This window comes from Myzus persicae, unplaced genomic scaffold (assembly GCF_001856785.1).
Source record: "Myzus persicae strain clone G006 unplaced genomic scaffold, MPER_G0061.0, whole genome shotgun sequence".
Lineage (NCBI taxonomy): Eukaryota > Metazoa > Arthropoda > Insecta > Hemiptera > Aphididae > Myzus > Myzus persicae.
In genome coordinates this window covers 264,868-385,849 of record NW_019101124.1, presented here as the reverse complement: position 1 = coordinate 385,849, position 120,982 = coordinate 264,868, and the positions used below count along the sequence as shown (strand labels likewise).

The 120,982-nt window shown below is 30.3% G+C and overlaps 3 protein-coding genes and 2 long non-coding RNA genes across 11 annotated transcripts; 1 reads left to right on the top strand and 4 right to left on the bottom strand.

The window, feature by feature from the left end:
• Positions 1 to 24,969: 24,969 nt before the first annotated feature.
• Positions 24,970 to 37,641, bottom strand: LOC111027782. Of its 5 annotated transcripts, none has more exons than XM_022306201.1 (8): positions 37,370 to 37,641; positions 33,991 to 34,178; positions 32,713 to 33,722; positions 32,195 to 32,367; positions 30,457 to 30,585; positions 29,076 to 29,184; positions 26,552 to 26,741; positions 24,970 to 25,326 (listed from the first exon to the last, which is right to left on the bottom strand). In XM_022306201.1, exons 2-8 carry the CDS (start codon positions 34,173 to 34,175, stop codon positions 25,236 to 25,238), a joined length of 1,887 nt encoding a protein of 628 aa, XP_022161893.1. In that variant the 5' UTR covers positions 34,176 to 34,178; positions 37,370 to 37,641; the 3' UTR covers positions 24,970 to 25,235. The 5 variants fall into 5 exon arrangements, with proteins under 5 accessions (XP_022161893.1, XP_022161895.1, XP_022161894.1 ...); XM_022306203.1 differs by lacking the exon at positions 37,370 to 37,641 and adding an exon at positions 37,222 to 37,358; XM_022306202.1 differs by lacking the exon at positions 37,370 to 37,641 and adding an exon at positions 35,009 to 35,211.
• Positions 35,360 to 44,850, top strand: LOC111027783. The gene is made up of 3 exons (XR_002603848.1): positions 35,360 to 35,440; positions 40,728 to 41,293; positions 43,103 to 44,850. It is a non-coding gene; the product is annotated as an uncharacterized LOC111027783 (long non-coding RNA).
• On the bottom strand, positions 44,009 to 86,505 carry LOC111027781 (box A-binding factor-like). Of its 2 annotated transcripts, none has more exons than XM_022306198.1 (8): positions 86,346 to 86,505; positions 63,086 to 64,547; positions 51,879 to 52,024; positions 51,355 to 51,756; positions 47,446 to 47,615; positions 46,060 to 46,227; positions 45,801 to 45,870; positions 44,009 to 45,162 (listed from the first exon to the last, which is right to left on the bottom strand). In XM_022306198.1, the coding sequence occupies exons 1-8, from the start codon at positions 86,386 to 86,388 to the stop codon at positions 44,873 to 44,875; spliced, it is 2,751 nt and encodes a 916-aa protein (XP_022161890.1). In that variant the 5' UTR covers positions 86,389 to 86,505; the 3' UTR covers positions 44,009 to 44,872. The 2 variants fall into 2 exon arrangements, with proteins under 2 accessions (XP_022161890.1, XP_022161891.1); XM_022306199.1 differs by lacking the exon at positions 47,446 to 47,615 and adding an exon at positions 46,716 to 46,843 and having other exon boundaries at positions 44,248 to 45,162.
• Positions 76,526 to 77,452, bottom strand: LOC111027784. Its single transcript, XR_002603849.1, has 2 exons — positions 76,831 to 77,452; positions 76,526 to 76,760 (listed from the first exon to the last, which is right to left on the bottom strand). It is a non-coding gene; the product is annotated as an uncharacterized LOC111027784 (long non-coding RNA).
• Positions 86,506 to 102,116: 15,611 nt separating the features above from the next.
• On the bottom strand, positions 102,117 to 119,361 carry LOC111027793. Of its 2 annotated transcripts, none has more exons than XM_022306225.1 (4): positions 119,315 to 119,361; positions 114,297 to 114,361; positions 104,564 to 104,828; positions 102,117 to 103,521 (listed from the first exon to the last, which is right to left on the bottom strand). In XM_022306225.1, the coding sequence occupies exons 2-4, from the start codon at positions 114,359 to 114,361 to the stop codon at positions 103,144 to 103,146; spliced, it is 708 nt and encodes a 235-aa protein (XP_022161917.1). In that variant the 5' UTR covers positions 119,315 to 119,361; the 3' UTR covers positions 102,117 to 103,143. The 2 variants fall into 2 exon arrangements, with proteins under 2 accessions (XP_022161917.1, XP_022161918.1); XM_022306226.1 differs by lacking the exon at positions 119,315 to 119,361 and adding an exon at positions 113,427 to 113,842 and having other exon boundaries at positions 114,297 to 114,367.
• Positions 119,362 to 120,982: the final 1,621 nt, after the last annotated feature.

Genomic DNA, 120,982 nt, shown 5'->3' with positions numbered 1-120,982 from the left:
TTCAGCGGACGGACAGTGCACACATCATTTATTTTTTAAAATATAGTAAATACATGATTGAAATACCAGTTTTCATTTTAATGTTGCATTATTTATAATATTTCTATTTTATCCGGGTGGGTAATTTCGTGGAAATTATAAATATACAATATGATATAGGACAACATTATACATAGGTACTATGAACTACATAGGTATTAATATGTTCAAACAATATTGTTGAAATTGGGGTTTGTGAAACCAAAACGCTAAGAAGTCAAAATATGTTAACTGTACCTCTCTAAAGAAACTTTCGAGATTAAAACCGGAATTAGCGTATAAATTGACATTTTCAACTGCTCGTCGGACGCACAATTAAAACTATTCAAACGTGATCAATAAAAAGTTGAAATAAATAAATCTTTGACGATTGTAATAATAGCTATTACCCACAATACCTGTAATACTAAGAGTCAAGTAAATATTGTTTAGGACTTTAAGACCATTATCCACGCCATTACTTGTATAACATGATTTTAATTAAATGTCAATATAAATACCAAACCTTTTAACAAGACTTATTATTAGCATACAGGCATACAATGATTACAGTATATTTAATCTTGATAAATCTAAGAAAAGAAATTTTTATTTCAATTTAATATTATGAGCCCATGATTTTTGTAAAATAATATTAAATTCACTAAACCACAATACAATTTTATTCGGTTACGAGTCTATGATAAGTAAAATATTGTAAAATGCAGTTCATAATTACATATAATAATGTTTAATGAAACTTCATTAAATGGCAACAAGTTTTTAAAATTTTTAATTAGTTCGACTTAATAAATTCTTTGTTAAAAATGTTTGTATGCGTTATACGTGTGGAACTTTAACAGCAATATTTTCCATTAAATAACGTCTATGACATTCGTTAACATTTAGACCAAGCTTTATAATATAGGTGTACTATTATGTATATTTAACAATATTGTGCACAAAAAAGTTGGTTAAAGATATGCCCACTATGCAATGCATTGGGTTTCGTTTCTAATTGCTGCATTCATAGTTTCAACTAAAACATAAAAAAGATAAGATGAATTTGAAATACGTGAAAAGATAAATATATAAAAATCACATATTTTGATATTCATTTCCAAATAGTTACAACTTAAAACCATACGAAATAAATAGGTACTTACTCAGAACAGTAAATACACTTAGTAAAATATTTGAATATATTTAAAATTTTACTTTATAAATATAAAATAATTATTTAATAATAGGTATCCGAGACACATTTGTATTCTTTAATATAAAAGTATAAAAACATAGTAATAATATTTCTACTTTTCTATAAAATTTACTATTTATGTAGGTATTGTATAAACGATCACCCTCAAATAACTCGCCAAAAATAAATAATGGATTGTGATAATTTGTATTTTTCGTTTCTTTGGTCATTAATTTATCATTCCGATAATATTTCTACTGGAGTACTGTGTCACAATATATTTTTAACACTAATTATTAAAACTTATTAATTAATAATTATTATAATTGTTTTATTCGAATATAAAATTGAGAATGTCAGTAATTTCAATTTATTTATTCCTCTGGAAGTTTTACAAATAATATACCTCATTGGAATCTTTAACTTTAAATACTATAAATCTGATATGTAGCAATAATGTTACATTGTTCATAGTTGATTGTTACAAATTTTTTTCTATTTAAACATGTGGCATTAAAAAATATATGTTATTCAACGTCTTTAGGAAACATACATTTTTTAAACAATATTTACTGATTAAATTAAAGATTATAAATTTATCGATACCATTTGATGTAAAATGAATTCCACTATGCATATTTTTTTGTTTAGAGACACTGAAATGTAATCTATTATCTTTCTTTTTGTGTGCTTATTTGTGTTAAGCATTTTATAAATTCATTTAGCTAAATAATTATTTGCACTCAATTGTTTTTCTATACTTTGTAATTCTAAATTATCTATCTATGCTAGTTTATGCTAATATTAAAATATGCTAATATATTATAACATAGATAGTAATAATATACACGCTCTATATAGGTAGTACAAATTTTCTCTATATTGTATAGAATAGTCAGTAAAGTATACCTATTAAACACTGGAATACAAGATATTATAGACACTAGGTCTAGTTGATGATCTTTCCGTCCCTTATTAAGAGCACAATTTTCAATGGTATAAACCAGTGATGACCAAGTACGGCCCGTGGGCCAAATCCGACCCACCAACGTATTAAAATTAAATCAAAATTGAAAAAAAATTACTACAAAATTTAACGTTTGTATCATTTAATGTGAATGTGTATTTCCCATTTCTCATCGTCTAAATAATAGTCTAAAAATGTAATAGTTCACCTATATTAATATGTGTAAACAAAATATTATATTCAATTAAAGAAAAAAAATTAAATTCCTTGGTCTGCCTAGAACTTCTTTTTAGGGCTATTGGTAAAAAAAGGTTGGTTTCCACTGGTATAAACTATAACATTAACATGTTAACGCAAAACAAGAAAACAGCATTAAACTGGAGTTTTAGAATGAAACACTTATGATGACATTTTATAAGCCTCATTACCGCTTTTTGATTAATAGTTATTAAAAAAGTTATTTAAAAATGTATGAAAAAAGGTTTTTGTCACTATTTTAACGATCTGTTATTATACATAGAATAATATAAAATCTCGATGAGATTATTTCCGATATATTTTGATCAGATCCACGTTGCGTTAATTTATAAATAATTTAACAATAAATATAATAACATAATTATTAATGATGATTATTTAAAGCCATATTACTGGCTTTTTATATATTACTTATATACAAATAAAAATAAAAATTACCGAACTGAGATTAAAAAAAAATTAGGGCTATAAGCCCAAAATATTTTCAAATGTTTTCTATCAATTTAACTTAAATTAATTAAAAATTATCATTAACTTTCCCATGCTTGTTACCTACTGGTAATAATTCATTCAAAATATTGAAATACAAATAATTGTAGGATTCATTTTATTAGTTTTGTTTGTAGAAAAAATATATTTGTTCCCCCTATACATTCAAATAATACATAAATAGCACTTGTACGTGTTCGCTAACGATGTTGTCATCATCAGTGCTAAACAAAGACCGAGGCCTCTGATAATATAATAACAATGTTGTTGATATAGGTACGTACCTATACGATATATTTTATGACATTTTTCGCTATTTTACACATTACTCAGAGCGAATAGTATACATATTATTTAGTCTACAAAATGTACATTGTATAGTTTGAATTGTAATCGATATGAATATTGAATATAGAATATTATAGAAACCATGAAAATGAACCAAAAATATAGATGTGAACGATAATACGAAGAAGTGTTATTACTTAGTAGTACTAAATTAATGAGGTGATTTTTTTGAAATATTATAAGTTATAGTAAAATAAATCAAAATATTTTAATCTTGGGACTATATTATGATATATGTCGTCTTGACCATGGTCACCCGAAGGGGAATGCCGGTTGGCATAGCCCGCTCTTTTTTGGTTGATGTTAATTGCTTTATCACTTGTAAAAATAATAAAATAGTATGTACTATGTGCTGCATTATCAGAGATTGACTTTGCCCCCCGGTTTACATTTCTGCGGGCGCCCCTGGGCATGACAATAATATCATCACTTAGGTATCACTTTCATTACTATTTAGTATTTACTATGGTGGATGAGTATCGTGTACCTCTTAATAGTATCATAAAGTGGACAGTACCTATAATGAAAAGTAAATAATTTAAATTCGAACTCTATAATAACTAAGGCGAAGATTTAAGTGCAAATCTAATTATTTTCTGAATGTCCTAAAACTTTACTTCTCGTGCACAAAATTCATTTCGTATACCATAGAATTGAAAAGTGAAACTTTCAAATTGAATTTTTCATAATTTGTTTGATTTATGGTCTTATGGATAATGCTAATAAGTAACACATGATTGTCAACACTATAATTATAATGAAACACAAAATATAACGAATGTAGGTGGTACCTATCTATAGTTTATTTTTTTATCTATATTGCATTATATTCATTTACATTTTATTTATCGGGGCATTTTTTAAGTGCATTTAATTAAGCTTTGAAATATTATAAGTATTTAGTGCATTAAATTGTATTTCTCTTGTTTTTTAGAGCATTTAAATTCGCACCCTATGAATATGTAATAACAAAAAAATCAAATAGTTTTAATTTCAGTTATTTAAAAAAGAGATAGCAAAGATTTTAACCATCATCTTGTGTTATAGGTAAATAAAAATAATATGTAATGTGTACCTATATAGGTCAGGTTAGGTAAGTAATACATGTCAACTGTAGGTGTTCGTTCAGTATAAACATTAGTGGGGGAGCCTTTCCTAATTACTCCACCGGATACTGTTACTAAAGTTTTTATAGATTTTTATACTCCTCGATTAAATGTTATGAGCTTTGGATGAAAATATAATATAGATTTTGATGTCTAAACGACCGCTAACCTATAATAGTGATGTTTATCGCTTGAATATTTTCGTGTCAAACAAAAACATTAATACATATGGGTACGTGTGCATATTTTATCTTAACTAGGTCATGTAAAAACAATAAAAAACAATACCAAACAAATGCGTACATAGTTTGATGAAACAGTGTTGCGGAGAAAAAACACCTGTAAACAATAATTGTAATACCGTTAATTAATTAAATAAAAGTGAAAGTAAAATATATATATTATATTATATAGTGTGGAGTTATATTCAATTTGAAACGAATAAAATGTATTATTTGCTATATGGTTATTTCGGCCACAAATGATATGAAAAAAAAAATTTCATAGATCGTATTTATGATTTCCATTGTATATTGCTTACTATTTATTAAAAAAAAACACATTCAAACAAACTCAATGTTAGTAAAAAATATATTGAAAAAAAATAATCTATAAACTTAAACTATGTATAACGTAGGTGTTAACTCCCTACATATTAAAATATTAAATTCGATTATATAATTTGATATGCGTATTGACTATTATTGGTACTTCCATTGTACACTTTAACTCTTTTTCATTTTTAATTAGCAATGTTTCAATCAAGAGCACGTCATTCGTGAAAGCTTTAAATTTAAATTATTCAGCTTACTGCCAATTGTATACTCTATAGTTAATATAGGTATGTATAAATCTCAAACCCGTAAGTATATAAAAAAAACCAAATTTTACAAAAAAAGTAAATAGATTATAAAAAAAAGACTTTTCCAAAATTATTTTTATGATTCATTGATGTTATATTTTAATTCAAACGAATATAATATGTAGATACTGTAAGCTTTGTTGAAAATGTGGGTATCTATCTTGATTAATTATTTATTTGATAAAGAAAATAAACAAACATCAACTGAAATAATTATCATTGAATTTAAGAGAATCTATTCTTGAACATTTTATTTTATTTTACAATTCTTATTTGGGATGGATTTATTAGATAATGGTACAAACTTATGTTATGCTTAAGTTTTATTTGCAAACTAGCCAGGATCTACCATGAAGTAGTAACTGCATACCTTATAAAGTTGTAACTAGGTACATACCTATTTTGCACGTGGTCAGTGTAAGTTTGATAAAATGTATAAAAAGAAAAAAATCAAAACATCCTATGTTAGCATCCTACAACAATGTACCCTCATTCAATGAAATCAGTATTCACCACAGAGTTTCCCGAGTGCGTCCCAAAATGTCTCTTATCTAATCCAGCAAGTGCATTCAAGTCCATCCAAAAAAAAATCATATTGACATAGCCTAGAAATGCGATTATTTAAGTTGCCCTGGATGTAACACGAGGAAGTGAAATAACTTGAGTACATATACCCCAAAAATATTTTGGTATAATTATTTTTCACCTAAGTACACTCATTTTTACACATTTTAAGTTTGTGTGAATGTACTCATTTATATTTTATTTTTAATATCTATAATTCATTTTTGTACCTACATATTTTGAAAATTTTGAAAATTAAAAACACATACAACTACTTGTTATTAACTTAATAGTATTAAACAAGTGAGGACATGACCATTATATATCTTTTACTATTTGTTTCCGTACCTATTTTTAGGTTTTTTTTAGTCCCACAATATAAAAAAAATATTTATGATGTATACTATTCTGAAGAAATGTATAATTTATACCAGTCTAGTCCGTTCAGGGTTGACGCTAAAATACTTATGGTTATTGATGATTTTACAGGCATAATTACTTGGTAGAAACTAGACTCTCCATATAATTATCAGTCATTAACTTATTATTTAAGAATATGATATCATAATAAATTTTACTTTAATTAAATTATACTTAAGACACTACTGCTTTTTTTAATCATTATTATAATAATTTATCGATATTATAAATTATAGTTATTAGCTTATAAAACGAAGCAAAAGCATTAACTTTAATTACTTTAATTGTTTTTTTACATCTAGAACAGAAGACTTTTATCTAGGTCTTATAATTCTACATTCTAGTGGTCCCCAAGAAAGGCACTAAGTATTATTATTATATACCTTATTCTTAGACTAATTTTTGGCTAGGTTTATTTTCCACTTTCAACTATTTTTCTTGAACACAATTACCTGACCTTGAACTGTCAATGAGTTCAAGAAGAATATTTTATGATTACATTTTACATTATTTCATGATATATAAAATTTAAATAACAGTTACTGTTGTTTCTTTTGTAGTAAAATTACAAGTACAAAAATTAAGTATGCTTATGATATTAAATAATTTGTAACCTATCATAATATATATAATTATTAATTAATCACGGGGCATGAGACAACGTTTTTGTTTTTTAGGAGGCTCGAATAAAAAAATTGCCATTATATACCAAAGGCTTGTATACCGGGAAAGCTGGGTATGAAACTATTACTCGAACTATGGAATTTACTAGATTTTGGAAATTATGAATAGTTTAAGGGTGCTCACAAGAAGTGGCATCGGAGACTTTTAAAATGTGTATTAAGAATATTGTTGTTTACTGTAAATTCATTTAATCTGTTTTTTTTTTTAATTTTATAACAATGAAATTTGGGTTAATCGATCATAGTATCTATCATTATGTGATAATATTAAAATGTTTTCTACATTAAATTTAAAATATTAGTTTACTATGATTTTTGAAAAGAAAGAGAAAAAATTATAGGTCCATAATAGTTATTCTAGAAACTGGAAAGATTTATATGATCAAACATTTAGTTATCTCTTCCCAGCCACGAAGGTCTAGTACACGACTCTATTATAGTTTATAATATAATATAGGTACTATCATTTGAACCTACATTTATTAATAATAGGTACCTAGGTATTAGGTATTAAAATTTTTATTTTATTTTTATTTCTTGGAAATACTTCAGCTATATAGGATCTACACAAATAATTCGGAGCTATAATGTTAAGTTCGAAAATGTATCATATGAATTAAAAATTGTTGGAGAGTGCATGACGCGACCCTTTTAACAACTTTTAAGTATGGATTTTATACAACTATAATCACAGTATCATTCAAAATCATTGTAAGCATATCGTCTATGTAGGTAAATACAAAGAAATTTTAAAACAATCATTGAAGTGACATAATATTTCTTATTCTCCTATACTATAGGAACCTGTGAGTAATATAGGTGACTGATGTGCTGATGTGCATCTCACCTTAACATGTACATAATCCTTAGAAAATGGAAGACCCCTGTTTCGTTGGACCTCACATTAGGTAATTATCACAATGAAGCTCGTAAATATAAGTACAAGACTGCTCAATGATGATTGTTTCAGAATTTACCGTAGAATTCAATGGTAGAAGCGATTGTCTCACACTTTTGCAATAAACACTTGCAGGTATATTAGATTATGTTTAAACTTTTAAAGTACTGTGTAAATATGCATGTTTGAATTTTAGATTCTTAGTAGAACGATAAATATATTTATTTGACAATTTACAATGTGTGTTTTTTTTTAAATTTTGGTAAAAGTCGTCAAAATCACGAAAACTTGCAAATTATTTTGTAGTTAGAAATTTATAAAATATTCAATGTTTATAGCTAAAGCAGACATTCGAATTTCGAAGTTCAAGTTAAGACGATTTAACCACGTTAATTATATCGTTGTACCTAATTCAAAAATATTATTCGTTGGGGACTTGAAACTTTTACGTAATATATTATAATATATACAATGACATTTTCAAATGTATAATTATGTATATTGTAAAATAAATGTACAATTTTCAAAAAAATGTCTTATTATTAATGACTGATATTTTATTATGACCAAACGCTCCATCATAATATATAAGTTTTGTGCTTTGTGGTTTCATTCATTTACCGTCGCGAACGTTCTGAACACTGATGGTATGATAATACAATAAATAACTATGTATTATGACGTTGCCGTCATCGTCTTTGAATTTTTTTTTCACCTTCTATTGTCTTGTCCGTCGATCGAAACAGGTTCCGAAGACCATTCTAGTCTGCAGGAAATAATGATTGTGGATAAAGAAGGAAGAATAAAGTTTAATAATTGAAAGGCGGAGTCTGCGATGGACCAATTGGCGACGATAGGACGTTTTTTATTTTTGCTGTCTCGTAGTGTATTATTTTTACTACTTTATTATTCGTTTATTATTTTCCTTATTTTTTTTTAATGAAACGTTTACTATATTATTGAAATCAAATCGAACAAAAATAATTGCCTTATCATAAAAGTCAGTAACGAAGTGATTACATTGTACACAAATCGGTACCTGCTATAAAGTTTTTTTTTAGATACATTCAATCTAAACATAAATCAATGTAAATGGATTTTCAAATACGTAGATGGCTTATTGACTTTACTACACTATTTTAAATATAAAATATTACAACATTCGATATAGTTGTATGTATACACTAAAATACGTAAAAATATTATACTGTACCTATACACCTTATAGGTACACACTATTTTTCATATGCAGAAAAGTTTACATAATTGTATTTATTTGTTATTAATATTATTATTTTTGTTTTTATATAACTGATGGCTTAATTTTTACTATTTATTAAAAATATTATAAGGTATGAATAATTTTAGCCATATTATTCTACAAATAATTTATTCGTTTTTAACATGTTTAATATATTTATACTTTAAACCTTAAGAATACAATTCAGTTATAACTTATAATCATTATTGAATTTCTCTACAGCTGTACACAACGGTGGTGGTGTATTAAACATAATTATAAAGTAATAAGTACTGTAATTTTTTTTTTTAATCTTACTATCTATACATTAAAGTGGAACAATAGATATAGGAATTAAACTGTTGAACGAATAATAAGAATTGAAAAACCAACCAACAACAGCACTTCAGCGTACTGTTATCCTACGAAATATTATATTTTGAAATTTATAATAATAATAACAATATGCAATAAAAAATAACATTTATATAAATAATTTATTAAAACAGTTTAAGCCATAAGCAGTTGGTTCGTACATAATTATTGACATAATCAAATTAAATACCTAGTATTGTTTATTAATTTTCAATATATTTAGAAAGAATTGTAATATACGAGAAGTGTACAATACATTGTTTTGGCCTTTTAGGACTTTAATTTAGCTATTTAGCATACCTCACTAAAATGTGCTTTAAAATTTGATTTAAATTTAAAATTACATAATATAATTTGATGACGTAAGATTTTATCAATTATTAATTATTAAGAAGATAGGTTGTATTTTGTATGCAAATTTTAATCTCTATATAGGTACATTAAACTTAACAATGTATGTAATATGTAATATGTGAGGTAATCAGTATAAAATAATTATTCAAATGAAAAATGTACGTATTTGAATATGTATTAACTATTAATAGCAAATAAATTGCGAAGTCAATACTCGATAACCTGCTTTCGTTATTATTTTGTATTTATTATCAAAAATTTTATTTTTATATTTTTTATATAGGTAACCAATTTATTGTAACGGACAAAAATAAAATTTTATTGTTAGTAAAAAACTAGTGTTTTTGTGTACTTTTATCAGTTTAAAATTATTATACGATGTATGTCATACCTATATTTTTTTTTTATTGATCTGTTAATATACCTCGGCAGCAAGAGCCATTAGTTAAAGGTCTTAGATACTATTTACAATTTTTTTATGGAGCGTACATCATGATAAATTCATTTAAAAATTACAATGATATTTTGTCTTGAAGGATGGTTAATTTTAAAAATTTGAGAATTTATATGTTTTGATCCGTGTTCGATCCAAGGATTTTGTCAAGAGTTTCGGTCAAATTAATATTTGTTTGTTCTTGTTCTTAAATATGGCGTTCTGTTATGATGTGTTTGACTGTGATCTGTGCGCCGCAAGCATCGCAGATGGGTTCATCTTTGGACATAAGGAATCTGTGAGTTATCCTAGTATGTACAATCCTAAGTCGATTTATGATGTATACCTATACAACATTATATTTATTACCCTATATACTCGTCATTGTATAATACTGTAATTTTAATTTAGTAACACCGACATAAAATAAAAAAATACATTGAGTAAGTACTGAATAGTCTTTATTAAGACGTAATAATGAATACTAATTATACTACCTATATTCTATATAGGTACCTACTAAATGCACTTATCTTATAGAAATATGAAGCCAAGTACAAATGTTCCAAACAGAACATGTCAATAAATATAATAATATTAAACACATCAAGAAAAATCATTATTTATATTATAGACTAATTCTACAGTTTGTTTTCAAATTAATTCAAAATATAAAATTTGTTTTTTAACTAACAATAAAATATTTCATAATTTTATATTATTATACTAAATAGCTACAGAAATAATATTTATGAGTTTATAATAAAAACTAAAAATAGTATTTTATAAAAACATTACACAATTGAAGGAAGTATTTGAGGAAGGACCTATCTACTTATATTTCAATATAATACTGAAGCACTTAAATATTTTTTTTTTCTATTAAGTTTAGACTTTAACATCTGACGTCATTAGCCTGAGTTATTTAGTAGGTTTATTGCTGTGAGTGGGTACGGTTGGTTAGAACATATTATGTGGCGGGGATTTGTCTCTAAAAATCCAGGTGGTCACCCATCGGGCAATTAGTGAGACCGGCTGATGCTTAATTTCAGACACCTTAGTGACTGAAGCCAAACACCAGGACACACTTTAATGATATTGATGAACAATAAATTGATAGTTAAAATTATTATTATTTTAATCTAAAAATATGTTTATACTAGTATCTTGACTTAAAAACAATAATCGCATTTTTTTTTAAATACGTTATATTGATATCATATTAATAATTGCTTATTTTAAAATAAATAATTATTTGATTGCAATTAAAGTCTTTCTAAGTGTAATCAGTAAATAATAATAATGTTTTTGAAACGGTTATTTTATTGAAAAACGTAGGTATGCAAAATATTATGAAACTGTCGGAAAAAAATATTATACATCGATAAATAATTACATCATAATTATTATGTAATGGGTGCATCTACACATTCTGCATTATAAATTATTTAAAACACTTACGTTTTCAAATGTGATTAAGAATGTGATTAGCCATTGATGTTCTTACGTTTTAACGTTTATGAATTAAATATTTTCTTTTCGGCAAATCATATAAATAATTGGTTGATTTAAATTTCCCTTTACAAAAATATTATTAAAGACGAATGCGATGATATAAAAATACATATACAAAGTACTGACGCTACAAGTACTTATGAGATTACCTATGCATTAATTATTTTTTATATATAATTGAGTATAAAATCAATGTCTACATTCTTGTAACTTTTAACTGTTAGTCACTAACGTATAGTCGTCGAGAAGAGATCGTCCCATACAAATTCATACATGTGTATAGGTAATCCTAGTAAGCATAAATTACTCGTTTTTTGTCGTTTTTTTAATGACATAATTGGTCATAATCGTTATTATCTAACACAGATTATCCTGTGTTGGTGTTTGTTGGTACACCCATCACACTGTAACAACAATATAACCATCACAAGTGGTTGCGCGTTCAAGTGGTGCAGTGGGATCAACCCCATCGGACAGTATACCTAATATTATTGTATTACACATAAACATATAATATACGGTTTAGCTTCTGGGTATTGTCCTAGGCCATGTGCGCGATGCCGCGGTACGCACATTATGTACGCATACATATGGGACAAGAGAGTACACATCACGCATCACAATAATCCCTCATCAGTTATTAAATACACCAGCTCCGTTTTCGGTGGTCCAAAAATATTATTTACACGTGTTCACACACGAACGCAAACTCGACACACACACTCACATACACACACACACACACACACACACACACACACACACACACACACACACACACACTCGCGTGAGCTCGAACGTTTCTGTGGCGGAAAAGCGTCTGTATGTGTGTATGTGTGTGTGTGTGTGTGTGTGTGTGTGTGTGTGTGTGNAGAGTACACATCACGCATCACAATAATCCCTCATCAGTTATTAAATACACCAGCTCCGTTTTCGGTGGTCCAAAAATATTATTTACACGTGTTCACGCATGAACGCAAACTCGACACACACACACACACACACACACACACACACACACACACACACACACACACACACACACACACACACATACACGTGCACGCCGGCCGAGTGATGTTCTTTAATGACGTCTGTATGTGTGTATGTGTGTGTGTGTGTGTGTGTGTGTGTGTGTGTGTGTGTGTGTGTGCACGGCGGGGTCGAGATTTTCACGGAGGTTCCACTAAAAGCGCAGTATATTATAATAATATATATCATTGCTAAACTAGTTTACAACACTACACGCGACTACACGAGTACGCATAATATATAATAATAATATGTACGCTTTAACCACGACACGCCGCCGCGGCGCATATATGCATATTATGCGTGTATTGAATAACGAAAGGACAGCTGATGTCGATATAGACTGAGAGATTTATCGTGGGCATTAAAATTTCCAGGACAAATTTGAATAAAAAAAAAAGTAAAATAAAAGTAGAAGAAAAAAATTATGGCGAGTGGTTTTTAAGTGGAGTCGAGTGTTTTGTACTTTGTAGAACAACCGCTCTCCGATCAATAACAACGTGGATGTGTGTGTGTTGTGCATTGTATATAATATTATGAGGGTACTTGTCATACATTACATTTTAATGATTAATGATTTTAACAATTTTCGTGGAAACTCGGCTCGACTGGAAAAATTAATGGCTGTAAATTAAATCTCCATATACATTATTTTTTTTAAGTTTTCCAAAATATTGAACGCATCCAAACAATAACACTGCAGGGATCGATACAATAAAAACTGTGTTACTACTTTCTACCATGGCACCATTGTTATCATTTGGAAATTAAAATATTATGTATAGTTGCATTCTGTAGATATGCCTATACTTATACAGTATATACACATATATATATATAGTAGTATAAGTATACTAAGGTCTCGGCGACAGAGCACTTTCCAAGCCCGCACAACAGGAATTCTTGTGAGACTTGTGTGGGGGACATCGGACATTGCTACCGAAATAATCTTTGATGGCTAGTCTACAAATGGTCTGTCTAGACAACGAGTAAATTACACTCGTAATGCATCCACTTTTAAAATACTGGAGTGTAGATTTTCGATACTATCGATACCAGAAAGAAAAAAAATTGATTATCAATATTATAATCTAATTTTCAGAAAATAAAATACAATTATTAGTGAGTCGTGTGTTGTACATTAAATATGGCATATTTAAGAGAGGAAATTTCTAACTGTTAAAATCACGTGCTTTAGGTCCTTATTAAATCGTGTAACAATAATGGTCGTGTGAATAGTAAAGAAATTATTTAAACACATTTTCCACATAGTATTTGAAATTAATAGTTAAACTAATATTCATTAAATAAGATAATAGATTAAATTTTTATTTACTATTTAATTCTAAGATAATAACGAAATTGTAATGAATAATTTAGAACTCCAAATTAAATAAGCATTTTTCAAAGTATAAAATTGCTTCAACATCTTATCAATATATATTACATGATGACAAGTACTTAGCTGCAGTATAGTTGAAGTTGCTACAACTACATTAGTGGCATTATATATTTGATATTTTCCGAATCCAATGAAATATTTTAAGTGTTTGAGGAAAATGTTATCAGGAAAATAAACAATACCTACTAAATTAAAAATATTTACTACAGTTGTATCACATGGATATCCATACTTAAAATTATGTAAAACAATATGTTTAACTACATATTATAAGAAAAACTGATAATTATATACTTATATAGGTATATAAGTATAAAATATTAACAATTTAATGTGATCAAAATACATAGAAGAATAACGATCTAAAGTTATAAAATTAAGTTAACATTTTTATTACCATAAATATATAGAGAACCTCATATTATGATATGTTCGAAAAATACTTGATTTTATGTTGATATTCTATATAATGAAGCAGCAATTTGTTTTTTATGTTTACAATTTAATTCATATTTTATTATTTTATTATCCTAGAGTTTGTCGGAGTGTCCATGTACAATGTACATATTATTAATATGCCAAAGTATATATAAGTAATATACGTCTTCATGTCAGTACCTAAGACGTGTACTTATAGAAGTTCGGAAAACAATTGAAAATCGAAATCGTGGGAGTAGGAGAAGTCACGTGTAATATGTATGTAGTGAAATTCCGTGGAAAAAAAAACTCAAAAGCCCGGTACCATAATATTTATTGTTATTGTCGGGGGAGAGTTTGTGCTGTTGTGCTATTCGTGACGAATCAGTCACGTCGTTTGGAGTTTCCCGTTTATACGCCTATGATATGACATAGGCATAGCAAAGTAAACTGTAAAGTGTATATTATTATTATATATTAATAATACGTACAGGCCGTGCAGCCATTCGGATATATTTTATGCGCATGGAGAAAATATGTGCGACCGAAACGCGAGGAGGTCTCTTTTTATTATTTGTATTTACTTTATACTTTTTTTTGTTTAATGGATTCAAAGACTGTCTCGTTTGTTTATATGTATAATATATATATATGTATGTGTGTGTGTGTGTGTGCGTGTGTGTAATAATATAATATAATAATACCAAAGCGGCGGCGGCGAAATCCTCACGGCCCGTTGTTTTAATAACCATGTCCATTAGCTCGGTACAAGGCAATGTGCTTATAGTCTGGCGCCTCCGGCCAGGCCCGCTGATACATTAAATCGAACCCGGTAAAAGGAAAAAAAACACCGCACGCACGCACTGTATACACTCTGGTTATATAGCGTATAAACACGCGCGAGAGATATTATTATTATTATTACTAAACACATTTTATACAACGTATATAATACATATACATATATTATGCGTTTATATCGAAAACCAATTTGGCTACACGTACCTGCCTACCTACACCGAGACGGCGACGACGACGACGTCCGCAACCCGAAACGACAGCGCATTAATGTCTCCGAATATACATTTACCTATACGTATAATACTATTATGTCCGAAGAGGTGAGGTCGAATTGGATCATAACATTCTAATACATTCTGTGCGTCCTTTTGTTGTACTTATACAAAAAAAAAAATGGTAATTGATACTTACCGGTCTTATACCGTAACTGGTAAACGGTCGCAGCTGGAAAGTGTTCATTAGATTCGGTGTCGTCCCCTGTCTGCACTTTCTTGATTATTCATTGCTGAATGCAGGAGAACAACATAGCTATAGTACCTAGGTAGGAACTATTGTGAATATGCGACTGTTTTTTTTTTCTTACATCATTCTCGCTTTTATTCCATCGCGTTTTTTTAATTTAAACTTACTTTGATCTGTTAGTCTCTTCTCCCCTGATAAATAGCTGATATATACAACTCACACGATCATTGGCCGATATTTTTGAACATCTAATATTATAGGTATCTAACTGTTGTATCTATAAATATACAATAATTTATTGGTATCCAATGTCCATATAATATGCAAATAGTTTTTATATACAATATGTATATAGTGATTAGTGAATACTAAATGTTTATATATTAAGGGACTTCACTTCAGTCTTCGCTCTTCAGGAACCTGCGCGGTGTATATTGTAGACCATTCAAACATTATACTTCACTTATTGTTTTATTGCAGGTATTATAATAAGGAATAACTTTTTGTCACTTCCATTTATTATGAATAATGCATTAATAAAGCGTTATGTATCTTAAACTAGATACCACAATTATGAAGTTATAGACTGTATACTCATTACTATTATTACTATTTACCACCCATAAGGCCATAAGATGTAACTGTACTAAATTTGAGTTAACAAATTATAAAAAACACGTATTTTACTAAACTATTAAATTAATTACATATTTTTGTCATTGATTTAGTAAATGTCTATTATATGAATATATTTACCTATCAATAATATGACGATAACTAGTAATATTATAACCATATGATTATTTACGATCATAAATTTATAAAAGGAAATATCTTAGATATACTAAAGAAAGTTGAAAATATAAAGACCAATTACTTTATATTGTATAATGTGCTTAGTGCATACAAATCGATACAATAAATAATTGATGAGCCTACATCAATAAGTTTACAAGTATATAACCATAAATCGAGTAAAATTTTAATTAATATTAGTACATTTTCTGTCTGTTTTGTTTTATCTTATCCCTTAAGTTTATTGTTCAATAACTGTAACAGATGTCGTAATATGATATTTTGTTAAAAAAAATATTAGTACATGTTTTTATAATATGTATATTGTATATACTAATAATAATTAATACAAAGTGCTCGGCAACTGATTTATTTGTTTATGGATGATTCTATTTAAATTTACAATAACAATTATTATTTTAAGTACAATATGAAGTCAAAAATAAGAAAATACAAAACCGAAATTTAAATCCCTTGAAAATATTATCATCTATAATTTTTGTTATCATAAAAACGATTTTAAGTGAATGCGTTTTGTTAATGTTTCGCGTTGGTCTGAGAGAGACAGCAAATATTGCGCTGCCATTCTCTTTTAATATATTTGTTAAAAATACGAGTAAATTAAACATATGCATCATTTAAGTATCGCTATTATTTATTATTATTAATTTACTACCTTTATGTGCGTAGACACATAATTAATGGAATGGTAAAATCCTGTTTTTGTGTATAAGTAAACACATATAATATACTATAATACATATAGTGACGACTACGTAGCTTATAGTTTGTACACATATATATTATATTAAATTATTTTATACAAATATAGTATTATTACTGCACGTATATTAGGTTGACATCGGGGAACCCATTCGGTCATTCGGTTCGATTTGTGGTTAGATAACTAAAATTTACGTGAGTATCAAATGCATTAATAACACTGCGGTAGAAGATTTCACTATACATATATATATATATAAATATATAAATATAAACCTATTATAACATATTAATATAATATTACATAATAGGCACTTTATGTGTAAACATGAATTATCGTCACGGTCCCGGGAACATCTCGTAGCAACGGGTAGGCAGGTAATTTCGAAAATTAATGACAACAATTTTTAGCTCTGCAATATACTGCAGTATATTATAGACACATGAATCATACAGGGAAAATGTTAGAGTTATAGCTCCGATGGGGGAGGGGGGATTACCAACATGGCTAAATGTAGGTACGTGGAACAGAAGTCATCGTCAACGAGTATAATGCATAAGCAATAAGAGTGCTTACTGCTTATAGCACCTTTACAATGTGCACACATTAAATTAAGGCAACATTTTAGCAAAATACTATACCTAGACGACCTAGTGATTACCTACGTATTATAGACATTTATAGTAACGATATGCACTTAACACTAACGACAAACATGCCTTTTCTGACTGATAAGCCTGTCGACTACTACTGATTCAGTCCTTTTCGGCACGCGTTTTTTTAATTCATATATGTATGTATATAATGTATTTTATAATATACTGCCTATTATTACCATTGTAGTGTTGTACAATTAGAAATGACAATATTATCATAATATATAGGTTGCCCTGGGTATACCACATCTTCCCGATATGATCGATTTATGCACACAATTTTCAACGACCAGAACTGCATCACTATATTATATTATATAATAATCAATTGAGCATTACGGTCACGTACGACGTACTGATAATAATATTTTTATTTATTACTATCTAAATATTTATAACACTAGGTTATTGTCTGTCTGCAGTCTGCAATATTATAATAAGAGTCTGATACACATAACCATCCATCATCTGGTCATGCCACTTGTACACTGAACATCGAAGCAAGGGGCCATTAGTATTCGTCTTGTTGTTAAACATATGTAATGATCTTTGGAATTGGCTAGTCCAACTCCATTATCTCGATAAGAAAAATCCATGGAAGTCAATCTGCTGTAAAGTAGGTGTCGCCTGTCGAGTATACCTCGTCATTGAGTACACTGTAAATTGTAATGGACATGTTATTTGAATTCATTGATAAATCATTGAATACAATGAAAAACGATTCTGAAAGGAAATCGCTTGTAGGACCGTAACCTTACAATAATCATCTAATAATGACATAATTGTGCACCACTGTATTTTGGGAACAACAGCAAACTTCTTTACTCCTGTCCGACCTAGCAACACACTGCCAACATATCCATGATCCCAATCGCTTTACAGAGTGATTGGCTACAAACTGGCTCAAGAACGAAGGACGGAATGTCGAACACCACTGACCTACGTTCCTCATCACACTATGTGGCACAGCCATAGAGACGATCACGACAACTCAGCAGGACGAACGAAAAGTTCATTTTTGAGCAGCTGCCTTCGACCAGCTCGGGAAATTAGACGTCAGAACAAGAAATTCAAGGTGGTGACAGATATATATCTATATGACATAAGCGCAAAAAAATAAAAACTCATATAATTGACGCCAAAATAAGAAGGACTTTAGGTAATGCGCAAGTAACAATATAAAATTATACCCAATATTATAAGACATAAAAAACGCCAAAGAGAACGTTTAAAGCTCAAATGTCTACAACGCGATTATTCGCCTGCTAATTAACAATTTCTCATCGAATGATTTTTCTAAAGCCGATCTAAAGCCCGGCAACTATGGCCATTACCTGTTTATAGGGGGAAACCGTTGATTTGAAACACGTATTTGTAAGTGTGAAAGGATGTGTTGTTAAAACCCGGATGGTCACCTATCCGAGTGTTAGCAACGACCGCCAGTAAGTATACTCAGAGCATTGCCTAACAAAGCAACGAATAATTTTAATTAACTATTAATTTTAGATACTTAAATTGTTCACCAAATGTTTTTATTAGCATTTTCTATACATGATATAATTTTCAAAATATGTTTACTCTTTTTGAGCTATTTATATACATTTATTATTTAATATTTACAAGTTTTTTAGTTTTATTTCTATAAATATCAATAAGACAATTTTCGCTGAGTAAAAAAACTTGAAAATGTTATATTAGGTTCCTCATAGGTTGTTACAATAGAATTTTGAAAGTATTATAGATACATAATAAATAACTTTTTTTTATAAGCATTAAGTTCAAATTTTTACAAAATTCATCAAAATCACGACAATTTACAAATTGATCAAATATTCAATTTGTATACTTAATTATTGAAAATTTAAAACAAGGTTTCTCATACTGTTCATACAGTAACCAAACATTTAAAAAAATGTATAAACACAGTTTTTTTTATGAATATTTTAAGTTAAAATTTGGACATAAATTAGATATTTAAATGAATGATAATAATTTCAGTTATTTTTTTGTTATTTAAAAATATTATATACGAGCACTTGGAACTTTTAAAATATATAAGTATATATTATAATGTATTATCTAATACTCAATGACATTTTCGAATGCAATGTGAAGGCCGGAAGAATTACCTATATTTTTGAAAAAATAAATAATCATGTGAGGAACAAACATTTGTCATTTGTAATAGTGGCAGTCAACATTTTTCTTTCGTCGAACGTCTACTCTCTGGTACAAGATCTGAAATGACGAATCTATAAATACTAAATAGTGTTAAGGACAGATTTTTGATCGATTATTGAGAGTTTTCGTGTCCACGGTATTTACCTATATAGTACATACCATAGGCATATATAGAACTGGAGGAGGAAACGTACAGCTGTACATGTTTATGTAAGATAGCAAATAGCTTACAAATAGTATTTGTTTTAGACAGATCAAAACATATCAAATTACGTTTACCGATGTCCGTACGGTTAGACACTCCGTACACCCCTGTCCTATAGGACTGGACATTTTTCAATTTACCCACGTATACTGTATTACTTATCAGTGGCGTACCTAACTAGGGTTTATGTAAGGGGGGTGTTAATTATAAATATTATACAACATACATACAATCAATGACTTTAGTTTTAACTAAAAAAAATATATTAGGCTATTTTACGCGCTCCGGGTAATGATAATAATAAAATAAATGTTCAAATGTTTATTCCTTTAAAATTTAATTCGTGTAATAATTTGATATGGCATGGCTGAAGGTAGGAGGGGAATTCGACACAACCCCCAAACGGCCCAAACACCCCTTTTCATAAGCCAATAATATACGATTATAATAGATGGGTGCCCGTTACGTTTATCATGTCCCCTAGTGGTGAGTCGCGACCACCACAGGGCACAGACCCTGGTGAAAAGGTATTACCAAGGGTATTATAATATTATTATATCATTACAGAGTATATGGCCACTGCAGTAAACTCCGACGAGGTTTGTTCTACTGCAGTACTGCGATATAGCTAATACTTACGTAAAATATAATACATTATTATGCTCGCCGTCGTCGTCGTCGTCGTCGTCGTTTATACATTATACAGCGCGAGTGTCACACTGTGTACAATAATTGTTAATTTTCTAAATCATATGAATAATTACTTTTTTTTGATAAATTAGACCACGATTTTTTATTTTGTTTTCCAATAAGTAGTATTAAATTAAACAAATAACAGAGCTAGAACAGAAAAGTTACTTTCGGCGACATACGTGACGAGATGCGCCCTGTGTATACAACACGGATCGACGACACCGCGGACGCCACTCGTACGAATGCGACGAACGTGCTACCGACCGTGTAAAATAGGCATAATAATATTAATGCTAATGCCGTCGGACGGGTGTGGGCACTATTGTTTACTTTATGTACTTATTACTACTACTTGCTTACATATTATTATTATTGTTTTGTATACATGAAAACATAGGTTCTCGTTTCGTATGTACTGGAATGACCGACGGCTGGCACACGTCACCGAGATCAGTTAGAATTACCGGTAGATGGTAGTAGTACCTACATTGTACAAACACTACAAACACACATTATAATATTACCTACTAATTAATTTATTATTATATTATTATATATTACATCTTCTATATGATACTGTTTAGAGTTAAAATCTTTTTCGATGACCGATCAACTGGTTTAAGGCTTTAAGCATTTTTCCCATCTATTTCGAAAATAAATTTATTTACTATACAAATATACAATATTACATAATATTTTATACGTTAATGTTCATCTTCCATTCCGGAGACATTGAGAGAATATAAAATCATTGATTAATATAGTATATTATATATAGCTTTACAATAAATTATTATAGTAATTATATCAATTAATAATAATCAATTTTAATTTATTGATTAGGTAGCTACTAAAAAATATGAATAACTAACTAGCAAATCAAAATGTAGACCTCAAGTAATGACTCGATAGTCGATCGAACACAGCTGAGCAATTTGGAAGATCGTTCATTAGCAAATTTCTGCGATTTTTCAATTCTTATATTACTATTATTACTTATTTGTAGTGGGAACGCACTAAAATGCAACGTCTCCAGTTAAGATGTGGGCTTGTGTGAATCGAACTACCTGACTAAAATTTGGCACACTTTTAAAATGAATTAAATTTTGTTTCTAAAATGGGTATGCTTCATTCATTTTTTAAATTAAAATTATTTTACTTTCTTTTGTTTACAATTATCATAATATCATCATACAATATTTTATTCTGAACTACACTTCAAAATTTGAAATAACTCTATTCAACTATATGAAATATAAATACCTACTACAAATTAGTAACCACTGATGCGTTATGCGAAAACACAGTAGAATAAAGATGATCTAATATCGTATTGTTGGTCACAATAATGCGGAAACGGTTAAATCTAGATGAATTAATAATTTATATCAATGAGCAAAATGATAATAAATAAATTAAATAATTGTGTACCATCCCTTCCCCCTCCCTCCAAAAAAACGAATGGGATATTGGTTTTAGATTTCCATAAAGTATTGTTAGAATTGATTTTCAGTATTTTATTATGTTGAAAATAATAAAATTACTAATTTGTATATTGTTACAAAAATGTAAAAAGGATAATATCCGTTAAAATATATAAATATAAATATGATCTTCAACATAGATGGAAGTTTCTGTTGGTAAATAGGATGTAGTTGGTTAAAAGTGAAGATTCACAGCACGCTTAATAAAAAACCGGGAAAAACCAAAAAATAATTGGGAAAACTAAATTTTTTACTCAAAACCAATTTATGACAAAATCAATTTTGTGTTTATGTCGCAATTAAAAAATGAATATTTGTGTAGCTGAATTTTGTACCGAATATTTATATCATCATTTACTAGACATTATATAGTTGAGGAATAGATATAATATTATATAATATTGTTCACACAGAGCCTCATCTGCTGTTGGTTATACAGCAGAAAAAACAAGATATAATTATCAAAATACTTAGGCTCTTTAAATGTCATTTACCTGGGTAAACCAGTAAAGATATATTTTTAATTGTCTACATTTTTTTTTTCAATTATAATGTATTTATGATAGCAATTTTATTTTGAGTAAAAAACTCTGAAAATGTAATACAAGGTTCTATTAATAAGTAGTTCTTCAAAAAAATAAAAAAATATTGTAAATATGTACATCATGATCACAGTTTCTTTTATAAACATTCCACAAAATGTTTTAAATCTTTTGTATAGTTTAAAATTCGTAGTTATTTTAATTTTATCACCTAAGATTTAATACAAAATTCCCCTTAAGTTTATATACTGGAAATTAAAAACAAATTATGCGCAACTTTACAATAATTATTTATGAGTGTTTGAAGATAAAATTTTGTTACTTTTGTTATTCAAAAAACTTTAAATATTTCACTCGAAATTAAAATTAATTATAATTTATTTACTCGGGTATTCATAAATTATTAAATATTTTTTTGATATATTAAAACAAAACAATTTTATACTATCAAAAATATTGTATTCAATATAAATGTTATTTTAAAATAAGTAGTTAGGGAGGTATTTTCTTGAATTTTTATATTTTTGAATATCATATTTGATATTATTATATAACATTTTAATATTTTACTATTTTAGTCATTAATACATTATACATATTAATAATATAATATAATATTGTATTACTTTGGGTATAGAATATAGAAATTATTTAGGGATGGAAAACTATTTTGCTTCCTTCTATAAAAACTGTGTAAGTAAGTATGCCACTGACTAACAATAATAAAAACTACCAAAAATATATGCATGCAAAGGGGTAGAGAGTACAAGGTTATAGGGACAATAATTATAATGTATTCAACCACATAAATTTGAACTAGAATATTTAATACATATCAGAATTTGCAATTTAAGATTACTTCATTGTGGTTCACACAGAATAAATTTTTTTTTTAATGGTCTGATAGTACAATTAAATTAAACATTAAATCAGTTACAAAATTGTTAGTTAGTGTAAAAAAATTGTTAGTACTTATGGAACACCTAACTGGCCTAAAATTATGTATATTTAATCTATAAATTAATAAGTCTTTTTATATCTTGTACTAAATCATACATTTTAACTTTCTGTACTTTTAGTAAGTACATTTAAATTTTAGAATTAAAATTAGAACTTTAAAACACCTAATTTTATATAGTTTACTCAAAAATCAAGTTCAGTCTAAATTTTAAAAAAATCAGCTAATATATAAAACTGAAAAATAACATTATGAATGTACCCATACAGGGTTTAGACTATAGGCTATACTCAATTATTTATCTTAAAAAGTAATAATAGAACAATGTTTACAAAAATATTAAATATTTGTTTAAAGAAATAATATACCATTCATTTTGTAACAGTTAAGAGTTAGGACATAACAGAGGATATTGACTATTTATTAGAGTACTAGCTACATAGTACTCGGTACTTTAGTAGAAAACTTAATAAAACTTAATTAAACTAAAAAATATTTAACCGTAAGTTACTTATAATAACGGTTAGTAACAAGTTATAATGAACATAAAATTCCATAGCTCATTAATGGTAAATTATTTTAACATTTAAAATTATAATTTTAGTAGGTTTAAAAATTAAATGCAAAAAAAAATTGAAATATATAACACAATGAAATTATATTTACAAAAAAAAACTTCAATTTACAACGATAAATATATTTTTACTAGGTACTGTAGTTTTCAAATCCAGTTATATTGAATGTTGAAATATTATTTTTCTTAATCTATTAGTTAAGTTATTTAGTATAAAGCTACTTAATTTGATTATTCAATTTACAACTATCTATATTGTTCATTTAAAGGTAACTTATTCTAAGTAAATTAATTAATTAAATGAATACACATACGTTAAATAAAATAAACAATTAGCTATATTTTTTTCACCACAAATCTTTGTAATATATAATTATCATCAATTATCACTTTAAAGTGCATGATCATATTGTATGTTATAACGTCTTACTATGTTTGTATAACATTTTATAGATCACTACTATATAAATTTGTAAACCAACAAATATTCTTAACGGTAAAACTAAATTGAACAAAATTACATTATATGTTCACAAAAGTATTGCATTGACTTAAAATATATATTGTATACTGATTGGTGATTAATCATCTCTTACATTTTGATTTCCGGTAGAAGTGATCACACTGGTTAGCATGTCTCTAGATCCCAATTGTTCTATCGATTGCCCATTACTAATAAGATAAAAATAAAAATAAAAAAGATTAGTTATAAAACAGAATGTATTACGATATTTAAATATAATGTTTAGTTCTATACATGTATAAAACCTCTTGCTTAAAAAAAATAATTTACTTTAAGCCCACTCTTCATTATAATTTTATTTTAAGATTACCGTTGCAGAAAAGTCATGATATGGATGAGAAAAATTAATTTTGTAGTATAGGTAAATTTCAAGTGTAATAAAAGTGGAAATACAGTATAAGTTGCAAATTTACAATACACTGTCAATCATCAAATATCCATAGATAAGATATAAGTATACCTAGTGTTGGGCACTCGTCTCATCCAATAGTTCAGACAATTTAAGAATTTCCAGTTTATCATAAAACTAATTAAAGATGAAACATTTTGATCATTTATAATCAAATCTTAGGTAAGTTACAAATTAAACTAAATCATCACAAGAAATAATATAGTACTTGTAACCTGTAGGTACATAAATCGCTAGATATATCATAATTTTCCCATAGTATTTTAATTTTTTTCTCGATTTGTTTGTAGTTTTTACACTTATGTAAATAAATTATAAAATCAAAAAAATAATTTTTTTAAACTATCTATGTAATACTATGCATGAAACATTTAAAGCTTTTAAGGAGGGGTCGCCAACTGGTCGATCTATATTGGAATATTGGTCTATTGTATTAAAAATTAATTATGAGTAGGTACCAATATCGGTTGCTCACGAGCTTAATCTTAAACACACTATTACGCTCTTTATACAAGGAAAAATACAATTTCAAATAATAAAAGAAGAATGTTATTACACTTTATGATCATGCTCCATGTACAAATATTTAATATAAATAATATTCCTAAATAAATAGTGGTCGATCACTAGATTCTTAAAATGTTTAATGAAAAATTAAGCTCACTTATTGGGAATGTTCGGCAACCCCTTATCAAAGTATTTAAATAACGAAAAATATAATAAACATATTCCTCACTTATCCCAGATTCTAAATTTGGTGGGTACTTTGGCTACGTTACTTAACTCAATTGGGCCACAGTACCTAGGTAGATACTAAATTTGGGAAATCGATTTTTTTAAGCACTTGAGGTATAGTTCCTTATTTCAATAAAATATATTTTACATACAGCGTACAATATTCCAAATTTAATAACTAAAATCAAACTTGTGTAATGAATGTTTTAAAAATATTTAAGTTTATTTACTTAGGCACATGACGGTTAAGGTTTGTTGGCGGTGGGGGTAATGAAGGGATGTGAATTTGAGAACCGTGAGGCAGGAAGTGTTCTTGTGATGTCATCACAGCTGGGTCATAACCAAGATGTCCGTGTTGATGTTTGTTATCCGATGAATTAGTAAACAAGTGAGGAAGTAGGAGTTTTGTTGTTACTTCTCCTACAACATGAAACGTCATACTATTATTATTATCTTTATTTCAAACAAATGGAAAATAATTCATGTTAATAATAATTTCTAAAAGTTTAATAAATACCTACTTAACTATTTTTATTCAACTAATATTTTAAAGTTATATAACAATTTACTATTGTGAATATTGGAATTAAAAACAAAATATAAATAATATAAAAAGCGCCTTGCAAAAATGTAAACGCAACTTATTCTACAACATTCAAAATAATGAATAATTTTTCCTGAATAATATCTTACTTTAATCATCATAGTTAAGTGCATATTATAATTTTTCTTAACTAAAAACTATTTTGTTTAATTTAAAGAATTTATTATTCAACTGAAGCTTTATAAATTTATAATCCTAAACAAAATATTAATTTATAATATCATGAATTAATAATATTTGTAATTTCAGATTTGTGAACGAATGCTTTTTTTTTATTAATAATTTATTTTAAATGGTAATTAATCTAATAATATTATAACTGCGTTTTGTACTTTATTTTAATACATAGCATAACTGTACAGTTATTAAATAATTATTTTTACGATTTAAGGGGATCGTCGGTGGACAATTATTTTAACCAAAACATACCAATATTGTCCACTATACTGATCGACCTAGTAATGCGATAATACTTTTTAAAACTGATTCGATTTCGTTAAAATGTCTACTTGAGATCGGTCCACTTCTTCCAATTTGAAAACAAAAAATGTAAATACATGTAATTTTAAAATTGCCTTTTTTGAACTCCTTCAAAACTGTAAACCACCAATCCCCTTAAAGTATGTAATTACTAATTGATAATTGTAATGCATTTATGCATTTTAAAATGATGTATTTAAAATTGTACTGTAAAACAATAATTATTATATATTTCCATTATTAAGTCTTACATAAATAAATAATGGACAGTTCTATTTAAACTCTAAGTAAAATAATCGATTCGTGTAAAACTGTACATAGCTTATAGAACTAAATCACTTATATTGAATGAAATTGATTTATATTTATTATGCTGATTAGTTTTTTTAAATGAACATGTTTGAACATATTATATAACTTTATAAATAATATTATAATAATTTATCATTGATATTTTCTACTACTACTCATACAGCATTCGATTAAGCACGAATAAAGTAAAGTATAAACTTTAACTATATGCCGAGCTCGAGCAAGTGACTTTTCATAATTTATTTTATTAATGTATTATGTTTTGGTATTCGTTTAGTATATTACCTACAGAAAGAAAATCGAGTTAAGTATGTGACCCTATACCAAGACGATTATCTGTAATATGTACGGACAACGTATGGGTACCGATATAAACAGGCAAGATATATTTTAAGTGATACACAAAAAGTGTATTGCCAAACATTTTTTTTTTAATGAAATAAAGTTTTCTTATAGTAAAATAATTGTATGATATTTTTTGAATAATTTTGACATGTTGCTGTAATAGATATTCAATATTCTTATACACTTTTTTTTACTGATTTTGAAATTATTAAATTTAATCCTGTATTATTTTATATTTTTATTAATGATTGTAAAATAACCCAATTTTACGATTTTTAATTTGACCAAAAAAACTAAAACGAATACCCAACAAGATAGGCCACATACTTAACGAATAGGTACCTAAGTTTATTATTGTCCATTAATTATTATTATTGAATTGTATAATGACCTGAAATTCAATGAATGTGAAAAACACAATGTTTTTAAACTAGGTATGACAAACTCTGCGACGATACAACAAGCATTTGTACAAACATATTTACGGCAATACTTAATATATTCAAGGTAAAAATTAAATCGATTTTAAACTTTAGTACTCAGTGAAAGATGTACAAAACGTGCAATGTACGTCGAATACTACAATGTGTCAAAACTCGGCTCACTGTTATTATAATATAGTTGATTTTTTTATGTCACCGTGTTTACCGCCGCCACGAGATCGTTAAACATTTTTCCTTATCAGCTGTACACGGTACACCTCCAACTCTTTGTGCACTTCACCTCTTATTCCCTTGTACAAACACTGCAATATTGACACACTCGCTGATAAGACCGTAAATCCCATGCGCTCGGGTCGTGCCACTCACTACCCACCAAGCCTCCCCCAAATGCACACAACATATTTTTCACCGAAAAAAATAAAACAAAAGCCATTACAACATGGATAGGTACCAATATAATTATTATAATATTGTATAGAACATTGTACATTGGGTCGATTTAATATTGTTATTATTATTATTATTATTATTATTATTATTATTATTATTATTATTATTATTATTATATACCTTTCTCTTTAGACGACGAGTTTTGGCCGAAACCACCGATGGACGGGTTCTTTGGTTTCCTCTTTCTCGTTTGTATGCCGTCTTTCTTCATCGTCAACGGCCTATTGACCTGAAATCACCCATGAGACAATGTTTATTTTCAAACCCTAGTAAGTTAGTCATCTGGGTTTCCTAGTTAATATTGACACAAACCGCACACAACAGCCATCCGGTGCACGTATAATACGGCGTGGGTACACGGTACACGGACACACGGTACACTGTTGTGCGTGCGTGTGTGTTTGTGTGACGTGTTGTATGCAGACGCGAGCGTGCGCACGCCCGGCTATGAAGGTGGTTTGAGGAAAAGGTTTCGCTCTCTGCGGATATTTACACACCGGGTGACGCGATATGAGCCAAAATAGGAGCCACTGACGAATTAAAAGTAATTATTGTTCGAAATACGAGCGAAGAGGGAACGAAAACGCTTGCCAACATACGGCGCTGGTTTAGCTCTTTAGCCCGCGAGAAAATGTTTGAAACGTTTTTATACTTTTATTACTACACCGCTGCGCAGGAACAGTAGGCGGTACACACCCGGTCTGGTCCGAGAATATTCTTTTCGTTTTTTTTCCTCTCATATACTACAAATGTTTATTGTTTACAACGGACGAAAGCAAAAGCCGGTCAGGAAAGACCGAAACACGGCTGCGGGACAATATCATTTAGAAAATACGAAAGAGCAAACAGATAATAGCTGCATGTAGTATATTATATATTGGGTCCGTGGGAACTGGGAATCGAGAATAGTGCCATGAATATAGTATATTATATACCGATCGCAGAAATTTAAATAATATCTACGAGTTGTTAAACAATAACCGAGAATCGAGATAAGTAAAACAAACCTTTGGATACGTTTTCTAAAACGCTTGTAAATCGTATGAGGAGGACGCGTTATGTACAAACCCGTCGGTTGACAAATAACCGAATCGTATAATAGGTATATTATTTTATTTTATTTTACATCATCCAAATTGTCAGGATAATGTTAAGTTCGAGAGTGAAAATCAAAATATTCTGTAGACAAAAATAATATCGGCCGACCTTTACGATTATCACACACACACATACCCAAATAGAATGAAAGAATAAACAGCTCTGACTTTGGCTACGACTTTGCAAGCGAACAAAACTAATAATAATTATAACGTATTTATTATAATTTATAACACACTACCTATTACGACTGTTTATGTCGACTAATGTGTAAAATATGACGAAGCGTACACGTCGAATAGGTACCAACGTTGTATAATAATAAAGAATAATGATATTATATAAATATATATATATGTATAATATAAACATATTGTACGATCGTTTATGAACAATAGCTTACGTTGTGCAATTTGAAATAGAGACCACAAGCGTTACACACTGGTTCTCCGTTGTTGTTTCGTCTCCACAGAGTCGTCGTATTTGTCGAACAGTTAGCACAGGCCACTCCGGAACGTTTGTTCCCCGTTTGCTGGAACGCGTCAAACAAATCATGAGATCATTATTATAGAAGACACAGTGACCACAACATTATAGCATTATTATTATTATTATTATTATTGTTGTTGTTGTTATTGTAGTGTCATTTTATGAATTAAATATTTATGATATTTTATTATATATTATATATACTCGGATGACATATACACATTATTATCGATATAGTGAGCACATAATATTATTATGATTATGGCCGATTTCTGATCATCCGCAGGCCGCGGCAGTCGGCTTGTAGTGATGCACACGGTCGTGAACGGGAACATTTTTTGAAGGGTATTATGCTGTTTGTATTATAATAGCATGTAAATCTTCGTTGTTGGTTTATTACTCATTGTTAAGCGGTCGTTATTGTTGCCGACGTTTTCCCCGACATTGGTCCATGTACAATAATAATATGGAGTATACTGCGATGATTATGAATAGATGATAATACGTGCTCGTGGAGGTTCAATCGGTCAATACCGTTAAGATGATATGGTATCGAAATATATGTTATCGGACGATTTGACATTTCGATAAACGTATTTATATAAGTGTATTGTTTGCTTTCATTTACAGTGCCAAACTACTATAATATATGTAATTAGTTTAATCACCCAATTGGTGAAGAAAAACCAACTAACAAATGATCATTTTCTCCAAATAGTCGACGATATTTCGCACTGAGAGTACTTAGTACTTACATTAGTGTAGTAACTAAAATATTGAAGACTTTGATAAAATCGAGTTTTTAATATCTTAATATAATATTACCCTATATTAATGTAACAGTTTAAAGCATTCAATTTTTACAGTACGACATTATACACTAGAGTATTAATGTATTATAAATAATGCCATTTTTTCCATAATAAAACATGACGTGAAACCCAAAATCTTCAATTTTCGAGTTACTACACTAATGTACTCACGGATTATGCTTATTTAAGATACAAATATCACTATTTATTATACCTAGTACCTTCGTAGGTACTATTATTATTAAAAAACGACTATTCGTATTAGTGTAAGGCGGAAAAGTGTTAACTATATGATTTGTATGGTTTCTATAATATATACATATATGCTTCTGATTTATGTAGGTATAGAAAATCCTGCAGACATTCGATGTGCCTGTACTTTTTATGCCTATTGGTTTTAGACGAATTTCTAATTCTTAGAACTACATAAACATTAATTAAGTATCAGTGTAAGGTTCCAATGAGATCGTTATACTGTATAACTTATACACGTCTTATACCCATGGATAAACTATGCAATTAAAATAATAAATTAAAAATTTGACTCTTAAACTCGATGAGTCTTTTATCTAATAGCCTCTTTTTGGGTGGTACGTTTATTTTCTGTGGTCCTAATCCAAAATCGTTCAATCGTAACGGTATACATGACCCGATGACCCGGCTATTAATCAACTAATGGTACGCAATATACTATAGTATATTATTCAATTATTGTATAGCCCACCGGTTACATTTATGTAAATTAAACATGATATTACATAATATAATATACCGGCATAATAATAATACATTAATACCATATACGTGTAGTCATAATCGGTTTGTCGTGTCGTATCGTACCTGGGTGGTTTTCTTCTGCGCAGACCTGACCGGCGGCCGATTCACTCCGTTGATCCTGTTGTACAAGCCGCACGCGTTGCACAGATGGTGGCCCGTGCCATCCCTCCGCCACAGGGGCGTCACGTTGGCCGCGCAATTCACGCATTCCTTCATGTCCACGTTCAGAATGCCGTCTGCAAAAACCAACAAACAATAATCGTCAAAGCGTGTTTCACTTTATAGTGTCACAACTATATCTATATGGCACTTATTAGGAGCCCCAGAGAAAAAGAGTGATTAATTATTATATATAATTGTCTCAAATCAGTATACTATACTTAGTCGTATAAAGTAAACTTTGAATTCAAGTGTATAAATGTATAAAATACCCATTTGACGGGGCGTTAGGCCGCCCCTTCGCCCGATGTGATTACGGCACAAAGAACGTTGTATATGCCGACCGATTGATCGTTAACTGTCTTAAAAATACAATATCGAAATCAGCACTTCAGGGTAAACCACCACCTATGTATACGTACTCTGATCGTAGTGTTCGTCGATCCACGACGGTCCGGGATTACCGGTCTGGAAAATGGCATACTGCTGAGTCACTTGGATGCTTCCGTCCGGCGGTCCTAGTCCGACTTCTTGAATTTGCAGCGCATTGGCCGCTGCAAGAGTCTCGTTTGCCGCCGTCGTGAAATCAGCTACTTGTTGCTCATGGGGTCCCCAGAAGTCCGGTTGTCCTTCACCACCACCTCCACCGCCACCACCGCCACCGTTAACATCGTCTTGATACTCAGGTTGCTGTTGCTGTTGTTGCTGCAACAGAGTCTGTTGAACGTAACCGCCCTTTTGGTGACCGGCTTTTACACCGTAATCTCCACCACCGCCGTGACTCTCCTTATCATATATGCTGAAAATGTCAGTCACTGGTTGTTCGGTTTCATATGTTTGGTACGTCTGGTATGAGTTTTGTTGCTGGTAATTCTGCTGTTGCTGTTGCTGCTGCTGTTGTTGTTGTTGTTGCTGCTGTTGTTGTTGCTGCTGCTGCTGTTGCTGTTGTTGTTGTTGTTGTTGCTGTTGCTGCTGTTGATAGACGTCCGTAACCGATTCCAAAGTCACGTAACTGGAATTTGGATCCATTTTACTCTGCTGCTGCTGTTGCTGATGATGTTCGTACTTGATCAGGGGTTGTTCAAAACCACCTCCACCACCACCACCGCCATCCTCAGGTGACTGTCCTCGGTACTCCAAATATCTAATTCGTTGATATCTTTGATTATGGTTGGGAAATTCGGCGGCGGCCACGTACCCGTGGAACGAGGCCAACTTTTCCATCGGTATTTGCAGATTTACTTCGGTACCGTCTACGTTCCTCCGGAGTCGGATAGCTTCAGCGGGTGGACTAAGGTCTTTTTGGTATTCGTCCGGCGACGCAGCCTCTTCGGGAGTGTGGGCAGCGGACGTGCCGTTTTCGTTGAACCCGTCCATAAGCACCTCCGTCGGTACGCATTCCGTATTATCAGGCGTACAGTTTCTAGATAACCTAATGGCCGGAGAAACAAAATAAAAGCAATATAAATATGTATATTATACGCAATCGGCATACCAATTGCCTACATACAGCATATACATAATATAGTGTATATACTATATATGTATCGCATAATATAATATGTAGGCAATATTGCTGCGTTATAAAAAAATCAACTTAACAACAGTTAAACGACGGAATTCCATAATAATTACTATGATATACACGTTATATGATAATACTATTAGACAATCACGTATCGTACCGCCACTGCACTTACCCGTCATTTCCAAAGTCTCTCTGTTGTTGCACTTTCAACTGCGACATGGTGTCTGCCGCATTGCTCTCGTTCCTGGTCTGTCCTTCGATGTTAGGTACGGTGGTTATATGACCCGACGTCGTAATGGTCCTGATATGAGCTGGGGCGGGTCTTATCACCCCTCTGGAAGTCCCGTCGCCCTCCATGCCCTTTGACATTAATTTATCAAATTTCAATACATGTTATTATATACCCGTGATGCGTATATTATTATTTATTATGAATATAAATTATAATATATAATGCATATAATATATATAATATATATGTATATGTGTATCACTTTTGACGTCGTACGACATTGTGCCCAGGACGTTAGAGAGGAACAAACAACGGTCATTATCGCGTCTGTGGGTCAAACTCGAAAGAAGTGAGAGTGAAGCCGACGTCGACCACGGCGTCCGGACGGCCAGACCGATCAAACACGATATTTTTTACGTCATTGACAACAAAAACGTGCGCACATAATATTATGTTATTATTTATAAAAATATAATATTTATATTCTCTACACAAACGACGAATATTACTACACGTTATGCGAGCGCGCACACATACACATGACACTCGGCACACACATACACACACACACACACACACACACACACACACACACACACACAAACACACACGCAGACACAAACATACGGTACGCACACACTCGGTACAAACGAACGCAAACGGACTATCGGACTACATATCGGGTTTAGGGACACTACCAGGCCGAACGACTAGCGTGAGACTGGTATTTTGAATGTGTGCCGCCGCGTCGAGTGCATCTTTTTATCTCGAAACCCGATGAGATAAAACGGGTGCCCCGATATCTTTGTCGCCCGTTTGTTCGATAACATAATAATATTATATACACAACAATATATTCGGAATAGCCGTTGTCTAATCTTACCCCAACTTTCCTGTCAGAGATATCCCGGTTCGCGTGATAAAGACTACAACGACACGAAAAGAATAAATAATTTACCTGGGCGCTATCGTGCCCGACAGTAGCGTTTCGACGACATGGTCGTTCGGTGCGTCATTATCGAGCGGAACGTCCGGGAAACAACAACAACAACAACAACAAAATCATATACACCCAAATCGCCGGGCGAAGAGTTCTACCACAAGACTCGAGTGTGCAGTTATCTACCGCGTTACAAGTAACGATTTACCACCGTAACCAGAACTTTACTGCAAGACGTCACGACGAGCTTGTTTATGCGGTGCGCGTCGGACGGAGGTATATTGTATAGTGGTTGTCGCGCGTTTTGTTCAATCGAAACCGATTTCTCGGCGAGAAAATTAAATAGTACAAAATACATTAATATTACGCCCGAACTAGAACAAGTATATCATCGTAATATGCGCAATGACTTGGCGACGATTTCTGTTATCTCCGAGGGGATTATAAAAGGTACACATTACACACTTAAGTTTCGTGTTTGCTTTGAGGTTTTTTTTTAGCTTTTCAATTGTACATTTGGAGGCTTATAATATGTTTTTTATACACCAGCGGATGAACATTGCGTGGTGTGACTATTTGTTTCGTAATCACGTTGTACAGGTACTTCGGATCTATATTAATTTCGTTTTAAGTGCCACTGCTGCGTTAAGCGTCTTTGAATAACTATATAGATGATTCAACACCGAATATAATAACACAAACAACTGCAAAGAAAAACTACAGTACATAGGTTAGACATTTAATTTGAAAAAAAAATTGTTCGTTCTTCCAGTAGGTATACCTAACCGCAATTTTTAAGACAATCGTACTAAACAACATTTCATATTAATGGACATAAATTATATAATTTATAAATATAAAAATTATATAATAGGTTTAAGTTTCGCGAACAAAATGTTATCACAATAATTTCCTATGTTCGCAATTTCAGTACATAATATTTTTCTCATTTGTCATTTTTTCATACTTATCGGGTTTTTTTTTATTAAAATGATATAAAATACATTTGATTTTTATAAATATCATCATGCTTAAATTAAAAATACCTATATTTTTCTTAAAATTCTCATGTATCATGATAATGACCACGTGGCTATCTAACAGGCGTTTAAAGTTTAGGACAGGAGTGGTGGTGCAGTAGTTCAAAAGTATTTTATCTTTGAACATTTTATCAACTCCACCCTTTATCTGTCTAAACTTAAACGTATATATAATATAATAAGATAACTACGTGATCAACATTCAGTTATGGAATACTTACATTCAAAAAATATATATATGCTAAAAATTATAATTTATCACTTTATTTATTTATAAGAACATCTGAAATGAATATACCATTTTATACCACTAGCAACAGAAAAAATTATAATTTGTGAAAATAAATTTTAAAAACTACCGGAAAACGATGTTTTCAGTCACATGAAAAATCTAACATGTGATTTAAAATCAATAAATTATATCAGGTTTGTATTCGATTTATTAATCTGTATTTTATTTAAATAAATAACATAAAATATGAATACAATAAAATGTACGATTCATATTAATTTATATTTAATTATATTTTATCAAATAATTATTCATTTTTCAAATTACAATTACATTAATTATGATACCAAATTACAGTGGTCTGACCAGACCAAGTTTGTGTCAAACATTAAAAACGTTGAAACCGTTAGGTTAGCGAGAGGTAGAGTTTACGTTATTATGTACCTATAATATACTCGTACATTTTTGTTTAATCCTGGTAATAAAGGCACAAACTACACATTTGCATGCTGGTTCTTATAGTACAACACTGTGACGGATCATTTTCAAATACGTAAATCTTGCAGAGTCGATGTAAAACATTAGAGGCGTTAAATGTAATACAGTTATTGTTTGTAATTGCTAGTGTGCTAATTAATTTTATTCATTTTCTACTAACGAAAATTAACTGAACTCTAAATTCCGACGAATGTCTTAGTTACAGCCCAGATAAATGAGCTACTCGTGTTTATAGTTACCGGGTATTATGATTTCGTATTATCAAACATCACCGTGACTAATATATTATTTCAACGAGTTCAACGTAAGATCGATAATTAATTTCGAAGAATCTTGCATTTCGTAAATAAAGCATTAATTAACAATAATAATAACTAATAAAACGCACGGCATGTCTTTTTGTCGTACGCTGAAGCATAAAAATTTTAACAAATACATTCGAAATACAATAATATACCTACTTCTGGTACAACGGTTTTTCACGACGACATGACATGGCGTCATTAAGTCCATCGAAAAACGAAGTCGATAGAATGTAGTTGTTATTATTAGAATAATAATAAAAAAAGATTACTTCTAACAAAATATCGTTAATGAGATTCGACTTACCTGTGTTGGAGTACACAGTGTTGGATTCACGGCACGAGTTTATCGCGACAATATATTCGTGAAATTTATCTTTGGTTTTTTTTTTTTTTTATCGAACCTGTGATGTGGAACTCTCCGTTAAAACCGATCTGACACTTGACAGGTACGCTCCTGAAAGATAATTGTCTTGTACAGAACTTCTCGCGTTATGAGTTTGGCTCCACCTACGGCGGCGTCCCACTACTGTCGCGCGTATACCAGGACCGAAACGAAAAAAAAACAATTCGTACGCGCGCGGTTACAAATCGTAACTAGGCAAGATCATAATATTTTATAATTTATTGCCATTCTTTATACTATAATATACTAGAACCAATAATCGTACAAATCGTGCGTGTGCATGTGTGAACACTCATATATAGGTAGGTACGCGTTGTGTCAGTGGAAATACATCGCTGTCCGTATATATTATACGTATATATATATGCATCATACATGTTGTATTATGGCGGCATATATTACTTTTTTGAAGTGGGCGCATATTATATAATATAGTTACTTTTCAAAAACCGTTTTTTTCTCCTTGATGTGTATAGATAATTTATATTACGCTCTAGTCACGTATCATGCTCTAACCGGCGGCACGCGAGCAATAAGTGCGTGTTCGGGTAAATAATAGTCATTGATCTCTACTCTGCATTGTATAAGTATAATAATATAATAATATGTAGATATTATTATGTCGTCTATGAAATAATATTATGGAGGAGAAAACTCCGATATCTAGATTAGTATTATTATACTGTTTATAAAGTATTCGCTTCGTCTCCCCGGATGCGACAGACGAGCCGCCTATAGCTAAATCATGATTGAAAAAAAAGATCGGCTACACGAGGATTAATCGTGCCCAAGGATAACAATGGAGCGATTCCGATTGGGTATTTCGGTGGTTCGGTATAATATTATGTCCGTCGCGTTTATGTATAATATTATCATATCCTTGGCTTTGTCCAAACCCTGTTAATCCACAGTCCGTTCGGATCTACGGAAATTATTATTTTATGTAGGGTGATATTGTGGTATAATATTAGGAAAATCCTTACGTTGCAATATAATATACATAATATTGTACGACGTAACTGCGTAAGTATGGGATCATACTATTGTTATTATATGGGTAGTTAATCCTGATCTAAAATGTCGTCTACTGACCATCCTGAAACCAAAAACATACGAAACAGTTGTATTTAAAACACGATTAAGTGATTAATGAATATAGTTTCGCGATGAGCGAGTGAGTGAGTGAACACTCCGTGGTCTTTTTTTCCACGTAGAATACCTATGTAAAATATTTCCTTGAATACTTCACCTCTATAAATTGGTATTCGTTCGCATGCTTAGTGATGGTGATATTTTAACTGATTATAATAAATTAATGACTGATAAGTTTATATTAGTAACTAGTTTATCAGGAGCTTCTTCAATAGGGGAGGAAGCCTATACTCCCTTCCATACTTGCTGCTATTGTATAGTTTATTTTTCAGTAATAATCTAAAAATTTTTATTTTTATGTTAATTTAAAAATATAGTCATAATAGTTTGCTACAAAATTAAAATACTAAAAATAACTTATAGCTGTTACATAAGGCCCTAAATAATATTATCACCTTCAAATTTGATAATAATTTAATTCACTCTAGTATATTAAAAATAACAGAGAAAAATGTATTATATCTTAACGCACAATTACTAATTATAGATAAGTTTCGCGTTGTTGAGACGTATAGAAAAATATTGGGTATGAACTATGAAGTTATCTGTTTGAAATATATATATTTTATAAAAGATAATTGATTTAAAACTATAATGTGCAAATACTGAGTTTAAACCTTTAGCCCCCCCCCCCCTTACAAATGGGTTTGAATGGCCTCACAATGAATATAAATACACCTATTACTATATTAGTTTTTATTTAACTTATGATATTTATGTTGCTCACTTATATACGATAGTTTTCCTTATTTTCCTAATTATGGAGAAATATAATGATTTTAAGAGGACGCTACACCCGCATGTGTTGTCTCCGTCTCATAAACGTAGAACATAGCAAAAACATGTTTTGCGAGGGAAAGAATCGAAAAAGCTACAGTCATAATTAAGAAACGAAATTTTCACCACATAAAAAGGAAAACTTTGGCTGTGCAATATCGTTTTTATTTTTTCGATATCGGAAGTACAAAAAAAGTTATTCAAGTTTGAAAAATACAAAAACAAATGTATTTTGAAACAATAAGAACTTTTTTCATATAAGTGATATCGAAAAAATAAAAACGGTATTGCACAGCCAAAGTTCTCCTTTTTATGTGGTGAAAATTTCGTTTCTTAATTATGACTGTAGCTTTCTCGGTTCTTTCCCGCGCAAAACATGTTTTTGCTATGTTCTACGTGACTACACATGCGGGTGTAGCGTCCTCTTAAGACATTATTTCAATAACAATATTTACTAAAAAGCTTTTAATAATCACTAAAAATAACGACCCACTGAATTTAATTGTGCTCAAAACGTTTTGTAGGTAGGTCGTATAGGTATATAAATGTATACTTGCCTAGATATATATGAACGGTACAAAGTAGGAAAAAAAAGAAAATACAATAAATTACGAATACCTATGTAAATTTGGTTATATTTTGATTATTTGACAATCTTGTGGTAAAAGAATGCTTTACAGTTTTATCATCAAAATGTATAATCGATCTATAGTTTTTTGTACTTTTTTATACTAAACTACTAAAGCATCAATAAAAAGATAAATAAAAGTCGTTGTTTTCAACACAGAAATTTATTTATTTTTGCTCCCAGAAAAGTGGTGATTTTGACTATTCTCCCCTTTTACAATGTCATATTCTTATTAACATAAATATGGCGGAAAATTATTGCTTCATTAATTTCAATAGTATATAAGCATACTGACTCAGTTATAGTAATCTAATTCATAATCTATATATCTATGTTTATAATAGATTCACGAATTTTTTATTATCATATGATTCATTAGTAAAGTTCCATTGTCAAATATATTTTTTTAATATTCAATGTTTGTTTACTGTACTAACTTTTATTTAAGTTAATACACGAATGAGTATATTTAGTATTTAGTCTATGACGGTATTGTTAAGTATTTGAGTAAAACAATTCAAGTACCTACCTACTTACATTAGTACCAAATACAATTTTAAATACTTTTTTCCTTGAGTATAAAGTGATGGTATTTAAAATATCTACTTAATGTTTGCATGTAGGTACCTACTGAATATTTTAAATTTTAAATGGTATTTAAAATTTAGTAATATAATGATTTGTTGTTGATTTTTATTACAGCTTGGATGTACCTACATCATATTGAGTTGGCACCTCCATAAAAATTGGTCAAACAACGATGTCAACACTAGTCATTACAACTCGTGATCTGCCGTTAATATATTACCTACATAAAATAATAATAACTATTATAATATTATGTACACAATTAGACGGCGAAAACATATTACAAGAAAAATATCATGTCAGTCTCATTTCTCAAATCCTCCATTCAATCTAATAATACGTTGGTATATGACATGTGTTCGGTGCACATTTTATACAATATAATATAGGTACCTTGTACCCATCTGTATGTTTTTAAACGATGATCAAATATATTATTATTTAAGTCAAAATTAATTGTTCAATAGAGGCCAATAGCTAGGGTACTTATAATTATGTAAAATACTATAATTGCGGTTTTTAAAGATATATTTTTTTTTTCAGGTTCAGTAAAAGTACAAATTGTTCATGAAATTATACTGAAATTCGAAAATATCTTACTGCACAATACCGGACTGAAAAATGAATAGGAAAAAATCAAGTTTTATTGTTAATTTTTCAAATTTAGCAAGATTATATAGGTACCTATAATACCTATACCTAAAATAAATGATTAGTAATACAATTACTAAATCACAATTTTATCACTTAAAAACTTAAGTAAATATAAAGACATATTAATTACAATATTTTATTATAATATTAGTTGAAAATAATAAATACATTAGACTAGGAATCCATTGTTTAGCCCAGAGACGTATTGAGGTGCACAACAGTGGCATACTGGCATTCTTCATTGTTCCTACCCATCACCCATAATAGTATTTTTCTAAATGAACGGACATGGTATTTATTTAACCAATTTAGCTTTTTTATAAGTCATGTAAAGAAATGTAGGTAAACCTAAACGTGAAATATTTTAAACTGTCTTTAAACTGGAACTGTATTTAACATGAAATGCAATATTATAAATATAAATATGTAATTGATAACACTAAAAAAACAATTGTACCTCGAAATTACATAACCTGCAGATGTTCATATTAAAGAAAATTGAGCAGATAAGTTTTCGTCAAAATGTATAAAATGTATAAAGTGAAAAATATTTACTAATATAATAATATAAGTTACATAACATTATAATATGCAACGTACAAAAGCAGACCAGTGCGAAAGGAAGTAACCACCATTGATTACTCGTAGATATTCATATTATAATCACATGCCTAGTGCCTACCGCATTTACCAAATAAAAGCGTAGGACGTTCTGTAATCAACCGATATCGGTAACGCGTAAAAGTATTTATAATGAATCCGAACAAAAAATAATAAATTATTGATGTCGAAATATACAAATTCGTTTGGAATATTATGAGAAAAACAGAAAAATAATGCATTATGGCTTTAGTCTCTCACGCATAAAATACAAACAGTTTTAAAGAATTCAAATTAGGTGCCAATACTCATATTTAGGTACATTGGTCGTTGATAATAATATATTAAAATTTAATATTATATTATAATAATATATACCAAAATAGCACATACTTGCAATATATATATATATATATATACCACATATTATATACAAAATAAACAATAATAAAACAGAAACTAAAATTTATATCATATACTTAAAACAACATTCGATCGTAATTTAGATAATTTTACATGACCACAGTGGTCAGTGATCAGAAAAGCGTTTATTTGAGTAAACCTACGTCACAATACCGTATGAAAAACCGTCTGTCGTAGCCTGCAGGCGTATACTGCAGTGGAACGAACTTCAGAGAGGTTTTCGATAAGAATCCGAAAATATTTTAACCATTTACATCGAGACTAATAATTGACTGTCTGGTGTAGAATATTACAACACGACTAATGTCGACCTGCACCGTCCAGACAGACCTAATGACTTACAAATTACAAGTATACGACATTTTTTACTCAAGGACTCAAAAAAACCATCAATATAGGTATATAATGAAGTCTGTACGGCATGATCGTAGACGCCAGACATACTATCTATTCGTACATTTTTTTTTGAGGGGGGGCGACGAAAAGACTGATATTTTAGAAGACTTTAACTTAAGTTGAAAAGTTTATATACACAATATAATATATTTTATCCAATATATTATCTTATAATAATAATTAAATAAAAATGTTAAGTTAAATGGTTGTTTACAAATTAATGTGTGAATTATTAAATTGTTTTCAATAATGTATGACTTATGACTGTTATATTATGAAATGACAAATGACCAAAAACATTAAAACTTGCAGCAGTTTTTGGTACCTACCTAGTTATAAATTAATTTGCAGTGAAGGGGTCAGTTTAATTTGAGCGAACTGTACATCTGAAGTCACGTGTATGTATATTTTTTTAGGCATCATTTTGTGTACCGTACGAGTCTGAAGCAAATAAAAAAAAAAAATTGTCAAACAATTGAAAATTTACTCGGGACAAACGGTTTTTGAAAAACACATATTTGGAGCACATATCATATAAACCTACTGCTGTCTACTTATAAGTTACCATACAAGTTCCGTCGATGCACCTTGGGTTCGTACGATTCCATGGACGACCGCGATGATGCTGTACGGGAAGTAAGTCTGTCGAAATTAAAATTCAGACACGGTAAGATCACAACAAATTATTATTTTTATTGATCCTTACGATGAGCGTTTATCAAACGAATTAAATAATTTTGGACCGCTATAAAAGTACCGACCACACCGCAGCCGGCGATCGGCAATAAAATTCGATTATTTGTCATAGTCGGCAGTGCACACAAGAAAAAGCGATTTCTTTCCTTAATCTTTATTACTTCGATTAACCATCCGCCGCCGCGGCCGCACATCTGTTAATCGATTTGACAACATTATATTTATTGAGACGACGTTATATTATAACCTCCCGATTTATTGCCAGAGTTCTACACGTATCATAATATTCAAAACTCGATAAATAATAGAAAAATTAAATTACGGCCATCCGTTTTTCGAATTTAAGATATCCAATTACATCCACTCCATTAATTGAATTTGTAATTTGTTTGCTGGTAATATTAAATTAACAGTTTTAAATGACAAAATGACAAGAATCTATAAAAAATAGAAGTAAAAAATATTTTGAAACCTAAGTAATAATTTCATAGTCACATTATAATGACATATTAAGATTTATTTACTTAATACTTACAATTGTTTAAATGTTTTATCACTCAAAATAATGCTGACATAATAGTTACTTACTTCTGTTAAGATGATTTAAATGATTTAAAATGCATATAGTTTCAGTACTATAATATTTGTTATAATCAAACAGCAATTTTTATGAAATGAATTTTACATAGTTCTAAACGTTTGTTGGTGTAAAAATAAATCGATTGATCACAAACGTTTAAATTAGTATATAAGTTGCTCAGAACTATGACTAAATAATTACAATTTTACAACAACAAATATATCTATTATAATAATAATGATTACAAATATTTCGAAATTAACATGCTATAATTTTCAGTTTCAGTAAATATTTTTTTTTTAAATTAAACTATCAACTAATTAAAATATTTCAACAATTTTTCTAATCACAATCTCCAATTGATCAAAAACGAAGACTTAAAAACAAAAATAATATTTTTCAAGCAACTGATATTAATATTAACAAATTAAGTACATCATATATGTACAATAAATAAAGGACTTACAAGTATAAGAATGTACAAGACAGTAAATGCTACTTAACAAATCAGTGTTTTATATAGAGATTCAACTAGAACAAAAAATAAAATAAAATATTGTACTTGTGATTAAATAAAATTACTTATATGAGCTTATTATAAATTTAAGTTTTATAAATTTTGTTTCTTGAACAGAATATAAATATATATGCAGTCTTTGCTTTTTGAAAAAAATTAAACTCCTAATATAATGTCTTTGAAAATTGCCTACATTCCAATCAGTAATGTATGTATTATAAATTATAAAATATATTGTAATTAGTTAAATATTGTAAATAATAATAATATAAATAAAACATAATAATTTTTTCGTTTGTTCGTTAATGATAAATAGTTATTATAATATTGAAATCAACAAGGTTGATAACACTAAAGAATAATCAAGGAAATATAATAGAAATATACTAATTTTTAGGAATTAACAGACATGGTTAGAACACTAGGCCTATCTTTGTTGCCGGTGTTTATGTTATTATTGTTGTTGTTGTTGTTATTGTTGTTGTTGGCAGATGCAAGGCTTACTATATGTGGACTGTTGATAGACTCTTGTGATGACTCTGACTTGATGACATCATAGTATGCAGGTGTCATATGTGTGGCTGTTTGGTACAAGTTGGTATATGCAAGACCCGAACTGGCACTGCCATGATTCAAAACACTGCCGGATGTGCGGTGACAGTCACTATAGTTATGTTCAGACGCTAAAAGAAACAAAAATGCAAAATCAGTATTTATATTTAATTTATAACCTATAATTACTAATTTACTACTTAATAATACATAAAGTTACATAAGAATAGTAAATAGGTAAGAAAATACAGTTTGTCAAAATTTTCATTACAAAAATATTAAGGGGATTAAAAAACTAAAAGTATGTGTGAATCATATATAATAAAAAAAATCAAAACTTGAGTACTTGAACTCATATTAATGTTAACATGCTTTAATAATATTTTATACTCATGAATGTTATCATCTAACAGTGTGCAAGTACTGTAAATAACCAGTATAAAAAGAGCCTTTTTAGTACCTACAAGTATTAGTAGATGTAGAAGTTGTAATAATAATAAGTAATAACTATCATTACTATTATTTATTGAGTACATATACCATGTAGTGATGTTTAATAATAAATAGTAAATTTTGTCGCTATCATATTTTATAGTCATTATTGAACATATATTTGCGTGCATTATCTGCAGATTAGTAATAACTGTGTAACTTTTAATGACCATAGATTTATAATTAAAATTAAATATTCAATACAATATGTTCGTCTTTCATGCAATCATGGTTCATAAAATTAAAATTATGACAGTTAATAAAATATTTGACTTACGTATTTCTTGTTTGATTCTCTTAGGTTCCGGTTCTATTTTAGATCCACCTTTGGGCTTGCGCTTCCGTGTCTGAAAATCAAAATTAAATATTTAAATATTGTATAAAAAAAATATGTAGGTATATATTTTATGGTCGAATCTCCTCGAGGATTCGGAGTACAAAACGCATAGATAAACAGGGCGAGATTAATTTGAGTAATAAGTTGCGAAAGTGAGTTAACATAGTCGTATGCCTATCAAAAATAAAATTATAATCACCTGGATGGAATCCTTTTTCATCGTAAGTGGTCTCTTAACACCGTGTAACTTAAAGTACAGACCACATGCGTTACACACAGGCTCACCCACTTGATTTCTACGCCACAACGACGTGGTGGCCGTTTGGCAATTTGTGCACTGCAACCCTTGACGCCTAGATGCATTTTGCTAAAAAAAAAAAATTAAAAAATGTTAACCGTTAGCCTTACGCTTAAGTAACACAGCAGGAAGGCTTTTTTGCGCTAGTAATTATATGGCTTTGTTGGGAGAATTCCAAACATGCAGTACAAAGCGTCTAGCCATCGGGGAACCCAGACCGGAAGAGCCCGACGCGATTTCAAGTTTTGTTTATGAATGAACACACAGATTAATAACCCCGTATCTGTGTTGTGACAGATTAGAAAACGGTCATAATAACTAATAACGTCATAATCTAAACAAATGTTTTTAAAGACGGTGATAATGGAAGCCGGTGAATTTGATTATTATTAGTATATTAGTAGCACGTGTTACGGTTAGTGAAACTTTATTATGATTAAAAGTGTACATTTCTTCGCCACTGGTATTATATACAACGCCGCCAACTGATATCATAATATAATCTCGAAAGATACTATAGAGTAAATACTGTAAACTTAATGTTTAAAAATACATACCATTCTTCTTGTGGTTTTCTCTTCTAATCCGCCGGCTCCGGATGACCTTGCAAAGCTGGCAGGCACATGATGATACAGAGGACCCTTATAGAAATCCCCAGAACTGGAAGAGCTCGGGCCAGAAGCCACTAGAACAACAAACAAATAAACTATGTTACAATTTACTCTCCTTTTAAACGGTTTCAAATTTGAAAGATGACGACCGATTGGGTGGAAGACAGTCATCGGGGAGTCAGTGACGTACAACAAAAAAAAATATAAAAATGAGAATAAAAAATGTTCACTAAAACGGCTGGTTACCAGGTATTTCTACAAGGGCTCTCATTTCGATATGATGCGGACGGGAAAAAAGCTGTTAGAAACACTTACCTGGGGAGCTGTAGGTACACGATCCGGTAATTACAAGCTACTATTGGTAGTTTTGTTTATGTATACCTACGCGTAGCGAGTCTATAATTCTTTATGTTTTTTTTTTTATATTCGAACGCACAAAGACGGAGACAACAAACAATGATAGCGAACCAAAGCGCATACATGCATATTATATTGTTTATAATTTTACGGAGGTGGCGGCGTGTCACAAAAATGCATAATACGTAAGTATACATTGCATCATCTATACCATTGTAGGTCTATAATATATTAATATTGTTAAAATACGCAAACGTACTACACAAGACGTACACGCGCCCACAAAACCGCAAAGGATTTTCTTTGCATTATCACTAACCAGCCGTTTGGGTTGTTTTACTAAAGGCCTGTTCATGCTGTTCATCTTGTAGTAAAGTCCACACGCGTTGCACAAATAATGACCGGTGCCGTCGCGCCTCCACAGTGGAGTAGAAACCGCTCCGCAGTTCACGCACTCGCGACCCTCGCAAAACATTTCCATCTCGTCGACTGTATAATATATGATTATGTATATATATGAATATATATGTGCATACACAAAGCAGACACGACACGATGTCAACACGTCTGCGGCAATCGCTTGCACCCTATTTATATATAGTTAACAATTTGAGGGGTGGTGGTGGTGTACGATAAGGGGAGAAGGCGTGCCTAGTCGTGTCAAGTGTACATATTCGCGACGCCTATTACGCTCGGCGGGGTTGTCCGAGAGACTTTACCAGTTTATCGATACTATAGTTTACCCCCCCCCCCCCCATAAAATATATAAATAATAATAATATATACATACGGACGAAGATGCGTTGGAATACAGACAAACAGGAGCTTGTTTTTACTGTGTTTATTATTTATATTTCAATTGATATAATATACGCTGCAGCACAACCATGCAAACGCAACAATCCCATTTGATTTCGTGTAAGTAGAGATCAATCGGTTTAAAACGAGCAGACCAATTATTATAAACGCGTAAACTGTTTACCGATATTGTATTTTTGTGTGTAAAACATCTAATAATATTTTGTTTTTATGGCCTACATAACGTCATATAACATATACAATATACATATTTTATTGAACTTAAAACACGGTAGAGAAAAAAAACACGAAATAACGCGGTTTTGAAGAGACGGTCGTAAAATTGAAACCAACATATGTGTTCCGAATAAATATATGCTAATCGATATCCCGGGGTGTCGTCTTCATCACACTTGCAGAGGGTTTTAGCGCCGCGACGGACGCACACATTAGCGAGTGGGTGATTCGATAAATATTTGACGAGGTGGTCCGAAGGCAAATATTAAAAAGGACAAAAAAAAGGGTCTATTAGAGGATTTAATATTTAAGGCCCGATATTATTTTACTGTCCCACCCCGACCGTGTCATATACACCACCGCCCTCCGAGGTCAACAAGCCGTGTCAACGTCAACAATCGTCCTGTGTAGCTCGTGACACGACCCTTCGCTGGCGGTGAACCGATAAACAGCAATATCGTATCGGTGGATTGATTACAATCGAGACAGACCGTCAACTAACCGTCATCCATCGGTCGTTCTGCGGAGTTATCTAAGGGCAACATGTGTAGACACAGATAGACGGGCGGTCGGCAATGGTGTCAATAACGAGAGAAAAACAAAACAACTTAAAACGCAGGCCACCGTACAAATGGCTTGAAAATAATATAACATTAAATAACAATTTTTTTTAGAGATTTCCATGAATATTTGAAAAATCGACACCATAGGAATGAATTCATTTTGCAAATAATCAAAATTATATAATTTACCTACATTCAATATAAATTTAATTTTTGACAGTCTACTGTACAACACAAGCAGGTCAGGCGAGCCTGATATGTGCGTACGAATCACCATACGTGACATTAACCACGTTCGATTAGTACTACAACAATTAAAAATGGCACGCAATTGCGATTAACACACGTAAGAAAAAATAACTAACTATATATAATATAACATAATAATATATACACATTTTTTTTGTGTGCGTTTTAATACGATCGTTACAATTATATAGTACCTACATATTATTATGTGTTATTTTAGAAGGGCATCTATACTGTATAGTGCGGAGGCTATTGATCCTGCTCGGTGCATGTATAATTTTTCGTTTCCAACATGGCCGTTGCCGATAACGAGCTTCCGTTTTCCGCGTGTAATTCGGGCTCTGGTGCATAATGGTTATCGAGGGAGCAACAAAATTTGTGATAAAACGGTAGGGAAAAAATACAAAAAAAAAAATTAACGGAAAACGCGTACAGAATAAATACGATGATAACAAAACGGTGACTTAACCTAGTTTTTTTTTTTTAATATTTATTGTACGCTTGTTATTATATATTTTATTATATTTACTATCGTATAGTAAAGAGACAAATCAAATAATTAGTGTACGCGACCAACTGCGAGCAAACGGCGTCGAACGTTGAACATCTAGTACACAATTATTACAATACTGGAAACGTTAACGATTTCGTTAGTGACAAACACCACCACGACGGGTCTACTTTTAGATTTACAATTCGAAAAAAAAACAATATTATTCCGAGTAAACACTGCAGTATATTATACTGTCGTGGTGCGTATAATAATATATAAATGAGACTAAACGACGTCAACATGTATATTATATGTATTTGTACACTACAGTTAATTTGATTATGTGAAAAGATAAATCCTGACGAGTCAATCTTGCATCAATAGGTTAAAAAATAAATACTGTCAACAGGCGATCGTTTTGTTAAGAGCTAGTATTTTTTTTTTAAATTTTTTATTCTGTCAACTAGTAAAGTTATTTAGAAAATATGAATGCAACGGCGTAATTGTAGAGTATGAATAATAGAAGTAATAATAGAAGTATATCTGTCAGATTCGGAAACGTGAGTGTAGATTTATGTACGGAATCTGTGGGCGATCAAATTAAATCATAAATACCGTGTGGCACAAACGTTATTACTTATATATTTATAAACTTAGTTATATAATATAATATATATATATAGATATATGTAATGGGCAATGAAACGGCATAAGACAAGTCTGCCCAGTCGGGTATTAAGTAGCAGCGGCGACGACGACGGTGGTGGTTTTGGTCCGGTTAGGTTTACCAGACCTCGAACACACGTTTTTATGACCAGCCGGCGAACATTAATCAAAGACAAGGGATGCACGATATTTGGACAAGAAGACGGGAAAGACACACACGTCGTATAATATATTGGCACGCACATTTACCCACGAGGGTGTGTGTACGAGAAGCGTATAATCAATATTTACGAGTATTTACAAAGTATTATAATATTATACATAGTGTTGTATTGATATCAAAAAAAAAAAGGCAAAGGGCAAAAGGCGAGTTCGCGAACACGTGTTACTTATGCGACACGGCGACCACCATCGCCGAAAACAAATGTACACGATAATAACATGTAAGTACGGGGTCTCGTGTGTGTGTGTGTGTGTGTGAGCTCCAGACGGCAGCAGCCGGTATCCCCTAAATGGGCGTTTAATTAATGGCAAACAGATATTATTATTATTGTATCGTGCATGAGATGTAAACGGAGACGGTTCCCTCTTCGATCCCCGGTCGCACACATTGTTTTTGTATTATTATTAAAATATGTACACACACGACGGGCAAGCCCGCAAAGGATTCCGGTCGCTTTGGGTGGGCAGTTTAGCGCGCGCGCCCCGAGAAAAAAAAACACCTACCCTATTAATCGGTCACCTCGCCACGGGGATTCGACGACAAACTATTCTATACGACTATTATTATTGGTTTTTTTTTCTATAATATTATGTAGGGTCGTAACCGACCCGGGGTCCAGACCGCGCGGCACACGCTTATAGTAGGTATGGAACACATCTTTTGGTATATACCGCGATACGCACACGCCACACGCATTCTCACACATGCACACACACATATAATATAAATATACAATTTATGTACAACATATATAATTAAGGTTTTGCAAGTCCACGATGGCATATTTTAACGACAGTCGATAATTCTCAGCCGGAGGCGGCGGATAAAATAAAAAATACGACTAGCCTGATAAAATATATAACATTATTTTTCCCAAGTTGATTTCCTGTAAACGTTTTATTCAATTCTTACGTGTGGGCCGGGACGTGGTATCGATCGTCACTTACAAAATATGTCTAAAATAATACATATTAGCATTATATCGTTATAGGTACTTACGTGCTGACAGTGAGGCGGCGGCCGAGAATGCGTTTGTCCGGCTCCTGCCCGACTGGTTGATCGGCATTGGAGCGTAGTTTATGGTGCCGTCGGTGTTAGGGTAACCGTGCGATCCGGCCACTGCGGCGGCCGCGGCCCACTGGAGCGACGAGGTGTCCGCCGGGCCACCGTTGTTGACGACCGAGGCTGTCAGGTGATAGGGCGTCACGCCGGGCGTAGCGATCGGGTGGTACGACGAAGGCGCTGACCGGGACGAACCGGCGGCCGTGTACGCGGACGCTGACGACGTGTGCGTGCCAAAACGCTGGGCGAAAGCTGGCAGGCCACCGCCGTTGTGGTTGGACTGCTGCTGTTTGCTTGTCGACGTCGGAGAATATCCTCCAGTACCGTCTTCGGATACTACTGCAGAAGGGAAATGACAAGAGGAAACTGTTAATGTTTAAGAGCGAATTTCAAACGGGCGAGTATGTGTGCAAGTATTCGTGTGCATTCATTAAGCAGAAATGTAACTGTCATTGGCTTACCTGTGGACCACATTTGATTGCTGGCCACGGATGTGATGATGTTGTTGGTCTGCTGTTGGTTGAGCTCGGGTGAGGACGTGAAGTAATGTGGCAGGGAAGTCGAATACTGCAGGCCGCCGCCGTTACTCCTCTGGTACATGGACGAACTGTGCGAAAAACAAAGTACGACGATCAGAAAGCTGCATGGCGTGATTAGTTTTGGTGGGCCGAAACGAGTGTGACCATCGACCGATGGAGTCACGACTTATATATATATATTACATGCATATAAGTAATAGATAGTATAAGGCGGGAAAGATACTTGGATTAACTGGGAGAAAGAGATAGGGGGTGGGGGGAGAAAGAGTGTGTGTATATGAGAGAAATTGAGTGAAAGACCAGAGGCACAACTGATCACTGTCCGAAGCGAACTGGCCTAACACCCGACAAGACAGCCAACCCGATGGTACGTGTCTCACTATGCTGCGACTGCGACCTTGAGGCCGCGGCCTATGTTTTCACCGGACGACACGTTCAGCCTTGGCGCCAAGCATCATAATACGTTATTAATTATTACAGACTTGTCAGGCGGCAATAGAAGGGGAGGGTGGGGCACGCAGTTTTCTATGACATTGGGTATACTTTGTTATTATTACAAATTACAACGCCGTCTTATTCAACACCCGATGTGGTAGCACAACAAGTTGACGGGGAGAGGAGAATGTCAAATCTGATCAAAACGAGGAGGGCGTACCCCACCGAGGAACACTCGAAAAATATTCAAATTTATTGCAATGGTTGACATCATTTTTCCACGTCGGTGCCCGCTTTTGCGAAGTAAATAAGACAGGTCCCGGGCGCCATGAAACCTTTACTTTAAGAGATCACGACAATAACCGTCTACTGCAGTACTACACTGAACTATACCTAACCTAATATAGGCGCAATGTTATTGCTGTGTTAACATGCCTAACAGGTATGGCAGTTCTGAGCCAATATTTTAAAACGACTGCGGCACGAAATATCAACTAAACGTACATATAAAGGTAGGTAGATAGGTAGGTACAGAAATACAAAACGACGTAATTGCAGCTTGAACGACGACACTCAAAGCAGAGAACAATGTTTTCTTCGACTCGTGTTCATTGTACGTTTAAAAATATTAAATATTTTATTTATCGTACACGACAATATTGTATTATACTCTAATGTAGTAATGTACCTTGTGTATGGTAATTGTGTGACCAAATACGTATCGGACAAAACACAGATTTTAAAATACTGATATCCCGTTACAATACACAAATTTAGTCGTATATTTTTCACATAAAAAAAAGCCACATCTAGGAGTTTGGACACTCAGAGAAATTCTCCCTAATTGCTGGACACTTTTTATGCTTAACAAATAATCATGTCTCGAAAATTAACCAGGAGACAACAGGGCAGAGGTGCGAAAGACGGAACACATGGGCTCACCCTATACATCTATTATATAAATACTATTTAGTAGTTTTAATTATTTTGATTTAACACACACACATTTTTGATTTTATGGAATTTGAATTTAATTCTTTATAATATTTTTATATTTCCAATTTAAATTGGTTTTAATGAATTTGTGCGGTATTGTAATATTTTTGGATGAGAAATTAGGCTACATACATTTGTATAAATCTGTGAAGTATCAAATTATTTTCGTGTACGGAATTGTATTATGTTTGTTCGGTTATGGAAAGCACCGAATGATATGATATACATCGTAATATTAAAAACCAATGGTCAACCGACCAGATGTAGAATCTCCCAAACGAACGGGTGACAAATTGTGAACAATTTTGAAACCAAAACAACAAACGTGATCTCTGGCTTCAAACATGCTCAAGAACGGACTTCGATCGTACGTGATCGAATGTGGAAAACGCTGCCGTCGCAGCTCTCGATAAAAACCGTACATACCGAATTCCCGAGAAAACCAAAAGGAAAGGATTTAACCTCAAATCGGTGAGTCGTGTTAATACAATTAATTTAATATTAACAATTATTCCACGTTAGGTATATACTATTAAATATGTAATACTATGAAATGAACACGGAAAACCGATACCTTATAGTTCATACACTAATCAGTAATCAACGTATTCGCTCAAGGTAATATATACATACGTCGAGGTGCACGCAGGTATATCGGCGTCGTGTCGGGTTACGCGATGTCGGATATCTACACTGCGCGCTAACAGAGTTTTGGCAGCGATCTAAGTGGTTTATATATTTTTTTTTTCATTAATAATCAAAACAAAAACGTCCCTTTGTCGATAGCAACTGAGAAATAATAATAAAAAAAAATACGCTCTGGTATTCAATGACACGAGATTACGATAGAGCGCGCGTAATAATATATAATATTTCCGAAAAGAACGTGTTTAATAACATTATGTCCTTGTCCTCGAGCGCCACCGCCGCCGCCATGATCACGTATTATAAACACTGCGAATTCGCTGCTGTTCACGGACAGTCTTGTGAAGATAAAAAATATAAATACAGAAATATATATATGTATATACTATATATAAATAAATAATAATATTTACGTTCGGACTATACACCAAAAACTACACCGTTGTTACGAAATCCGAGTGTTATGACACACATCAATAATAAAAGTATAATTATTGTTATTGTTCTCGCTGCGAAATCGGAAACCGATTGGAGTCGAAAACGGATTTCAGCAAAATCTCCGAATCAGCGACACACCGATCGCAGTCATCATATCGGGATTCCGGTCGGTCTTGTGAAGCTTTTCGAAGTGGCTTTTTTAGGCTCATTATATTTTTAAATGCGTAATTTATTAGTACCGCAATAGCCGATCGTTTCATTTACGAGTGTGGCATTGGAGTCTTGGGCCTTGCACTTTTTACTTCGATTTGGGTCTTCGAATTAAAAAAAAATATTTAAAATTGGTTTCAACAACTATAATTTATTTCATTGCATTATTTCAAATTTAACGTTTCTAGTAGAGAAATAACGAAGACATTTCTTAGAAATTAAGTAACGAATAACGATATACAAAATAGTACATGTAATAACTAATAAGTAAATAACTATAATAGCAGTCAAGCATTTAATAATGGGACAAAATAAAGAGGTACAGTTATACACTTATACTTGCTTTGACTTTTCTAGTGTAATTCAAAGACTACAAGTTTTTCTGCTTTTACCAAAATATGAAAAATTCTTCTAAAATGTGTTTATTTTAAAATTAATTAATATAGCAGTAAAAATATATGGATATTTTAAGGACACTTGTAAATATATAAATACATTTTAGGCTCCGCAAATATTTTTGCTCTGGTTCACGTAAATCCTAAGGACGAGCCTGTAGCCATGTACCATTTGACTGTTAAATATTATTTTCTTCCGAGCGCGATCATTTCGTATACCATAAAGGTTCCCACACACTGCAGCGGTAGCGATGGCGGTAGCGGTAAAATGAGTCCAGACACAATTTACCGTCACCTCGCCAGCACCGCCAAGACAAAAGAATTTTACAGCTACCGCTGCAGTGTGTGGGGACCTTTAGGCAGCGTTTCCCAAAATTTTCCACCGCTGGACCCCTTAACTTGTTGTCATAGGTAAATTCGTGTACCGCAAAAACCGACAGGCGAATCACATTGATGTAATAATAATAACCGTCCGGTGGGCAAAAAAAAGAAAAACCGTTTTTAATCATCGCCGAGGACGATGGACTCAGCTGCTGCCCGCAAGAGGAATCACACTCGGCAGAGTATACTCATGCTGGCGGCCACCTGCACCACCACCCTCTGTGTTCGATGTCGGCGGCGGCGGCGGCGGCTGTCTACTTATTCGGACCGGACAAAGTTCGTCCATTGTTCACCGACCGACGAGGTCATACTCCAAGAACGACATTATTATTACTGCGTTCGTTTTTAAATCGACGAAAAAGTGTATTATAATAATACTAATACGATTTTGGTTAAAATAAGTATTTATTATTGATTATTATGTCGATCGCCGATACGTGATGGCGGCGACAACGAATGCCAAGCGAAATGCTCTTCCGTCACAAACGATAACAATATTTAACGAATCAAGCGTGGTGCCCAAAACCGTAATTTAAAACGTCGTTCCGAATATTCAGCCCGCGATTCAAGTTCGAATACATGATAGCAATATTACTGTCTCGATATGTAAAAAATGATTTATTTTATCCGATGATACGGAAACCCGGGCGATCTCCTCAACCTGACTCCTAAAGGTACGGTTTCCCTGCAACGTCAGACGCGAGAACAGCATGGCTGCGTCGGACGCGGCGTCTAGACGCTACCTACGTCCAGACCGGTAGTGACGCTTGACGCTGCGTCCAGACGTTGCAGGGAAACCGTACCTTAAAGTAGGATTCACAGCTGCGTCGTGTGTCGATCAATTAATAGTAGCATTGCGATGAGGCATGGACATTACTTTTTTGGTACCATATAATAACAAAGTTGCAACTGAGTATACCGAGAAACAAGAATCGACTACAGCTCAACTTTTAAACCAATATGGTTTCCAGTAGTAACCACAGTAACCATCACGCCCTCGCACCACACGACACAGCTGAAAAATGCGGTACGACGATTGAAAACGTCTATCGAATGGTCTGGGGCGTGCGGGATAAACGAAATAACGTAAGATATTATAAAACGCGGTTACTGGTATACGGTATACGTAATAATAAATAATTATTTATTATACGTCGTGCAAAGTGTAGAAACGGCAGAGCGTAAACATGCGCCGCCACCGTCAGTTTCCTAGAACGAACAAAACCCGTGGGCGGACACACCGCCGTCGTCACCTCTCTCGGTACCGTACGTTGTCGTATGCGACGGAATGCCTAGCTAAGCACATCATCGCCGCCGCCGATCCTTTGTGAAGGAAAAAATTTCAAATGCATATTATTTTATTTATGATGATCGCAATGTCAATCGCACAGCACACGTCGTACGAACATGACGACTATTTTCTCCTCGTTATTATAATTATCATAACGATTTTTTTTTGTGCTAAATTCTTTCCTGTCTCCGATGCGGAACCCTCGTACCGATAGGTAGGTATTCAAAATAGATGCGATCCACACCACGCGGCACACAACCCCCACACCGTTCGATCGTATTTCAATAGAAACGACAGCGGCGGCGGTGGATTGTAAAACGGCGAAAACTGAACACAACGGAATTTTTTTTTAAAGAAATCTTGCTAACGCAGTGTGGTACTAGTGCGCACGCACGCACAAGTTTTGTACACCTAGGCAGAGTCGTAGTTTGATTATTATTATTATTATTATTATGAATATTGAACGTGGAGAGAAAAAAAATCCACTATTGCACATAATGTGTGATATACACGCCGCGCCGCCGCCGACTCTCCCCTCGCGGAGACGATGAGTCAGCATTTGAATAAAACATTGTTCGTCCGCAGCACGCGCACCGACGGACTGCGGATCAACGTGCAATTAAATAATATTTATTGACGTACATATAGGTACGACTTGTATGAGCTGGGAAAATAATCCATATTAAACACAGAAACGCGAAAACGACGGTATACATAGTCAATTTGCTTAATTTTTTTTAACATTACGAAGCATCAAGTCCGATTTAGGGTTTTTACTTTATATAAACTATATATTTATACAATGGAAGAAAATGAGAAAACGTACGTTAAATTTAACGAGTATAATATGAATGGACTGTTAAGGTTATATGTTAAACTTATGTGAACAAGTTAATAATTTTTATTAAAAGTACAGAAAATACAATAATTGACACTGAATAATTAGTTATTAATCTTCTATGATTCGGTTTTCTAATTAAAATATTTTTACTGATTAGAACTTTTTGATTTCGATAAAAAAAAAACATTTTAGAATATTGAACCATAAAGCGAAGACCCAAGAGCAACGGTACATAGTAGATATTATTTTATGAGCATTTTTAAAAAAAAAATATTGTAATTAATTTGTTCTACATTATAACATAACTCGCCCAGGAAATTTGAAGTCTCAAGACGGGGTTTGTACGCGCTTGCGTCTCATCTACATTTCTCAAGTCGACCATAACAAACCATGATAAGAGTATGTCTACTCACACATATCCGGGACGGGACCAAAAAAACATCGATTCTACACATGGTTGTGGCGAAGGGGTAGGTGATTGGCAGTAGTGGCAAAAACGCATGTGTACCAAACTACAGGTGGATTTTCGCGCTAACGCGCCGAGGGAAACGCGTCGAAATCGCTTTTTATCTAGGCCTACGCGGGTAATAAAATATAAAAACGAACTTCGGGATGGTGGAGAGGGGGAGAGAAGCGGTGTTGTGTCCTTGGTCTCAAGCGCAAACACTTAAATCGCGTCCATAAAATTAGATGGAAAAAAAACGGTCGCCAGCATAAATATAACATTTTTTTTTTACATTTCGTTTCGAAGTAATAATGAATTTACACGGTCTTTGCACACGTTGCTGCGCTCACAATGGGCGAGCACACGGAGAACGTGTTGGAACAATTACCATTTATTCATTAGGCCGCCGTCGGTCGTACGAATCAACCGCAGAGGACGGGGGCGGTGGCGGCGGCGGCCGCCGCGACAACACAACGACGGTTTTTATTATATTTCATTCCTCTTGCAACGCGCGACGCTCGTTTTACACTGTACATACTACGACACATACACGCGCATACAATTACTTATATGTATATGTACATAATAATAATAATATATAACATACATGCGCGTGCATGCATACACACACACACACACACACACACGCTCACACACACTGTGCGCGCATTAATCGTAAATAGTTGGGAAAAATTCCGTTCGCCCTCGAGTATTTTATTAAAAATAGAACCGAATTTTATTCGATCCTTTTACACGAAAACATTGCTGCGATGCCGAAATAATCGTTCACATTTATTAATATATTTTACTTATTAGTTATTATTAGTCATCGAGACGGAAGAGCATGACGTAGAATAAATTGCTAATACAGTTTTAAAGAAAAAAAATGTTTTTTGATATTCCTTCATACAAAAATCACCAAGTGTAATGTACCTACGTGTTCAGGCTATGAACAAAAAAATCAACAATTATTTTTAAAAAAAATAAAAAAAAACCCATACGCGGTTATCAAAATTATTATTATGTGCACTTCTCCGCGGCGTAGCTAACTGCAGTTTTAAAGTCTTGGTGGCCTTGCACCGAGCCGCAATAACAAGGATCGTTAAGGTTTTTAATATACAGACGACAAAAAGTCCAAATTTGAAATCAATATATTGTAATAATACTAATTCTTAGTAATAAACGAATACATCGTTAACGTTAACATTATAAATGAATAAAATAAAATATTAATCAAAAATAATAAGCTCAAGTTAAAAAAATCAAAACACTAGATGATTATTATGAAATAGTTATTCATTTATTTATTCATCAACGTTAAAAAAATGTGAAGATTTTTTTTTTATTACTCATCTGCATTCCACTTCGTGTAATTCAATTTAATTAATAATTTATATTTTACATTATATTTTGTTATGGTTTCCACATTCGAATGTTGTGTAGCTATTATTCTCAACAACTAACGATCGGCCAACAAATCGTAGACGTTCGTTGTGCATTCAATTTGGTGATTTGGTCAGTGGATTATAATTAAAGAGATGATAAATTTCTGGTAACCGAATAATTATTAAAACAGTATATTTTTTGTAAAACGGCACGTATTTGATTACTATTATTCACTGGTCATGGCAGTAAACCCACACACGTGATTGAATAGAATGACAAGAATGCATTTAAAACAATTAAAATGCTATTCTCTGAAGTACTGCGTAAATATGGGTTTAAAATATTGTAACGTCCATAATAGTGGTACACTGAACGATAACTCTAAAATATTTCCAACTATTTATTGTTTTTTGTTTCTTATTTGTTTTGGTAAAAAACAACAAAATAATATATTTTCAATATAATATAATACCATTCATTTAATAATTATAGTACATCAAATATTAAGTTGTAAGATGAAATACAAATCGTAATCACGGTAATTTTATAAAAATGTCATATTAAAAACAATTAAACGAAAAACATACTGTTATAAGTTTAAGCCCAGAAAAACTAAATGCTTTGAACACTAGCCAGTCGTTAAAATATAATTTTTGTTTTAGTTCCAGACATTATCGGGGCACGGTTGTCCTCCGATCAAACCTCATAAACGCAAACACGAGAATCTAATTTGTCTACAGATAGCGCAAAAACGAGACGATAAAGAGGTTATTTTATATGCTGGCCTGCAACTACTACTACCAACTATTACTGCCTGTTTAACATTTAAAAAAAATTAAGAATATTTTCTGGGATACTTGAAGATTTATAGTTTATACCGCGAAATATATATTATATATTTTTTTAATTGGTCCATAAGAAATAAACAGCTGACTGTAAAAAATGATACGGTTTAAAAAAAAAGGTTGAGAATTTTTATTAAATCTGAACTACTTCGGCGTTTGTCGTCTAAAGCTATGACGCCATCGTTTTAAATATCAAAGACCCGAAGATGATCATTGACCTCGATAAAAATATGTAATGCCGTTTGCAGAATTGCGACAAAAATCTGTTTGTAAATCGTACTCCTTAGTTTCGCGTTTACCAAGAGCAGAGCGTGCATACTGCATAATAATTGTTTTGCAATAGTAGGTGTTTCGTCGGATTTGCTGATGGTTTTTTTTTTTTTTTTTCTGAGAACCCGTGAATCACTCATAGAAATATATTATGTATTAAGGATTGTTTTCTTTCGACTGAGAGAGACTCAAATGCGACGACATCAACGCAAATTTTGAAAAATCTTCTGATGGAGGTAAACGACCGGGTAGATGGGGTAATATACGTTTCAACCTGACTCGTATGCAATAATACGTCGGATAGGGCAGCGTATAATTTACTGTCGATAATTTCACAAGTTTATATTTATTTAATTTAACCACACGTCATGACTTAAAGGTTTTGTAATATTTTGGAAACAATGGACTTAAAAATAGTTCTACGCCACACAACAAATCCACCACCATAATACTTGATATAATATTAAATCAAATTTAGATTTGCATAAGTAAAATAATGAAAACTGAAGTCATTACCCAAGTTTAATAATTATAGCCGAATACACTTTTTACAAACTAAAACAAATTAAAAACTAAATGATGAAAATAATGCAACATCATATTTAAAATGTTACACATATTATATATGTATATAAAATTACACTTATAATTGCTTTAAACCATTTAAATACTTATATCGTATTATTAAACAATTAAACTCTCGAAGAGAAAAATTAATAATATAATATTTAAGCTGCTCTTAGTTCTTACCACAAATGATTAAACGCATTTGTTGTATACCTAATTATTTGGCATAATGTATTTCATAAAATGAAAATACTATTTTTAAAATTGAAATACTTACATAGCATGATAAAACATTAAGGCAAAAAGAAAAACATATTATTCATAAAATCGGATATTTATTTTGTACGTACCAAATGAAAAAAAAATCATTTTATTATTATGATGTGGCTAGTTTTATGAATTATACTATACACCGTAGTCGATCATTAACGGCTCAATTTAAAAATTAAAATTAAAAGCCAAAACAATATAGTTTTAATTTTGTTTAAAACTACTAAATGAGATCAATAATTTATTGTAGATATATAGGTAGTTTTTAATTTTTATAGTCGAAGTATTCAAAATTAATACGATCATCAATGTAATATATATTTAAAATGTTAAACTAATTGTTAAAGCCCATAATATAATACAATAATCTAACGTCCAGAATAGACGTTATATTATACTGCTATAATAGTGATGAAATAAAGATTACTTATGTACGAAAAATTACATAGGAAACCAATATTAGACTTTCAATGTTACGGTGTGAGAAATAAAACCAATTATCGAAGCGAACGAACTATATTGTACCACGTAATGGCCTTCATAAACGCACACACACCCTAATGACGTACGATTTAAAATTATAATTTGATTCGTCGTAAACTTTTCGAAGTCGATAACTCCGAAAAGGAATTACATTAGTGTTGAGGAACGTTCGTCATCACCGCGCCGGTGCTAAATATAAAATAAATGTTAGGGCATCCCGCAGCACGAAAGTATGAGAACTGTTCGACGTCAACACAATAATAATCGTCTACTATAAAATATTATATAAACGATAAAATATCGTTATATTATTACAATGTGGGTCATTGCACCGTAAGTTGTCGAGTAATAAAACTCTAATCCGATATAGGAGAGTCTTATCTGGTTCAGACACCCCGTGGCCGGCCAGTGTAGTGTTCGGTGTGAAAAATGCGCGATGAAATCGTGTACGTTTGGCGTGGAAACCGCAAAAGCCGAAAGGATCGCGGTCGGTGTTAGTCAAGCGATAATAATAATTACAAGAGTGATACGATAAAGACAACGACGACGGTTCGATCGGAATACGACGACTATGCCGCCACCGGCGCGCCGTCTGCTACCGACGGAGAAGACGGGATACGCGGACAACGACACTACTATTCGACCCACCCACCGTCATCGGATCTATTACAAAAATATCGTACAAGACGTGATCGATGGACGAGATCGCGGCCAGACGCAAAGATAGCGGCGCGCAAACGATTCGGGAGTCATCTCGGCGGCCGACTGCTACTTAAAAATATAACATTATTGTACAAACGAACGGCGGAGAGGCCCTTAACCTCGATAACCGATAACGACGATTACGCCACCGGTTACCTTTACGCACACACACACACACACGCGCGCCGGCCGAAACCTAATTATTATCGATCAGAATTAGATATGATTTTATGATATATATATATATATATATAAATAATACACGTTAATCGGAGTATCGGACGTCTGACAAAACGATTTCATAACACGACGTTCGTTAATAATATATTATTATCTTTACGATCGCCGACACGTGGGGGCCCGCAATTATATACGAAAGTTTGCGTCTGAACCGTACACGAAACAGAGACAAAGTGTGTGCAAGGGAGAGAGAGAGAGAGAGAACGCGAAAACGCGAATTGCACAACGATCGGAGTTGAGACGGGGGTGGTAAAAAGCTCGGGAAATGAATAATTCAAGAGAAACTCACCCGGACATGTTGGAAGTGTTGTGGTGTATGACGTTGGAACTGCTGTGGTAGACGCCGTGATGGTTTTGCGTCGACAAGTGTTGCGGAATTTGCTGATCGGTAGCCGTGGACGACGGCGTATACGAGTGGTCGGCCACGTGCGGCTGCTGACACCCGACGGTGGGCGAACCACATCCACCCAGTTGTTGGTCGTCGTGCAAATGGCCTTGCAACGGGGAAGCGCTACCCGAGTCACTGTGCAGCGAGGCCACGAGATGCGCAAAGGGATTCTCCTGCTGTCCGGGTCCCGCGCCACCGTCGGACCGGGCCAAGTGCAGGTCGAGTAGTTCACCTTTAGCGGCCGCAGCAGCGGCCACCACCACTTCCTCGTCGTAACCGCCCGCCGAGCTGCCCGGACTGGAACAGTGTTGCTCCTGGAGCTGCACGGACAATTGCTGCTGGTGATCCTGGTGGAAGTACTCGTCGGTGTATACTTGAACTCTGTCTAGCGGCTCCTGCTTGAGCACGATGTGTTCGAACTTGCTATGTTGCTGTTGCTGTTGCTGCTGCTGCTGCTGCTGCTGGTACGCCTGTTGCTGGTACTCGTAAAAATCTTCGTCTTCATCGCGTTGTTGCTGGTGCTGATGTATCTGTTGCGGACCCGCGATCAATACTTGCGGGAACATAGCGGCCATCAAGTCCCGGCCACTGCCGTACTTGGCTTGTTGATAAGTCTGCTGTGCAACCAACATGTCGTAACGGCTGTTCGGCGACGGTCCACTACTGTTGCTGTTACTGTTGTTGTTGTTGTTGTTGTTGATGACACCGGTCGTCGACGTTGTCGTAGTCGTCGCACTGGTGCTTACGTGTAGCTGCGGCGGACTGTCGTGCTGCTGGTGCTGGTGCTGCTGGTGGTGTGGATGATGATAGTTCATATCATCGCGGCGTACGTACACGTTGCCGGTCGGCCGTTCGTCTGCCGTCCCGTGAACCGGTTGTTGCTGTAAACGGTCGACGGCGGCGGGCTCCTCCTCCTCCGACCCGAACGACGTCCTACCGACCGGCGCACCATCTACCGCCGGCGACCCGTAGCCGATGCTGGGCGTGCCCGCGCTCCCGCCGCCATTTTCTTCGTCCGCCGCCGCGGTCACCACATCGGTCGCGCCGTCGCAACGCTGTCGCTGCTGCTGTGACGACGACGGCGCCGCGGTCGTTGTGGCCGCCGGCGGCGACTCATCGCTCGCCTCCTCCGCTGCGGCCACAACCGTTGTCGTCACGACGTCACCGCGACGGTTGTTCAGCTCGTCGATGGTGTCCGCCGCCGCCCTGTCTTCCTCGGCGGACGTGTCGAACTCGCCGCCGCAATCGCTCCTTCCGTCACCGCCGACGCCGACCACCACATGGTGCTGCAGGTGGTGGTGGTGGAGCTGATGCTGGCTGAGTTGTTCCGACGACGATTCCGCTGCTGCTACGGCCGATAAGCCTAAACGAAATAAACAAGAAATATATATTTTATAGTTTGCTAGTTTTCATAACCCATTCGACTTTTGTCACGCACAATACATATTAACCATCGAACGGGAAACTTAATGCTACTTTGTGCTAAAACTTTGCATGTTTGCTAAATAAGGCATTACGTCAATATCAAAGCACTCTGTAAACATATTATGTGTGCTGCTGACAGCGATTAGATTATATTTCATCCGACCTGAGTATCGGTTCCAACCACAGATATAGATTTTTTAAGGATTATAATAAAAGTCATTTTACCATTTCGCGGAGCTAAACACGTTGTCGTAAAAATAGAGCAACCGCTTGATTATAATAATAATTATTTTTAAAACCAATCGTTGTACTACAACCACAACGGCTAATGGGTAACTGACTTCAGACTTGAATTACATTGAAAAGTGAGAAAAGTACAGCCAGTGTACGGTGTAGGATACATATTATGTGTCTTTATATTTGATAGCGACGAGCAATCATTTAATATCATAATTAATTGTATTATATAAGAGCGGTGGTCGGTCATAAGCATAACAAAACAGTTAAAACCTAACTTAAAATATTTTGTAAAAATAAATGTGCTTATTTTCATTCCTTATTTGCAATTTTTACTTGCTGTTTTTCACAAAAGAATATCTTTAAAAGGTCAATAACATTTGAGTGTCAATAAGCTAAAACATTTATAATTTAAACATTCATGAAAATTCATTCATATCATCATATACATTTTGGACTTCAACGTATTTCGGTATCATATTAAATTTAAAAGAATATCTACAATTATATTCCATTTTATGAGCCTAAAATATTTATCTCTCATACTTTTATAAATAAACTTATATTTTGTATTCAAGTTACGCATTATTAAAATATAAAAATTGAGGAGTGGTTAAATGCAATCAAAAACATTCGGTCCGACAACAAAATTAAACAAAGGTAAATTTTTTATACTAAATTATACTAGGTAGCTTACCTAGATACCTTTACACTTAATAACAGAAACCGGCAAGTTCAAATATTAATTCCTAACAATCACTCATTATTATACATTTATTTCCACTATTTATCTGTTAACTAATTATAAATGTATAAACAGTTTTTTCAAATATAACCAATTTAACTGATATGAATGCTAACAAAACATAAATAAACAAAAAAAGTTTAGCGTCTCGTTGATACGCATAACCTTCGAAAAATACCAAACATGATATTTTTTTTTAAAAATATGTACAATTTGTCTTACTATTTTTGTATTTATTTTAGTAACATTCCCGAACTTTTATCAATAATAAACTATAACACTCATCAATAATGGTAATTATAGTAACCTCACTCGTCGCTGTTAACTTGTCATTCGTAAGACTTACAACCTTTTAAATATATATGATTTATAATATAAAAAACTACAAACAGTATAAACAATCATTGTGTGTATAAAGCGTATTAGTCCAACAGGAGAGTATAATTTATAGACATGGAGTAATGTGTGTTCAGACCGATAGGTTTTTCTGTAGAAAACGTGAAAATGGTCTTATAAAACAAACAAATTCATGCATATACATATATATACGTACTAGGCAAATTAAAATAACCCCTCACCCCCGACCTTTAGACACTTCTGTGTGCGACACTTATGGCCCAATAAGTTACAATTACATTTATTAAAATGTATATTATAGTACCTACTATTGTATTACTACTATTTCATACTATATCAAATCGTATTGAACGTTATGTGACTGTACAGTAGGTGCCGGGTACCTACCTAATATTTTGATATAACATAAAGTTAACTGTTTATAACATCTACTGTATTACGTATTTACAAAATTGATGAAAAAAAATTTGGTATACTGTAATGAATGATATCAGTCATTATTTAAATTATAGGCAACGCATTGAAGTGTAGGATTAACACCTATTGTTGTATCTTACGTACACTCGAATAAATGTATTTTATATACCTATTTATATACTTGTTACAGTTTTATAAATATCAGCTTTATCAAAATGTAAAAGTCTCAGTCAATTACAATCAAAGGCTAAATAAACAATTGTTATAACTTATAAATATTAACAACCAAATGATCAAGTTATCAGTGATAAAAATTGCATTTACATCCGTGACCTACTTATCACTAAAAATATTTCTGAATAGGAAGTACCTATATCAATCCGATCTATATGAGTAATATGTTACTTATATAAAGCTGAGATCCAATAAACGTGTCCAGTGAAATATAATTTTGTATTATAACATACCTATATAAATAATAATCATGCTGAACATTTTTTTATCAAACATACATAGTATATCTACACAATGAAACAAAAACATACACTAACAATATATTTTTAAAACCCGATGAAATTATTTGTCATTTACTATTTTGCGTATAATATTAAAAATAATAAATACTGAATTAAAACAAAACAAGGTCGATAGGTTTGCTTAAAAAAGTATTTTTATGTTAGTTTTATGTAGTGTTTAACTTTACAATGATAAGCCAGTACGCCAGTAAGCCACTCATACTATATATTACTATACCATCTATATTCTATACCATTTTAATATATTGCTATATTTTTTAAATGACGATTTTCATTAAGAATTATGCCATTTTTGACCACACAATTATTATAATTAAGTGAGAACATCGACTCTTCTAGAATTCCTCAAAGAGACAAACCTATTTCAGAAAATATAACAAGACCACATAGATTATATTACAATTACATGTAATTTCAATAACATAAACCTTAATGTATCATTTTAAGATATTTTGTATACATTTTTAGAAGTTATGTATTTAAGAAGTTTTAAAATTTAATGTATTTCTTCAAAAACGCCAATAACCCTGGTAGTTAACGCGTATTTTTACAATTTTTAAATTAAAAAAAAAAACTATTATAATTGTATGTTTAATTCTTTTGTACCTATATATATATATATCTATAGGTATTAGGTATATCCTCATTTCATGGACACAAACCAACAACTCTCTTAAAAATATTCCAAATACGCCAATGAATTGTGTCATAATATCATATGACCAATAATGCTCGTTAACATGTTATTTAATACAATATATAAATATGATCAAGATAATATTTTAACTACGTACAAAAATTATGCATCTTATTTTTGCTTCATTATTAAAGACAGTCTCAACACACTGCCTCACTATTTGAGTTCTCTCTTTGACCCAGAAATATTGCAAATTTGCCTTCCGCCAATCTTGTGGTGTTAGCTATAATATTAGAGCGAATTTACTTATCATCAAACTTAAAGTTAAGAAAATTACATTTGTACATTGTTTTTTAACGATATTTTAATTGTATGCAAAATTCTAAATATTACCATTTAAAAATATAATATAAAATATAACTTATATGATATTAAATATGTATAATATTACGTATTTTAAACAGTGTACATCAAAATAAATATTCACAAATAAAGAAATATGTGAAATTATTATAGTTGCATTTAGTATTTTATTTAAACCAATAGTTTGAAATAGATTAATCAAGATTTTTATATTTATTTATGAAATATGAATATCGGGCAATAGTCAGTCACAGACTTTAAATTATAAAATGTGAAACGGATTACCATTGAGTTATTTACAATGATATCAGATAATTTATATTTTAAAATATATAACACTGAGAATAAAAATTAGATAACCATCCAATATTTCATGTATATGGGTGTTCGGGTTTGATGATACACAATCAAGAAAAAAATTAAATACAATTTTTATCTGGGTGTCGGATTTTAACATCCCCAATATGATAATCTCGAATAAAACTTCACACAAGATAATAACCTTTTTTAATATGGGACTAAACGTCGGGGAGGTCAATTCACTAACACTGTGGGTTAATATATGTGATAAGGGCGTATATTTACAATTCGACGAGGGAGGTCTATGTAGTGAGGATGGTCAATTCCGCCCTTACATATACTAGAGTCAAATTACAACATTAAACTAAAATTCGGAGTATCGATATTTATGGGCAATAAAATGTTCGTTTTGTTTATAGAAAAATATTAAATTTGTACAATCCATTAGTTTTGGAGAATACTGGAATTATCCAGTATTCCTTTACTCGATTTAAGTATAGGTAATATAGGCATTCGGTACTGAAACATGTCATTTGACATTATTTTAAAAGCAATGTATATTTATTTCCAAGTTACAATAACGTCTTTGGGGACAATTTGTTTACCACCGTTATAAAAGCGAAGAAAAAAAACTAAGCCAAAATTAACCCTACGCAAACAAAGGGTTCCCATGGTTTTTATTTACACTTTACAGTATGCCTCGTCGTATAATGGAAACAGGACCTCAGGTGTGAATCAATAGCCGGTTTGTTTAGGCCCATACTCTCTCACGCCGGTACGCACGGACACACTTAACCGATTTTCACTTTTCGACACATATACAACAACAAAAAATACGAAAATCACTTAAACCCGTATACTGAGGTTCCTGTTCTACCCCGCTTGCCTACAAACTTCCTTCGTTTATATTATGTAGGCTGCTGACCGGTAAAGGAATCCAACAGTGGCTTTTTATCGCGAATTTCTCGCAGGAAGTGTCCGGTCCAGTGGCCACAAAGAAATAGATAACGAAGTCGACACTTGTTTCCCCTTTAACTGATAAATAAAATATACTCGATGGGAACGACACGTTGATATAAACAATAAACATAATTTTAAAAAAAGTGCATATTAAAGACGTGGTTATTAGGTACTCAAGTATACGACCATTTCGTTGCTATACATTACATTATACCCGTTTGTGATGCATTGACCGACCACGAAAATATCATCGATAATCGATTGACTCCTCTCGGTTGCAGTGTTTATACAAGGAAAAAGGGACATAACATACACCGCAAAGATAATCGGTCGGTAGGTTGTAGTCTGTAATCTGTAGGTACTATTATACTACTATAAAATAATAATATAATGTCTACATTATTATGTACAATATTATATACATTATAGTATTACGTATTAAAATCCGATTACAGTGCGGATAATAATATGAGGAATTATAATATAAAATATAATGGAAAATATTATATTGGTTTGTAGGTCGCAGTGTAGGCCGCACACATGTTTACACAGACACCGCGATACTGCCTACGTCTATTGTGCAGCAAATTCGTGCCAACAACAATACTTTACATAAAACGATTGAACGGTCATGGGGTAATATCTTTTATCAATTACATAAAGTACAATATCTAATGAAATCCCAATATAATTTTCGGTAAATTTCGAGAATGACAAATTGTAAGCGGCGTATTAGTAGCTGATCAGCACGGAGCGGATGAGAATATTATAATATTATTAAGGTCCCGGTCGTGTTTTATCGTTTGGGCTCATCGAATAACATTAAACAGAATAACACAATTTACTAGAATAATATGTCACAAAATAATGTTGTAGTACGTTAAAAATGTATTATGGTTTTATTGATCTCGTTGTAATTTTTAAGAACAGCCGGTTAGAATTAATTCGTCGATTATTATAATACACGTTAATATGGTAACGAGTGAATAATTTGTGAATGTCAAACTAACATTTATTTAACAGAGAAAGTCTGGTTTTATCGTGATTGAATTTGCTCCTTATTGTATTAATAATAATTTGTAAATAACTCTGAGCACGTATATAGCTAAAATATAAATTGTCCATAGTATATATTCTGAATAACTCAAGTACTTATAAAATATAGCGGTTAGGTGGACTATAACCCAAAAAACAAAAAAATTATCGTAAATTCAACTTATATATGATATAAATAATTTAATAACTAACAAATATAATAATAAAACCAACCGAATTTTTTTCTTGTTGCGCCACTGATAAGTAATAATATATAACTACTATATTATAAGAACCTATTAAATTTAAGTAAAAATTATGTTTGAATGATATAATTTTAAAAATGAAAATTGTTAACAATAATTGCAAAATCTTAAAAAAATGTAAAAAAATACTTTATTATTCATTTTGTTTAGAAAGATTAGGTAGGCAAATTATACAGTCTGTAGATATAAGTAATATAAAAATATCCTGAACGGACTTAACTAAGTTACATCAAAAATTAATTATTTTTAAAGAAAGAAAATGAAAATGATTTATTGTTAATGTGTCGGCTAAAATAATTTTAGTAAAACTAGTTAATAATTATTTAATACTGTTGATATAGTTAGTACCTAATATACAACATTTAGTCTGATTCTCATTCTATTGGATATTTTTAATTAAAGTAAATATCAAATTAAACCATTTTTTATTCATATAAATTAAAAATAATGCGTCGTAAACAACTTTTATATTAATTTTCTTTCATCATCGTTAAACTAATTCGTAAATTGTACATTAGACTATAGTTATTGAAACTGTACGTCTTGTTTTTTATATAATACTTGGACCTGAATTATGTTCCTCAGTCGGGTCTCACTGCCTCAGTAACTTACAGATTATTAAAACAAAATAATAATTTATATTTTGAACTAATTTTAACTGGGTAAATTATGCAGCTTAAGTATATTCGTTTATTATTAATGAGGCCAAACGCATAACAAATATTACATATTAACATATATATATATATATATATATATATGATGTACATACATTTAGTTAATTAATTTGAACTATAGAAAAATAATTTAAATAATTAAACAAAAATTAAAAAAGTTTAAAAATAACATCTTAAAAACGTAATGTCATTAAACCTTTATGTCAGATAAATTATACCATTTAGAAAGAATTAATTTGTATTTATTTTTCTCAACGAGTGCATACAATTTTTGTAAATTTTAAACTATTTATAATGCTATTAGAGAAATATGCTTTTACATAATTATTAAAAATCGACGTATCCTAACTATAAAAACATTTCATATCACTGAGTTTAACGTTAGCCAGAGTTACGAAGGCGTCACGGGAAATGCAAATTACAATTGCGTTAATTAGACCACTTCGACATCATCGGGGTAGTTATTTTAAGCTAAACCAGATCCAAAAACATGCTAACTATATCTAATTGCAATTTTCGATGACGTCCAGATCTGTCTTTCGAGCATGTGCCATTCCCTGGAGACCGTCCCGACAACCAGATTTCGTGGCACACGCTATGATCGTTTGTCATCCTATGGCAGATTATTGAGAGATGGACAGAGAGAGCAAGAGTGAGAGAGTAAGAAAAAACCAAAAACAAGTGAAAAAAAGAAAAAAATGCAACATGTGTCCGTTTGTATGTTTTGTATAATATTAACGCCCACCATAGTCGTCTGTACACGTGGAGTCCTTGGAAAATACTGCTAAACGACGTACACACTCTGTTTTGTTTTACTATTCCTCTGGACCAGCATACAAAATATAGAAACAAATCCGATGTTTGTCTTTTAAAACGGAATGAAGAATAAAATGTTAACAAACTTGACTTTCTAATATTTAATTAAAGCATCGTTACAACTTTGATAACAATACGATACTAAATGCTAAAAGACTAATTCATTAGGTGCATATAGCATAAAGCCCATATTATGATATAAATATAAGCTTTTATTATAATATAGGAGTAAACTCATTACTTCTAAATACAACAAATTAAAATACAATTAGAAAGACATTTTTTTTTTAACTTTGATAACGAGCTGTTTTAAATATAGTATAATACGTATACTGTATAGCCGTATAGGTAACTGCGTATTTAACAATTGTTGTACTATTTTCAATTTTTAATTAGGTGCATATTATATATTACGAGATAAAACGAAAACACATTTTAGCTTAATAAGCAATAGGTACTCATAGTTCTGATTCAGCCATGTATACTAAAATTAATAATTTTACACCATAAAAATAGTAATTTATGTACCTTATAGAAAAACTGAATGATAAATAAATAATTATTGAATTAAAAATTATTCATACAAATATGTTTGATATGTTATACTGCTATATTGATGCTCTCGCGTTATTTATTTTATGTAAATGACATTGGCGAAAATTGTAAAAATAATATTTGTATACAAATCGAGTTTAAAAGTAAGTGAATACAAACACGTGTTTCCTTTCTGCTTTGTTTGGATATTATACTCAGTGTTTATATGATCATTATGGGTGTTGACGATTGTATTTTGTGTTAAGTCTAAATTATAATAATATGAAGACAGTTAATACTAAGTATCATTTTTATAGATCGCAGTAAAAACAAAATTGTTCAAAACCAATGACAAAAATCTTACAAGTTAAGTAACTGCTCTGCCGCATAGTAGGTTTCGAGTATACGTTGTTATTGAGTAGGTCACTGTAATGGATGGGTTAAATTTGAATTGATTGATAAATCATTATAAACGGTGAAACATGATTCTGAGCGTCGACGGTCTAACTTTTTGTTAACCAAGGTTACCTAACAGTTTTATTATTTTAATAATAGTATTAAAATTATTACAAATATTACATTTTGGCCCTGTTATTCTAAAAAGTACTGAGAGATTTATAATTTTAATCCACCAAAGTACAAACCAAAAACCGCATTAGCTACCAGAGACCACCCTCAAAATTGATGATCGGAGAATTTTTTCTACTAAAAAATTGGACTTCGGTCATATAAATAAAAAATAATGAAATAAACACATTGTTATAAAATGGATATTTTAAATTACATCTAATAAATACATCATTTCAAATGTAACCACTTTCAATTTCTATACACTAATTATTCAACTCCCCGTATTAAACTACTATGAAATTGTGTTTACATAGTTATTACTTATTAGGGTATTGTTAAGCTTAATCTTGTGTAAATGATTAACGAACAATATTTTATACGTTTATATAAACTACTATATAGATAACCCATCTAACCTTTCAAGTATTTCCTAGAAGTATAAACTTATTCATTTTTATTAACCACAGACCACCGTTGATTTTTTATGTTATACTTATTATATTGTGAAAAATATATGACTTTTCAAAAGCTCTATATAGTTATGTATTATCTTTTTTTTTTCAATTGATAAATATGAATAGAATATAAATATTTCATGATACTTAAAAGTTTTCCAAATAATTTAATAGTTGTATTGGAAACAGGGCTATAAGCATTAATTGTACTGTTTAATGTATAGAATTATAAAACACAATTTTAATATGAACACTAAAAATGATTTGTAACTAGCATTGTCATTCTTGAACTATCAGTTTTATTTCATACATATATTATATAAGGACATTATGCAGTTTTCATTCTGGTTATAGGTTATATAGAATTCATTAAAGTATATAAAATAAAGAGTAACAAACGATTTTTTAAATTACATTTTTCAATAAATCAGATTGTGTTGAAATAAAAATAAAAATGATTACTATTTTAATTTAGTATACATTCAAATATTAATTAAGAATTTTTAGTTCATCGTATTTTTCACTTACTGTAGTGAAAATAAAGCCGTATTCTAAGAGTGCTAATTTGACAACTATTTTTATTTTTTTTTTGTACATTTACACGTACGACCTTCACTGGAAACTATTGTTTTTGTATAGATCTTATCATTAAGAAAACTGTCAACTTTTCTACCAAAAATTTATCGTCTACCATGTACCCACGTAATATTTTAAACCTAATTTAACTGAAAAATAATTATAATTATCTGCATAAAACAAATTTATATTATAATTATAATGTAAATTCGTTCTATGATATTAGTATATTACTGTGCTATAAAATAATTTTCTCCCTACTACTCCTCTTCTACCTATCGGTCGCAGACGGTAAAAAAATTGTTGGGCTACCGTTTCTAGTTGCACGACAAGTAGGTACACACGTTTAGGAATGCGACAGTTGACCTTGGTTACTCTGCATGCAGTGACGCCAAGCTGGATAGCTTGGCGCACGTAAGCGAAAATATGATGAACATATTATTATTGTTGACCTATAGAAAGTTCATGAAAAATAATAATGGTATTTTATGTAATTTGAATTGCAACAAAAATAAAAAATAAAACAATTACCTATATATACTTTACAAGTATACCTTTACCTAATCAAGATTCCAAATATTTTAATTGGTTGAGTTTTATCAAATTACTGATAAATACATTGAAGTTCGAAAAGAAAATATTTTTCAGGGATTATCAAAAGTGTTCAGGAAATTACAATTATATTATAAATAAACATTCATCTAAGGAAAATATTAAATTATAGTTTTACAAAACAGTGGATTTAATTTAATTTGTTAAAAATACTAGTAATTATGTTGGATCAAACCAGCAGAATAGTCATTACTCATGAGTAAATATTATTTGAATGATAAATTAATTTAAAAAAATATTTTAGTGTATCACTGCAAGTTTTAGATGTTATTTATTAATATTAAATTATTATATCGTTCATATAAATTCATAATTACGGAGTTACAATTTCAGAACCATATAAAAATATTATTATTCATAATGCATTATACTTAAAAACATCACAGAATATATATAACTTATGGTTTTTACTTTAATTATTAGTATATAATAAATATTGGAGTACAAATATCGTTATAATTATTAGTGTATTATAATATGTTTCAATCAACATTTTATTTGCTATACATTTTAAGTTTATGATTATATAAGCATCAGTTTATTTCTTGTTTTATATTTCCATTAACTACTGCAGTAATGTAGTACTAAAGTGTAGTTGTTGATACATGATATTTATCAAACCTAAAATTCTATTATATTCTATAATATTAGTTTCTAGTCATAATAAATTACGATCGAACATATTAACACGCCTGTTTGTATTGTAGTATAAATATTAATTTCAGGCGTTATTTCTCAATTTTGGTTTTTTGATATTCACCTATGACTTTATTGCCTACAATAACAGTAAAATACGTTACGTATACCGATAAACGAATTAATTTTTGCTTAGGAACCAAATATTGAAACAAGTACATAATTTTTTATGTAATTCAATAATTAATTAACTTTAAATAGTTCAAGCAGTGTTTATTAAATTCTTGTAATATATAGACTATACAATAAAACACTTAAGTTGTAAGAAAGTAAAAATTACATTGTTCTTCATCACATTCACTTTAGAATATAATTGTTTATTCTAGTATTGTTTAGACGTTAGTGAAAATGAATTACGAATTACGATATTACTTATAAATAATATTCGGTGGTTGTATTTTTTAAATATTTGTACGAGTATTTGTAATAATTGAATTTTACTTTTTATAATACTAGGAATATAAGTAGATAATTTGTAATATACATTTTAAATTCAATCATAAAATTATGACTACAAAATACATAAGTTTTTTTTGTGATTATAACATTAAAATAACAATAAATATCACATAATCTCCATTACTCTTCTGTCCTTTGTGGCCTTGACTTAAAATCGTTAGCTGGTAAAAGGATTGACGGTAACCTTGTATTTTTGTTTACATTTTTTAATTCTGATATAGATGCTCTAGCATTATTCTATAATATGTATTTCCTTGTCCCTACTCAGAACCTTCAAATTTCCTATTCCTTTACTATTCCCTTTGTCCCTTTATCTTAAAAACAATCTTTTTTACAGAATGATGAACCTGGCCAACAAAGACCCATCATTCCTCATTTGATTTATTATTATTATAACTATAATATGTGTTGTTAATAATATTACTATTATTATATTCCTTCAATATAATTTTTTTAATATTTTTTTTTATATTACTTTTTATACATTTTTAATCAAATATGTGTACAATTTATTTCGCAAAGGAATATTTTTTTTAAATAAGCACAATTGATGTGGATTAAAAAAAAAAATTTTAGAAAAAATTAAATTAAATAAACAACATTTCAGACAGGAGTCTTGTGTGAAGTGGCCACCCATTGATGGAACTTCATAAAATAAATAAAACTAATTTATGTCCAACAAATTTACCAATATAAATAAACAATAACACATTTAACATGTATTAATAAATCGGTCAAAACATAGTTATTCAAGTCCCTTGAACCGTAGCTCGTAGTAAGTACGTGTAACGGCTGGTCTTTGAATGGGATCTGAACAAGTGCACGAAACGTCACGTACCGCCGACGTTCCGTTACCATAAGACGGAGATGTATTACCCATACCACGCAGGTGCACATATTGAACTAAACCATTAAAAATAAAACATTATTATGGGAAAAAGACTAAAGAGAAAGAAATACGCAATATTATTACCGAGTCGCAAAACAAACACGCTCAGCAGAAGAGTTTCTCTCTCATTGCAATAATTTGACGTATGCAGTTATTGGTAATAGGTACTGTTCAACTACAAGGGTCATAGTTATTATAGCAATAAAACTTCAGAATAGCTGATCATGTTGTCGAGCTGTAATATTACTTTTTTTGACTTCAGAGAAATAATTTTTTTTCCACCACAACTAAATGATTATAATTCCTTTTTACAAAACTTATTTACCAAAATAATTAATTAAAATAAAAACATTTTGAATTTGGGAGATACTAATTAGGGGATTTATTAGGTAGCGATAAGCTTGATCACCAATTAAGTTGCAAAAGGAAATATTAATTACACTATAATAGTCAGTCAGAGTTGTTTTTGCAATTATATGGTAAACCTATATTCTTTTTTCAACAACACAAACATCATCATCTCGTAGTATTGAAGCATGTCTACTTGAAGAATAATATGTTAATCCTCAACAAAATATGAGTAATTTGTTAACAAACAAGTACACGTATCTAGTGCAAAATGTAAGATCGTTAAAATAGTTTACGTTACATATTATAATAAAAGATGAATACAGAAAAATATGTTATAGGTACTTATAGGTACATCAAAACATAACATACACAATTAATTAATAATTTATTTCCCATTTTTGTATTTATAAATAATGAGCATAGTACATATTTAATAACATGTTATACTATACACAAATAAAATATATGAAATAATAATCAAGAAGATAAGTGGGAAGGTCATAAAGGTTAGGTAGCTAAAAAGCAAAAAATAATAATGGGTAGTCAAGCCTACAAACCAAAAAATATATATTATATTATACACTCGGTAAGTTATTAAAATACAAAACTATTACACTAATTGATGTGTAAATAGAACTTTTAAAGTTTAAAATTTTTATCTTTATATTTTAGTAAAAAAATTATTTTTATTCTTAAGTACCTACATTACTTTTTTCGAGTCATAACATACGTTTGTAATTTTACATTCCAAAGCAAATACTTCTCTGAGAATTTAAATCATTTCATATATTATTATTATTTATTTATTTATATATTTGTATGTATAATAATCGAATTTTGAACAACCAGTTAATTGGTTATTATACCTTATAATATACTTAAAATTATTTTAAGTTTAGATGAGGTTCTGAGTGGAGTATCACAAGGGTATCTAAATACTAATACACTGAAGAATAATATGCTTGTTAGGAAAAGAAAACTAAATATGAATTGTGAAGATCTAAACTTATAAAATAAAATAAAAATATTTTATTCCTAATAGTATTTTCAAAAACGCGTACACTGACTTTTCGAGATAACGGGTGTTTACTATTAAATATTCATTATCTGTCCAGTAATCCATCTAAGACACAATTATTATTTTTATTTTACAAGCTTTTTCTTAAAATAAACATGAAGTGTATACCTAAATTAAAATACCCTGGAATATTCGTTGTTTATATTGAAATAAATCCATTCCGTTTTTTGCGTTTAACATAATTATAATTGTTCATATCAAAAGTAAAAATATTTATTATAAGCTCATAGAAACTAAATTATTAAGATTAGGCTATCAGTTTAAATTGAAAGGGAAATGAAGTAGGTACCTTTGTTTGTTTACATTATAATCAGTATAAAAACATAATATTAAACATACTATAATATATTATATGAATATGATAAGTAATTACTAATAACCTTTATCTAATTGTAACATACTATTATACTGATATATACACGCATCTATAATATTACTTTTAAATTTTAAATTTTAATAAAAAAATTGATGGAGTTTGCATAAAAACTAATGTAATACACACAATTTTATCCCACTAAATTTGCAAGTTATTGTTTATATAGATTATATAATATTAAATAGTTCATTAGTTTAAGCATAATACATATTTTACTTATATTTATTAATTTTAAAGTCTGAGTGGAGTGATGAATGTATTGATTTTACAATGTTAATACATTTTACTTTGGTCACTAAAAAGTTAGGCCTTCTTTTCTCAGAATCGTTTTTCATCGTATAAAACTATTTATCATTAAATTTAAATTCAACACATATGTTACACCGTTAATACCTAATACGGTGAACAAATTCAGCTGACTACAATCATATGTAACTTCATGAATCTATAAATTGTAATGAAATCTAAACATTATGCAAATTATTTACTATGTATTAAAATTAAAATTTTGAACATTAATTACCTAATTAATTTGAAAACTATTAACAAAGAATAGAAAAACCTAAAAGCGGTAAAAGTTGTTTATATTCCATAAATGAATATGATTGGAGGAGTAGAATACTAGAATATTGATCTACGTCTTAAAAAATCATGGTATGATAAAAGTATACAGAATTCAAAGATGGAGTTTTGGACAATAATATGATGAACAGACATGATTGATCATCGGGATATGTCAAAAAACTTATCAAAAAGTAAATACAATTTTAAATTAATTCTATTAAAATTAATTTTACATTTATTCTTGATGTGTAAGCCTAACTACCTTCCATCTCCGTAGGTACATGTATACAAATGTAAATAATTAAAAATAAAAATTATATTACATTTTTTTTATCTAACTACCTATATACTAACTATTTATTTTAAATGTTTTAATTATATAGTATTAAAATTATAAATTAAATGAACATTAATAGTATATATCATTTATATCAGTATTATAAGATGGATAATACGTGTTTTTCGTTCATATTCTGGATTTTTTCCACCAAGATAAACTGCAAGATTATTTTTTACTATTCAGATTGAATGTTCTTCGAATGGTTAGCACATACACATTACAGAAACAATCAGTAATTAATTCATTCGTTTTTGAGGTTGGAAAAAAAAATAATAAAAATAAATATCAAATAGTTTTCTTGCAAATATTTTTTAATGCTCTTTATGATGGCTAACATAAAACCAAAGTCTACAATAATGCAGAGCTCTCTATTCGTTTACTTACCTCTAGTGCGTGTAGGTATGTGTAATTAAGACAAAAGATCAAAGATCGTCCCTCTCATTCAACACGTAACACATTAAAGATGACGCCCAAATAGATTTTATGTAATTAAATCGACTGTAAATAGTTCTGATTTTTATTTTATTTTCCTTGTACACAGCACAAAATTATAATTTTCTATCCAATTAAAAAAAACTGATAAGCCGAGATTTTGTACTTATAATAATGACCATCGTGGATCCCAGCAATAGATCCCACACAAACCGCATTCATTATATTACAGTATTACACTCACGTATATTCATGTATATATTTTTAATTGACTTCTTATCTATAGCGGACTAATTTTAATTTAATAATAATAGCAAATATACACACTAGGTACTCCTAAATTTATACTTGAAAATTACGCTGAGCTTTAACGATATTAATTATTGTATCAAGAAAATTCGCAAGATCTATATGTTTCTCATAGGTCAATTATGACTTTTACTCTACAATAGTAACTTGTTAATTTAAAATAAAATTACGTCATTATAGGTACTAAAATGAAACTTTTTGAACTGATAACCAACTACCTAACCTAACCTACAGTGCAAATTGAATAGTTAGTAAAACATACATGTCATATAATAAATTAATACTTAAATAAACATAGAAATATTACCGAATGTTTAAAAAAATATACATAATAAAATAAAATATAGAATTCAAATACAAAATTATTAATGTAAATTTAAAATTAATTTATTATTTGTTTGCATTCAAGAAGTATAAAATAAAATGTATATTAAACACGTTAATACAAAGACCATAATTCAATATTCAAATTGTTAATAGTTATAAATCACAATTTAATTTTAGATGTGTTTAGCAAAATAAATAATATGTGATAAATGAAAACCATTTTATGTATTAACATATATTGCCTCAATAATAAATTGTTGTCTCTTCTCATTATTTTAACATAGTACAATACATTTTTCAATAGTTTGTAAATTTCATAAAAATTAAATACAAAATATCAAAACACATAGGCAATGTTATCAATAGGCACCGGCAACCGTTAACCACCATAGGATAAACACCATGGGTAATAACATTTTTTAAATTTATTTATAAGCTATACACAAGGAGTTAATACGTCAACTTTTATAGATATAAAAAAACCATACCAGTTCAAACCAATATGTGCAACGAGTGGGGTAACCCTTACTATCAAACACATATTGAAAGAATAACAAGTATATGGAAAAACTGCACAGTGTAATATACCTTGCACCTTAGATTTAAGTATAGAATACTGAAACCAGATCCAAAACAACAACCAGAATATTTAAATATTTTTATAAAAACATATATTGTTGGGGTAATTTAAAAAAAATATTTATAAATTAGTTGAATATTTCAAAAACTAATGGAATTTAATTGTTATGATGCCAAAGTTGTATTTTAGACCAATAAAAAAAAAACAATATAAAATTCAATATTGAAATAAATATGATAATAATATTAATAATTCATGAGTGCATTTTTATTAGTACCTACTACAAATATTTTAAATAAATTTTTTACTGATTACATTGAACAAATAATAAGTATTAATATGCATTGATTAAAATACCTACATAAATAACCTTTTTTAAAATTAATTTTAGTACCTAGTTAAATAACCTCAGATATTCGTAATTTTATCATTATTTTTTTTTGAGTAAACATTTATAACAAATTAGTTTAAGCAGCCATGTTGATATAATCATTATTATTTTCAGCATTGTATATAGATTTAGATTTAATTTAAATATATGATGGTAAAGACATTAATATTGAATGAAAAAATTATTTTTTTATTTTTTATTTCTTTAGTGGCAATTTTATTTTTAGTTTAAATTTATATAACTGTCAGCACTCGATTCATTAGTGAAATAACCAACCGTATTCACTCTGTATGAATTTTAAATATAAACATTATACCTGCCACATGTTAAAATTATATTCTACCTTTGAAATGTATACTTTAATATTTTAATACATTTCTTAAATAATGAAAAATTATATACTATCAGTTCTAAAATACTTACAATTTGTTGACTTCGGTATAGTTTTGTACATATTAGTTATATATATATAGTTATTACGAGCTATAAGAATTTATTGTATTTTTGTTTTCCGTGAAGAACAAATAACTTTCTTGTACGAGGGGGAGGAAAGTGGATAAAACTACACTCATGTCCAAAAAATAGGCGTTTAAATGTATTTATAATGTCTTTAAAAAAACTCACAAGTGTAAGAAAAAATGTTTAGGTGAGACTCAAGACCTTTAATTGTTAAGGGTTAGTACGCCTATGTATATACTTTATGTTCAAACAGTTAGGTCCATGATAATATAATCGGTTACAATTTCAAGTATAGTGTTTTGCTATCAATGTTTGGATCACCAGCGCATGACAGCAATAAAAAATTTAATCCAACGATGTAAATATAAGTTTACAGAAAACAAACAAAAAGTCAATAAAAAGCGAGTTTAGAGTAAAAACAAATACTATTCAATTTGTAGAGAACAATATTTTGAAGACAATGTCGTCAGGATTTCGTATTCTTATATAATTCGATATAAAAGATACAACAACTAATAACTAATATATCAAAAAATGCCGAACGGGTTGTCTCGTAAATATTGTTCTCTAAACATTTTATAATAAATATTTTTACTCTAAAACCTCTTTTTAATGCTGTATTGTTTGTTTTAAGTGGAAATGTTTTTACCGCTGAATGTTATGGTATAAGCTAAGTGATGGTGAAATCGTCATTTAGATCTATTGTCTATATCTTGTGTATAATAAATTAATGTGATTATACTATATACTATAGTAGAATATATCAAACTCTGAACTCGTATATTACCACTATGTTTGTTTGTAATATGATAAATATGTGTTATAAATTATAAATGAAAGAAATACATTTTCGAATATGAATACGAACAATACACTATTATATTTTTAAACTTTTTCTCAAATGTCTTTGAAAAAAGGCCATATATGGGGATTTAGTCCCTATAGCCTTCTTTTGTATAGGTCACTGATTGTTTTAAATATAAATATATAATATATTGTATTCATAATTTATATTGTTTGATAACTAAGCCATAGTTAAGAAGCTATAGTTTAAAGATAAATTCTAAATATAATATATACCTATAACATATAAGAACCATATTTCTTAATATTTTTAGTTTTTTTGTAAACAATAAAACATTTTATTTCATGTATCTTAAACCTAATCGCGTGTTACCTACAGTTGAAGTTTTCAATATAATATAAAAAGTTAGTTAGATAAAAAATAAATGTTATGCTAAAAGAATTATTATGATACACAGAACACTTTAATAAGCAGTTAATAAAATAATAATATTAATTATTAAACATACATTTTTTACTGGTCAAGAAAAAATAAAACTTGACTTTTTTAAGCTTGGCCATTCAGTTTGTTAATATATTATTAATTTATAATATATACTTAACAATTAATTATTGTGCTATTTATTTTAAAAACAAATATGATTTGAATATTTAAAATGTACGCCGTGTGCTGTGTTTAAATGTTCACATATTTTTGTAATAACACAATCAGTTATAAAATGTTCAAACAATTAGCTTTAATGGTTAGATTTACCATCCTATGTGCAGCACTGTTATTATAAATGCCACTTTTATTTGTAATCGCGCCCGAACATTTGAACTCTCTTATCTATAATGACGGCCTATGTTCAATGTTCTGACGTCATCATTTTTTTTCATATCTCACTTCACGTGTGTAAATATTATAAATAGGTATACCATATATACATATATGCAACTCAATAAGAAAAGAACACCCATTAATTAGCCTAATATTTTATTATTCACTTATTTTAATCATTTCAAAACCAAAACCTATTAAAACACTGATTGGAATGGAAATTAACGATTTAAAAAATGATTGAATTGTCGAATAATTAAACACAGATACATTGTGCTTGTGACTAAAAATATCATTACATTTAAGTTTTAGCAAATATTAAAAACCCACTGAAATCGCAATAAATATAATATTATTTCAGTCGACATCGTTCTAATGACATACAACTAAGTATTTTCTGTTTATTAAAGGAATTAATTTACTGTTCTATGTATTAGTTAATTTTGCAGTGACTTATAAGCAAAAATAGTAACTATACTTCATAAATATTTACATAATACATAGACCATAGTTACTAGTTAGTAGTTGGTACCATTGTTCTTAAAATTATATTTTTGTTAAATTCATACTAATTTAAAAAATAAACTAAAATAAAATATTGGATCACAAAAAAAAAGATGATTTGCCCTCCAAGTGAACAGTCAATAACGAATTTTGTTTTTATTAATATGTATAATATTTTTTCTTTCCCTCTCTCACTAGAAACGTTCCATGAACTTTGCACCACGTTGGCGATAAGCAAAGCCGTGACTGAACATTACTGCATATACGAGGCTGCTCAGCATATACGAGACTCAAATGAAACGAAAAAACTCTTATCTACGAAGGCCTACGTGAACCTTTGACACGGTTATCTCGGAGCTCGTTAAAAATCCATTGAATTGCTTCATCGTTCGGATAAACAAAACGTCACTCAACGTGAGTATTGAATTATCCAAGAAAAAATTTAAGAATTTAACACACACAAATATATTTAAAAAATAAAAATATTAACTTCGATGAGACTTGCCTTTGTCTTCATTACATGGCAGAACTCTTGACAGAAAAATGACAGGTAGAAGAGAAAAGATGTTGATGTACCCATTTACGCGAAAACTGCAATACACGCGGCAAAACCGAGCGAGCAAAGTGTACTAAAACGACTTTTTGTTCTACAAAATATACGAACCAAATAATACACGCTATTATTTATCTTATCGTTGAGTGCATGTGTGTCGGAGGATAAGACTCTTTTTTATATTAATATTATGGGCGGCTCCGACTGATACGACGAGGCATATGGAACGTCATGATTACACGCTATCAAGTTGGTGATAACGCACCAATTCTAAGGTCTATGGCTAGAACATCGTCACCAAACGGTCAGTCATTTAAGTTTTGCTTGAACCCGGTTAGTGGTCAGTGAACTTGTTGAGGTGGAATCACGAGGAAATTAACAGAAGTCATTAAGGCAGACATTCCCTCTAATGGCCAACCTTGACTTTGAAATCGGTCAACTCGACTAAGTAGGTATTTAAAACTATAGTCAAATACTCTAATGTCTAGTGTTACAAACGAAAATTATCTAACTTAAACTACCCTAAATACAAACCAAGTTTTACGTTTCCGCGAATGTATCATAGTTTATTCAACTAAGTTACAGTAAATTAAGCTCAATAAAAACCTAACGAAAAAAAGACTTCTAGCAAGTAGGTCCATTATTATTTACATTGTTCAGAGACTTAGAATTCGTCTCTATTCCTGGTGATTTTACGTAATAAATTATTATTATATTATTAAGACTAAAATAAAATCATAATATACTTGGTTAATTGTTCAACTAATATCATGAGGCCTCTCATTGGGGCAGAATATAAAAAATAACATAAGACGAATGCAGAATATGAAATAATATTATGTAATAATATAAATAAATTCATGACAACAGGCCACAGTGTGTACCTATAAAACAGTTTTTTGGGATATATTTTTCAAATTACATTTCATTGTTCACTTCATTGACATGTGCATTCAATGTGACAAAATTTATATATTCGAAGAAATTAGCTGATAAAATTTAATAAATTTCTTTACTTTTCAGTCAATAACTTTATTTTATTTCTTGCTATTGGATAATCATATAATTTTTAACAAATATAAAAAACAATAATTATATGATGTTGCTGTCGTATTAAAATATTAACAATATAAATACTTCCTCGTAACGTAAATTTTAAAGACCAAGTAATAACTTAGTTTATTGTTATTTGTGAAATTGTAGATGGTTTTAGACTAATCAATATATATTTTTTTAAATGTATTTATACACCGCACACGTGTGAATTGGAAAATCATTATATTTTGACGATTTAAAACATTAGTTTTACACTGTCGTGTACTCGTGTTCGATGACGAAAACACGGTGAATAATAAAGCGATGAAATAAAAAATTGCCGGTATAGGTAATATGTTCTAATGGTATTACCATTGGTCAATTAGAGGCAAACAGCAATCGGGCCTAAGAGCTGAGAAAATTCCGACATAATATCCGATCACAAGCCATTAGGTATGTGACGTATTTAAAATGAAATAGTAACTAAAAATATAAATATAAGTTCAGTGTCGGTGAAAAATTAATAATAAATAAAATACTTCTAAAATACTACCAAAATAAAAAATATATTAAATCATCCGTCACGCAAGACACGAGTTTGCTAACAATAGCAACAGCCAATAAGATTATAAAGTTATATATTGAAGTAAATATAAAACCACGTCTGTGCACTTACCAAAAGCTCTCAAGTAAGTGGCATTATTGTTGCTGGCCGGCATGTCGTTGTGGTATCGTCCCGCGGTGCAGATAACGCCGGTCGAACAACGCGGGAGGAGATAAGGCAGAAAACGCGTATTAAAAAAACAAATAAATAATAATAATAATAATAATACTCAGTTATCGTTTTTACTATTATCGTACATATTATTACTATTATAATCAAACGTTAGCGGTTTAATGGGTGAAAACTTTCGATAAAAACACGTCACGCTGCGCCCACGGAACGGTCAGTGGTGGTGTGTGCGTAGTGCGAACGTGCAGTGCGTGAATGCCGCTGCGGTGCAGTCGTCGGCGAGCCGAGAGAGTCGGGAGAGCACGAAGTACACCGCGGCCGTACTATGAACGGGAGAGCGGCGCAGAGGAGGAAAACGAAAAATCGGATCGACGCGGCGACAATCAATTGAATAAAAATAATGTATGCTGGTCGTTAAATTTTTTATGAAACGAAATAACAACCCTACATAAATACCGTATACTATAATATAACGAATACGTATGTTAAGATAATTATAGCGGTCGAGGTAATTTTTTTTTGTTTCAAGTGTTGTACTGCGCAGGCGCTGGCCACCGCTGTTGGACGACGACCGCAACCGGTGGTACGCGTCGGTCGGCGTGACAATCGGGCGCGACAAACAGCTATGCGATGTATTATTATTATTATTATTATTATTATTATTATTATTATTGTTATTATTATTATTATTACGGCGTTGATGAGTCGGTCGGTTGCTGGTGGGGGCCGGGGGGCCTGAATGGAATATTGCTCAGGCGGTCGCGTTCGTGCGTGCGTGCGTCCGGGACGTTTGGACGGTGCGGCGCGTGTCGCGTGTCGGACGACGCGCTGTGTAAACAAGTCGCGGCGATTTTGTTATTTTTTTTCTTTAAATTACAACTAGAAAAACATGTACAAACGGCATACGTCTGCGGAGATGTTCACGACAAACTCGCAAGTGAGCGGCTGCGATTATTCGACGGTTTGTTATAATTGCGGTGCGCGGTGCTCGCGCGACGACGACGGCTGCGGTGTTGTGGTTCGAATGGGCAACAGGCGCGCGATCGATCTCGGAAAAGTGAACCGGTTCTGGGACGCGGCGCGCGGCAGCCCCGGCACCGCGACGCGGACACTCGCCCGGCCGCCTATCGCGGCGGACGGAGCGCGTGCAGCCGCCCGGGACTGCCCACTTTTCCGTCACTGGTCCATTCGCGTAAGCGCTCTTCTCCGCCGCAGCCTCCTCCGCCGACGCGCGGGTTCCCGCTTTACCACCCTCCCCACCTCCCCCCTACACGAGGAGTCAGGCAATAATTGTTGTTACGAGAGATACCTTGACGATATACGACAGATGATTAATTTATAGAAGAATATTTGTAAAAAACCTTACGTACAGATCAATACTTTATTGCTGAACGCCGGGACTGGTAGAAGAATTCCGCAATACCACCGTGGGGCCTATATATAAATATTTTAAAATCTCACGTCCCCCTCTAATCGGGGCCAGAGACACCCTTGTAACTGTTGTCTGTTAATGTACAATTATACAGTGTCAACATATAATAATTTCACTGCAGATCAAGTATGCACGTGGTTTTAGGTTTATATAAAGATATATTATAGTAATTATACTATATGATTATAATGCGACGTACATGAATATTACTACATAAGCGACCATATAGTACAAGAATAATGTTTATAAATGTACAATAATTATGTTTATTATACTAGGAAATTAGAACCGCAGACGGCACACAACTCGACATTATAACCTATTAAATATTTAATTTTAATTAGATTTTCCAATGTTATATCTTATATATATATTGATCATATAATATAGTGTATATAAACTCACCCACACACATGCACACACTTACAAACACATACACACATATACATACCCATTATAATATGTAAATTTAATTAATTCCAAGTAACAGTCCTATGTAAAAATGTTCAATCCTTCTAAGAAAACTTTAAGTTTTAAGAATGGTAATATAACCAATATAGCCATATAGGGGATTGATTTACCTTGACATCCGACGCGTAATCAACAGAAACCGGGGTACCCGTTTTGATGGATCGGAAGTGAACAAAATTAGCTTCGTCGGAAACATAAATACCCACATAAAATAAATATCAATTGTAATAATTGTGTATACGCACTCGGGGATGGAGACGTAAAAACGATTGAATCGGAAATCGGACGCGAAGAAATTTGATAACGGGGCAAAAATGACGTGGAGAAAATGTTCAAAAGAACGACCGTTTTCCTAAAACAGAATTAAGGAAAACACCGCAGTTATTCATTCTTGACCCACGAATAATATATCGACGCCCCGATAGCTTCAGCCGAGTAACCACGGTGTGACCCTGACGAGTGACGACTGCGGTTGAATTCCGGCCACATTTTCTGTCGGTTACTCGATTAATAATATTAAGAAATATATTAGAAATACGAATACCTGATTAATTATGATTAACTCAATTAAATATCGACTATTATCGTTTATTCTAGCCACCAGCCGTTTTCTTCGCACCCACAGCGCTGTCTAGACTCAATTAAACTGTTTTAAACTGCTATTAACGCGAGTTGGTATACAATGGTATGCGATATGAAGGGCGATATGACTAGGTACTTGTTTCAATAAAATGTCTCGTATGCATGAATTTGAGAGCCTCACCAGCTTCTTCCCCGGTCCAACTAAATGCGTAGCCCATTTTCCAAGGATAACATGTCGTTAAGAGGACGTCGAATCCGATATGTTGTCTCCGTCTTCCTAACGCACACTATATCAAAATGTACGTCCAGCAGTACCAATTTTGTGTTGTTAGCTCAAAATATATTATAGTGAACTATCATCAAACTATAATGTATGGACATTATCTGTGTTCTCTCGTTGGTTTTTTACAATATTTTTATTTTTAAGTGAATTGTGCACCATTTTAAATATTAATATTTCAAATACTCATAATTCGTTTGAAAATAAAAATAATAATAATGAAAAAAACTAATCAGAGAACACATCATTTTCTTACATTTAAGTTTGATATAATAGGTCAATTCACTCTAAGTCTCTAATATATTTTAACAATACAATATTGGAACTGCTAAGTGTACATTTTAGTATATTAAGCACAAGCAAGATACCTCACGAGGGTATGATGTTCTTTTACATGCTTCAAGGTAGTGGCGTCGAACTCAAATCGCCGATCGCTTCACTTTTTAAATTTAGATGACTGTGACGTCGATTTGGGGTGATGAGGGTGGGTGGTTGGATAAAAATTTTAGATTTCGGCTCCACTGCTTCAAGGTAAGACGCACACAAAGCCTATAGATATGAATTGACAATATTATTCATAAAAATCTAAGACCGTTATTTAGAATATGTCATATAATTTGTGCATGGAATGCGTGTATCTAAACTTTCTGTAAAATAGTTACTTATTAACGAGTAGTATAATATTATATTATGACAAAGATCTACTTCCCGGTTCTCCGAACTTCCCAACAGACAAGTTCGTGTAGGCGCCTGGAAATTACCACCAAAAGATCATATAGCCTGCAATATTTAAATCTCGGATGAGACTTATTCATACCCCCCCCCCCCATCATTATACTACTAGATAAAATCCTGATACCATTGATTGGTATTGAGTATTGGTTTTTAGATTAAAATGAATGGCTAATAAACCCTAATCATTTTCAGTATATGTACTTAAATAGGTCCCTTTAATAATAATAATCTATTAAATAGAATATATGTTACGATGTTCCGTATTAATATTATAATAATTTAATACATAGTACTATGTATAGTAAAATATACTCGACGAATGTTATATAATGGAGGAAAAGTAATTTCTTATATTATTTTTCTGCTTGGTTGCGTTTTTCCCTCCATCTTTCTTTGACTTTTATGTCCCAGACTCTTGGGACCCTCCTATATAACTGTCACTTGCTGATAAAATATATTTTGTACTCTGACTTGTGTAGTCAATACATTTTTGTAAGTAAGTATAATTTATTTTAAATGTTCTTGACAGTTAAATTGTAAAACAGTCATTTGAGAGGATGGTAGGAAAAAAAGTCTCGAGGAAAAAAAGTCCCGGAAAAAAGTATCCGGAAAAAAAGTCTCAAAGAAAAAAAGTCTCGGTGGAAAAAAAGTCTCAGGGAAAAAAGTTATATTTTTATAAAAAAAAAATATGTCATTGAATCGTAGTCGTATTTAAAAAATAACACATAATATCACATAAATGTAATAATATAAATAATAAATATGGATTTTGAAATTGCTGTGATTAAAGCTGCAAAAAATATCTTAGGTGAACATATCCGTGGTTGTTTTTATCATCTCACACAAAGCACCCACCGAAAAATACAAGAACTGGGTCTTGAGAATCGGTATCGCAATGACAACGAGTTCAATCTAATAAAATTCAATAAAATTGAACTCAAAGATTTTTGAAAGCTATAGGTCAAAATATTAAGCTACAGCGATAACAATTTATAATTTATATATCTATAGGATTTTTTATAATTATGTAATTATTTTTTTTCTAACTTTGTGTGATATATATATGTTATTTTTTAAATACGATTCAATGACATGTTTTTTTTTTATAAAAATTTCTGTAAAATGTATTAACTTTTATTCTGTAAAATATGTTCCTGACAAGTCATCTAACATTGTGTGATATACATATTTCAAAATATTAAGCTACAACGATAATAATTTATATTATTTATATTATTATATTTATGTAATATTATGTGTTATTTTTTAAATACGACTACGATTCAATGACATATTTTTTTTTATAAAAATATAACTTTTACTCCCTGAGACTTTTTTTCCACCGAGACTTTTTTTCTTTGAGACTTTTTTTCCGGAGACTTTTTTTCCGGGACTTTTTTTCCGGGACTTTTTTTCCCCGAGACTTTTTTTCCGTTCCCCGTTTGAGAGGTAGGCATTTACCCCTGTCCGATTTTAAAAACAGCCTAATGGACCGGTTGTTGATGAAAAACATAACTATTTTTATAAATTTGAAGAAATTATACTATGTAGGTACCTACTAGAAAATTATATACTGTCACAATAATAACTCATAACTGTAGTTTTAATTTCTAGTGTAATGAAGACGCGTGGGCATGGACGTGATTTGGTGTAAGTGGTGTGATTGCGAGTGTTAAAAAGGAACATTATACTATACCTGCCTATATTTTTAAATACCAGATATTATTGTGTATTATTTTTCTTCTGTTGGACGGAATAACGTGGGTATTATAATATAGGTACACATTTACAATGATTTGTCTACTGACATGTATATCAAGTAAGCAATAATAATAATATTATAATTTCATACAATTTTATTTCTAAGCTTAATTTTTTTCATTTTGTTGGTAATTTATGTCCAAGAGCGCTTGAAGAAATAATAGGGGACATTGCCCCCCTCCCCTCTAAGAATTTTTAACTGCATGTATTTTAATATCAATACCACTATAAACAATATTAGATTGTAAGTGATTTTTATCTTGCTCCGGATGAGATTTAATCCTGCAACTTTGCTTGTACCCATATGTCTACTGACACAAAGAAATTCTAAAGAAAAAAACAACAAATTTTAAATTAAACCGTGGCATATAAGAACCCCTTTAAGAACCCAATGATAGTATTTTATATTTTTCACTTTTTCATCACCATTTTGGCAGTCGTATGTAAAATTACGCAACTGGTATAAGTATTTGGAGGCAGCTCGTAGGTTTTATATTTATTTAGCTCTCCATGACAACTGTGTATTTTGAAATATAATTTTCCTATTTTTCCTATGACTGTACAAAATTATGAAAGATGGAATTCGTATTAAGATAAGAAAAGCGAATACAAGTGGTTCTTGAGGATGTAAATATGTAATAAAAAAAAAAATTTGAAACAGATTCTTTTAAAAGAACTATAACAATAATTACAAATTTACCTTCTTTGTATGCATTTTATTGTTTAATATGCGTAAATACTCAAAATAATCTATTAAATATTTTGTAGTTTTTGTAATAGTAATAAATATTATAAAACGCTTGTCGCTTGTACATGCGTAGATATTTCAACAGTTATTGATATTTTTAGTTGCGTATAGACGTTTAGTGAACTTATAAGAATCATAGTTACCAATTTCAAAGGTGACGATTTAAATTTTTTGAATTCACCTCACATATGAAAAGAACCTTCCCATAAAAGTTATTACAAAGAAATCTGAAAACTAATACCTATATGACTTACTCTCTAGTTTATATAGTAATATGATATCTTGATATGCCCATATCTCTATGCGGCTATGCATAATATAATCTAGCGATTTACAAGATCTAATGTTTCAACTATGATTATCCAAATATATAATGGGCATTATTACGTATTAAATTGTCAAAAACTATTGATTTTACCTTTAATTTATTGACTATATAAGTTCAATTTAAATAGATCATTATAATACTATAATTTTAGTAATTTAATAATTTAATAACTAATAATAAATATATATATAATACTTGATTATAGATGTATTAATAAGACTAATTTAATATAATATAACATATATATTATATAGGTATAGTAAATACAAACTACAGAGTACGGACTACGCTAATGTCATTCTGTTATCATAAAATGCATATTGATAATTATAAATTTTATAGTGCAAATTATACTTAATGCTATTAAGAAATCCAAAAATATATACGGGCATCCGATAAAACGGTCATCAGTGGTAAGTAGACGAAAGAGCTTTGCAGTGGTGTATTAATATTTAATATAACTAATAGACTGACTAATGGGCTAGAACTAATTTCAAATTAACCAAAGCACAACATTGCAACTAGCAACTTAAAAATCATTTTATACATAAATCGCACATTTCTATCTTTATACGTAGTGCACTTACATACATTCAGTAGTTAGTATTATGTTTTCTTAAATTGTATGTATTATACGTTTATAGATTCTAATTATTAAAGTATGAAGAAAGTATTTTTTTGTTTAAAAATAAAAAAAAATCTTTTATTATGAGTGTACCGTCATTAGTGTAAATGTGTCAAGCTGATCATCGTATTTTGGAATAGGATGTTTTCATCAGTTTTCCCCTTAAAGTAGCTGTTCTCAACCTTTTTTAAACACGGCACACACTGCTCTAAGCTCTTCACAATATATTCACGGCACATGTCTCAGCCATAAACAATGATTTCTTCATCAAACATCATTAATTGTTTAGGTCATAATTTTATTTCTTACACCTAATTAGATAAACAAAATCTTACTTAATTATATTATTTATTAATTCATATTTTATTATATTACATTATTATTAAAAAACTTTTAAAAGCTTGCGGCTCACCTAGAGAATGCCGCGGCACACCAATTGAAAACCACTGCAACTCTAAAATTAGGATAGTGCTATAATAGAGGTATAGCAAATTTGATCTAACTGGTACTTTGGAGGTTTAAAAATAAATAAATCCCAGAACTTTTTCACGTTTCCGGAAAAAAAAAATGTACTGAAAAACTGTAATATGCATTAGGTTAGGTTAACCTAACCTAACCTTGCCAACTTCACGCACGTATTTAGCCAGATTTTAACGAAATTGGTTGTTTTTTTTTTTGCTGGAGATAATTAAAAAATATTTAACTGTATCAACTTGAAGTTTTTATCAAATAATAGTTATATTATCATTTTCTTAAAATAATATATTTTTCTTTTTTAGTGCTATTTATTATACATGATTGACATTTCTTTGTTTTTCGTATATATTTTCGAGTTATGTTGATACGTTTATTGTTTGAACGTCAAAAAGTATGGAAATGTAATACAAAGTAACCCATAAGTTTTTCTCATATCAATTAAAAAGTGTCAAAAACGTGGACACAATTTTTTTTAAGTGTTTAAAATTCAAATGGTGACAACATTATAAACGAATAACAATAATTTTTTTTAAACATATTTTTGATATTTTGTTGTTATTCAAAAAATATATATCGTAAAGGCTTGAGAAAATCCTTATTATTATATCACAGTGAAACTTTTAAAATGTTCAGTACATTTCTAAGCTATTTAAAGGAATTTTGATGTTCTTATTTGTTTAATATTCTCTTGGTTCATGTTTGATAATATTTGACAATTATAAAAGTTATTTCTTTAAAATATGTTTGTTGGTTGGTGAATAGTTATATTATATTATGTAGGTTAATACTTTCTACATAGAATTCAATTTTATGTAGACTATGTGAGTAAAGTGAAATTATTAGTGAACAACATCTACTTTATTTTAAACATGTATAGTATGACATATTATTTGATATTATTAATCGAGATAAGTTCTTAGTATACCTAAATATGATAAATATATTTGTTATGTATGCTGTTTAGTCTTGCAATGTTGTTATGTCAACTAAACAGAAATGCTGAAATAAGTATCGATTTTACAGTTGCTCCCAATTGAGTAAAAATTGTATTCAGAAATCATAATATTAAAAATAAGCTCAATTTCTTAATTTAAAAAAATGCTACTTGATTACCAACTTTATGAATAAAGATTTGAAGAATTTAAAATGAAGAAATCATAAAACTATTTGACATATCTAGTTTTAATGTTACTTAAACTGAACTCTGAATAGTATTTTAGTGCATGTATTACTTATTGTTATTATATTTTTAGACTTTGAGCGGAGCGACGTATTGATTTACAGTGATGTGTGTTTGTTGTGTGCTTGTACACAAAAATTTGTACTTACTCAAAAACAAATAACCGTAAATACATACAATTTTCTCCGAATGTTGATGTTATCATTTTAAATACATTGTATAAATTTGAAAATATGTAGACTCTTTATAAGCTATTTACAGACATTTGAAATGTTACATTTTTTTCTAAAATATCCATTAAAAATTGTTGCTGGGTCAAAAAGTCATCCTAACAGCAGTTTAAAAATAATACGGACACACGGACCCAATTTTTTTTATAAGCATTTAAAGTTCAAATGTTAACAAAATATATCAAAACCACAAAAAAAAAACAAATTACTTGGTATCTATTTGTATAGCTATACAGCTAGGGATTAAAATGATTTCTCAACAGTAGTTTATATACTACAACCAAAAAATCTTATGTTAAATATTATACTTAAACGTTGACAATATTAGATATTTAAATTAAGAATAATAATTTGGTTATTTTGTTGAATTTAAATATTATAGGGGTAGTTAAAACTTTTAAAGTAAAATATTATATTTTTTTATAGTTACGATGATATTTTCAAATGCAATATTTTGGCCCAAAATTAATTCAACTTACTGTATTACTATTAGTAAAATAAATTACTTTGCATTTTAAAATAGTTCTATTTTCTACACTTAATATCTAATATAGACTGACTCTCAGAACCATTTTCGTATAAAATTATTTTTATCATTTAATTAAAATTAAAGTTATTCTTATATAGCAGCGATCAACTCGACACCTACTGACATCAGATCGGTACCTACTTTTCCACCTCAATGTACTAACAATTTTCTATGTATTTGTAAAAATTCAAGCTATGTAGGTTATATTGTATATTAATTTATTAATTGTTGAAAGACTTTCAATTGACCTACCTCAAATATTAAATTATATTTATTGATGTTTTCCAAGCATTGAACTATTTAAATATTTATCTTATAAATGCCAAGAAAAAAATCATAAATTACTTGTCTAAATTTAAATGATGTCGATTTATAAGTATAAGCCCCATAGAGGTCAATCATATGAGCTACCTAACCACTTACTGATCGTAAATATTCGTCGGCAAGTCTACGAACTATAGCTATTTAAAAATTTAAGACTGCGAAGTATTATAGTACATTATTTGATTATTGATTTAAAATATATCAACGATACCACAGGATTAGACAATATAGAATTCAAATAAAAATATTTTAAATAGCCAAATAAGTAAATGGTAACTTAATAAGAAAATTAAAAAATAATCATGAGTATAGTTAGGTATTTAAAATGTATTAAAGGTCAATTATCTATAAACTCAATAATTGCACAATATCATGATTTTGTTAAGGTTTTAATGTTCTTATTAATGTTTTACTATTCAATTGATTTATGAATAATAGTAAAATGGATTGTCAATTAATTTTTTTAATGTTGATAGTACTTATAATTATTACACCTATATTCATAATATTATTTTTTTTCCAATGCCTATAAGTTCCACATCTATCTAATATATAAGTGTATTTGTATTTTATATTTAAATGACAAATTCAATTCCTAACTTGCATGCTTTCCGACAGCTAGTACAGTTCGAAAAATATTATATAAAATTCATGAAAAACCAATCTAGTGAGTAACTTACTTGCAAATAACATTTAGTTATCGAAACGTAGATAAATGATAACCCGTAGGCTTAATATTAATGTCTGTAATAAAACATTTGTTAAATTAGGTGTTAGGTACACGTACATTATATAATAATTGTAATTTAGATACAAATTAGTTTACATAGTATCGGATTTAATATTAGATACATTGTACATGGGCATTATACTTTTTTTCAGTGTATACTAAAATATTATTCTTAATCTATTATTTAAAGACTGTGGAATAACAAACCAGGTTAGAAATAAATTATGAAAAAATTGCAGAAACCCTCCAATGTTTAAATAAAAGTGAAATAACCGTTACAGTTTTCTTTATTTTTGCATCATATTGAAAACATTATACAGACTATAGCAGTGGCGTATATACGAATTATTTTCACTATGGGCCGATTTATCAATTATCACTAGTCAAGCAGCATAGCCATAATAATACATTTTTAAGGGAGCAGCTGTTATATAATTAAGAATTATGACATATTATACAGTTCAAATAAAAATTGCGCAATTCAATTTTATAATTATTATGTAAAATTAATTTTTTGTTTCTTTTTTTAAAAATATTGACAGTGTCGTTTGTATATTTTAATGTTATCTTACTATGAATTTAACATCAAAGTCAATAAGTCATTAAAGCAAGTCCCGTCAATATATCTAACATTTCCTTGTAGATTACTCAAAAATGATTTTAATCAACCGGCTAACTTAATCATGGTGAAAAACTGTTAACAGTGTAAATATACATGCAATGCTTTAATTGAGCCTGCAATTTCACTATGGGCTCTGGCCTAGGGGGCCTCCCCCCTATATACGCCACTGGACTATAGAGTTACATGGGACTAAATTACAAAAAATCTCATTACATCAATCGACATATAGATTGTATTGTAGAATTGTGCAATATATCAAGTGTTATATAATAAAAATATTTGCCAGATTAACATAATTAGTAAATAATAATTATTGTTTTATACTTTAATAAATAAATTAAAATAAAATGAAATATTTTTCTACATAATTTTATTCAAAACAAATCATTTTATACATAAATGTTAACGTTATTAACAATATTAACATTCCACATTAAAAAAAAATAATGTTCACATAATACTGAGAAATATATTACCTACGATATTTATATATATATTTATTATATTTTAAAGCATTCAAAACGAATTAGTAATTATTAATATTGAATGCATTACAGAACAACTATTTCGTATTATTTAGGTACTAACTATGGTCTATACTCTATCTTATGTAATCAATTTATGAAAAATAACCGTAGAAATCGCTGTGCTGTACCTAGTAGGTTTTGTATGTAGGTACTTTGTTATTGAGTAGGTCACTGTAATGGATGTGTTAATTTAAATTCAACGATAAATCACAACACACGAATAACGATTCTGAACGGAAACCGTGTGACGTGTGTCAATCTTTATTTCTAAGGATTTCTCATAATCTTATAATTGATTTATATTACCAACTATTGGTAATTAATTTTTTTATTATTGAAAAAGTGATATTATATTGAACTAATTTTTGCAGATATTTTATTATTATTAACTAAATTCACTAAATGTATATTATATTAGAATTTTCTATATACCATAACATTTTCAAAATATTTTGACTCGTGTTGAGCTATTTTAGGCATATGCAATTTTCGATTATCATTAGTTTTTTTAAAATTAATATCGATAAAAAAATGTTTGGTCTGTCAAAAAACTTCTAAGGTTCTTCGTAATTTGTTACTAGCGGGGATTAAAAAAAAAAATTCAGTGTAAATTCACAATTATACTTTACAAGCGTTTGAATTCAGAATTTTGGCAGAATTCGTATAAAAATCACGAAAATTTGCCAGTTATTTTTGAATGAGAAATCCTTAAGAAAATATTCTTTTTAAATCTATGTTAGTTTTATTAATTCGTATTCTTTATACAATTCTCAAAATATTTTGTCTCGTTTTCAGCTGTTTACGGACATTTTTAATTTTCCATTTTTTAGTTTTTTTTAATAAATGTCAATAAAATTTTCGGCCAAAAAGCTTGGAAATGTAATACAAGGTTACTGATTTATCGTAACAATATCAGTTAACAAATATTATGAATACATAAGCACTTTTTTGTTTTATAAGCATTTAAAGTTCAAATTTTAACAAAATTTATCAAATTGAAAATGTACAAATTTTTATTTTAAATGTTCAACTTTTATAGCTAATAATAGGATCAAAAATGTACAACAAAGTTGCACACAAGTAGTTAATTCTATAACCAAAAAATATAAATAGTATATAGGTTAACACAGTTTTTTTTATACTTATTTTATGCTCAAATTTCTACGACATAATATATCTAAAATCCAAGAATAATGATTTAAGTTAATTTGGAATATTATTATATTTTATGCACTCAACGACTTTTAAAATGTAATTTTTTGGCGAAAATTGATTTAACTTACTGTTATACTAATACTCAATAGAAAAATAAATTACTTTAATCTCAGTAATATCATCTAATATACAAAATTACTAAGTAATATTACGTACTGACAGATCACTCAAAATTGTTTTTCATATACAATGATTTTATATCATTGAACACAAATTATTTTTACTTTTATTTTTTTTTTTATCTTAAAAAGAATATTTACAATCTTACCTATAAGCCATTATAAGCAAATCTGAACATACAATAAATACACTATACAACATGAACACATGAGGAGGGAGACCATCCAGTGATAGTCAGTGATTTAATCGTTTAATAAGTCACGACACCATTTTCTCTTTAAACGGCGTGGGGGATTGCTAGGAAGCGAGTTGGAAGCCATTTCAAGGATTAAAGTGAGACTGTAATTTAGAGTGAAATTTTTTGTATTGTTTTGTGGCTAATTTACTGTTTCTATTTTGAAGTCATTTTTAAGTGTGGAATTAGATACCTACTAAGTCACTATAAGGTGCAAAAGAGATAATGCGGAGATTGATTGATTAGAAGGCTTGGAGGGTACGTATTTGAGATGGCTTAGCGTATCCCCAGATCTGGATTGCATAAGCCCAGATAGGCCTTAATAAGGATTTTTAAATGATTATTTTTGTGTGGAAGGGTAGTTTTGATTTTAGAATCGGGCACCGTAAAAGTCAGTCGACTTAAGAGTTTTTCTTTTTGATTTGATATGAAGACCGCAGGTCAATCTTTTGTCAAGTAAGACACCGAGGTATTTTACTTCTTAGGATATTGGGATTGACAATCCTTGAAAATGGAGGGGAGGGGTATGGACTTTTTTAGTGTGAATGGGACATACAAATGAATACAAATTTAAAGTCATCCATTACAGTGACCCACTTGTAACCCACTGTACAGCAGAGCAACATCCATACTTACCACTTTTTTGTTTTGTTTTTCCTGATTATTTTAAAAAGTACTGGAATTTTTTATTTTTGACTCCCCCTCTCCCCATTCCAGAGTTGGAGATTGGAGCATTCAAAAGGAGATGACAATCACGAGGTAATATAGGAGACGACGTTAGTGCAGGTATATTTTTATCTTGCATCTTATCTATATAATTATATAAAAACAAGAGTCACCGTCGTCGGTTGGAACCTCGGTCACGCGCGCCACTTCTTTCTCTCCGGGCAGTCACGGTGTCTGGAGAGAGAGGCCGCCATCCCCCAACCGAGTATGGCAGAAACCTACGGGTGCCCACAAGAAATTCTGCCAAACAAACCCACACGTGTTCCATAACCCTACAGTTCAACAACCCTACAGTCCCAAAACCCTACAGTACCACAACCTACAGCTAATGGCCTCAGTTGCAGAAGCTTAAATTAAAAAAAAAAAAAAAACAAGAGTACCTATTATAAATAATTTTACAGACATATAATTGTATACATTTTTTATTTTAGAAGTGTAAAATATATTTGTCTATTCTTTATGATTTTACATCAGTGCAAAATACAATGCATTTTTTGTAACGTATACCAACAAGTTTCAGGAAATATTTAAGATATTATAATATTATATATATTTATACATTTTTAATATAATTTTATATATTAATAAATTTAAAAATATAATATTTTTTTTTTATTAATATCAATAAGTATGTTCCTACAATAGATCTAATTTCACCTACCTTAAAGATTGAATTTTCTTAAATATTTATTCTTTAATAAGTATATTTCAGAAGTCAGATTTACAGATTGCTTAACCCCTTTATGACGAATACATTTTAAAAATGAATACACATTGACAACATTTTTTTTAATAAAAACATATAATTATTATTATAATACATTCGTTGTTATTCTTCAAAAATATAAATAATTCAACAAATTAGCTTGGCTAATGGTGTTGGTAACAATATAGTTTAACCACAAATAAACATTATTACTAAGCAAAGTAAAAACAAGTAAAAAACAAACAAGATCAGTGTTCATATACAATAGGTATAGTAGGTACTAAAATATTTGTCAACATATTATACAACATTTTTATTCGTGGTTTTAGCACCAATAGAACCTTACTTATCACAGTCCACAGATAAATAAATAATAATTTGTTAGTCCATCAATATAATATGACATTTCATACTTGTAAAATAAACTAAAGTTATACAAATATACTAAAACGATTGATTTTATTTACTAATAAATTGCCAAACCTAGCAAATAAGGAATAAAGTAATTTTTATTGATTTTGAGTTTTGTGTCCTGCATTAGGCTATTATATATATTATACTACACCTACATTATTATCATTATATAAATAATAAATTACGAGGAAGGAGTAAAATGATGCCTTCATTTTATTATTATCAATGATATTTAATTATAAACTGATGATTAATCATCTATGATCATAATCTAATATAGAGATGGTAGTTAATAAATAAAACGAATATCCTTTTTCAAATATATATATATATATGTATATATGAATAATCTAATAATAAAAAACAAATTATAAGGTATACTCAAATAGTTTGATATAAAATGCTTGAATTTTAAAGTAAATAATTATTTAGCTGTACAAAGACAAATATATAATGTCAATTATAGTATATGGTTTTTAAATTTTTGAACGTGGAAAAATGTAAGTATAAAATATTATTATGTTATGCAAGTGTTTTTTAAAGATAAATTCCTATATCATATTCTATTAAATTTAATAAATAAATATTTTTAAATTTTTATAAATTATTTTTAAGATGAATTCAACATTAAAAAAAATCAATTGAAATATGTATAATATTTAAAAAAATAACAAAGGTATCAAGGTTAAAATTTTGAAAACTAATATCATACCTGTATATTATACCTATTTTCAATATGCATCTGTCATATGTTATGACTTATGAATCTCATGACTGTTGGTTTATATTTTTTGCACGTTTTATTTAAGAAATAAGATACAAACATTATAAGCACATGTTACGTATTATTGTATAATATGACACAACAGAATATTAAGGACATGACCAATAATTTTGGAAACAGTGTTAATATAAATAATTATGAAAATTGAATCTCACGAAGTCATATTATAAAGAGAGTTACAACTATAATACGACTTACGAGTATGTAGACTATTTTTTAGACTTTCTTTTTTTTACTTCGCTATTTCTTACAATATAATTTTATAAAGTCCACGTTTGTACTGAAAGTGGTTTTTAAAATAGTATTGTGAAAATATCAAGGTCACCCTTCGTCTCATTGCCCATCTATAAGTGTATTTAAGGAAGTAAACAAAATGAAAATCTTCATTTTTAACGCCACAGCGCTACCATGTCAGTGTTTCATGAATCATAAGAATTAAAAATATTAAAAACTCATTTAATGATGGATAGTCTCTTTTTCAATATTTTTATTTTGTCACCAAATAATTAACTATTTTCTTTGTTTAAATTACGATGGTATTAATTTATGTAAATTAAACTACACGAGTTAATGATTCCTATTAAGGAATATTGGATGTACCCCTTATTGTACAGTAAGCTGTAAAGATTTCATAAAACAAATAACAAAGCTTTATTATTTTGCTTTATGCTCGTGTTTTGTTTACATTTTAACGTCATTTAGACATTTATATTCGATGTTTTACTTTGGCAAATACATTTTTCTTTTTCAAAATTGTATAATAACACTCACCGATAAAACTTCTTTGTCTCCAATAAATTTATTAAATTGTGTTCTTAACACATTGATTTTAATTTCGCTTCTAAACACTTAGATATTCACATTTCACTCTCGTCCATGTATTGAGTTCTAAGAATTATTAAATATAATTCACTCATAGAAACAACACTTATAAATCAAATTATTTAATTAGTAGACAATTCAGGTAATCTGACTATTGACACCGTTGTCTACGACATCACCAGGTAAATGATGTTTCCAACTTCTAAACAGATATCGTGTAAACTTCCTTAACTGTCTAAATTTACAGTACGTGGCTCCTTGCGCGGATTCTAATTGTTGGGTCTGTATCAAGAACCCTTTTTCTTTGAATGTTTTTTCCAAACGCTCTCTTGCCAGTGACTTTTTGCTCTTACGTTTGGAGTCTTTTGATTGAAGATTCAATGTTTCTTGGAGACTGGTAGATCCAGGTAGTTGAAAATCATTTATCGATGATATCTGGTCCCTGACGCATAGGTTCAAAGGTTCTTCTACGACAGTTGTACCGTAGTTTTTATATATCAAGTGACATATATCAGCCTATAACACAATTACAACATCTGATTAGTAAATACAATGAAATACAAATAAATGTTCTATTATTATTTTGAATTGTTATATTAGGTATTATTGTTCATATACACTGTATCCAATTGGGACTTACTATCCATAAGTTTACAAATGAAGTAACAAAGAATGAAATTTACATTCTTTAGATTTATTTGATGTTTAAGTACATTAATTTCTGTTTAATAGTTTCATCTTATTATCACGCTATTGTCAAATTATATAGATAACATTTTTTCAAAAATCTACAATGTAGTATTTAAACATAAAAGTGAATTAATTAATAATAAAGTCTTGTGTTTATAAGGTGTTTTATAACACTGATTGTATAATGTTAACGTATTATTATATTTCATATTTTTAATTTGATAGTGTCTAGTGTAGTTCGATAAGATAACATACATTTTTAAGAAGATTATAATAATATGTTACGTATAACAATATTTATATATTCAATATCTATGAGCAGTAACAGAAAACTTATTCTTATAGATTTGTTTACATTTATACTGATTACTGGGTGATACTTTTTACACTAAATAGTAAATACTAATAATTATTTTGAAATGTATAATCGATTTTGAAAAATTTTTTTTTACGTTATTTGAAATTATTTGAAAGCTCTATTCTTGAAAAACAATTCTTTTACTATTTTTTGCCAGTATAATTTGTAAATTTTTACTTTTTTAAATGATCATACATTTTTAATGTCATACTTTAGTGGCATAGCCAGGATTTTTTTCGGGGGGGGGGGGGCTGATCAATTTTTTACACAGCGGTAGTTTAGTTTTTGATCGAATACCATTAAAATAATTTTTAAATTTCATTAACATTTCAGGGGGGGCTGCAGCCCCCTCAGCCTCCCTCCTGGCTACGCCACTGTCATACTTCAAAGCATAATATTTGTCTGAGTACAGGTATTTCGATGTAAAAAACCAAATTTTGAAAGAGTACCTATCCTTCTATATATATTTATTTTATTTTATTTATTTTTCACAATATGCATAATGTTTACCTTTTTTGGTTTGCGTCCCCTTCGCGGTTTTGCATTGTCTAATGTCATCTCTCCCATGTATGGTAGATCATCAAAACGGACACTAGTTTGAGCTTCCGGTGGTAGTTTTGATTTGACATTTCCCGTGAAAAGGACAGGTGTAGGAGATGATGAAATCCCTGGAGATGGTTGAGGAGACATCATAGATGCTTCATAATGATTCAAATACTCTGGAGGTAATGCTTGATGATGAAATTTAAGCTTCCATCTAGATTTTCGTCGATTTCTATAAAGAAAATGAAATGGTCAATTTTCATAAAAAAAAAAAAAACATTATTTAAATATTATAGGAAACTTGCAGACTTCTGTATTTAATTTGAGTAATTTTGTTGTGATGGTACACATAAATTATTGCGAAGTCTTTAATATATTACTTTATTGCTCTATTAGGTAGTATTATAGGCACAATATGAAAATATTCTATTTTTAAACATCATTGTGAAAACCCCCTTAATGTACATAACTATATTATAATCATATTGTAAGCTTATAACCTTGATGTCGATGCTGTAACAATAATAATAATAAAAAAAAATATTCTGTTTCATTGAAAACTGTGTCAGGCCGTACATATTGTGGTGCCACGAATCCCGGAATAAAAAACCCCGGAAAAAATCGCCAAATTAACCATATAGTTTTTAAATCTTAAAAATTATAAAAAAAAATTACATAGGTAATTATAATAATATAATATAATATCAGTTAGTCGGTCAAAAAAATTGTATATATAATAATTATAATGAAATTATAGTCAGGTTCGGTTTAGTCAGTTCGTTTTCTTATATTGTTAGACACAGATGTCAAAAAGTCTCCATTGCTTAATTTATCATCACTTTGTCTAACTTGTCTACTAAAATGGATTTGGATTCCGAACACAAATTAATAACTATTTTTCTACCGAGGCACCGCCGCGCCAAGACAAGAGAATTGTTCCGTCTGCAGTGTGTTTGGACCAATTTTATAAGGTTAACGGACGTTTCACCCCCGCAGTTTCGTCCCCGTCAAAAAACCATTACACGGACGTTTCGTCCCAGGCAATTATTGAGATAGGACGTTTCGTCCCGGAGAGTTATTAGCCATAGGACGTTTGGTCCCCGGCATACTTTGATAATCTAAATGCATTAATTTTTAATGAACAATTTAATCTTTAAATGACAATACTACAAACTATACAAATACATAATCAATATTCGTGCAATACAATTACAAATAGTCAAGATTTAAATAAATCACAATTGTATTAAGTCAATACAAAATGTAATAAAAATTAATAAATTAAAATTAAATAGGTACTATAAGTATAATATATAATTATAAGTAGAAAAAATTAAGAATTAAAAGAATAAAAAATAAAAAATAAATGTAGTAAATTTTAGTAAAATAATGAATTTTGTATGAGGTAATTAAAACCCTGAGAACGAAGAATGTCCTATACAGTATACCTAATGAAAATATGCCGGGGATCAAACGTCCTATGGCTAATAACTGTCCAGGACGAAATGTCCTGTCTCAATAATTGCCGGCGACGAAATGTCCGTGGACTGATTTTTTTGACAGGGACGAAACGGCGGGGACGAAACGGCGGGGGCGAAACGTCCGTGATTCATTTTATAAATGTTAAATATTATTATCAAATTAAATTAACTTATTACTACCTACCTAATATTTAATAATTTTTTACTTCACTCCATCAGAAAAATGTATTGGTAGTGAATATACCAGAGTTGGCATGAAAAAGTCCTAACCCAAATTCATTTTAGGTACCTAATAAATATTTTATTTTCTTTAAATCATTATTTTTCAAGTTTAATGAAAAATAATGAGTCATTATTTGATATTAATTTAAGTGCATTAAATCAATTTTATTGTCCAGTGTTTTAAATGAGACAATGATTTCTAAAAGTATAAATTATACACAGAATCACTACAACACTAATTTCCCAATTATTATAGTTGACTAATAAATAAATCTTATTATTGGAAGACCTAAATAAAACGAACATAATAATATAATTAAAATACCTATTATATTTGGCATTACTTATCGTTTAATCAAATATTGTACATTATGTTGACTATAATTATTTCGATCCATATTAATTAAAAATTTAAATCAATGACTTAAGTGTTGTATTTCATATATTTAAACAATTAAGACGCGTTGTATTTTGTTTTAATGATAATTTATATAGCTCAATAATTTTAAACTATAATAAAGTAATATATAATAATATGCTAGTAATAATTTTAATTATCATTAATTATGTATTGTACATACTACATATTATTTTATATTATTAACTTTAATATTTATATATAATAATGTATAGAAGATAATTTTTTTTTTTTTTTGACAATTCAATATTAAATAGATATTAAATTCGAATTGCGGAATAAAAATCCCCGGAAAATAAATTCCCCAGCGAACAATCCCAGAAAAAAATCCCCAGACTATACATATTACTCACAAACACTTGCAAATTATTGAACAAATATTTTTTTAAACGCTAATTAGTGTAATTACTAATTACCATCATTATTAATATTTAATTACAAATATATACTTTTTACTAATAATATTGTGTTTTATAAAACTGCGATATTATGTATAATTCTGTAAAATTAAGTAACTAAAATAATTTTTTTTTTTATTAATTTAGGTTATTTTCTATAACATTTTGACAATATAATATACTATATAAGAATTAAGAATTTAAAATGTTACCTATTGTAGTGTATGGTGTAGTACTGTAGTGTGTACCTTTGATAACTGATTTTTTTTTTACTTTGAGTAAAATTAACTATTGTTTGATAATTATTTTTATTTTTATTTTATAATATTTTAAATATTTCATCTATAGGAAGTAAAACTTGTAAAAAAACTTCCTAATAATATTTTATTTACATTATAGCCAAAATATTATAAGAAACGTAGGTAATATTTTAAATTTTCAATCCTTAGCTATAAAAATTGAACATTTCCTACATCATAGTATATATTACTTCACTATAAGTATATATATATATAATTAAATATTAATAATGTTGGTAACTACTAACTACACTAATTAGAGTTTAATAAAATATTTGTTCAATAATTTGCATGTGTTTATGAGTTATATTGTAGGATTTTTTTCCTAGGGTCAGGGATTATTTTTCCGTGGTTGTTCACCGGGGGATTTTTATTCCGATTACCATTAAATTTATAACAGTTTATTTACTTTTAAATGTTTGAAATTATAAAATTGTATCTTTTACCTACTTAAAAGCTAAAAGTAACTACACCTAAGTACTTTACATTATACTTATATTAATAATTATTTATTTTATGTTTGGTTAACGTATTGGCTAGATTAGATTATTGTATTGATTTTACAGCTAATTAATTAATACCTATCTACCTACTTAATATTAGTTTGTTTACACTTTTTTTATGACAATTTAATTACTAAACTATAATGACATCATTGGCGAATAACTATTATTTAAGAATACAAATCTGTTTTGTTCAGTTTATCAGGTTATTGTGATTTGTAATAAATCATGAAAGTGATTAATTAAAAAAAAATGTTTCGTTCGTCCACTTTTTTTACAGATAAAATATGTTTTGTCCTATTCTTTTTGGATAAGTGTATAGTGTATTACGCCTTAGTAAAAACATAAAATTAATAATAATGCTATATTTCATAGTCTAAAAATTAATAATATTTATGGCTTACAATTAAAATATTATAACACGTAAAAAAACTTGTCGATTCTAAAAACAGTAAAAACGACAATATTGTAAGAGGAACATAGACAACGTATTTTATTATTTTTCATAAACAGACATCCAAAAGTCTAAAATACGTTGTAGCCTTGTAGGTACAAGGTACCAGACAAGTATTATAATATAATAATATATTATAGTATAAAGTATAATAGAAATATTGAACTATGGACTCGACCTGTGTATACACGCTCTCTCATCGATGACTCACAGCCATTCAACTTCTGTTACGAATAATTTTTTTTCACATAAAATAGTCTTTCAGATAATCGATTGTCTGTTAAAAGATACATTAGCCCCTTTAGAAGTAAACGATTATGAGTGCGCTTGGAATGGACTAGTGCTCTTTATATTTGAATGCCAAATAAAGGAACATGTTGACGATTAATGCGTGAGCGCGTGGAACAAAAAAAAAAAGAAACTATTATGTCTATGCTTAATACCCATTGTAATATAAGAGCTAAATGACCGTTGGAATCTCACCCGCATTCGACCCCGCTTCCGGTTCAGAACAGACAGATATTGAGTTGTGAAAAAAAGTCGTAACATAACACTTGGGCTCTCGGTAATAAATACAGGAGGTTGGAGGGAAAACTGTTTTAAGACTAGGTAGAAGACGATCATCGATACGTAATTAAAACGTATTATTACGTGTGTGGTTTACCTACATGTACATAATATTATGTCTTAAGTGCTCATATAAACTCACATTTTTTTTATCGCAGGGATAGCAGCTACAAACAAGTAATAATATTATGATGAATGATTTATGTCACGAAAAATAATTCACAACTCAAAATATGAGAAAATAACAGTTATTATTGCAACAATTTGAGTTTGCATTCCTATGCGTGATAGTCTCAGATTTATCGAGTAAGAGAGAAAATTAAATACAAATTAAAATAAGATAACAACCAACTTTACATGGATTTCAATTTGTTGTATTTTGCCCAAAAACGAAAAATTGAAATATTTATGTTTCCAATGATATTATTATTATAATACTGTCCACCACGGTCGTGTTCCCGAAATTGGAAGAATGTACGTGTGACTTAAACGACCTATCTGAGTTGATATACCTAAGAGACTTAACCCTTTGGTGCCCAGTCACGTAGCCAAAGTGAGGGTTATCCCCCGGACTGAGATATTTCCCTCCTGAATAAAAATATATTTTTTTACTCAATATAGTTGGTATAGTTCAGTAGGTTGGAGAATAGGTCTTCTGGTTTAACCCAAAATATATCACCATCTTTTGACTATTATCATTCAAATTATGAATTTATTGCCCAATTTAATGGGTAAAGATTATTAAACCAAAGTCATGTGAAAGTATTATTGAATTATATTTAAATATTAATTCAATCATTTGTACATATTGTTTGATATTTCGGCTTTTAATTTTTGGTCAGGGGGAAACGTCCTAGATTCATGTTATCTCTGTGTACCCCCTTCCCCCATTACATAATTATGTCTACGGCACTGCACACAAAAATCTGATATTCAAATCAGATAATATGTTTAGACGTGTCAACGATAACTGCATTATGTACACTGTACGTCTTTCCAAGATTTAATAATATCAAAAACACGATTTCTATACATACATAGTTATATAATAATAATATTAATAAACACATTATAGTCATCACGTGTACATTGTACACTGTACGCACATATGGTTTAAAATAATGTCTATATAATATTATAAAAGTGTACTTTAACGTCGTAAACGAGTAAACGACTTTGGCTGATTGTCGAAATACCAGGAAATACTCAAATACCGATGGCCGTTTGACGGTGTCGATGACCCGCACTGGAATATTTTGCTGCTTTCCGAGTTCGTATTAAATGTTATAATAATATACTGATCTATAAATACACCCATATTTCATGAAAGTGTACCTATATATGGGTACTTGCAATTATTTACGTACCTACGTGTGCGTGTCTAATATTATATTATAATATTAATGACGAATTTATTATACGAAAACGTTGACTATTTATACTCTTTAACATTTTTCTCAAAAATTTCCAAAATGTTATGACTGGAACATTGTAAGAACAAAAATCATCGAGATTTCGATATTGATATTATGAGAAATCATATTATACAAAATAATTAATACGCATTTTTATTATAATTTAGAATATGTACCATACCAACCTTTATAATCGATCGATATTATTTTGTACAAAATCTTATGAACTATTATATATCTACCAGTGACGAGAATTACACAAAAAAAATAGAAACACATGTTTTTAAAATCTTATATATTTCGTTTTAGCGGGGTATTGAAAATCCCACTTGGGATGTTGAAACACGTAATTGAAAGTTGCAGTCGGGCTTGAGTTGACAAACAAGTTAGAGTTCAATGTTTAAATTTTTTTCAAGCAATTTAAATAATGAACAAATTATTGTTTTCGGCAGGGTAGTAATAAAATTAAAAATAATAAAAACCTTTTAAACTAAAATTGTTTTCATAATTTGAAGTAGGTAGCGAAACATATTCTAAAGATTCTTTTGCAAGGGGTTCAGTGTAGGAAAATTAACCATTTCACTCTCACCGACGTGTTTCGTAGAGCAACAAGTCAGAAATTCCAACTGGAAAATGTTGAATGACAACAACAATATTTTCCACAAAACATTTTTTGTTTAAAATTACAGAAAGTCGTAAAACACAAACAAATGACACGGCCATTGCACAGAATGTATGTTCCAATGTCGATTCAAGAAAACAACCCTATTTGTTGTCCCTTCAACACAATTTACTCGAGTGTTAATAATAGTAATAATAATATCATCAAGTTTTCTTTTCTCAATATTAATTATTTATTTTATTATAATAAATATTGGACGTTGGGTAAAAATGTAAAATGATATGAATTCCTGGATCCTAAAATTATTCATTTGTGTGGGTAAATAGTATACACATGGTTACACGTTTGACACTTAGAATTAATATTTGTCATTATTCATCAATCATCCCTATAATATAGTAATATACCTAAAGTACACAACAGTGATTAACAACAACCACGAAAATGTTACAATGATTAATGATTAAAAATTGTTTTTGTATACGATTTTGTCGTACATATTGGAATAAGTTTTGACTTAAACTAGTTATCACGTGGAAATCGAAAATTGACGACATATTATTTTGAATACTTTGAAAAGTTGAAAATCGAAAGGTTACCCAAGAGTCTACCCTCGAAAGTCGTACAAAACTACAAACTGCAATATTAGTAATTTAGTATCACCATTCTGCTATATTTTATTATACTCAAATCACTTTTTTTTTTATTCTCAGATTATAATTAAAGAAAACAATAGAAAGTTTATTGTAAATTTGGCTAATTGGGTATATTTTATTACCTATATTCTTACTATTCTACACTTACAATAAATTTGAATTTCGGAGTATAAATTTGACGCTGTTGCAAATAAATCCCCGATTCACGGTGTCACAGGATTAAAATATCAAATCAATGCCTTTAGTGTTAATTCGCGAAATGTGTTTTTCATCGTAACAATTAAAACTCGTTATGAGTCATCACTGTCGTTGTCCAGGTATTGGCTGTATTATCGTTCCGTTTCACTACTTACTACTCATCAACCTTAGCCATAAGTCATCGGGTATGAGCTAAAAAATAGTTCTAGTGATCACCACAGCATGGTATCAATATGTTGTTTTGATATCTCAAGACTGGCTCCCCACCCTTCAACCACCCTCTCCCTACCGATCGGAGCCACCTGATGTGTCTTTAGAAAATGACACCGACGTCTTTACATGTAATATGTCGTTATGGTAATATTCAGTCGTTGAGTCCGAACGGTAACGGCGGCGCTATCTACCGTCGTCATTTTGAACTGAGAACGTCGGTGAGTGCACTCGCGCTAACAACTACCTTTGACGGCCGTTTTTTACTACTCGCTAGATGGCGCTGCCATTTACGTTTAGTGTCAGCCGTCTAGTATATATATTTTTTTTCATTTTACCGACGGGTATAATATGTTGTCATACCTTTCTCGATTTATTCTTAAACGATCGTGTCGGTTTTAATGTATTGATCACGAGACGATCAAATCAAAAAACAACAAATAGGAAAACGTTTCGAAAGATTTGCGTTTAATGGTTTCATGTGCGAGTTACAATTTAATACACAGTATCTATTCCGACTTGACTTATTTCTAACAATAATTTAAAACTAATCAAAATATGGACATTACCTACATATTCTTCACTAAATGATCTATTCATAGCAGCTAAAGTTTATTTCGAAACGTATTTATAATCCTAGTATTTTAAATGTATTATCACAATACCTATTCTTAAAAAACGGGTTCGTATAATCTTCTGGAAACAGTCAAAACATTTCGTCGGGGCGGAAGTGATGAGGTTTGCAAATACATATCCGTACCTCCACACAAGACTTGTTTCACCTGAATCGTAAGTTTTCACTGCTCGAAATTTTCACGAACTCGTGATGAGTGGCAACAGAATCATGGAGAATCTGTCACGTGACAGGTGGCCGCCCATTCATTGTTAATTATTATAAAAAGGTAAAGTTAATATTGTTATATCCCGATATCAGTGCCATTAGAATTTTCACCGTTCCTCGATAAAACCGATTCCATGTCGTTGTCCATGCGTGCCGGTGACTATAGGTGTTATCAGTGCGAAAACATGTCAGCGGAACAAGACAACTGGACAAGTGTTGTACACAATATTATCATTAGCTGATAGGTAAATCGTAATTATAATCAATATTATGTTACATTTGCAAGCCTCATCAGTCATCATATTTTCTGACCCGATAAAACCCGTTGTCTGTTTCCCCGGGATTACAAGCCGAGGATGGCGGCCAAGTTGAGACACAGGCATTTAATATATCACGTCACCTATATTATTCACAGGTTCCACGCAAGGACTAAGGATAGATAGTTATTATTAAGCTTATACGACCTGCGATCGTTTTACTGGCCTTAATGTGTTGTTATTAATGTAACATTGACACATTGTAATGTATTTACAAGTCATAACATACCTGAGGTACATATAGCTAAATTTGTAAGATTCAAGTTGAGCATTGCTGGAATTGTCGAGGAACACGATGTATTTTGATTTTTACGTTATGAAATATTGCTGTTGATTATAATAATTATCGTTTCATTTAAAGCAGTATTTACATATGAAGCACCACGTGAAACGTTGGTTCTCGGCTTCTCAAGGAGGGTTTCCACTATGTACACGTTTTAAAACCTTTGCTGTGATTGTTTGGTTAGGTTAGGTTACCACACGATTAACCAAATAACCAAACTATGTTCTTGGACACAGCTGAACATTTTTCACGTACGCGGCAATATTCAACACGTGTATGCTGGAAAGCCGTCTTTATACGCTTCGGTACCAGTTAACGCGTTCCACGTTATTGCATATCCACAAATCACAATGTCGTCAGATCTATTTTTAAAACAAGTTGTACGGTTGAAATGTGTATAATCATATTATCATAATGATTATTTTGAGTCGATATGAGAATAATATGTACTTTGATGAATTTTAATATCTACTATTAAAAATATTATGCACGTTTTGTTTTTTTTATTGCTGTTCTTTAAATAATAAAATAATTATAGTTTAAGTTATACAAATTATTATTATAGTACTTATATATGTAGATACATAAGAAAATCACGGGAAATATGAAGTGGTTATTTAACAATTTTTAGCACAACAAAGCATCTTTTGAATGTTGATCAATAGATTTTAGAACACGTATCATCAATGAGTATAATATGTTTGTAACTTGTAAGTAGGTATAATGATGTGGGTACAAATATTTTTTTGGACTAATACAACAATAATACCAACAATATAATTACATTTTATATTTGTATAGCTTTAAATTACTTACTTTACAATGTCTTTGCTTGCAGGTAAGATTCCATGGTCTTGTGTCTTAATACCAATACCCTGCATCTGAAAATAAGAATATTACACTTACATTAGGTATTACACTACCAGTCATTTGGTATGTATAGCAATTTGTATTGTTTGCTATTATTAATTATGATTTATATTTTGCTAATTTGTTTTATAAAAAATTGATTGACTTTTGTTATTTTTTTTTGCATCTGGGGGGACCATATGGCACCATACATACCTATACGTATGTAACTGAAATTTTCTTAATGTGATTAAAATTACCTCAGTTTTTTAATTGTCTTGAATATCATACAAAGTATACAGCCTAATCTTTACCGATATTTTATAGAGTCGATTTTCCGATTTTCCTATATTAGATGTATGTTAAATAATAATTTGTAAGTGTAAAGTTCGGAATACGAAGTGTCGATTTATGCGTTAATATGATTGATAATTATTTTTAAACATTTTATAGTTTTTTTTTAGTTTTAAAACGTTTTAAGCTAGCTGTGTGTAGTAATTTATTTCAGTAAAGATGTTGAGCATGTTTGATGTTTTTCATATACAATATTATTTTGCACACGCAAAGCCAAACGAATGCAATTTACTAAAAAAAAAACTAATAATTATTTCGGGGGATCGTGTCTTGTACTTGGTCGAGGACGTTAATAATAATATCAATATTATAATTTGTAGGTGGTAATGATAACGGCCAATCGAATAAAAGAGTACCTATTTAACAACGATTTAATTTGTAAAAAAATTTCACACCCTGAGTTCATAAGGACTTCAATGGCTCAATGTTACGTGTTAATGTTCCGAATAACCTATTGGCGCGAATGATAATAATATTAATACAATATTATAACAGGTACGTAATAAAATAATCTTCATGACTTCATATCGATGTTGTCCGTGTGTCACGGAACAATATCTCAGGCGTTCGGAAACGGGTTTTATTTTGGCATACACACCTATATGATGGTCGTGCAGCAGCGTGTACCTTTTACTGCCCGTGGATTGTTTGAGAATGAATAATATAAATAATTATTTCAATATTGTTGTTTACCGACATTTCTCATTCATACAAAACGAGAACCGGTCAGTGAATGGCACGCACACACGCGCGGGAGACACCTACGACAATATTATATCGCTCTCGGCTGATTTTTTTCCCCGCCACTAATAACATTGACGGATGTTATAGCGAAATATATTACATTATGCATACGACGTTTACTGGCAGTGCAGGCGACCAAGTGATTTGTCTGAATGCTTACGCAAAACAAAAACTACTCTGCCGAGTGACCCATTATAATATTATTGTTGTTTAATATTTTAACTGTTTAGGCATGAAATGTTTAAGTTATAACTCATAAGTTATGACCTTTCCATGATCATACAGATTTTAATATTATATTATGATCCAGAATAGGTGTAACCTACCGGCTACCGTCCTACGTTGTATGCAAACACCTGCACGCACGACAATATTTGTTAAATTTCTTGTCTAAATATAAGTGAATATAATATTATACACCGCTTTGTAATTAACAAGTACCTACCTGCCAAGACTGTGTTTACACATAACATTATTAAAATGTCACAGCCTGAAAATTAATGTTTTCTTATCAATACGTTTAACTTAAATAAATCTCGAAAATCATGCGACCTAACACAGATGGTACAGCATTACACATGTTGTTATTTAAATAAAAACAAATTGAAAATATCATTTAAACCTGAGATGGTTATAATTAAACAGCCAACAGGCATTGACAGTATAAATGCGAGTTTGTTTTTAACACGTATACAAAACACAATCATTAATACATTAAAACAACTGGTTTGATTAAGATAATAAATTGGTTTTGAACAATTTTACTGTAATGGCTCTGTATTGATAAAATTTAGATTGATATTTTTTACTCAAATGAATTGCTGTCGGTTTGAGCAAGTTACACCCACGTGGACGGTGTTAATAGTGGCATGCAACACCTACAAAATGCCTTATTGCCCTTATTGCCATGCTCATATATTATATATTACATTAAATTGTATATACCGTATGTATAAATACGTATATTAATTCTTAGCCTCGAGATAGATAGAAGCAAATAAAACCGATCATTAATAATGATTGAAGTTCTAGTAAAAATAACTAATTAATTGATTATTTGCACATTGCAAAAAAGATTTTTGAAAAAGTGTTGTATATTATATGTTGTTGTCATTATTATTTATAAATGTATTGTACAATTTAAGGAATAGTATAATAAAATATTTACAATAAATTATGGAACTGTATTGTAATAAGTATTTAAGTGGTAATTGGTTCAAACTTTTATTTTTCGTTGTTATATAACCTAATCTTTATGTAATCGTGTAAAATAGAGTTAATATGTAAATCTGTCAAAGATCGGTGAGTTATAGAATTTGTATAGTAGTATTATGTTTATTATATTTTAAAATTTCAAATCACTACATTTTTTAAAAGTGCAATTCATTTTTATAGGTGAACTTAGTGTGTTAGAATCATAAAAAAGTTTGGAAATTGATTTAAAAACATCACAGATGTATATTGAGGTATAACGATATAAATCATTTAAATAAATTAACGTTCAGTTATCTACACACCCTTTAAAATACTTACATTAAAGTAATTAGACATATATTTTGTTTAAATAATAATAATATACATAATGCATAATATTATATTTTGAAATTTATACACTGCAATTTAAAGTATTTTACTATTTTAGTAAGTATGGCTATCGATACTAATTTATGTTCAATAAAAGTACGTACCAATATTTTTTGTTTACATTTTTTATACGTGTATATTTATCTAATGAGTGGTTGATCGAATCATTCAAAACTATACATGGTAATTGTAGATTTTATTTAGGATATAAGACATGATAAAAAATATAATATTGAAATAAATAGTATTGAATGAACATTACAATCTTGAGTTAGTTATAAGTACAACTGTTTATGCTTACATTTTGGTGAATAATATAGTTATTTAAATGAATTTGATATAAGGATTAGTCCATTAACTTTTTTACATTTTTAGAGAAAACTGTATTTAAAACTATTTTTTGAAATTCACCTACTCGTACAAGTAGAGAAGTGAGGATTGAAAAAGATGTTAATCGTGATACGATTAAAAAAAAAAATTATGATTGATTATTAAGTTGGTTTAAGAATCTACGTTACGTTAGTAAACCTATATGGCTAAATATATATGCTAATTATGTATGCCTGTATAGTGTATCTTTGGGACGGGAAAAAGTTAGTTGGTACCTTTGTTTAATAATATTATATTTTGTATCCCGCAATTATTTAAATATTAGTTGTCTTTCCAATAATTTACATAAGTGCAATACAATTCATGTTTTGATTGAGTTATTAATAAACTTATAGGGATATAAAAGCAATAAATGTATAACTGCGTGTTCTTCAACGATTCTAATACCCAATTGATAATTTGATTTAAAATAAAATTAGACAGGTCTCCATATTTTTTCCGACATTTTTGGATATGACAAATGAAACGTCGTAGGTATCTATACATCAAATTAAACACTAAATGTGGGCATGTGGCCAATAATATAATGTAAAAGTAATTGAGTAGGTAAAAAGATTATCTTTACTAGTAAACGAAATTTGATTTATAATATTGGAAGATTTTTTTAAACACGACTACATTAGTAGGTGGTAAGTATATTATAGATATTATTTTAGCGTAACTGGAAAAATATCATTAAAAAAATACACACATATATATATAAATTACATTACTATTAATTTTTGATAAGTGAAATTTAACCATTCTTTTCTATATTTTAGATATGCTGGTTTTCAATTTAAACCGAACCTAACTTATTTTAACAATCGAATATCTTATGTTACATGATTTATGTGTATTAAAATAGTCATAAATAATAATGCCTACATTTTAATCGTATTTGATACCTTATCTGGTTATACTTTGGTTCATTTTTGGCTATAAACTATTTTTATTTCTAGTATTTACTCATTCCTCATACGTGATACATATAACAACCAGTATGTGTGATTGTTATGCATACAGAATTTTGATTATATATAAATAAACTTGGCATAGAGTTATATATTATGTTATACAAAAGTAAAACTTTGTTCTGATTATAAAGCATAATATCTTTAATCAGATGCTTGTATTACTTTTATATTTAGATGAATAAAAGATTCCGGCTTACAGCCAACATTTTAATTGAGTACAACACCGTATTTTTGTATTAAAAACTAGTGACCATACCACTATACCAGATACCTTATGGGTTATATTATATGAAATGACAAATTTTTATTTGATACTGAGATCGTTTTAAACAAAAACTAATTAACGTAATTAAATGCAGCATTCGTACTACATCAAAAAGTTAGTAGAAATACAGAGGCATTTACGTGAATCAAAATTAATTATTTTTTAACCTAATCTCTTCGAGTAGGTACTTTTGTTTTTTTGTTAAATGAACTTACTTTTTAAATTTATAGTTATTGCATATAAACACTAATATATTTTTACGCAAATACGTAGTGATTATCAAGATTATCAGTTAAACCTATTCTATGTTAATAAACTAAATATATTTTGTTTTTTATTCAATATTTAGGCGAAAAAAATACTGTTTTTTATTGATCTTTACATACTGTAAATATAGATAGGCTGAATTATAATAATATTCTGATCTATTTAATTTTAATTAATTAATGTTGAGTTTGTTTAATAAGGTTTTTAGAACAAAATTATATACATTTTAAATGTATTGTTTTATACAATAATTATGGTTACATACACATACACGATACTACACTACACTACTTATACTATATATTTACAATGTATTTATTTATATTAATTGTAAACTGATTGCTCAAGTAAAATAAATAGTATTTCGGTAGGTATTCAATGTCATGTAATAAATAATAATTGTATTTACAAAATTGAATAAATACCTCAAAATCGTGTACTTAAATCCAAAATAATTGTGAAATCAACACTTAAAATATATTTACAAATAAAAGTGTAAAAATAATATTAATAATTATCAATAACAAAAAATAATTAAAGTTCACAAAAAAAACTGACTAGATCGTTTTCAAAATATTCAAGATTAATTAAATTAAAACAATAATAAGTTATCTTTCCGTGCACACATATTAGTAGTAATAATGTGTACAATTCCGGCTGCTTAACGCACTGAACGTTAGTTTCGGGCTCGGCGGTTACCCGCGGAACAGCGACTCCTACGAAATTCGAGATTGCACCGTATTTGGCGTCCGTTTGAAACCGATGGTACTATATTTAAAACACCCACCTTCCCCTTATAACCACTCCTATTCTCGCTCCATCTCCCTCGCCCCCTCTACCACACCGGACGCGCGTAGAATATTGTTGTGCGATAGAACCCGAGCTCTGGTTATGGTAAGGCATTTTTTTATTTATAAAGTCGCCTTGGGTATATATCTTCGGTCCATTTTCTGGGTGGGGCGTTAAATAAAACGAAAAAAAATAGAAGCACCATCGTAGAATTTATATTTAGATTCCGTATAGTTTCGGTTTCATTTGGACTTTGGCACCCGACCCATATATGGACAACGATTCTACCTGATACACAATATTTTACACGATTGTAGTATAAATAATTTAAAAATAATTAATAATATTTCACTTTAATGACTATATTGTGTCTAACACAAAACAATGAAAGAAACTAATGACGGAAATCCTGTTTTAATAGAAAAATGCAATTTGTTTTCTTGAAATGACGAGTGTGCCATCTTAAGTTCATCAATATCTAATAGAAATCACATATTTTGTATAGCATTTCATACGGCCGTCCTTCAGGTACCCACCGACAATAATTGAGCAATAAATATATAATACCACACACTGTTATTTATGTGATGTGTGTGATTATTATAACTATTTGTTACTTTTTTATTGTTATCATTGTCAACCGCCACGCGATATTTTTAAAACAAATTTTGCATTTTTTCTATTTTAAATAAGAAAAAAATCATATGAATTTCTAGCTGTTTAATAATATTATAATAGTTATGCCAAAAGAAAAAAATGATCTATTAATGAATAATTGTTTGTTGTGTACACCGGGTTTACAATTTATACAGTTATTTGTAACATTATTATAATATTGTAACTAACTAGTTTTGATTTGTGCAAACTGGTCTGTAAGATTATATTATTACACAAGTGTAAAGCAGCAGGTAGTCTAAATACAAATGTTTGGGTTTTAAAAAAGTAATATTTCTATAATTTCTCATCTAGAGCGCAATGTTATGCACCTATATCTATTTATAATAATTTGTAGAAGAAGAATATTGAACTATAAAATGTACTAAAACTTCGTAATAACTTCACTATTAATAATAATCTAATTATTATATTAATAATGTCCTCTCAGTAAGCTTATGTGCGAGTTTTACCATCTTATATGGCTTAAAATATTAACAACATAATGAGTGGAAAAAAAACCAAAACAAATAATTACTACATAAAGTTAACTAATTATCGTTGGTCGTTTAAAAATGGATACTTAATGTCATAATTGACTATTCGTGTTTGACTTCATTGTATGGTATCGATATATAAATATAATATTA

Excerpts from the sequence above, each read along its gene's own strand:
- LOC111027782 (XM_022306200.1), bottom strand. The coding sequence starts at position 34,369 with ATGACCGTTGTTTGTTCCTCTCTAACGTCCTGGGCACAATGTCGTACG. Across the intron at positions 32,368-32,712 it reads CGACGAACACTACGATCAGA|ACGGCATTCTGAACGTGGAC; the intron begins GTACGTATACAT and ends TGGTTTTTGCAG. Across the intron at positions 29,185-30,456 it reads TCTATTTCAAATTGCACAAC|GTCAATAGGCCGTTGACGAT; the intron begins GTAAGCTATTGT and ends GGGTGATTTCAG.
- LOC111027781 (XM_022306198.1), bottom strand. The coding sequence starts at position 86,388 with ATGCCGGCCAGCAACAATAATGCCACTTACTTGAGAGCTTTTG. Across the intron at positions 51,757-51,878 it reads CAATCAAATGTGGTCCACAG|TAGTATCCGAAGACGGTACT; the intron begins GTAAGCCAATGA and ends TCCCTTCTGCAG. Across the intron at positions 45,871-46,059 it reads TGAAAAAGGATTCCATCCAG|ACACGGAAGCGCAAGCCCAA; the intron begins GTGATTATAATT and ends TTTGATTTTCAG.
- LOC111027793 (XM_022306225.1), bottom strand. The coding sequence starts at position 114,361 with ATGCAGGGTATTGGTATTAAGACACAAGACCATGGAATCTTACCTGCA. Across the intron at positions 104,829-114,296 it reads GCAAGCAAAGACATTGTAAA|AAATCGACGAAAATCTAGAT; the intron begins GTAAGTAATTTA and ends TTTTCTTTATAG. Across the intron at positions 103,522-104,563 it reads GGGGACGCAAACCAAAAAAG|GCTGATATATGTCACTTGAT; the intron begins GTAAACATTATG and ends ATTGTGTTATAG.